Raw genomic sequence first — 144,179 nt, 5'->3', positions numbered from 1 at the left:
TGTTTCTCTGCAAAAGAAAAGAAATTCATATTTGTAAACTGCTCAGACACTCATGTAGTGCAGACCAAAGAAGAACCTACATAAAAAAGGTAAAAAAATAAATGCCATAAATTTCCAACATGCCTCTTCTTCTATTTATGAAAACACAAAGCATAATAAAAACTAGCAGACAGAGCTTTCTAGAAAACCTCTTACTGCCTAAAATAATAAAGAAGTTGTTTGATCATACTAGAAATATTACTCAAATGTTTCTGTCAAGGTCATATTCTGGCAAGTGTCATTTTCTATTTGCTACATGAAGTACTATGTGTTCAAGTTACTGTGCAACTACCCCAGGGCTTGCAGAGATGTTGCATGTAACTCTTCAGAACCATTTTGTCTAACATTTTTATCTACATTTGTTGTTCCTTTGTTCTGGCTTTACCTGTGTTTCTTCTAATTGTCCATTTAAATTTATGTTGGCCCAGTCTTGTTCTAAGTAAGTTCAATATGCTTAAAGATGCATCAGTTAACACCTGTTTAAAGTACACTGGAGAGACTCGAAGCTACAAAATCATTTTGTATATGATACACTGTGCAAATGAAGGCAGGCAGAAAAGCATATAATTTATAAATGAGATTCCAAGGAGTGTATCCCAAATGGATGCTAAAGAATACAAAGCATGTGTATGAAAACAAGCAAACAAACAAAAAGCCCAAACAAAACTTTTCTTGTTTTAGGTCATTTGTATATAGTGAGTCACAATTCTACTCTGGAGTGAAACTTATCTGCATTTCCAAGGTTGAAGGTCACCTGAAAAGCTTTTATATAATACAATATTTTACTGTTATGTTCTAATATGCAAGAAACCTTGTAATGAAAAAGCTACTTTATGTTTACTGGTGGAATCCATTAAAAAAATACAAACTTATTCATCCCTGTCTTTTACTTTTTCAGTAAAAATAATACTTTTGTTTCACCAAAGCTTCCAGCTTTCTGCATGTTTCACAAACATTTTCCGTTACAAGCTATGAGATACATTTTTCACTTCTGATGATATTGTTATCACAAAGCCACTCTCTGATACTAATATATAATAGCTGATACACTGGCTATGTTCTATCATTCAATTGCCATTTATTTTATTACTTCAAAGACAATTTTTTAAAACACAAGAAATCACCCCTACATAGGGAGAGAACTCTCATCTTAACAAGGTATAATCTTTTTACAGCTGTTATTATTTTAATCTTCTGCAGAGAAACACCAGTTAACCTGGCTGCTGCCCAGGTCACCTCTCTTTGACAATGGCCAAGGATGACAATTTTCTGAAGAATGCACTGACACTCTGCTGTGGCCTGATGTGCTGCTGAATGTGGGACACTGCAAAGCTAAAGTGGGAGCAAAGGTCATGGATTAGAATGAATTAAGCAAACGTGGATTAAGAAAGATCAATGAGCAGGGACACAGACTCATCAGGCTCTGTTTAGATAATCTGCTTGCTCTGACTAACATTTTCTTCCAATGTTACAGCTGAAGAAAATATACTTGAAGCTCACTCTTGTCAGCTCCTGAGAAACTGTCCCTAAATCAGGCAGACAAGACAGTACCCTGAAATGTAAAAACTCAGCCAAGGACTGATATTGACCCTGATCCTCAGACACTACAAGTACTGCGACTGAAAAGACAGGTCTGAAATTCCAGATGAGGAAACCATCAGGTCAGTTGCTCTGGCTCAGTCAGTGTATTACCAAGGAGGAACAGAGAGAGGCAACAAATGATACTGTACTAAACTGTGGAAAAGGGCATTCTCCAGTGCTATGCTTTATTAGTGATGACAGAAATGTTGTCAGAAGAAACCGGTCATTTCAGAAGAAATAGCTTGTAGAAAAATATAATCCTACAAACTGATCAGAGAAAATTCTCAGGGTCATAAAAGCTGTGGGAAGAAGTTGAAATGAGTGAAGTTCCCATAAGCCACACAGAGAGTAAGGACATGAAACGTGGGAAGAGAAGCATTAGGATATTTACTGACTAAGAGAAGTCTCATAAGGAATTTGATCTGTCAGTCAGTAGGAAAAAAGACAATGTCCCAACTCCTGTGCATAGGATTGACATTTCTTACACTGAGATCTACCTTTTATTGGTATATATTCCACTCACTTGCAAAGTTAAAAAAAACCAAAAATGCAAAATCTACTGAAGAACTGAAATGAAAATATAGCAGACATCATGCTATAAGAACCACCTCAGAAGTGATGATGTGTTCTGAACGTCTCACCCAGTGTGACCTCAGATAAGATCTCAGATCCTAACCTCAAACCACTTTCGCTTCCTTAAATGACACCTAGAGAATGATGATTCTGTATAATCTACAGAAGAAACTTGTATAGTCAAGTAACTTTTTTTTCTGTTGCTGCAGGAATTTTCTTAGTGATGCATATTAACTGATTTGTCACACTAGCTATGTCACAAAGGTACTAAAGAATTTTACAGATAAACCAGTAGGATTTCTGCTTAAGTGACAGTGTACAGACAGAAAACTACCTATAAAATTAGAAGAGTTGATTTCTCATAAAGTTACTGATGGAAAAATACTTTCCTATCAGGGAAGATCTTAGCAACTGCAAACTGTAAAAAAATATATTTAACTTCCTATCTCTGTTCGTGGTTCCACAGGACAAGGTTGGTTCCACACAAAGGAATTGTGAGGTATATGAAGAAGATACTAAAACCAGAAAACAATGTCAAAACAAAACAAAACATATGTATGTTCACATAGTGAATAAAGAATTTGTCCCTTATAGACTGCTAGAACAGAAAGTGACTGGCTTATGTCTAGAAATTTATCTATTCTTAAAAGAAAAAGAAACTTCATGATTTATATTTACCTCACACTCAACTTGATTTTGTTTTTTTTTTTTGAGGGACAGAAAAAAAGAGGAAAAAAAAAACCAAAATCAGGTAATTTTTTTTTTTCCTTCTCATTTTCCCTTTTTCTGGCATTCAGTGAAAGATGCAGGAAATAATTAGTGCAATGCTGGACCTGAATTCAGTCCAATGTAGCTACCATAAAACAGCAGATCACATCAGGACAAGGATTCACCAGGTCCAGCATCCTTCCTTTAGCAGCCATGAGTATGAGGGACTGGCATGCCTAGAGTGTCCTTTCTCCTGGCATGCACTTGCAGCAGTAAGAGCCCTAGGGACTACCTGAGATGAAGGCTCCAGACTTCTGTGTTCAATAGAGAAAATGGGGCTGACCACAGTCCTTTTAGGATTCTAATTACACTACTGGCTCCTGAAACATCTTGCAGCAAAGAGTTTCACAATTTAATTACAGGCGTGATATGACAAAGTACTTCCTTTGTTTATTCCAAAACTGCTGTATGAAACTTGCATTGAGGGCTCTCTATATTTTGCATTGTGAGAAATAATGAACAGCCGAACAGTTTACCATACACCTGAGATAAAGACTAAATTATCATTCTTCAAACAACTTGAGTTATCTGGTTTCTCATCAGGATCTCCAAGAACAGAATACTCTCAAAAATGTACATAAACATATTGAAAATATATTTGTGTGAAAATCACCATATCTTGAAAGGAGAGAGGGAGAGAAATTATGGTAGCTATTTGTTCATGGGTTCATGGTTTGGGACTTTTTTTTGTTGTTGTTGTTGTTTTATATTGAATAAGGAAGTCTTGCTTCTAGCCATTTGCACAGGCAAATTTTAAATTATTTAGTTGTGAGAATATTCTAAGATATGCACATTTTTAAAGAGTATTCTGTTAGTGTAAGAGTAAAATAATTCCTGAAAATACAAAGTTCATAATGTATATGATTACAAATTCCTTTTGCAATTTGCATAATGCCTTATTCACTCCTTGATATTTAAGGGCACTTATGGAGGGAATGTAAGTGTTATTACAGTGAGTGACATCCCATATGGCAAGTAGGATCAGCTGCAGCTTTGCACACCGTTGTCATTTTTCCCCTTGTATTACAGTTTTGCATGAAGTTATGTTTTTTCTGTGGTTGTTCAACAGTCTACCATTTAAGCCTGCCATATTAGGCCATTTTAAGGAGCTGCAGCTGAACCTGCTCACCATAAGTCTGCATTTATTTCACAGCTGTCTATCACACTGTCATCCCACAGGTGTATTCCAACTTTATAATTTTCCTGGGCCTCATCTTGTGATGTAAGAAAAATGTATTATGCAAGATGAAGAAATGGCAGCCAAAAAAGTAAATGCTGCTAAATGTCATTTTATTGTATTTTACAATACAACTTAGGCATGCAAATGCAGGTAACCTTAGAGGATGATAATATTTGCACTCTCAGCTAAATATGATGCATAAATGATGGTGGAAAGGCCAGATCCTGAAAAGTAAAAGTCCTCTCGAGGGCAAGCAAGAAATAGAAAGGAAAGCAGCGGGAGGAGGGGTGTGCAGTGTCCATTAAAATAGCAGAAATTTGGGGGTTTTCTATGCTTCTGATCAAGTGCATCAATGACAATTTTGGAAAATAGAATTAATCTGGAGGTTATTTTCTGATTTAAGTGGAATTACAGGTCTTTAAGTGTAGTCCTGTTGCTCCATTCTAGAAGAGTATCAGAAAATAAGCAATGTAGACTGTATAAGCAAAAAAATAGGAAGAAAATATATTAAATATTTATTTAAAATTTAAGTATAATAACACATTTAATGAAACACTTGAGTATTTCTTCAAAGTTCAAACAACTGTGAAGAATATTCTTCTTCACTTCATTTCACTACACTTCATCTCACACTTCCTCTTTCCTCCTCAACATGCCATGCCTGTTTTTCTGTCTGCAAGTCATTAGCAGTAATGTGACCATTACAAGATTCCATTTCAAGATCAAACACTGCCGTATGTCTATATGAAACACCCCTTTGACTCACTTGGGCTGCTGACATGCACAGGTACACTGGGAGGAAGACAATGAAAAAAATAACTGAGCAATATTATTTTTTTTTTCTGTGGGATGTGTGACTGATCAATTTTTTTTTTTTTTCAAATCTGAGTTTGAATTTTAGATTGCCATTAGAAAACTAGTTTTATTTATGAACCAATCAGGAAAACTATAAAGGTCAACAACTAACAAACTCATCAATAACAAAGTGTTTAAAAAACACTTTTCTGAATTTGAACGGTCATGTTAATAGAAATATTTTCAGTGTGTAATCATATAGAATTACAATCCAGTGTTATTTCTAAGTCAAATCTTGGGTTGTCTTCTTGGGTTTGACATTTTGAAAATTAAAGACTGGGTAAATGTGAAGATAACAAAAGTTAAACTCGAATGTAAAGGAAAGGGTGAAATTAAAATACAAATATGCTTTAAATTAAATAAATCACCACAACTTGTTCATAATTTTGGAGTATAGGTCATTATAGTTGAATACATTTAATCCTGTATTCTCATTTCATGTTACTTTGGTGCCAGCACTGACTTACAATAAAACTAATGCCTTGTTTATTCTTAAGCTAATTGAGGGTTGATATGGCCTAATAATTTTAGTAAATTCTTCCCTAATTAATCATTTTGAAACTGTAAGAAGAAAACATGGCTTTATAGACAAAATAATAGAAAATACTGAAATTATTTTATTACTACAATTGAAGTTACTGTTCCTTATCAAGGCCTTTACTACTTGCTTTACCTTGCTTGTTTTCATCATCTGGAAGACAAGGTAGATTAGTAACAAAAATCTCTGCAACAAGGAAAGTTAAAAATCCTACTCCTTCATTAATGTGTATATTTCATGTCTTACTTAATCTGCTTTAAGTACTGATTTACCAGATATTTTCTGACTCTTGGTTAATAACTAGAAAGGACGATCAAAATATCTTAAAATATGTATCTTTATTTTTCTACGCAAACAACAAATATCTTTCTTGACAATAGTGTGGTTTTCTCTAATTAATTACCCGCAGTAAATTTCACTGATATGAAACAAACACCTAAGGCCTATTCAAATTTTTTTACTTGGAAATCTGAAAGTCTCTTAAAGAAAAAGATTCTTAGAGAAAACAGTTTTTTCTGTTAGAATTCAGTTAGAATTCAGGTAGAATTATGCTAATTTTGTGCAGTTATGGCCACTTGCTTCTTTCATATGTTTTCATATTAATTTCCTATTGAGGGATTTGCATTTAAATAACAACAGCTGCAAGATTTATGGCTTAAAATACTGACAAAAAATATAATAGAAAGGTACTGAAAAGTCTATTGCAATTTCATGATGCTGGCTTAAATCTACACTTTCCTCTTAAAGATTTTAATTCTACTGGTGAGCTTACTTGTTATTTATACAGGAAACAAAACCAGTTCCTCTTTACATGCTTTACTTTCACATGTATAATAACAGCTGCAGATACTGTCCAAGCTGAGACAGAAGGGGTAATTCTTTTGTTCACTCTGATTTTGTATTTCTATTAAATTTAGGTAAGTTGCCAAACTAGGAAAAAGAGAGCTAAAGAATGAAAAAAAAAAAGAAAAGTAAATGTGATTTTAAAGAAAACAGAGATTTAAAAAGAAAGCGATGACAGCAGGTTACTGAAAAAAATATATACTGTGATATCCCAGAAAACTTTCTATTTTTCATTTTGTTTCAATTATTTTAAGGCTAGTTTCTTCTTTTTCTAAATGATCATTAATAAACAGGTCACAAAATGTCACAATTTCTATTGAAAATAAATTATATCAAGAACATAACTTTTCTAGTAATTTTCTACCAGTGAGAAGTTTCTTAAAACTATACTTGCTTTTCATCCAGCTTTTGAGCAATTTACTTTTATATAATATCCATATTTTCTTAGTATTCACTGAATTGCTGGAAATCCATGTATGCTCACTTAACAACAATTATACATGTAAAATTATACTCCTCAATGTATAAGAAAGTTTAGCAAGTCTGGAATAAGAACTTTAAAAATGAGTGTTATCTTCCAACAGTAATTACAGCAAACACAATAAATAGTAACACTTAAATGCAGACAAATGCTGCTATTACTGAAAATGTAGTGTTTTATTTTTTGGTGAGCAGTGGAAGAGTAAAATCAGAAAACAGATCAGTGAATAGGAAGAGCTGATACAAAACAGAATGGGAGATGGATGACTTATTTCAAACAATATCATGATGGATGTGGGAAAGACTTCATTACATAAAAAACACTCCTAGTTATTGATAATACTAACTGATTAAGTAGTTGAACACTCAAAGAGATATATGACAGACATGGAATCCTCTGTGGAGTCACAGAAAATCATCTGCTCCTATGTCCTATGGCCTGAGTTGGGATAAGGTATAAATAAATGCTCTTTAGAGAACTCTTCATCTCAGGAATTTCGTGCAAATCATCAGCAATTCAAAACAGATGTGCCACAAAAACTGAATATTAGATTAAATATTTTATGACTTCATAAAATAGAAGGGAGAAAAATAGAACACCATTGTCTAATAGGATTCTTTAATACACTTTTTGAAAAGATGTATTCCTCATTTTTTCAAATAATGCAGAGTAGAAAGTACTTTGGACCAGAGTATGTTTCTGTATCCAAATGTCTAGAATGTTCTGCTGTGGGGTGAGAAGTCCCAGAAAATTCCAGACACAGTGTCTCCATCTAATATTCAGCACTAATTGTACACACCTGTATAATGTGTCAATTTACCCAGGATGGTGGGAGGGTATACTGTGTCTTCTTGACTGAGTATCTAAAAGGATTTTGCATGAAAAACTTCTTATTTCTGGATGCAAAAAACAATCATAAGGAAATTCAGCCCTGACCTCAGTGTCAATGTGCACCTGTGACTACTCAAAGAACCTGTGAGGCAGATTTGCATGAATTTAAAGAATTGTGAATATGGGCTAAGACATTTAGTGCCTTGTATCACTGGGTGCATTTAAATTCTTCTCCCTTTTTGATATCTAGTTTCTTCTTGCTTTTTCCAAGCAGATGCTTGTTTCAGACTGGTAATCTGTGAAAAAAAGATCTGGGCCAGAACTCAATGAAGAAAACTAATAGAAAGATGCAGAGCAAAAACAACAGACCACCAGCTTTAATTAGTTAAAATTCTTCCTGTTGTAATGTAGTCTGATGTCCAAAAAGAAACTGTATAAGTATTGCTTCTTTATATATCTAAATAATAGCATAAAAATAACTAAAAAAATCTATTTGTGACATTCTATTATGTCTTATAATTTAAGTAGTTATTGCTCTACAACACATCTACTGTGCTACTAGACATTAAGCAAACTTTAACAAAACCAGAGAAATTTCAATGGAATGGAAGTGCATTATAGGCTGATTTATTTTATTTATTTTTTTAAACTGCAGTGAATGTTTTAGCCTAATAACAGCAATGACTAAGTTTAGAATTCTTACTGGCCCTGAAAGAAAATTCCACAAGAATTTTCCAATGAAAATCTCTTACCACTTTATCCCCCAGCACCAGACCCCAGCAGCTTTGCTCTCAATTTTTGTGACCTACTGCTGCATGAGTAAAACTCCAACAATCTTTTTAAAAAAATCCCACTGCTTACCTTAGCTACAACTTTTCAGTACACCAGTTTCTACTCATGCATTTCACCTACCACAGGCAAATTTTCTCTGATGGAGCTTCTTTCCCAGCATACAGTCTTCTCCAATTTAGCCTCACAGGAACTTCTCTCTATACTGTAACCTCCACGTAGACAGGAAATACATCAATGTTGATAAAATGTTTTGGATGCACTGGTTGGTTCCATGTGTGGCATTAGCTTCTTCCCATCCCTGCTGGCATTCCTTATACATTCTTTGTAGTTTAAAAGGTAATGATCATTTTTTCAATTCCTCCTCCCCAGTTTTCTACACATGATATTAATAAGTCTCCATTAATGGTGAAGTTATCTGTAGATAAAGAAGTGTCTTTTTTATTAAATAAGGTTCAGCTGCAGCACAGACCATCCATTGAAATAGACTCATTAGCTTCACAGGATTGTTTAAATGTGCAAATTATATTAATTACTGCATAAAAATATTTGGTCAGGTTGTACCTAAAAAGCATCAAGCATGGAAATGTCAGCTGCAATAGTAAAATAATATATTCAGTTCAGGGAACTCTTTTAGTTCCACATTGCATTTTTGGCTAACAAATACTGCTGTACTATTCTTAGATGTTTTGCTTACAGAAATATTTCAGAAATTTAGCATTAGCAGCTTCTTTACTTCTCTTATCACCCCTGAGAAAAAGTTTGCAGAGAAGAGCATTTGATAAAGAAGCACTTTCCAATATCTTTCCAGTGGCTTTTACTCTAAGAAGAGAAAGGTTGGTGAAACAATAGCTGCTCTTTTGTCACTGAGAGCAAAGGGAAAGGATTTTTTTTCATCCTTTCAATGGTATATAGAAGACCATTGAAATTTGAAGATTGGAGATGTGATTCTCTGCACTCTAATGTGTAGAAGGCAACAGAGGTCTGAAACCAGAGTGAAATTCCCAAGTGCAGGCGCATGAATAATTGAACAACAAGCTGTTTAGAGAATACTGAAGAAGAGACATTCAGGGGGGAAAAAAGGAAAAGAGAAAAAAAGAGAGAGAGAAAAAAATAATTTAGATTTTAACTTTTTATTAATAAAGAAAAAGTTTCCTAGAATCATAGAAATCAGTACAAATCCCAAAATGTTTTTGTTTTGGGGGTTTTTTTAAGACAAAAATATTGGATTTTTTTTTTGTGGGCTGCCAGGTGCACAACCGCTTTCTGACTTACTTTCCTCAGCAGGATGGGGGAGAAAATAAGATGAAAAATCCCATAGGTTGAGATGAAGACAAGAGTATTCACCAATTACCATCACAGCCAACATAGATTTTACTTGAGGAAGTTTAATTTATTGCCAATTAGAAATAGACTCAGTTACTCAGAAACAAAAGCAAACCAATCCCTTTCCCTTCCACTCCCCTTTTCTTCCAGGTTCGAATTTTCTTCCTCATTCCTGACTATTGGACCTCCTCCTCTTGCCAAGCAGTGCATGAGGTGGGGAATGGTGGGGTGGGGTCAGCCCATAGCAGCTCCTTTGTGTCACTCCTTTCTCCTCCTGCTTTTTCCTGTTCTAGTGTGACTCTCCAGCAGTTCCAGCTTTCTCCATGAGACATCCACCTGCCCTTGCATGGAGTCCTCCACTGGCTAGAATGTGGATCTTCTCTTCCCTGTGGTCCTCCACTGGCTGCAGGGGTACAGCGGCCTCACCATGTTCTTCACTAGGAGCTGCAGGAGAGTGTCAGCTCCAGTGCCTGGAGCAGCTCCATCTTCTCCTTCTGCACTGACCTGGATGTCTGCAGGGTTGTTCCTCTCACATGTCCTCACTCCTCCCTCACACAGCTGCTGTACAACACTTTTTACCCTTTCTTAAATATGTCTTGCCCAAGGTGCCACAGAAACTTGGTTGCAGGGCCCAGCTGTGCTCTGTGCCCTGCGTGGGTGGGTTGGAGGCACCTAAATCCAGTTGTGTGCAGCCTGGGGCAGGCCTGGGCAGTCCTCACAGAAGTCCTTGGAGACCCCACTGCGTGTGCCTGGACACCAAACACATTGGTTCTTATAGAGAGCAATTTTGGTTTAATTTGGTTTAATTATAAAACAAAGTAGATAAATCTTAATGCTTTCTCCTCCTGTATGTTGTGATTGTGAAACCTGACCAATTTAATTAAAAGAGGCATTTTCTCAGAAATTCTATTCATCTGGATGAACTTCCATTTCTCCATGAAATACTATTTTTATAAAAAGCGGCCAATTATTAGCATTGCCAACCTCTCCAGGCTAACTAAGCTTCTTTAATGACAGAAAAGGGTTCTAAAAAATCTGCCACAAAAAAATTAAAATTTATCAGAATTTTCATGCTAATTTAAATATTTAAATGCCATTAAGAAAGACACTATGTTGTTTTTAGCTGCAGTAGTTAGCTTCCTTCATAGTGGCTGATATGGGGTTATGTTTGCATTTGTGCTGAACACAGGGTTGATGATATAGAGATGTTTTTGTTATTTCTGAGCAGGGCTTACACAGAGCCAAGGCCTTTTCATCTGTTCGTACTGCCATGCTGGCAAGGGGGCTGGGTGTGTATGGGAGGTTGGGAGGAGTCAGGACAGGTGACCCCAGATGACTAAGGGGGCATTCCAGACCATATGACATCATGCTCAGTATGGCGGTCCACAGAATATTCAGTGATTACATTTTACCTAATACATGAAATTACTCATGAAAGTAGACAAGAACACTTTTTTTCCACTTTTCAGATTGCCGAGTGCTAGATTGTCCATTTTGATGATATTGCTAGAGGAAGGCAATATGAGAAATGTCTTGGATATGGGGTTCTGAAAATAATAACTGGGCTTTGGGTGCAACAGTATTTCACACCATGTCCCCTGTCTCAGTAAATGACATCCGCATGCACAGCCCTTGAAAGGGCACATGGAGAACTGGGTTGCTCTCTCTAAGTACATGCCTTTAAGGAAGAGAGGATAAATGTCTCTTTAACTTTTAAAAACTAAAGATACAATAACAATAGTACATATTATAATTAATAATGATCACTTTCAGAATACCTTACAGCTTCAAAGTATGAAACCATTGAAACCATCAAGTAATTAATGTTTACTTAGTGAAATTAACATAATTCAATATGCAAAGATGATGAAACAACAGAGGAGTTTTAAAACACACGAGCTAAATCCCTGAGCCCACCTGAGAAGCGGCACAACTTTGTACTATCCTTGATGTGCTATGTAAGCTGACTGTCCAACAGCAGCAGAGTAGAGTGGTGGAATAAATCATTTGAAAAAAAATAGTCTCAAACGCAATCCAGGCTTTTAGATGGTTCTCCAGAGGGTCAAAATCACACACCTTGATGTTCAAGCTACTCATGCTACTAATAAGTAGGAAAGAATTGATCAGACATTAAGATTTTGTCTTGTTTTTCCTTGTAAGCAGCATTTTATTGCTAATTGATTCTTAACATCTTATTCACAGTACGATTCTGCATTTTTATACACTTAGAAGTTCCATTGACTTAAACAGGAGTAGTGAGTGCACAAGGAATGGAGAATAGGTCCTTTGAAGTTCAGTATCATTATTTAGATTTTAGGCATGCCTGGAGACAGCACTCTAGATTAATAAAATGCTTTGCTTCAATTAGATCTGTGTCTCCTGCATCCCTCCCCAATTCCCTCTGCCCTTGTTTAACATACTCCCTTATCCCTTCACATTATCCAGACAGGTGCTCTCTGCTACCAAAGTGTTGCAAGTTTCACAGAGATGATTCAGTGTGGGGAGGCATGGTGTATATATTGGTTTCTTGGCTGTGATGTACAAAGGGAGAATGTATGAGTCTGTATATGGGTCTGATTTGTTCTCCCTGAATATATGGTTTTAGAGATTCTTTAAAAATATCTCTAACAAAAATAACCTTAAAATATATTTTAAACAGACATATTCACTTCTCTCTATTGCAAGCACATTTTCACAATCTAGCACAGAAAATTTAAATCAAAGCAATATTACTTCTAGCTGATTAATTCTGGGGGATAGGGAAGACAATATAAAGAAAAAAATATATATTCTTTAATATATATGAACTCAGATTTATGCCATGATTTTCTCTCATTTTCCACTGTATTAAGTCCCCTCATTCAGATTTCCTTGAAAGAGACTTAGGAGCATAATGCAGTGGCCACTGAAAACTGACACATTCTGCAAAGTGGGGCCAGGAAATTATAAGTTTCACATTGAGTTCAATGGGAAAGTCATAAGGCCCTGCTCCTTCTCCCTTGGGGTATTTTCCTGTTTTATTGTCAGTACTATAATGGGCAATCAGTTCCTGAAATGGTGCCCTGCTGTCTAGATGAAGCATTTATAGGGTTTTTAAGCAGTCCATTTGAACACTGCAGAATAAAAAAAGTCAGCCCTTGTAAGTTCAGATTTTAGGGCTCTGATCCTGCACTGAACCATCAGCAAACCTCCTGCCCACTTGGAATTCAGAGCAGGATAAGGGTCTTGATTTCCACATTTTCTGCTGCAATTCAGACCTTTATTTATCATAGCTGGAAACAACACTACAAATAAAAATGGTTCTAAAATCCAAGTGTCTGTCCCTTTTAAAAGTAAACTTCCCTAGATTTATGCACATATATTTACATAGTAATCCTCTGAATGGAGAAACAGCTCCTAATGAATTAGGGGATTACTACAAAAATATATAAATCATCACAGATGTTTTCCATGCAGAAACATTAAAAAAATAATGTTCAAAACTCAAAGGAAAAAAGTCTGTTTAAGTGCTTAATATCACAAGCCAAATCAAAAAAAGAACTAGAACTTATGGGCCAGATTCAATATAAGATTTAGGCCTAAAATGAAACTGAGAGAATTTAGGGATCACTTAAGGTTAGTCTAAATTAAGATTTGGAAGCCCAAACTTGACTACAGCTCAGATCATGATCTAGGTCATCTCTTTTCAGCACTTGTTAATCCTTACTACACCTAAATCTATAAAATGCCTTCCTGTGAGGCTTAAAGTTTACTACTGCTAAAAGTGGCCATACTTGCTCAGCCCTGGCTACTGAGGATGTATGCCCGTTGCCCAGATAAAGTCCAGATTTTATCAGGGGATAGTAAGTCAGTCAGAGCTATCTACTTCTCCAGAAAAGTCTGAAAATACTGCTATGTTGTTTGTTGGTGGGTTTGTGTTTTTGTTTTTTTTTTTGTTTTTTTTGTTTTTTTTGGTTTTTTTTCTTTTTGTTTTTTTTTTGTTTGGTTTTGTGGTTTTGTTTTTTTGTTTGTTTTTTTTTTTTTTGGGGGGGGGGGGGTTTTTTTTTTTTTTTACATAAATTTTACAGCAGTCACAGGAAAGAGGATGTTCCACCTGCCTGCAGATGTTGGACCTCCATGAAGCAAGAGGCAGGGTATTAGAACAGATAGAAAGTTTATGGGTAACTCCCTCCTAGTTTTTGCTGGAAGAGTTAAATATGATGTTTTTCAGGTCTTTATTTCTAGAACTATTGTCCTCACAACCAAATGGCATAGGCAATACATTTCTATTCTGACACAGAGAAATGCTATGTCAGAATTTCTGTCCCACTCAAAGGACAGCCAGAAAGGTATTTTCTGGTTACAAAGACTTAATTTCAAGAGCCAAAGCAAACATTTTTCAGCAACTGTCCTCACCAAATTGTTGATGGTGTCTCAGGTGGTCACAAAGCTTAGCAATTTAGGCCACTATTGTATGGAGGAGGAATCAATTGCTTCAAGATTTAAAAATCTCTTTAGTAGACCAATGGTTTAACTGCCAGCCTACAGTTCAAAAGACAGGAAGTGCAATTTATCACTTGTAAAATCATTCCCTTTGGTGTTTATTCCCCCAAGGTGTGTAGGCTCTCAAAATCAGCATCTCACTCTTTTAATCTAAATTCCTTAATATCAGAACAAGAATTTATTTATGGGAGCTAGCTACTTATGCTCAGCTGAATGACATATATCTGAGTTCACCATATCCTTTTCATTCTGGGCTCAATTAACCTTGTCTCATATAAAATAAAATAAAAAAGAAGGATAACAGCATGAGCAGAACAGAATTTTCTGTGAAGACTGGATATTTATTTTATTTTATTTTTAACATACATTGAAAGACTGAGGACATACCTCCATAGATAGATGTAAAGATGCATATGGCATCTATCCCAAATTTTACCTGTCTGGCTATATGTTCACTCCAGTTCCAAGGCTGGGTGGTGGCATTAACATGGCACCAAGACGAAGTTAACCAGGAATCAGGAGACTCCTGAGAAAAAGAGAGTGTTGGCAACTTTGCAATTTTGAAAGGTCTGAGACTATTTCAGACACTCCCTCAGCCCCACTGAATAGCTCTATTCAGTAGCAGGTGATTATCCTTAAGAGCAGGACCTATATACACAGAGAAAGCTAGTAGAGACACCCTACTGTGAGTGGTTTTTTGGCAAGCCTCATCAGAGACCTTGGCAGCCTCTCTTCCTCTAAAGTGCTACTGTGCTTTTGCATGGTTGCATTCTTCATGCAAACAAATACCAGTGCCAACCCTAAGAACATGAAGAACTAATAATAATTATTGTTTTCACTGCTGGATAGCAGAGAACAACTGTAACATTGAGAAATATCATGCTCTCTGAGCTTTTTATTTTTTTAGAAAATATATCTATTTCCTTAAGCTTAAGTATTAAAATCCAACTATCTGACAACACATTTGAATTGTGTTTTCATTATATGCATGTACATTTTGAAATGGATTACCATTTTTAATTATAGCCCCATGTGGTTATCTGAAAAGAGTAATTAGTAGCTTCCAATAAAGTTTTATGTTAATGCTTGTGAAATAATGTATTAGACAATTTTAGAACAAAATAAAATAAACTAAAATGTGGAATGTCTTAAATATCACAACATCTGAGTCCAAATAAAATGTATTTTTTATTCAGTATTTTCTACTCCATGCCATGTTTGACAAAGTACTTTCATTATATATACATACCTATAATTTCAAAACTGGAAAATATTTACTTGCTTGGGTTGAAAATATTCCTGTATAGTATTTCTAGTACTCACTTAACAAAAAATTGTGTTGAAGAAAAGACATGAAAGAGAAAGAAATGTAAACAGAGACATAAAAGGGCAACAGGTTTTACAAATTAGGGCAACTCACCAGGTTGGATGGGGCTTTGAGCAACTGGTCTAGAGGAAGGTGTCCCTGCCCATTGCAGGGGAGTTGGAACCAGATTAACTGTAAGGTCCTTTCTAATTCAAAAGATTATATGATTCTATGATTATCTGTTCACAAGTTAGCGGTGAAAACTATTTCCAAGTTTTGTAGCAATGCTCTATCATTTGCATGCAACATAATACGCTAAAAAATCATTTAGGGTAGGTGTCTGCCTGACTTCAACTAGTGTTAACAAGTGTTGAGGTGGGAATAAGCAGGGTTTTATTGCTTGTCCACTTGCCTACAGGCAGCAGCTCTTTGAAACGTATTCTCTTTTTGAAACTTGTTGTTCCAAATCAGGGAACAATAAGATTTGTTCACAAGAGGAAAAAGTCCCCTACCTCTAAAAGATAAAATGTTCATGGCAAGATGACTCCAAAGAATTTCTCTGAGACACTGACAATTTGGGCTGGCCTGGAGGCTTTGCTCTGTTGAACAAACACAATTCATTCTGTCTTGTGAAAAATGCCACAGTGAGTATGAAGGGAACAGTGAAGTTTCTGCTGGGTAAGTGGAGAGATTCTATCTCCTAGAGTTCTGGGTTGTGATACAGGAACAGTTAAGGCTGCCAAAAATATATGTGTTAATGACTAGTCTTAATTTCAAAAACTCAGCAGCAAATGACTCACCTCATGCACGACAGTAGTTCCTAACCTCTTGATACTGGTTTGATGTTAGACAGACTAGAGATCTATTGGAGAGAAATGTTATTGCAGAACTCTGAATTATACATATTCTAGATGCACCAAGGCTGATAAGACTGTGTAGGTGGAAGATATCACTCCTACTGACTGTGTCTTCACTACTGAAATTCAAACATTAGCTCTTTTTGACTCCAAGTCTTTTGTTTACAAATGAATAATGAGAGCTCTAATTTGATAATTAATTTTTAATCCATGTATTTTTGACTGTGTCTTTTGTTTACTTGTAGTTGGCATACAGGGGTTTCCTGGTCTAAGGAAGATGAAGGGAGAAGGATACACAACCAAAGACAGATGACCTAACCACTATTTATATTCATTTTTGGTGATTTTCTCCTAAAAGGAATTAGCACATATGTGTTTACTTTTTATTACAGTTTTAAATTATTTGGGCCAGCAGATGGAAAGCAAAGGAGGATAGTGATAATTTCTATCAGTGGTTTTCTTCTTATCCCTTTGCGTCCAGCACATGATCTGTGGTTTTTATTTGTCTTCAACAATCTACACATCAAATATTTATATTCCTAATTCTTTTACCCTAATAGAGGAATTCAATTTGCATTTCCATAGGAAATTCAACTTTTTCAAGAAAAGAAGAATCTCAAGACTCCCAAGTCATCTGCTTCTCAGAAAAAAGAATCCTGCAAAATGTCTTAGAATATAAGAATATTTTCAGCAGTTTGTAGTATTTAAATACAAATTAAAATTTTAAACTTAGGGGTCCTTGTATGGAGACATTGCAATTTATCTGTTTCTACTATTTCTACTGTAGTAATTTTCCCTGTTACGTAGTAGGTTTGTAATTGCTTCAAGACGGAGTGCTGTTCCCCGATAGACTATTAGAGCTAGTTCATGCTTCTTTTTTTTTCTCTTGCATCTGATTTACCTACCACTTTTATTGGTATTTCATTGAGGACCTTGATAGAAACATCATAAACAGCATTGTGAGGGATCACCAGTTCAATGGAAGATTGTGATCTGAGAAAAATAGAATATTGTGGATAACTACAGTGTTGAAGGAGAATAAAAATAGTTGTATCAAGTGCAATGTCATTATCTTAGAGGACAATAATTTCCCATCAATGATGTTCCTGGATCTTAATACTTTTCCTTCTAACATAAACTCTTCTTTCTAAAGCATGAATCTGTTGTTCTGATTCACAGAAGCATTTTCAGACAATGATCCAAATTGCAGAACAGATTGTCTTGAGGAAAGAACCCTCTTCAGATGTGCAAACATGTGGCAGCTCTGATACACCACTGCCTGGATGTCACAGAGAGACCCTGTTTATTTAGTTGCACCTGACACAAATTTAGCAGCTTATGAAAAGAAGAAAATATAACATTTTCCTTTTTTCTTATTTTTAAATAAAAGTTACAAACCCAGTAGCAGCCCATGAACAATATTTGTAAATTTAATGACTTGGCAATGGATTGATAGAAGCCTTAGGGATCAGAAGGTATACCTATGTTAGGAAGCAATATAGTGCAATAGGGATCAGTCTGTGGAGTGAAACCATTAATTCAAGCAATCTGCAGTACAAACATTTCAGATGGGGTACTTTAGAAAAGCTGCAGACCATTCTTACTTGCACCTCCTGAAGTGCAGGGGTGTGCTGCTATGCCACAATTCTTCACCTGTCTTCAATGTACCCCATATCAGGGATTAAAATGTATTCTTCATCCATCCCTTTAATAATTACAAAGACTGACAAAAATACAGGGTGAAATAGCTCCCTAGGGATAAAGTGGTGTACTATGTACTGACTTTGACATGTAATGAGAGACATCAGAGTAAATCTATGCCTAAGAACTCTTCATTTTTTACTAGAGATGTACCAGCAAAACCCACAACTCTTATGATATCCTGTAAAAAGAATTGTCTTTGGATTTGTGTTAGCTACTTATACAAGTTAGGAGCCCTAAAATATCTCACAGAGTTTTATATAAATTTAAATTTTGAATGTTTTTTATTTGACATCTTTCATATAATTACTAACTTGTTTAAATATCACTGTGCTATTGCCTGAGGTAAATGCAGTAGAAAATCCCTATGTTCAATGTTATTGTCTTACAGTTTCATCCCCTCTGTCAAACTGAGAACTTCCGTTAATTCTGCAGGGGAATTTTTATTTCATTTTCTTGTTCATTCTAATGTGGATGAATAAATTGCTGGCTATCTACTTACAGATATAGAATATTTCCTGTGTCAGTTAGCCAAAATTAAAATGGATCTGTGCACTTTTGTCATTGTCACAGAAAGTTGGGTTGGTTTTTTTTTCCTACTGCACAATAATGAAATATAGAAGAAATACACATTAACTTTTTTCAAAAATTTATTTAAATGATTAATAGTCAAATCAACTGCTGTTCATTCTAAGACAGGTTCTCAAACTTATACAAACTAACTTTAGGAAAGAACTGAGACATACTTAAATCAGACTTTTTCTTCAGAAGAGCTTGGAGTGAATTCAAAAGGTGGGTGCCAAGCAAGAATTCTACACTTACATACAACAGCTGTGGAAGAATACAGCACAGTGCTTGAAGTACTCAATAGCAGGAGGAACTGGGCACTGACTTCCCTACCCAATTTACATTAAAGTGCCATTAGATTAAAAAAGTTATGGTGACGGCAAGAGTATGGACCAGAATGCAAATCTGACTCTTCTCTACTCAGTGCAGTGCCTTAGAGAGTAGGAGAACTAGGTTTTATTGCAAATCTCCAGCTGTTGTGGCAATTGCTCTAAACACTGAGCTAGTCATATGAAAGGCAGACTCCTACATGAGGTCCAGCCTCATGCAGGCAGTTAAGTGTATCTCAGAGTTACCTTCTCAAATTGGAAGGGAAAGGGTGTCCAGACATCTATTTTTATAATTTAAAGTTGACTGATCTTGAAATCTCTTTGTTTAATACTCCAGTATCTATATATTCTGTACTTAGGTGTCCAATTCAGCAAAATTCAGTTCCTGGGATATGGCAAATAACATGTACTAGCACACAAGCTTTCTTTTGGCGCTTATTCTTAGGCTACAACTACTGCTTTAGGTACCCATGTGGGAAGGTTTTGTACCAGTGACATTTGCAAATCTCTGATATCACTTAGGAGGTGACTAACATTTCCACTGGTAATATCCCACTTATAACTAAGCTCTTGCCGGAGGCCATGCATATTAACACCAAACTTCTCACAGCATTAAACTGGTAGGTGTCTTGATAATTAGATTAAAATTTCATGAAACAGAGACTACTCGGTGTGCTTCACAGCACAGTCTGAAATACATTCTGAGTTTTCAGATATACTGGAATATCTACAAAAACTTTGGCAGGACTCCAAATCAGCCAAATCTTTGAGGAGGACCAGTCTAGATCTTTCTGCTAGAGTGACCTCTCTGAAAGAAACTGAAAATACAGACTTCATCAATTCTTTCAACTAGGATAGCTAAATTTTTGGACAGAAAGACTCAAAATGACTAGGATGAAAAAAAAAATGTTCAATTAATAATTAACTTAAAAACTAAACCATTTTCCCCTACTTTAGTTCTTCCATGATCTTAAAGGTAGGTCCTTGCCTCTGTATTTTATTTCAGTCATTCTGGAAGCTTTCCAGCTGGAGCAAATGGCACAGTCCTCTGTAGTTAGTAGGGACACTGCTTCTATCATCCCTGAAGCCTCTAACAATGCTTTCAGTATTCCTGACCTACAGGATACCAATTCAATGCTGTAACTCTCACTGTATCCTACTTCTCTCTCACCCTTGCCAACTCCTGCCCTTCCTACCTCTGTGCTTACTCAAAATGCTATCCAGAAAAAGTCTAAAATCTCCTACAGAGATCCACGTGGACCACTCATTTTTAAGGAACAGAAACATAATTTTGAAAAGTTAATTAATAGAAAATAAGGAGAAAAAAAACTAAAAAGAAAATTCTCTGAAGAATTTACAATTGTTAACCTCACTCTACAAAAATAATCTAAACAGAAGGCAAGTAAACTTCTAGGTCATCTCATTTCTTCATGGTGCTCTTACATACCAACTCCTAGTTCAGTGTGCTGGCAGTTTTCCATCCCAGGCCTATCACCCAATACACCCTTAGACTGCACAGCAAGGATAGCATCTAATCCTGCAACACTGCAGCAGTAATCAAGGGCTGCAGTATTAATTTGTAAAACTACTACTCTCTTAAAAAGGGTGCCCAGAGTCCTAAAGTGGCTAAAGAAAGATTAACTCCACGGCTACAGAAATTGTTGGAGACACAAATTATACAAAGCTTAATATTTGAACCTATATTCAAACCCGGGGTTTTTTGTTTCTTTGTTTGCTAGCTTGTTTGTTTTTCAAGTTTAGTTCTGCTAACAGCAGTTACAGGATTGGTTTCATAAAGGGAGTTTGAAACCATATTTGATTTCATATGGGCATTATTTGATCTCATAGGAGCAATGAGGAAAAAGGATTCTATGCAGAAATGTTTATTCATTGGTATTCATCTCTTAAAGCTTTCTGTACTCTGTGATAATATGACCTTTGTATTTTCTATTGATCACCAGACTTGTATTCAATATAATACTTTATTTAAATAATAATGTATTAAGGCATATAAGTATAGTGTATGTTAACTTTCATTCCCTTTGTTTATTAACTTATACTAAAGGGTTTAGATCTGGGAAAAAAAAAAAAAAAAGTGAAATATGTCCTTGAAAACTTGTAACTAGATCTTTATAAATATTACAAAAACAATAATTTTGCATCAGTATGGTGAACAAGTAGCAAAGTGCCTGAAGAATATAAATTGAATGTTCTCTAGAAGAATTGGTAAAGGTTAAAATTCATCATTTTAACTGATAGCCTTTCTTTGGGAAATAACTGATGCAGTGAATACAAAATGCTATGATAATTTTATGTTTCTCCTCAGTGTTTTTTTTTTCTCTTGAAAAATAGTATATCTTCAATAATAAAACACACATTTTTTCATTCATTCTATAGCTAAAGTTTCCAACAGTGCCTGTCTTCATACACAACTGATAGATTTTTTCACTTTAAATGGAATCTTTTTATTTGAATAGAGTGAACTCTGTCTAGGAAAGGAGAGGTTGCACTCCTATAGGAAATACACAGTGATTCAGATCATTTTAGGAAAAAATTTAACCTAGACATGGTATGAAGACTGGTTGCTAAATACCACATTTACTACCACAGTTTCCATAGTGATTTTCAGACTATAGCAGGCTGGAGGCTAAACTAGAAAAATAGGCATAAATATAATTTATGGTAGAAATAACGACAGTATTTAGGAGCATCTGTTTGTCCCAGGCACTGCACCAATGCCAGTAACAGATAACTTTTCAGAGTCCTACCATCTACTAAGTGAAGCAGAAAGGCACTGCCATCTTTCTATACTTAGAAAATTGAGTTACAAAGAAATTGAAAGATGTTTCTTTCACAGTCACATAGGAAGACTGCCACAGAAATGAACTCTGATCTGTTGAGTTCCAGATTATAAACTAGACTTCAATTTTCCATTGAGTAAATGTACCCCATTTAACTATTACTCAAACTGTAGATTAACCTGCTGTGCTGATGGCCAGAAGGAGTAGACTTGCATGTAAATCTGGTATCAATTTGTGGAGATTAGCTAGTTCCAAGTAATATTATTTCTTTCTATCATGTCAATATATCTGCCCACAAAAGAGTCTCAGTGCACAGGACATTTTAAATTTGGAGTCCGAAACAGGCTTTCAATTGCTTTGCCAATTTAAAACTTGTGAGTATGATTAGACTGTGGCAAAACAGGGACACACAAGTCCAAATTTGTATTTGGCATTGCTGGCAATCAGACTATCACTGGTTCAATAATTTCCAAACTTTCTCCGTGAGATATTAATTGCCCACTCTGAATTTCAGGCAAGTTGTCATCTCCAGGAACAAGCTCTGTTAGACCCTGTAGCTCGGCACTGAGCACCATTTCAGTAGCCTAAGAAAAGAGCTACAGATACATGTACTCAAGCCCCATGTTCAGAAACTGCACTGTGCCACTACAGGTTAGGGCTTTCTTAATTCACCTTCAGACAGACAGATCTAAAAGTTCAGACAGACTTTCTAAAAATTCACCACAAAAGGCACTGTGACTCTGAGTATATGTTTGTGTGAAGTTCATCCCTAGTCTTTACATGAGCTAATAATTATTCCTACTCCTTTTATATATCTTTTTTTTCCCTTCTCTTTCTGCAGGCTGTTCAGATAAGGCTTTTAATTGTCATTGCTCCCACTCTACTCTGAATAAATGGACTGTATGAAAAAACCAAAATCACGAAAGAACTCGCAAATACTGATGCCACCATTGGACTTGAATTTAAAGTTATCTCACAAGGACACTGCTAACATTTATCCTCCTCTCTGTAGGCCAACAAATTAAAATATTACTTGAAGTCTCAGATCAGTTTCTGCAAGAGCGTTTCATTTTGACTGATGTCCTCTATTAATATCAGTGATGTTAGTTAGCTTTAAGACACCCCAAAGGGTAGTCAGCTAGTTAAAACTCCACATGAACCTCATGCCAGCTGTTTAGCCCCTTGAAAGTTTTGCTGAGCATTGACAGAAGACCTTATCAATCATTACAACTAAGTGCCGTCAGACTGTCCCTTCTAAGGGAAGTCGGCTGAAGTACCATCTGCTATTTCGCTTTCAAAACTCATTGGTCTCCTCTAAGCCAGCCGCTTCACTTTTGAAATTACATTTCTTTTTCAGGAGAGTGATGGGCTGATGAAGAAAACTTTTTGTTTTAATAATCAGCAGTTTCTATGATGTGACATAATTTTTGCAGTGCTCAGGGCCTTTTACAAATCAAAAGGAATCCAACTAAAACAGTAATTAATGTCAAATGACTAGTCACATACGGTCGTATTTAATTAAAAAGTTCTAATCTTTGATTAAAACTCCTCACACGTTCTTGTGACTGCAAACTGTTGTCTAAAAAGAGAAAGTAATTGGGTACATAATCTATTGTGTCTTCTAACTGACACCTGCTAATTGTCTTAGCAGCAAATGGCAACGATTTAATTTAGGAAGTCAAAAGTTTATCTTACATGTTAAACAGATTTTTTTTTTTCTGTATTATATTCCTTTACCACATAAGAAAGATGTCTTCCTGAGTGATCTTTATCCCTCTAGGAATTTTCTGCTCTCCAGCAGCATGATTTCCTATAGTAAATTCAAAAGATATTATTTACTGGACCATTCTTTTAATATGCAGATAATGTTTTAAATGCTATTAATCTCTTTTTTCTTCTAAATATTAATTTATCTGAACAGTGGATGCTGTAAACAGGTTCTTATACTCACAGCTTACAGGGAGAAATCCAGAAGGAGTAAGCCACAGGAATTATCTCCACAGGTATTCTGGAATTCAGAATTTCAGCTGGTGAAAACTGGCAGCTGTAGCCACATTCAGCACTGTATTGAAGGACCTTGCCCCTTTTCCTCATCCTCTTGGGGTCTTAGCTTCAGTACCAGCAGCAGAAAGAACACTGTTAAGGCAGAAGTGCCTCAGAGGAAAGAATATTCTTTACCAGCTTCTACTATTTTTTGCTTTTACTCATCAGTGAAGAGTCTAACTGTGATTTAGCAAAAATTATAGTCACTATTATGTTTGTGTTTACTGCTGAGGTGCTCTTTCTTTCTAGGCTTATGTTTAATCTGCTACCTATATTTTTTTTTCTTTCTGTCTTCTATGGCATGATCATTTGTTGCCTGCAGTTTTTCTGAACTAGAATTGTGACACTTCAAATATATTGGAGTGAAATTCCCAAGAAGTATTTTGTCTGCTTTATGTCTTATTTTACCAATATATTAAAAAGCCCTTTGGCATGTTGAATGAAGCATGTTGAATTCTCAGGGAAAAATGCCACCACTGTCTTTTGACAGCATATGTTTCAAAGCCACATGTAATCCACAGAGCCAACTGGTAGGTGAAGTGTGTCTGCAAATATATTTTGGTTCTGATGGCTTCAGACACTGGTGAGCTGTGACACATCCAGTCAAAACTACTTACTTGGGCACAGTTGTTTTTAACTTTCTTGCAATTCCAAACACATCTGGACCCACCCTAGTATCAGGCACTGGGATGCTGCCACTGCAAAAGGACCACTACTACCCAAGTGGTGGTTGTGAAGGTGTCCATGTGGAGTGGTCTGATGGCATCTTCTAACTGAGTTGAGTTCTACAGAGAATTCTAAGTCTTCTGAATAGTATCTATTCTTTTTCATCTATAAATTTACAAAGAAAGGAAAAAACTGCTTTCACTGCTGTACTGACAGAGAAACTGAGTACAGCAAACAGAAAACACCTATCCAAGATCACAGGCCTAATCAATAGTAGATTCAGCAAAATAAACTTGCATCACCTGATTTCCATATTCCTTCTCTACATTCAAAATATAAAAATAGCTGTCTATCAATACACATGAATGTATACAGACAGATAAGTGATCTAGAAGAAAGCTTTGTGACTTTTTCTACAGTAAGTTGGCTGCAGCATGTCAATAGGATAGTACATAAACACAGCAGGAGCCTTGACTACATTTTTTTTTTTTTACATAATCAACTTTCAAATATCTGAATTTGGGTTCCTTGGCCAAATCATCTCTTCTGACTTATCTACAGTATCTTCAGTTATTCATCTTCTGTTCCTGCCTGCTTCATGCCTTCATTATCTCTCACCTGCTGTGACTCTTAGCCACTGTAACCTTCTTCCCTCTAATCTCTCCTCCTGTCCACTCCAAACACTGTAGCCAAGGTTATCTTTCTTGTTCACAACTTTGATCATGTCAAGTCTTCTCTCAGTCCCTCCAGTGGTTTTCTGTCTCATTACTCTACAAGGTCAAATTTCTCCTCTTCAATTTTGAGACTTTACAAGAGTCTGCCTTACAAGGGGACTGAGTCCTCAGTCCTTCCTGGCCCTGATACAGTCTTCCTTACTGTGTGTATCCATATCTCATGCATGACTTCCTTTTTCTATTCCCAAAACTGTTTACAGTGCCTAAAATATCCTCTCTGCTCTAACCTGCCAACCAACTTAACACTCCTCTTTCATGTTTCTTTGCACATTCTGTGTAAATTTCTTTATGAGTGCTTTGGAGAAAGAGGCATGTTTTTGAAAATATGAGGTGTTTGTGAAGTTGCAGGTATAACAATGAAGTTGACAAAATAATTATGAAATTTACTTCATCCACTTGCACCACACTGTAAATAAATACACAAAGTAGCATTTAAATATATTCATACTAAGTAAACAACAGAAATGTCTCCAATTTATCTTCTTCTCCAGATTTATAGTGCAGCAAAAGAAAGGAATGGTGGTTACTATGTGTGAGTCAGATATAATTGACAAATTTGATTCCTTCATCAGATTGCCTTTCTTTTGAAGGCTGACCACAACCAGCTGGTACATATTTAAACCACAGCCTGGACTTTATGGTGGAGTAAACTTTTGATTCTCATTAAGATGTGACCCCTGAAAAATTATATGAGCTCTGTGACTTTCTCACAAGTCTTGAGCCACCATTAATTTTGAAATAAATATGCTGCCTTTCAACAAAACAGCTCCTACTGATAAAACAAACAGGTACACCTAAATCTGTAAAGCAAAAGAAAAAAAAAAAACAAAAAAAAAAAAAAACAAAAAAAAAAAAAAAAAAAAAAAAAAAAAAAAAAAAAAAAAAAAAAAAAAAAAAAAAAACAAACAAGAGTGGATCATGGAAAGAAATCATAGGCAAGACATATAAAAAACATATAAAAATCTTGGGCAAAAGTTTATGGCAGCAATTTGATTTCTCCCCTCCTTTAAAAAAAAAAAAAAAAAAGCCATAGACACAACAGAACCTTTTATTCCTAGGGGCATTTCAGCTTGTTTATCACACAAATCTTCCCCATAATTCAGCTATTAAGCAACAAGATTCTATAATCTATTGTCAGTTAAATTAATGTTTGTAAATCTTTACTGTTGATGGTATTATAATAGCAGAAGCATCTAAGGGCAACTGCTATCAGTTTTATTGATAGAAGCAGTGGGAAATTGAAAGAAAAACTTGCAGCAGCAAATCAGTAACTCTTTCTGAAGCAAATACAGTGTATGTGATAAATTTATTTTAGTTTAGCTATGAAATGAACTAACAAAAGAAATAACAAAAAAAAAAAAAAACCAAAAAACAAACCCTGGCCACACAAGATTTGCATCTTGATATGTAATTAACTTGATTAATTAGAAGTATGCTTCTTAAACTGTAATATGTAGACAAACGAGAAAAAAAAATATTCTGTATCTGATGCTACCAAATGTGGGAAAACAATCCCCCTCTCAAATTTATCAAAGTAATTTGAACAGCAAAAGAGACAAAAATGTGTTATTATAAAATAACGTAGGAATTAATCTGATTGAGAGCTCAACATGCAACACTCGTCACTAGCTGCTTAAACTCAGACATGCTTTCACATTTGTGACGCATACTCCACACATCTGGAGACACATGCCAACTTCATCTATCTGCTCTAACAGTGTTGGTAGAAGGCTTTTTTTTATTATTATTCCTTTGAAATACACCAACAATGCTAGAAATATTGACACCTATAATGAAAACATGTTGTTAAATTCAACCACACCTGTTAATGTCAGGTGTAATTGCACTGGTTTTAGTAAAAATGTACCAGAGACTCTACTCCCACTTTGTGGTGCTAGTGAGTTAGTGTTGATAATGACCAAATCTAAATATTTTGATTGCAAATACTGTATTTAAAAAAGGAAATTAAAAATTCAAATTTCACTGAAACAGACTATCTTTTCTTTTTCAGTATATCTCTGAACCAAACTGAAGCAGAATTTCAGTGTGACAGCCAAGTATATTTACATATTTAATTTTAAATAATTTACATTACCTTTTAATAGGATAATTGTTTACTGGGTGGTATGGCAGAAGTCTTACAAATTAGCAATCCAAAATTAAAATCATTGTTGTGCTCACCTATACTATGATTTAAAAAATCACTCCTATTTTGAGTACCACAGTGTGTACTTTTGCTGTCTCCATAGTGAATGGCAAAAATTCTATGGAAGGAAGGAAGGAAGGAAGGAAGGAAGGAAGGAAGGGTCTTGTTTAGGATATGACAATAGTCAAGCACTGTTGTTTAGCCCATGGGTCTCAGTTTCCTTGTTACTGTGGAACACAGCAGCTTTCCATTTAACATTCCAATTTTCTCCCTGTGTGATTTTCAGTGATGTGACATTTAGAAGGGATGACAAAATCTCAATACTTGTTTATTCCATAGGTCAATATTCCAAATAGTTGTCTTGATGCATTAGAAATGTTAGCTGCATTACTGTTAATATTGACACCTGATATTTACTTCACAGAAGTAAAAAAGGTCATGTTTTCATCATCTCTTCCTTCCTAATTAATTGCATAAATATGTTTAATACTGGAAAAGACCTGTTAAATCCAATGAGAATTTGTTCTGTTCAGAAGGGTAAGTCAAGTCCTAGGCCTTGGTTATACTATAGCCAACTATAAGAGATTTAATAATTTTAAATTCATGCAATTTATGAACAACAGTAATATATTGGTATTTGTTTAACTCTGTGTATTAACCATCTTTGTTCCCTTTATGTGATAAGGTGTGAACACTAATTATTGTAATTTTTCTTTTTTTGTCCACTGACTGGAAGGACAACATGTATTAGAATCTACCAGAGAGCATCCAACTCTAAATGAACATATTGAAAAAGAATAATGTCTCCAAACAGAATAAAGAGATTAATATTCAAAGTTTAGTTACTTAGTAGAGGCCCTACACTTTGAGTATGTGGGCATTTAGTGATGTATTGTTTAGATCTGCCAGGGGTAATTTTGTATTGTATCTTATTTTGAAATCTTTGAGCTAGACAGCATAGACAATAATTCAATGTCTTTGAGATCTTTCAAAATCCTCCTATGAATTTTTAACATTTTTCTTTAATGCATTTACTCTATGATAAGTGGCTTTTCAGAGGTTTGGGTCCAATTCCCTTGGGACTGTAGCCAGTTGCTTGAGAAAGTTGCTGTTTACTACAGGACAATAAACAATGGCCCCTGTTTGTGAATTCTTTCTCATAAAGTCTGTAAACCAAAGAGCTCGCTACATGAAATGCTTCAGAAAAGTCACACGAAAAACTTTAAAATTCTCACTCATTAGTTAAAAAAAAAAAAACAAAAAACAACAAAAAACTCCTTGAAGAAGTTGTGATTAAAAGTTCATTAATTGTTTTTCTTTAGAAATTCAGTTGCATGGGGACTTGTGTGATTTTCGCATCATATAAACCAAATTATACCAGGATGATCACACAGGTGAAGGCTGAAATCTCGTTATGCTTTGATGAACTTTTAGTAGGAAAATGCAATAAGCAGCTACTTGGTCTGCAAGAGAAGGATCACGACTACAGTCATAATACCATAGAGATAATTTATGTCTGCTGAAGAAGTGAATACTATACTAACATGACTACAGCTTTAAAAATCAGAGACAATGATAAGGAACACTACTGAGAGAAGAAAACAGTAAAGCAATTGAAAATTCATTTCTTCAGCAGTTTTCTATATGATTATGTATTGTAATAAGTGTTCAATAATGTCTGAATTAAGACATTTTTGTGACCTGATACATTTCATACAGTTTGACACCTCTTACTAGCAATTATTGTATCTTTCTTGTGGTCGTATGTGGTCTTCTCCCACACACAGGTTTTTCAATAGACATTCATCACTGTAGGATGAGAACATCTGATACTAGTGCACCAAGCACTACAAACTCATCTACTTTAATTTTGTTCTGGCACCCTTGCTTGAAAGAGAAGTGTGTGACCTGCTTCATCTTTATAAATTAAAATTACCTACATAGAAATTTTGCATATATTTTCCTCAAAGCAAGCTAAGTAAAGAGAAAGCCTTGCAACTGAAGCAGAAACTTGCTGAGGTGTAAAACAGTCATTGTTTCTCATGGGATTTCATTCCACTGTATCGAGCCTGTCCACCAAAGATGTCAGTCCCTCTCCAGATAAACTGTATTTATGTCAGACTGTTCTAATGAGACAAAACCCCAAAACTGTCAAGCAGTCATCAGAAAGGACTTGGTCTTTTTGATACCCTGAGTCATTAAGCACCTTCAAACAAGGGTGAGATATTGAACTTGGCTGGTGCACTCTGAAACAGGCTTTGTGCCCTCACAGGTCAGGTGGCAGCACTATGCATGCCCTGCAGTACACAGGCAGACAGAGTTTTCCAGGCAGTGAGGGTGTGTTTACAGCATTACACAAACAAGGATATAAGTGATCCTGATTATCATTTGCCATAACTAAATGGTGTGCTCTTGTGCCTTAGAGACACTTACATGTGCTTAGTTTGTCTTTTCAAATAAGTTTTTAATTAAAAAAGCAAATTTTACTTCTTCGGTAAAGATTTAAAGAACAATCCTCCAAAAACCATTTCATTTAGGTTTGATACAAGTTACTGCATGTTAAACAGAAACTAGTTATTAAGAAATACAGAGTAAAACAAGGATAAAAAACCTAAATATATAATCCTACATCTAAATAAATGTATTTAAAATACCTATGTTGTTTTGGTAACATAACTGACTCATTAGCTCTAAATTAAATACTTATAGTGTAAAACAAATCTTACCTTAAAACATTACCCCTCCCAATATAGGAGACTCTCCTTTATACACTACAGTGGACGCACTTAGTGAAATAGGCAAATGGCAGAAGTTAGCCCTTTAAATATTTAATGCCTCTGCACATTAAATAAAACTGTCTGCAACATATATTTCGTAGTGATTTATTTGCAATTCAGATGTTATCTCTAGATGTATGTGGAACTGTTAAGTCTGCTAACAATTTTGAAAATTATAATAAAATGGAAAATTGTAGCAATTCATTTATGTTAATTTACTGACATCAAATTCCTCAGGGCAGCAGCCATGAATACACTTTCTTATGTAAAACTAAACGTGTTTTGGTACCTAACACATCAACATTAATGACAGAAATACTACTCAAGATTTATATTTGCATAGATTTCTTTGTTTGTTTGTCTTACTTTATTTTTTGCATCCAGCAAATGCATTTTTTTAGAGTCTTAATGCATTTTTTTAAAGAGTTTTAAAAAAATTGTTTTATGTCCTCATAATTAAGATGCCTTAAAGGACCAAACTTCCAGGACATGGACATTAAACAATTAAAAAAAAAAAATCACGCCTATTTAATATGTCTTTATTAAAGATAGAAAAAAATCACTAAGCATTTTTAGCGCTCTCAAGGATACAGTATTTCATATATTAATTTTAGGATCTGTTTTTGTTTTTGCAGCAGGTTTTAGGATATTTTAAATGTTAATTTTGCACCTTGGTTATTACATTCTGTTCTGGCTTTTTTATAGCACTGGCTTCTGACTAATCACTTATGACAAGACTGTAAGACAACAGTTTGCCTGCAGAAAGGGAGATGTATAGCAGAACCATCCCAGGAGCAAACAGAGAAGGGAATTATGACTTTTAGAAACATTATTTCCTCTCTTGCTTACCCCTGGCTCTAAGGGGGGCAGAAACTCCTACTGCTCTGTGCTGGCAGCCAACTGTCAGTTCAGCTTATCTCAGATGGCCAATGTGTTGAGAGGATGAAGCCAAAGTCCTGCATGGCCTTGAGCACCAGCTGCCAATGCCCCATCAGGACAGGGCCCAGTGGCCCCTCACAGCCTGCTGTCATCACTCTTCAGCTTTTGCTGTGACCTGAAGTCACACTGGCCCATGCCAGGAAGCAAGCCCTCAAGTCTCCCTTATTTTCCTACACAGTGGGGATAAGAGTATTTGACAATCCTATTTGGTGATTATGCCACTGAAACCAGTATAGAAACCTCAATTTGGTAGTCAACCAAAGCAAAATAATCATCTCCTACCTCTTTATGCAGTTGTAGATATACTGGACACATTGGGCAAGAACTCATTTTGCAATTCCTGAGAGCAAATTTCTCATAGGTGGGCTCCTCCCTGGATTCTCTCTTGCCATCAGGAGATGAAAGGGAGCTTCGTACAAATAAATGGCTCGTGTTGCATCTACAGACGTGTCAAACTTTGAAAACCTCATGATCTAGACAGCCTTGCCTTGCTGCTAATTGGTATGTTTTTCTTTAAAAAGTGAAGATTCTAACCTTTTACTTGACAGATACCTGGGCAAAATGCCACACATTTTGAAAGCTTATCTATAGTCTGCTGTTTACAAGTCTTGTTTATGTTGGAGCTCACACAGGAGTATACAAATGAAAAGGGTTAGTAGAAACAAAACTGGATGGTTGGTTTCAATAGATGTGTAAACTGGCAAAGAAATGTTTCTTTGCCAGCTTACACATCTACTGAAACCAACCATCCAGTTTTGTTCTTACTACAAAAAGTCTAAAGATGTTGCTCCCTTTTAAAAGGCATACAAATGTAACACTTGACTGAACAGATTTTTTTTTTAAGTCATAATTTATTCCTAGTTGTGTCCCTGAACTTTTGGGATGGGATGCAAAGGCAGTTTCATTACCTGTTTTGGGTTCTTTGTTTTCACTTTAGGTTTTGGTTTTTTCCTTCTAATCTTCTGAAATTGCAGCTAGGAGAGAGTAAATGGGATTCCATCTCTCTGAGAGATTTAGCAACAGAATTGTTTACAGAGTTGCAATCAGTCATGTTTAAAGTAGAGCTACTAACTGCATAACTAAATAAGGGAATACTTTGGAAACAAAAGGGTTGCATAACAGGTAAATTTAGCTTGAAGAATCTTTAGTGTCCAATGTATAACAAATTTCATACACCCTTAGAAGAGTTTGAAATTTTGTCAGGGGGTGCAAAATGCTAGCTTAGAAAAAAAAAAAGGAAAAAAAAAAAAAAAAAAAAAGGAAATAACTAATTACCAGAAATCTGGCTTAATTCCTTTGTTGTTGCTGTTGTTGTTACTGGTTTTGCTTCCAGTATGAACTTTATCTCCTACAAATTGATACACACAGATTACGTGGCACTTAAAGTTCAGGCTTACTCTCTTCAGGGAACTGGAAGTTGATTTCCAGCTGCACTTGGAATTCAAAAGTTTTAAAGTTTTATCTTCATCCCACCTAGGGAGTAATTGTAAGAATATTGGCAGAGATTAATTTCTGTGGATCAGGATTACCTAGTACTTTACATGTGAATTATTCTGGAGTCTTCCTCAATCTTCTGCTTTCTACCAATACTGGAAGGTGGCAGCATCAGCTCTGAAGATACTGGTCTTCCTTCACATGAAAATTGTTGATGCTCACATGTCTGACTGATTTTACAGTTTTCAATCTCTAAGCAGTGCTTTGTGAGCAAAAAGTGATGCATTGAGCTTTACCACACTTCCTTGGCTACAGCTACTAAACATTAGCTCCTAAGAAATTGTAATATTGAAATACTAGAAGAGAGATGAGATTCAGAGACATGCTGTATTGAGATTTCAGTGAATTCCAATGTATTAATTACTATTAATAATATTAATATAATTATATTCTTAAGGACCTTCCTACATAAGAAGCATGAGAAATATCCGGTAGCTTTCTTAGATGCTGTTGGGTCACTAATTTTGTCTGATAAATTGTTCTTTTTAATGAAGACAAGGAAAATATTTGTTCCATATTAAATCTGAGAATAACCTTAAAGGTAAGATATTTTTCTTAGAGTTCCAGCACATGACTTTGCTCTTAAACAGCTCTCATGAAATATACTTATCAAGAATTTTAAGGTCTTTTATTTTTCAAGAATTTAAGTTTAGGGTCTCCATTTTCTTTGATTTCCCTGATCTTTCATATAATCAGATATGTCTAGAAACGTTACTTGGTTACAAAGGCCTATAGTGACAGAACAAGGGGGACTGGCATTAAAACAAAAGAGGGTAGGTTCAGATTAGGTATTAGGAAAAAAATCTTTACTGTAAGAGTTAAGGGACATTGGGTACAGGCGGCCCAGAGAACTTGCTGACCCCCATTCACTGAAGCAGTCAAGGCCTGGATGGATGGGATTTTGAGCAACCTGATCTAGTGAAAGGTGTCTGTGCCCATGGCAGGGGTATTGGAACTAGATAATTTTAAGGTCCCTTCCAGCCCAAATCATTCAGTGATTCTATGATTTTGGCTTCTCCAACTTTGTCCTCTGTCAGTACTTCTGTCTGTAAAATACAAATGATTTAGCCAGATCTTTGAGTTTGATCTGCTTCTACCTTTTCCTTAAAGCTAGCACTATCAGCACTCCCAAGAAAGTTTTAAATCTCAAAGATGAGATTCTATGCAAAGCAAAGCTTGATAAAACATCCAAAGTTAGACAGAATAGAAAAGGTGTGGATGAACATCCACCAGCTCATGCTGATGTAAGATGCCAGGTCTTGTTGTCCATGCATGGTCGCAGTCTGGCAGCTCTGCAGGTTTGCAGAAAAGCAGTCCACTCCTCAAGCCCAAGAGAAGATTTTCTTTCCTTCCCTTCTGAGACTTATATAGTAGTTCTGTTCCCTGCTTTTCTCAGCATTTATTGGAGTTTCTGCTCACTCTTGATTTTGTTTTCTTTCCCCCTTCCTCCTTCTCCTTTTTTATCCTGCATTACCATAGATTTCTTTATTCCTAGGAAGGCACAATATTTCCAGAGTGCAGCCTAAGCCAAAGGGGAAGAAGAAAACAAAATCTTGTCCTATCCTGCCACATAATCTTTAAAAGACATAGGAGACATTAACCATTAGCAATAACTGTAATCAAATTAATTCCATCTACTAAACCAAGTATTTAATAAAATTATGTTTATAAATGTTTAAACAAATATTTAAATCATTATATTAATGACAGGTCTATGTGTTCTAAACTCTAACAAAATTGTCACAAAAAATTCACAAAACAGATTTTCATCAGTGAAGTAGTTCATTATTCAGTGAAGTAAAGCATATTGTTCATCTCTATATGGTTTGATGTAATTTACTGTGCAAACAAAAATTGTCAGGTTTGAGAAAAATCCATACTATATTTGCTTCAGAAAAGTTTTAAAATGCTTTGGAGAATATCCTTTATTTGAAAACACAGATATTTCCTTTTCTTTTTCACAAGATATAGTGTCTGTATTGACAGTGTATTCCTATCTCATTGGTACTGGCAGTGCATGCATTAACATGCCAAGTCATACGATCCTATCACTATGCCGTATCCTAACTCCAGCACTGGCATCATGTTATAATCAAATGGTTAACGTGTTTTGTTTTAAAATGTTTTTGTTTTTTAAAGGAGGCTATGCAAGTAAAAACACCAGCCCCCTTGACCATTATCTGAGTGTCTCTGTCTCTTCATCATTCTGCTCGGCAACTCTGTGAGCTACTGGACAATTTCAATCAAATTTGCAAATGGTTTAAAGGTGGTTTTAGTTTAAATTTCATTTCAGTGAGTGGGTATCTATGCAATATAAATTGATACCCTGAGAGAAGTAAAGGTAGCTGTTGTACCTTTCCAGGCAGCTGCTGCCTGGCCCAGCAGCATGTCCCTCTCAGCCAGCCACTCATAGCTGCAGGGCAACCATCAGACACAGGAGGAATCTGGTAGTAGTGACAGAGAGAAAATTAAAAGCCACACCTGTAGGAAACCAGATTTCAGTATTTCAATTGCTCTTAAAGAAATTGTTTTTAAAAAACTCATTAAGAAATCTTCTTAGTCTGTTTGAAACACGCTGGGTTTTATCTCAGTATGCCCTGTTTTCACTGTAATAAAAAAGCAAAAAATTTTTCTGTATATTGTACTAAGTAATCATTAAATAATGTGACTGAAAAGAGGCATAAGAATACACATCCTAAGACCTCACATCTGGCCTAAAATTCACCCTTTCTGTGAGTGGGTGCATGTTTGTTTGTGTTTCTAAAATGACACAGGTACAACTGTAACCATAATATTCCCAGCTACATAGAAGCCATAGGTATCAACTTTTTCAGTGAGAATTTCACCCTTAGTTCCTAGTCACTAATTCCATTTGTCTGAAGCCTTTTAAATAGTCCTGTTCCCTGCTCCAGCAGCCTTTTCCTACTCCTCTTTCTTCTTGGGTCCCATCCTCCCATCAGCCCACTAACATCATTTGCAGACACTTACCCTCTCTTGCCTTTACCTACTGCCCTGTTATTTTGTATTTCCTTTCTCAGCAATTCTCTCTTCGCCATCTTGCTTGTGAGGTGTGACCTCAATTAAATTGACATAAAACTGCTTACATACAGAGCAACAAAAGGGGTTTCATCTTTTGTTCTGTTACAACTTTGAAACAATACTAACAAACAGAAAGAATGTCCTTTTAGTCTATGCAAGTTGTACTACTTTGCTACTATGGGATGGATCAAATCAGTGGAACGGTTTCTATTGATTTCATTGAGTTTCTGGACAGTACTTCTCTTACATTTCTCTAGATGCCATGTAATTTCTATTTTTAAATGTTATTTTAATCCATTTAATACTACTGCTACAAAAAAAAAAAAAAATATTGCTACACCACAATTTGTTGATCACCACAATTTGTTGATCACACTTTTGGTCTTTTTAAAAGAGAAACGGATTTTGTACATTTTAATCCTCAGACAAAGTATGATCTTAATGACTGCATATTTTTAACAGTTCATTTACCTCATTTTCAGATTCTGTAAGAATGCTTGATGACTACAATTTAGTTAGATGCTTTCTACTCTTTAAGAATATCACCACTGACACCTTAAACACACCCACATCTCATCTTTGTTACTAAAAAGAAGCTGACCTGAGGAAATATCTTCATTTTCTATGAGTATTAGAGTACAAAAACATAATTTCTCTGTAGTACTTTTTGGTTTATAGCTATGGCTAAATAATAGGTTGGACAGTTTTGTCATGGCTTTCTCACACAGGTAGAGCACATGTTTGTTTATTAGCAGGTAATTAATTGTCTTATATATGGATTATTTGTTCCTCAAATTTGCTCCTTGGCCTTTCTAATTTTACTTCTTTCTATTGTTCTCAAGCTCATTGGAATTGGGCTTTCCCAATGATACATTTTAGGCTCAAATAACTTAAATACTGAACCTTGACATTTAACTATATTGATCTTTTCCTTGCCTTCCTATTTTCTTTTCGTTGTTTAGGGATTATTTGTTCTGAGACTTCTGTGCTATGCTTAAGCACCCTCCACACCAAGACAATAGATTTTCATTTCAAAACTTCTGACTGAGGGTATTTCTTATTTATTTCCTTTTTTTATTTTTTGAAAGAAGAAAAGTTTACCTGTCTTTGCTAAAGATAGAATAATAAAGTACTGGATTTCATCACAAACATTTCACAAAAAAAGACTGAATACTGTTGTTACATTTTCAATAAATTAAAAAAAATGTTTGGAGATGTGCTCTGTAACTACTTGTTATTTAGATTAACATCAAACTATAGCTTCCAATAAACAAACAAAGTATTGAAAAGTAGCATTCTAAAGCATAATTTAACTCCATACATAGTTAATTGTTAGGGCTGTTATATTGGACTTTGCTCCTCTGTTGAGCTTCTTCTTCATAGAGTATTTAATGTGCTTTTATTGATCTGGCAGACAGTACAAGTCTTCTATATGTGTATTTCTATTAGATAGGATTTGTGATTTTTCTATGTATTAGCCTCTCCACAGACCAGCTTTCTCTCCAAGCTGCTAATAAGCACTCTTTTTTATTTTGTTTTCTTTTTTGTTTGCTTTTTCAGCAACAAATACAAACTATATATTCCACGTACAGTGACATGGCAAAACATATAGGTATTATTTGCATTCATTTGCATTACCATCATACTTTTCATTTCCAACTCTTCTTTGTGAAAAATACAACAATTTCTGATTAATGAATATGAAATTATGATGCCAGTCTAAGCTATCAAATATGTAATGTGTGCTAAAAAATTGACAAAAAAGTATTACAGATATACTGTAAAATCATCGAACTAATAAAATATTCATTACTTGCACAGGTGGATTAAAATCAATAAATGCCATTTTGTTGTTATAAACTGTCTGATGCAACAAACATCAGCCTGACAGAGGCATATATTCATATGCAGGCACGATTTTTATGTGTATTTTTCCAGTTAGGCATCTAAGTTTTATTGGGTTTAAGAGCCACAATTTGCAAAGATGAGAAGATGGCATGATTTCCAAGAAATCATTAGAAATAATTAATAATCAGCCGTACCTGAGAATGAGTATTAACATGCAGCTCTTCTGAATTTAACACCACAAAACCAAAGTGACTTGTAGAGCAAGGAGTTTCATTTATCATTATCACCTGGCACTCAGTCAGAGGTTTGAAGAACCAGTGCTAGTGTTTCAGTTTTTATTTTTCCTCTAAGTATTCCATGCATGTCGTTGGTATCAATGGATTGTTGTAAGCTGCAAGATGTTTGATAAAAAAGACAGATTTTACAAGCAAAGACTCCAGTTACATGTATAAAGGGTTATATAGTTTTTTCCCTTAATTCAGAGTCCCAAATATTTGTTTTACAAACTGCAGCTTGCCCTCAAATGTCTTGAATTCATTGTGGAATCAGTATTTATTGTGTAATGCAGAGTCATATTTAAAAAAAAAAAAAGTTCTCACCAGGCTGGAGGGAAGAAAAAAAAAAAAAAAAAAAAAAAGTGATAAAGACACTGGCCTCCTCCTCCTCAAAAAATAATTAAAAAAATAAAATTAAAAAAAAAAGAAAAAAAAAAGGAAAAGGAAAATTCATCCTCGGTTTCGAGGCTGTTTTAGGCTGTTTTTTAAAGTAAACATGAGAAACATTGTCAGAAATATATTACATACTATATGCCACCATAATACAAACCATTTTTTTTTCACTCCTGCTGGTGTTTTCATGCTCTGAAAGGAAACTAGTGTTCCCACATGTGCGCACACTTAGGCACAGTGTATAGTCCACAGTATGTATGCGTACAGATACACACACACACACACACACACACCCGCCCCACAGGATGCACGCACACGGGATATACCCCAAATGCAGCAGTACCTCTGGCACGCTAGAGGGAGCCAGTACATAATTGCAATGACCCTTTTTTCCCCCCTCAATTAGAAGAACAGGCGTGGAAAAATCTCTGGACATCCTGAGATATCCTAAAGGTTTGGCACAAGCAGCAGAACAAGGAGAGGAAAGCAGAGGACTCCAGCTGCAGTCATCCGAGGCCTCCTGATAGCTCAGGGGCTTACGCTGGTGTTTGTTCCACTTTCAATACTATGCTGCCTTTATAGGGAACTTCTCCAAATACGTGACTTAGCCGGGCACGCCAAATTCCCTCAGCCAATCTGAAGCCCTCATGCAGAAAGCAAAGCCCATTTTGTAAACATATCCTTTATTTCATCTGTCCGTCGCTCTCACACAGAAAGTTGGCTCGGCTGAGAGTAGTGGTTTTCTGCTGCCACTAATGTATGCACAGTTTATTTATACACTGCATTTTAACACGGCATTAGTTCTATAACGGTTACCAGCAGACTCGCTCTGGATGGCAAACTATCTGTTTCACAGCTACAAAGAGGTCCTCAGGACGAGAAGATGGGTCTGGAAAGAACACTCATTTGAATTTATAAATCTGCAAGACTTTTTCCAAGTCATATTATATTTATGGACATAATAACTCAGGGCTGAAGGTTATTCTATTGAGCAAAGCAAACGAGCAGCTGCCTTAACTGGCTCTTAAGAGACACTCCTAAAATAATCAGGAGCGTCTTATAAGTGCTCCAGAGTTTATTTTCTTCCTGGCTTTTTTTTTTTTTTTTATTATTATTTTTTCCTCTTTTCCCCTAAATGATTCTTGCTACTTACACGCTCGTCACAAATGGCAGCTTCATTTCCGTACGCACGGGTCGAGACCGGCCCTCCAGCAATCCGAGCACGCACCTTTCCAGCCTCAGTCCTCCCCCCGCCACCGCGGCCCCCGGCCGGGAGCCTCCCTTGCGCGCCGAGGGCGGGGGCGGGCGCTGCTGCGGCCCCCGGCCCCTCACGGCGCGGCTGCCAGCACCCCGCTCCCCGCCGGCAGGGGATGCGCTCCCGCCCTCGGGAACTGCCCCTGGGGGACGGTGAGACCCGCTCGGGGCGGTTCCCGCAGGGCCGGGGCGGAGGTGGCGGGGGTGTCCCCCCACCCACACCCCCCTTCTCTCGCCGCGCATCCCCGGCCCGGCGGTCACTTGCGGGCCGGGCCGCGCCGCGCCGCGCAGTCAAGTCCTCGCCCTCGCAGTGCTTCGGGCGAGTTCGGGAGCGCCGCGTCCCCCCTGCTTCCCTACCCGTCAACGCGGAGGACTTGTTAACACGTCTTACAAATAAATAAATAAGGGCGGGGGTGCGGGGAGGCAGGGGTGACGAAGAGGCCGGGTGAGGAAGCGGCGGGGGCCGGGGTCGCGGCGCTGCGGTGCGCGAGCGGCCAGACACCGCAACCCGCGCGAGCCGCTCACGCGCCCCGCGTCCCCCTCGGAGCCGCTCTAATCAATGACACCCAGCGCCCGCCGCGGCCCCGCCCCCCGCGCGCCCGGCTGCCCGCCTCCTCCCATTGGCCGGGCCGCGCCGGGGCCGGCCGGCGCCGCCGCCGCCCATTGGCTGGCGGGGAATCCGTATCAATGTTTAAGCCGCGGCGTGAGGTGAATAGAGGCAGTCGGAGAGCGGCGCTGGGCGAGCGCGGCGCGGCGCGGCGGCCCCGCGAGTGCTGCAGTGAGGGAGGCGAGGCTCGGGGAGAGAGAGGGAGAGAGCGAGAGCGAGGCAGAGCGCGGCTCCAACTGTTGAATTTTCACTGAATTCTCCACTTACCTGCGGGCGGCTGGTGAAATGGATCTGGTTTATCGGGGATCGGCGTTCACTCCGCGTGCTGCCTGGCTAAGACTAGCGACCGTCTGTTTGCAAGGGGCCACCCATCAATGAGGCAGAGAAGAATAATTGTTTTTTCTTCTTTTGCGTTTGAAAGCCTCCCTACCACACGTTGCAGAATTAACTGTGTACTTTGGGTCCGGACTCAAATAAAGGAGAAAAAACAGTGCAGAACTGAGACTCGGAACTAGATCTGTGAGCTATGTATTGGAAACCTATGTTTTTATTGCTTTTTTTTTTCTTTTAATGTGAAAGATCTCTGATTTATTTAACATATAACACTGAGGAAAGGTGGTTAAAAACACTCAGCAAAGCAGGAGACAGACGCGCCTCTGTGCCAGTGAGTGGATAACAGCCTTGTTTTCCTGATCCTCAGTCTCCCGGAGAAAGAGGTATAGTAAAAGTGTAGCTGGATCCGACACCCCCACCTTCTCCTTTTTTTCTTTTTTTTTTTTTTTTCCTTCTTTCTTCCCTCCTCCCTCTCCAAAATATAAATCTGATTAATTTCTTTCCTGTCTATAGAGTGAGTCAGAGAAGCGTTAGGAAGAAGCTGCAACTGATGTCTGTGAAGGGAGGAACATGAGGCGATAGTGAATGTGATTTGTTCCGCTGGATCTGACTCATCCAAGCAGATTGAAACACCTGCATTTCTGGATTTGCCATTCATTTATTTCAGGTTGTTAAAAGAACCTGAAATAATATTTTGCTACCCTTCCCCAGTATTTACCTATACACCGTATCACTAGGAAAGGTGTGTAACAGAGAGGGGGGACGCATCTGTCATTGCTGCCGCTCTTCTCCCCTGTACCAAGATGCTCAGAGAGACTATTAAGGCTTTGAAGGGACTGAAAAAATGCATCACACTGATCGCGGAACTGCATAGGTTTTAATATAAGCGAATTAATCGATTAAAAGATCTCCCACTTTATTCATCGCCAGGATTGTTTTTCCTCCTCTTCTCACCTCCCCTAAATGAAGAGGGCTAAGCGGCAGTGTCATTGGAAGGAGACGCTGAATAGAAAGAAAAGAGAGGCACTTGATAGCGCAGCCCTGTGAATACAGAGACTGTTTCCCTTTTAGCGAGAGACTGAGAGAGAGAGAGAGTGTGTGTGTGTGTGTGTGGTGGCTTTTCTTTCTCCCCCCGCCCTCCCACCTCCTCTCTTGCTTTTTTTTTTTTTTTTTTTTTTTTTAAATCTATGAGTCCAGCTATGGGTTGCCTGTTGCTTTCCTCTCGGCTGGAGAGAAAAGCAAACTGGAATTAAACTGCATCGAGAAAAGTGCAGCTCCACAGACACGCATACGCACACACGCATAGATACACTGAGAGAAAGGATGTGGTGGTGGCGGCGGCTACTGGCCTGTCTTAAAGAAACCCAAGTGTGCTGCTGATTGAGCACGGTCTGAGCTTTCTCTCAAAATATATATTTACTGCTAGTGATGGAGGTGAACTGGTGGGTTTCTTAATTTTTTCACCCCAAAAGGACGGGTGGGAGGCTGGTAGTAGAGGGGGAGAAAGGAAGCTGTAAATCGGAACACTAGTTTTTGCGGGCGGGGGCGGAGTGGTTTGGGTTTTGGGCTTTTTTTTTTTTTTTTTTTTTTTTTTTTTTAAATGTGTTTTGTTTTCCCCTCTCGCCCTGCAATCCTTATTCCCTCTCCCTCTGGTTCGGGAAGGAAACAGTGACCCAGGGTGTACGAGACAGAGAGGGGGGAAATACCGACGGCAGCGAGATGCAGCTCTCCGCCGCAAGCAATGCAAGATTAGATCTCTAAATGCAGCAAAACACTCCCTGAAAACCAACAACCCCGCGGTGCAATCAGACATTTCACTGCCGCTCACTGCACACGAAGAGGGCTTCAACAACAAGCTGAGACTTTTTTTCCCTTCTGTCTCTCTCCTACCCCTCCACTCCATCAATTGCATCACAAGCAATGAGTAGCAAATAAGCATTTTTTACCTCTGCTACAGACCTATGACCATCCCCTTCTTCTATGTATATATAAATATACATATTTAAAAATATTTCGGATCGTTTTTAGAAGAACAACCACTGCCGCCGGTTTTTTAATTATTGTTTTTTTTAATTATTATTATTATTTGTACATCTGCGGGGATTCAAGGATCGGGAACACATCGCTTGGCCGAAGGAGAAGATCTTTTGCAAATTTTCTGATTTTTGAAACCCTCCCACTGCCGAAGTTGGGCAGACGAAGTAACTGCGAGGGGACTGCAAGCCCGGCAAGCTCTTGCTGAAAAGCTGCCGAAGCTGCTCCCACCCCTCCCCCCGACCCCCCCGATTGCTCCCTCCCTCTGAGCTACATGGTCTATTTGCTGCCTCTCATCCTGTGTCTCTGCAGATGTTTTAGAGCAACAGGTTCAGGAACTTGAAATATAGGGGTGGGGAAAGAGAAGGGAAAAAAAAATCAAAACCAAAAAGGAAGGAAAGAAAGAGCCGTCAGCGGAGGAAGAACAACCCCAGCGCAAGAGGCAAAGAAGACGGGGACTGCCCTGGTCGTCGCTGCTGCTCCTGCCGCCCCCACCCCTGCTCGGGGATGTACCTTTCCATTTGTTGCTTCTTCTTCTGCTGGGCTCCCGCCCTGTCGCTGAAGAACCTGAATTACTCGGTGCCGGAGGAGCAGGGAGCGGGCACGGTCATCGGGAACATCGGGCGCGATGCGCGGCTGGCGGCAGGCGCGGCGGGAGGCGGGATGCTGCCCGCGGAGCGTGGCGTTCCCGGTGGCGGCCCCGGGGGCGGCCGCGGCCCCAAGTCCACCTTCCGGGTGCTGGAGAATTCAGCCCCGCACCTCCTGGACGTGGACGGGGAGAGCGGGCTGCTCTACACCAAGCAGCGCATTGACCGTGAGGCGCTGTGCCGGCGCAGCGCCAAGTGCCAGCTCTCCCTCGAGGTGTTCGCCAATGACCAGGAGATCTGCATGATCAAAGTGGAGATTCAGGACCTGAACGACAATGCACCATCATTCCCCTCTGACCAAGTGGACATGGACATCTCTGAAAATGCTGCACCAGGCACCCGCTTCCCCCTCACCAGCGCCCACGACCCAGACGCTGGGGACAACGGTCTGCGCACCTACCTGCTCACTCGTGATGACTACGGCCTCTTCTCCCTCGATGTGAAGTCCCGTGGTGATGGCACAAAGTTTCCGGAGCTGGTCATCCAGAAGCCATTAGACCGTGAGGAGCAGAGTCACCACACCCTGGTGCTGACGGCACTGGATGGTGGTGACCCACCACGCTCAGGCACGGTGCAGATCAATGTGCGCCTCATTGACTCCAATGACAACAGCCCCATCTTTGAGGCAGCCTCCTACGTGGTAGAGCTGCCAGAGAACGCACCGCTAGGCACAGCAGTCATTGACCTCAATGCCACTGATGCCGATGAGGGTACCAATGGAGAGGTGCTCTACTCCTTCAGTGGCTACGCACCTGAGCGTGTCCGTGACCTGTTTAGCATTGACCCACAGAGCGGCCTCATCCGTGTCAAAGGCAACCTGGACTATGAGGAGAGTGGCCTCATTGAGATTGATGTCCAAGCTCGGGACTTGGGGCCAAATCCCATCCCTGCTCACTGTAAGGTCACTGTCCGCCTCATCGACCGCAATGACAATGCTCCCACCATTGGCTTTGTCTCCGTTCGCCAGGGAGCTCTGAGTGAGGCTGCCCCACCAGGAACTGTCATTGCCCTGGTGCGGGTCACTGACCGTGACTCAGGCAAGAACGGGCAGCTCCAGTGTCGGGTGCTGGGTGGTGGTGGCGGGCCCGGTGCCATTCCTTTCACCCTGGAGGAGAACTATGACAACTTCTACACTGTGGTCACGGACCGACCCCTGGACCGTGAGACGCAGGACGAGTACAATGTGACCATCGTGGCACGTGATGGGGGCAATCCCCCACTTAACTCCACCAAGTCATTTTCTGTCCGGATCCTTGATGAGAATGACAACCCACCCCGCTTCAGCAAGAATCTTTATGTGTTGCAGGTGCCTGAGAACAACATCCCTGGAGAGTACCTGGGTTCAGTCTTGGCCCAGGATCCTGACTTGGGCCAAAATGGGACAGTGTCTTACTCCATTCTGCCTGGGCATGTGGGAGATGTCTCCATCTACACCTATGTCTCTGTCAACCCCACAAATGGTGCTATTTATGCTCTGAGGAGCTTCAATTATGAGCAGACAAAGCACTTTGAGTTCCGCGTGCTGGCCAAAGATTCGGGTTCACCCCACCGTGAAAGCAATGCCACAGTGCGCGTCACCGTGCTCGATGTCAACGATAACGCACCCCTCATCGTCCTGCCTGCCCTCATCAATGACACTGCTGAGCTGCAGGTGCCACGCAATGCTGGGGTGGGCTACCCCGTGGGCACCGTCCGTGCCCTGGACAGTGACTTTGGGGAGAGTGGGCGCCTCACGTATGAGATTGTGGAAGGTAATGAGGAGCACCTCTTTGAAATGGACCCCACCAGTGGTGAGATACGCACCTTGCACCCCTACTGGGAAGAGCTCAGCCCTGTGGCTGAACTGGTGGTAAAAGTCAGTGACCATGGCAAACCCAGCCTCTCCGCTGTGGCCAAGCTCATAGTCAGGGCTTTGGCGGGGCCCCTGCCCGAGGCTGGCGAGCCACAGGTGAATGGCGAGCAGCATCGGCGGCCACACTGGGACTTGTCGCTGCCGCTGATTGTGACACTGAGCACTGTCTCCATCATCTTGCTGGCTGCCATGATCACTATTGCTGTGAAGTGCAAGCGAGAGAACAAGGAGATCCGCACCTATAATTGTCGCATTGCCGAGTATAGCCACCCTCAGCTGGGAGGAGGGGGAGGCAGTGGCGGGGGAGGAGGAGGCAGTGGCAGTGGAGGGGGCAAGGGCAAGAAGAAGAAGATCAGCAAGAATGACATTATGCTGGTGCCCAGTGAGGGCGAGGACAGCCGGGGTCCCCTCAATGTCATGAACGTGGTGAGCAGCCCATCCCTGGCCACCTCACCCATGTACTTTGACTACCAGACCCGCCTGCCCCTCAGCTCTCCCAGGTCTGAGGTGATGTACCTGAAGCCCGCCTCCAACAACCTGACTGTACCCCAGGGACATGTGGGCTGCCACACCAGCTTCACAGGGCAAGGGACTAACGCCAGCGAGGCTCCCCCGAGCCGGATGTCCATAATTCAGGTAGGAGACTTTTAGAATACCCTGGAGCTCACTTTGGACACTGGTTTAACTTTCCCTTTTGTCTGCAGTGCAATCTGCTGTAAGGCACCACTGTAGGAACCAACACAAGTCACTAAAGAGAGGTGGACTTAATGAAAGTGGAACCAGACAACATCTGGTGGGTCTGGTTCTGCTGTCTCATTGATGTTTCCAATGTACCTCAAAAGAAAATGCCCACTGAAACACAGACAGGGTTACGGCAGTGCCAAAGAGGTGCATGTGAGAGTGTGGGCAGGCATTTAACTCATTTGAGGCATGCTGGGGTATTTTCTCAGGAGACTGTCGCAGAGGTGGGCACTTCCACAGGTTTCACTTCTCTTTGGTTTGGGGTGGAGAAGAGGGAGGGCATTTCTAAAGTGGACTTACCACCTGCAGTAACTAACAGGACAGGGAAGAAATTGCACACTGAGGACATCTATTGCAACAGTGTATTATAGCCCTCCAATCTTGTATGTAAACATGAGCTATCCTTCCAAGATGCATGTTTATTTTTTTTTTTAATTTCCTTCTTCAGAATATATATCCATAAATATATTTTTTGACAGTATCATTGGGGCCCCATTGCCTCCTCCTCCTCTCCCCATAAACAACTAATTTTTCAGTGCTGAAAATTCTGCTTAGTCAAATAGAAAAAAAATGTATGTGGTGACTCCCTCCTACCTCCAAATGTTAACAAAACTCACATCCTCTCATAAGCCAGCAAAACAACTAGTCAGATTTCCAGTAGCCTGAGTCAACATTGGTGATTGCTTTATAGTGAAAGACTTACATGCTCTGTCTTCTACCAAAGCTCATTTAGAAATTGTAGCTGGGCTGCATTCTGCTGCCAGTATCCACACTGTCCTCTACTGACTTTTGTGAATGTGAGAAATGGCAGAATTTGGACTATTGGATATAAGATACTAATCAAAGAATGACTTAATTTTTAGCAGGTAGTTTAAAGTCCAAACTCATAAGATTTATTTCAGAGCAGTGAACTTGCAGAGTGAAGGTGAGGGCAGAAATTGGCTCCAGTTGATTTAATTTAAAGTATTGCTTCATGATTAATGCAGCTTAATGTTCAAACACTACAGGTATGTTCCAAAGTGATTTTTAACGTTCGGATTGAAAGCAGGCTCTGGATAATGACTATTAAATATATTTGAAATGTCATATCTGTTTTATCTGGTGGTTCTCCTGATATGCTGTTCTGAGTCATAGGGGGATGAGCTGAGTGTATCAGAAGTGACACAGACTCATTTTGTGTATGCAGCTAGTAGGAAAGAAGTTGCACTGTAGTCACTTGATGTATCTAAAGAAGATTCATAATACCTTGGAGTTACCATGCCCTGTGATCTGTGAACATCAAATGCTCTACTTGCCAGCTGTATCTGATGTTTTAAACTGAATAGAAATGGCCAGTGATAATTGACTGATTAAAGGACCAAAATTCAAGTAATCGATGAACTGGAAATTGAACATTTATAACTGGGGAAAAAAAAAAAAAAAGGGAAAAAAGAAAAAAAAAAAAAAACCCTGCCTGTACAAGGTCACTGTAAACTAATTCTCAAGCCACTATTGACTTGTGTCACAGAAACAATTTCATTTTATGCCTATCATGAATTTGTGTTGCTATCAATTAGGTGAGTGGAGCAATACTTAAAATCTGAAATTGATTTTAACAAAAAGTGACACTTTAGGAAAGAGTTTAGGTTAGGGCACAACCAGAGATAATTTGATTTATTACTCATGCTTTAAAAAACAAATAACTTTCCATGACACTTGTTTAAGTAATGTCAACATTTTTTTTACTGTAAAATGGAGTTGTCAGAAAGCTAAACAAAACACTCCATATTTTTTCCTACTGACAAGTGTAATAGTTACTAAAAGACAGAAAATTATACTTTCCTACAACCATGTAATGTCTATATAAAGCAATTAATTAATGTATTGATGCTACTGAATAGTAAAGTTTCACTTGTAGTGTAAAATCCCTATGGAAAATATGATTCCTTCTTTTTTACAGTGTTCACTGTATAAGATCAATCATGATTTTTTTTTTCCTGAAATCTATATAAAGCTAAAAGAGGAATTTCCTCCCTTAAAAAGTGTGTTGTGGTTTCTATAAGAGTTTTCATTATGACAACTATGGAAAATGTTAACTGAAACTCCTCATAACGTATACTCATATATCTAATGCTGGTCTTGTTTTCTCTGATTATCTGCACAGAGTGTTTTGGAGGTTTTCATGGTCCAGTTAGTAGATTAGAAAACATTCAGCTTTACCTAGTGTACAACCTGTTCAAACATACTTACTGATACTGTGTTTTGTAGTTGTATTGGTAAAAAAGACACAGTAAGAAAAAGTGTAGTTGGTTTCTATTTAGAAAAGGCTCAGATTTAAAGTAGCTAGAGGGGAAAATTGATCCTCTTCACTGTACTTCTGCATTACTAAAATACATTTTGTATTCTTCATCTCCATATCCCTGGAGTAAATTTTATATAAAATTTGCATTTAGAATGTAGGCACTACTTTATGTCTGGTCCTGTATTTCTTCCTCATGTAAAATTTAAACTGCAGACTTAAGGAGAAGTAGTAACGGATCATCTCTCTCTCTGGATCCACTATACCCTGAATCACTCCAAGAAACCTGTGTCTGCCCTACACAGTTAGGAATCAAAGGTGTAGGCAGTGGGGGAAAAAAAAAAAAAAAAAAAAGGAAACAAAATCCAGCTGCTTTATCATCTATTTTAGCTAATCAATCCAGTTAAGCAGTTTTCTTCAGTACCTCAGTAAGGGGAAGGTAAACAATTTTGTAAGGGTTGTCTAACAAATGTTTCCATTCATTTTTACAGATCTAGTTTTGAAACATGATAATCCCATACTATGTAATTCATACAATGGAACTGCATTTCTTCATTCTCATTTTCTCGGCAAATATTTAATGGCACAATTTTCTTTAAAGTGTTATATATACACATATATATATATGTGTATATATATACACTATATATATATGGAGATGTATATACATGCTAAATATTATATTATTACTTAGTACATCCAATTGATTCTATCAGTATTTAATAGCAAATAAATTATTTCTTTCTCAGTAAGATCCAACTTTTCTCACTTGTATTAGGAGGGCATATTTTTTTTTCCTTTCAATTACTAGTAAGACCTAGTGAATCCAATGGGCCTTATGTTCCCTTATTTCTAATAGTATTTTACTATAGAGATAGTCCAATTTATATCAACAAATACATGTGGAGTAAAGTGTTACTTAGTGACTAGGGGTTTGAGGCTGACCCAAAAGGACCAGCAGTTGAATGAAATACTTCCTGATATGGATAAGGGTGGTGTAATCTTGCCTCTCTTTAAGTGACTTCTGTTACACACTAATCACATAATTTGACATCTTGTGTGTTTGCTCATTGCTTTGTAGCATCCACCTATGTACCACAGTTGCATGTGTTACATATATATGAATCATTAACTTCTTCAGTACCACAAATATGGGATAATTTAAACATGCATACATACATATATGTATAAAATGTTGGATGGACAGATGAGAATGCTGTATACATTCAGCTCTTATTGGTAGGAGAGACTTGCAAGTTCTTAGGCCCTCTGAAAATTGATCATTTGTAATTTGATGTGCAACTGAGATTGATATGCATTAAGAACAGTGTTTGGTAACATACTGGGAAGTTACACATTTACACTTTACCAGCCCGTGTTTTATTGCTCTTAACTTCAGCAATCATTTTCTAAAGATAATTTAGAAACAGTGCTTTCAAGCAAAAGTCTGTTACAAATATTTAAATATGGGGCAGTGCTGTACAATTCTCATTGCCAGGGTCAAAATTCCATGTCACTTTTCAATCACTAAGAGCCAAACTATTAATTTTTTATTGAGAAGAAGGAAAGCAGGAGAAAATGGAAACTCAACATGGCTGAAAGAAGATTTCTGTTCACTCTAGACCTTAAAGAAAATTTGGTTCATCTCATTCTGGTGACCTACTCACCTGACTAAAAGAAACAGAATTTTGCTTTATTTTGAAGTGCAGACATCAGGGAAAAAAAAAAAAAAAAGAAAAAAAAAAGGCAAACATACGTATAGATGTATCTCTCCTACCAAAATTTTGAGTTAGTTAATTTGCCTTTCCCTGTGTGAACAAATCACACCTTCTTCTTTCAGATTTTCGATAAGTAAGAGTAGATGGATAAAGGAAAACAAATAGTTTCTTTACACAAGTGAGTTTCAGAAATAGGTACCTCGATGTGAAATATCAGTAGTGTAGAAAACTATCTGCAATATGCAAGAGCAGTGTTGATCATCCTAGAAATTATTTATGGCTGTACTTGTGGTGCAATTGGGGAGTTTTGTGAATGTATCAGGAATAAGGTGGGTGTGAATAAAAAAAGAGGTAGTCACCGTATTTGTTAAACAACAGCTAAAAATGAATGACTGTGCAGAAAGAATCTCTCAAGGTGGGAATCGCTGTATCTGCTGTACCAGGCACTCCCACAGCATTTCAAGATAAAGTACAGATCATTCTTAATACTTCAGGCACCTGATGTTTATGATGTGTCAATAGATTAATGTCAAGTCCCAGTACAGCTTCATCTCCAGATGTTTAGTAATACCTAAGAAGACAGAGTCTTCAAGGGAAATAAAAAACCCATGACCCCTATTAGTGCTGCTCTGTCTTTAAATATGCTATTTCATACTTTGAGAAACTTCTGCCCAGAAATTTCAAGATTACAAAAGGAAATCTGCAGCTGCTGCATATAAGGAGAAGAAGCTTTCATCAGTGAAGTTGCACTCATCCTCAGTGGTTTAAATTCCTACCTGAAAACAGAGGTATCTATATTCTTTTATATCTCCTATTTCAACAGAGGAGTATTAGTCTCTGTTCTCACTAGAACTAGTACAAGGTAACATTTTTCACCAAGGGGATACTAGAGCACTAAACATTTGCAAGTTTGCACGTTTGCACTCTATATATTCCAGAGATTCCCAGATGCATATTCTAGAGCTGTATCTAAAGACACCAAGTTGTGACTTGCAACTCTTGAACTACCTGTCTAGGTATCATTATTGTGGCTTTAACAGTGTTTTGCAAGGCTAGATGTTTTGCAAAATAACTCCTCTGAATGCTTGCATTTTGTTAATACAGTCTGCATTTTTGTGTACAGTCTGGTTTTATACATTGTACATTTGTGAACAATGTGTTACATTGTTCTGAAGCTTTAGTTTCATTCACTGGATGAAGTCCATGCTGGAGTTGACTGTGTAAAAATTTCAGGATGAAACCTTTCTTATGTATCCATGAAGCTTTATTTAATTTTTTTGTCAAGATGCACTGCATAGAATAGTGGCACAAAACACATGCATTTTAGGACCAGATCTGGCAACACACCACTCACTGTGGTATGTACACTGGCTGCTGAAATAGACAGAGAAAGCAGAATTGAACTCCTTTTTTGTGTTACAACTGTTCTGGTCTTGATCTGATTTCCTTGCTGGTGATATTTGTAGCACTATTATTTTTAATGGATCATTCTTGATATACAGGTCTATTTGAAATCTAAAAAACTTTCCAAGATGAAGAGCTGTAATAAAGAACAATAAAGAGAGAAAAAAATTTTAAGAATCTAAAGTGGAATATACATATTATGAAAAAGAAAACAGTCTTTCCAGAAAGAAATTCTTGTTAACAAAAAAATAAGAATAATAATATCTCTGTAGAACTTGCTGTTTCATAAAAGACATGAAACAAGTTATGTAAGATTGAGTGTCATAGCTCTCAACTGCTCTTAAAGTTGCATGAGCTTTCTACATCTTTGTGTTCATTGTCACTACCTAAAGTTAGCTGGAAAGATCCCTACAAATTTGTGATTATCAGTGCAATTTCAATGACTTATCAATCCTTTGAAGAGTTATCTTTAACAACATATTTTCTCAAGTTTCTGTTATCCTTCCCCATGTTGACGAAAAGGCAGCTCTTACCCATAATTCAGTCAATAGCATAATTTTGACTTCATAAATGATTTTGGTGGTTCAAGAGTGAATCATGACTGAGGCCTCTCTGGAATGCAGCTAAGTATGATTGTATGATTGGGCCATTAATTTTGAGGTTTGAGGGTTTTGTGATTTTTTTTTTTTTTTCTCATGGCATCTTTACAAACAATTAATGACACTGGAATTTAGACGTTTTTGTACCTATGATGTGAATTGTAACACAGCATCATAGAATGGTTTAAGTTGGGCAATACTTCTAGTGTTCTAATGGTTAGCCACCAAGTCCAATGGTTAACCCAGAATAATCACATGTACAATAGAAAAGAAATCAAATACGCCATTGAACGTATTGCTGAACATATGTTACCACATTTTCATATATTTCTGAAACTGTGAATAATACAGCATTATTATTAAAACTCAGTAAATATTTTTACATCGTAAATTAGCAATAGTTATGTGTGAAATATTCACAAATATTACTTGGTGTTAGGAAAGCATAGATACAGTCTGGTTTCTCTGATAAGACATAAGTGTCATTAAAAATTTCTTCCCAAGTCACAACATCTGGATGTGAACCGTCTGTGATTTTATTAAAAAAAAAAAGAGTATTTTTTTTCCCCAGCATTTTTTTTCTTTCTCTTCACTATCTTCCTCCCCAGGAGGCTTTAGCATATCAGTTAATATTTACATATGTGTTTCTAAGTATCATGCCTAATTTCTTCTTTCTTTTGTTGTTTCCACAAAAGTTAAAAGTATCAAGTTAGATTAGTTTTAGGTTTTGCCATGCAAGGCATTCATTCTACATAGAAAAAGTGGATGGATGTGGGTTGTTTTTTGGATTTGTTTTTGTTTTTTTCTGAAGAAAACATGTATGTTGCATGGCAGAATTCTTCAGATACTTCTTCAAGCCTGAGGAGCACCTGCATGTATGAAGAAAAGACATTTTGACACTAGTATTAATGTTTTCCAATAGGTAAAAAATTCAGTGATGAGAACTTAAACAAGGATTTGTTGACCAGAGCAGAAACACAGCTGTGTTTTTATCTTTAAAATATAGAAGCAATCATCTGATGCCAAAAGGTCATTGTAGAGCAGTTGGGACAATTTTTTGCAGCAGACAGCCTGAAAGCTTTATGCTTTCAATTGTATGGCTACTTCAGCTGTAAGAGAAGTGGTAAAATTAATGCTAAAGTGTTCAAAAATACAGAAAACAAGTAAAACTCTCAGGGGACTGCAGACTCTTGCCTTAATAAAAAAAAAAAAAAAAAAAAAAAGGAAAAAATAAAAGAAGGAAAAAAAGTACTAGGAAGAGAGTGGCAAAATTACTGGGGAAAAAAGTTCTTTGAGTTTAAATGTTTTATTTGTTAAGTTTTTAATAGAACACCAAGGATATTAACAAGTCACTGCTTTTGTTGATGAGATGAAACAGAGGAATGTGCAGCTGCCAAAATTCCTAGCCAGGGTACATTCTAAGCCCTACTAATCTATTTGTCATAGTGCAACCTCTGTTTTTCAGTCTGCTGTTGACTATTTATTTTTTTTACCAGCAGAAGATTCTGGATTAATTACTGTAAATCCTATGAGAAAGACAAAAAAAAAAAAAAGTAAATTATTAAGCAGTTTTGATAAAATACTCAGTATTAAGTACTATTATTAAGTACAAGCAAATTCTTATGAATGTCCCTGTTAATTAGGATATTAGACAGTGCTTTAAATAACCTTCTTGAAGAGTCATATATTTTCTAGCTAAATCCCAGAGGCTACTGATACATTTCCTTCTTAATAAGGTCACACAAGAACCATCTCTTTCTCCTACCAGTTTGCTTCCACTAGGTAATTGTATTACCTGTAGGGAAAGATATCAGATCAGTTCATCCACTTCCTTGACATGAGATCTCTTTTTTTTGTCTTGAAAACTGAGGGGTCCCTCTACATACAAAGACAAAACTGCATAGTATCAGTCAGTTATTAGTGTCATGTGTACGGAGGAACAGCATACAGATCAATTTGTATCTCACCTTGGCTCACTGAGGGTCTATCTCCTTTTCCAACCCTCAAGACAATCAGTCCCATACTGGTCTATTTTCAATAGACTAAGGTATAAGCAATCTAGGTGTGTTAAATCCTTCAAACTAAGATATTTGATTTTAGCCATGGACCTTTCTACTGGCTTTGTGGCATATGTATCAGATCAGAGTTTGTCACATTCATAAAATACTTTAACCCGCAACAGAAAAGTTCCTAATCTCATTCTGTTCCCTGCTGGGTGGCTTTGTGTTGCAGTCTCTGTGACCTGCCAAACAAGACCTCCAAAGGGGAAAAGGAAAAGTCTTGTCATGGGATGCGAATGCATCATTTCAGCTGTGTGGGTGAGACCTCTAATCGATGCATTGTAGGTTCTTGCAGTGATAGTCATGCAGAGCTATTTTCAGAGAGGGGTTCAGACCATCTACTGATCTGTGTACCACGTGTGTGTATTGCCTGTACTAGTTCTAGTGACACTCTGATTACTCATATTTCCAGTCCTTTCCCTGGAATATTTCCAGGCACTTTTATTATATTGAAATGGCCCTTACAGTTCATTGAGCATCCAGCATAATACTGTTGAATATGATTGGTGCATGTGCATATATTTATTAGAACAAAAAAAAAAAAATCAGGCAGTTAAACCACATAATTATGGGAAAACAAATCATAACAATAAAAGACCATTTAAGTTAACAATCTTTGTGATCAAAGAATAAATACAGGTTAGATAAATGAGACTCTAGATGTAACTAATCTACATAAATAAGCTTCAGTGTGATTAGAGGATAGGAATATATTAAAATAATCTTAAAGTGTTTTAAAATTAGTGTTTTAAAATTTTACTTTAATACTTCTATCATTTCTAGTTTAATTTCATCATATTTTTAACATTTCCACTCTATAAAAGGACTTAAGTGATAAACTACTTTTACATGATTTTATTTTTGATTAACAATGTTTACAGTGCAAAAAAAAAAGTCTAAACTAATACAAGTAAACAAAAGTAACATCATAAGTTTTCATTCTGGTTTGACTGTGTTGTGTGTCAAAAACATAAAACATTTTTAATGTCTTAATTTTAATTTTTTTATGTGGCAATGTTTTTTGATTGATTTTTAATTAAAGAAAAGCATTAAAGGGAACATTTAAAGGACAATTTCTTGTTTACTGTCTTTATCAGCAGAGAGCAGCCTTTGTAGTGTTTGAAAGCTGGTGCATTAAAAATCAATTTCAAGTCTTCAAAGCTGTAAACTCTTGCTTGCTTTGTAGATATATACTGTTTTTAAAATCATTGGAAGCAAAGTTGACAATTGAATTAAAACAAAAGGTAAATAATGGTTTCATGAACATTTGAAGGATTTTAATGTATTTTTAATAATAGCTACAGGATTTTTTTATAGTGACAGACATGTGAATAACAATTTGTAGCTTTTAAATGCATAATTTGTTCCCAAAGACGGGTTTTTTTGTATTCTTTTATTAAGAGAATTTCGTTCTAAACTTCTCTTGGTGCTATTCTGTTGTTTTTACTGAATACCGTGATTCAAACACAGAACATGTCAGTCAGTTTCTTTACTTACTATATTTCTGTCTCGCTCTTCCCTGATTGCTAAGCAACCACTTATGATTGTTTAGCTACGAATCAGTTTAAAAAAAAGGTAAGCTGAAGTGGGCTAAACAAATGTTCATTAATTCTTAATGAAAATATTTAAATTCTATAAAATTTTAAAAGTAACAAAGAAAAGAACATTGTTTTAATGGTGTACCTCAGATTCAGCACTTGAGTGACTGCCAGCAGAGTCAAAAATGCTTTTTGTGCAAATCTAGAAAAAAGGATGTTAGTCAGTGCATGAGTAATTTTGAGGCCTGTGGAAACATACATATATATGTATAATTATATTATTTCTTTCAGGGCAGGATCCTTAAAACACGTAATCAGTGATAATTTTAATTTAGGTCAATAGAACCATAAAATTAAATAGATCATTTACAGGTGTGGGTTGCTGATGTGCAGAAGTGTGTGCAGAATTCAGCCTAGAATCTGTTAGTCTGTTACCTGAACTGCTCCCTGTTGCTTCTCTCCTTTGCGTTAAGAACACTGCAAAGCTGCAAAAGCTGCTAGTTTCACTTAGCCTCCAACTACATTTTCTTGTATTCTGTTGAGATAGTTCTGATGTCTTGCTTTCTTGCAGAGACTTGAGTAATTTGATATGCAGATTTGAAGATCATAAAAACAATCCTGCTTTGATGATTGTGAGCCAGATTATCCAGCCACAGCTGTAAAGTACCAAGTGTGTTCTTTTGTGATCTCTTCATCATTTCAGTGGATCAAATGACAATAAGAACATAGTGGAATTTAGAGTGTTTGGGAAATAATGAAATTAAAAGCCTTTTTAAAATGACAACCATGAAGCCTTAGAAACTATTATATTTCTAGGCTATGGGCCAGATATGTAACTGTGTGTATGCATGTATGCATGGATATACACAGAAAAGAGAGTAGAATGGAATCAAAAGAACCATCTAGATGGATAAAAAGCATTATTAATGAGCAATGTGCATCTAATTTTTTTTTTTTTTTTAATATTATGTATGATCTATACAGAGCTGTGTAGCAGTGTTTTGGAAGATGCTGTCAACCTGCTTTCTAGTTTGCTGCAAACTAGAAAGCATCAAGTTTAGAGACAAATGATGTTGTCATTTTTTTTCCCGAGGCAAGAGTATTGGTAAGGAAGGACCTCATTTTCCACTTCGTGATGGAATCCTGCTATCAAACTTCAGGATTAAGCGTGATGATTAAAAGGAAGTATAATTCATGCAACATGTGAAAAGAAATAGCACTCAACTGATTCCGTAACCTGCGTTAGTTATTAAAAAGCACATGATAATTTGCATCTCATAGCTCCAAGGTGAGAGATATATCAGTCAGCTTTGTAGCTGTTGAGTGAAAAGGAAGTGAAAACAAGATGTTGCCTGTTATTTCTTTCAATATACAGTCTTTATTTTGTTTAAATCTGTACATGTATTTTGTCTATTTAAACCACCTGTAGCTTCTTTTCAAGTGTAACAGGTGATAGCATTGCAAGGGGCAGAAGCAACTTTATCAATTTATTTTGTTATGTATTCATTGGCCGTCACATACATGATCTTTCCCAAAAGTATACCTCTCATTATTGCAACAATGTGATGTAACAAAATAACAATCCCTTCAAACACGAAATAACTAATTTTAAGTATTTTCCTGGGCTCATTTATTTCAAACAACCTTCCAGAATTTTGAAGAGAAATTCAATTTCAGTTCATTTAATATATATAGAGCACAAATAGTCTTTCCTTCATCCCCTGATATTGGCAAAGGAAACTTAGGAATGAGTATCTGGATTTCAAGATTTTGACCTACTTGTAAAGCAGGAGGAAGCTGTTTCTATTAAACAAATGTAAGCTTAGGGAACTTTGTTTAACAACAGCAAAAATATTTAGATAAATTACTTGCAGTCGTACTGGTCTTACTGATACCTGTGAATGAAGAAATAGGCACACATGCTGAATAACCATGGGAGGAGAACACTTTTTTAAGGGAAAGTTTTGTTCTGATTTAAGTTTTGGGTTTTCTATAGTGTTTTATAATAAAGACAATTACATAGTAATTTGGGTTAGAATGCATGCCCAGTTCCCCATCTCAAAACCCAATTTGTTACTACCTGTGGCTATTTCTATTAAAAAAGAAACATAATTACTATGAGTCTCAGCAGTCTAAGAGTAAATTTTTGCAATTACAATGCTTCCCTTGGGCAGATATATGAAAATGGCAGATGAATTCCTGCCGGTCTATTCCTTGCACGTTCTTAAGGTTACTGGTAGCTTGGACTATCATTATATTTGTGCTGTTTATTATCCTGTGGCTAAGGTTAAAGAAGGAATGCTACTATATGCCCTTAGGACTAGGATCCTATACCACTGCCTTGCAAAGCCTCTGTGCTGAAGTGTGACCGTAGCATCCTAGGAGAAAGATAATACTTCTGTTTTCATGGAAAGTGGATGATTTTTCTGTTGATTTTAACATTGTTTAAAAGGATATTTTGTATTTTATTGCTTTATGCCTCAAAAGATTGAAATAAGACCACCAAACAAACTCAAGTTTAATAATTCTTAGGAATTTATCAAGACATTAATAAAGCTGCAGGTAGTTCCTTAATATTTTATAGCTTTTGTTTTATTCCAAATAACACAATCCATGAAACACCAGTAAACAAAGATGGCCCTGAAATTATATAAATTAATAAATTCCCATGGAAATAATTCATCTTCCAGTGGGTTTTTCTACCTGTAAACAAGTTTTGAGAGGATACGAGTAAGTGAATTGCATGCAAAGGCATTGCTCCTGGAGATCACTCTCTGCAGCTAAGCACCTAACTCCATGTTGAATTCCAGCGGAGTTGGAAGTTGGTGTGGCTTCACATGGACTCATGATCCACCTGCAGGGAGCAGCATTAGTCTGTGTTACTCATGATCTGGTTTGAGTATCCAGAAAGAGCAGCATGAACAATCCCAAGTTATTTATTTTACATTTTGCATGACTTTTATTTGAAATTTCTTGCACTGCACCTGGAGTGTTTTCTTTTCTTTTCCCCCTTTGAAAGAGGTTCCACATATGCACGCTTCTGAGTGTCGTCTTAGGGACATCTCTGATGTGGATGTTATTTAGAAAAGATTTCATTAACTATTTTCTTTAAGAGGTCATAGATAAAATTTTAAAAAATAAAATATATATGCATCCTTCAGTTGATGTTCAATGCATTCCACTTTGGAAAAAATGCTCACATACTGGATGAGCATCCTGCTAATTAGATAGAGAGGAAGTCCATAATTAAATCCCTGTGTTCTAACAAACCCCTCAGTCAAATATTAGCATTCATGTTCAGTCACTCTATCCCTGGTGAAACCTGCAGCAGTGTCCTAGATATTGACAAACCAACACTGCTTTGGAACAGAACGATGACTTTATCTAATCCTGGAATCTTTGCAGAGACCCTATCTTATGTGGATCTTCTTCATTTTACAGAAAGATCTGATTTCAGAGTCTGGATATGGCAAATCATAATGATAAGGGCAATCCAGAACATTTTTTCCCAGTTCTGTTAAGAATTTACAGGTCAAAGTCAGCTTTTAAATGCCTGTAAAGTTAGAGATTACCTGTGGTTAAGTGGGTGTTGTGTCCTTGATGAAGTGATCCTATAAAGAAAGGTAGCTAATTTTTCTTTTGCTTGTTTTGAATCAATTTAATATAGACTACCTACATTGCAGTAGGTTAACATTGAAGTGACAGAGTTGTGGATGCATGCACACAGCCCTCTATCAGAATAGCCTTATTTTTTTCTGTCCAAGTCTACTTGACCACTGCTACTATGCTTGTGGTGTAATGGTGTATTCAATCAAGCTTTCCATTTTATGAGGTACCTCATCATAGACACATGACTGTTATGACTTTAAAATATATTTAGGGACAGAACCTCTTGCTAAATTTGTGCAAGCCTAAATTATTTATCTTATGTCACAAATAATAAATCAACTCATCACCATTTTACGGTTGAAAATCTCCTTGCATGGTCGTGTGAGTCTGTAAAGCTTGATGATCTACTATTCTGTCATAAATTCAGCCATTATTTTGGCAGCATATTTAGTGCTTTCCTAGTGCTTAGAGGAAATAATTATGCAAAGGTATTTGTGTGAAAGTAGGGCTTTGTATCTTGTCACAAAAATGTTTAGAGAATACCTTGTTGAGTATTTTTAAGAAGAATTGAAATAAAGAGTTGCATGACCTAAATAAGAAATTAGACAAAAACTTATAATGTAAGTTTTAACATCTGTGATTTTCTTCTGAATTCCTAGGGAATTTAAGGGAATCTTTGCTTTTCTGGTGTGGGATTTTAGAAAGAGAAAGGGAATAAGGTGGCAGCTTTATAGAAAAGGAGGTGATCTAGATTTACCCCTTTTTTTCTGATCGCCACCTAGGAAGAAAGCTTCAGTGTTCCTCTTTGTGTGTGTTTTCTGTGCAGGGAGTGTGGCTTCAGACCCAAATCCTGCTCCATCTTTGTTGCTAATTTCTTTCACTCTGTAGGGAAGAAACACAGAACTGGAATTTCATGCTGCATACAGCATTTGCTGCCTAGCTAATCACCTTTCCCCCGTCACTGCCATTACAAATCTGTTCAAATGCAACTTTCTTCAGCATACAACATATGTATCTGTGGGAATCTAGCATGCCATGTAAAGGCTCGCTTAGCTGGTAATTGAAGTTAGCAGACTGATCCAAGGGCTATTGAAACCAGTTTGAAAACACCCATTGATTTCACTGGACCTCAGGTCATGGCTTGTGGGAGTTTTATTGTTGCCTTTAGTACGAGTGTGGGTTGGACAGAAAAAGGTAAACATACTGGATAGATGTTAACACAAAGTTAACAGATTTTAAATATCCAGTGTCTCTGTTTTCTCCTTACTAAATATGATAAGTACAAAACAAATTAACAGTGTTTAAAGGCCATAATTTGTTCTCCTTCTCCACCATCCAGTACTGCAGTGTTTATAAGCTTTTATCTGTTCAGAAAACATTTGAGTTATGTTGCTCTTAGAAACAGGAAATAAGCAGTGGTAAGAATAGGACAAATTTCGCTTTGCTTTCTGGCTTCACTGAGAATTCCTGCTAAGTAAGAACTTCCAGATGTGTCTCAAAATTTAACAAAAATGCCAGGAGATCAACACTGAATGTGAAAGAGAGAGAGAGAGAGAGAAAAGGAAGAAAGAAGGGAAGAAAGAAAGGAAGAAAGATAAAGAAAGGAAAAAAGAAAGAAAGAAAGAAAGAAAGAAAGAAAGAAAGAAAGAAAGAAAGAAAGAAAGAAAGAAAGAAAGAAAGAAAGAAAGAAAGAAGAAAGAAAAGGTGCAGTTGTTCTCATGCAGAAAAAAGAAAAAAGGGTTCTCAACATTTTTAAATTCTAAACAAATATTTTGATCATATCCTTACATTTCAAGGCACTATTTCAAGAGTTTTCCCTTTAATTTAAAATTTTCCTCTAAATTCTAGACTTCATATTTAACATGAAAAATCAAAAAAAACCCCAACAGACAAATACTATCAAAGACATACTCTTATGTGTATTGTTATTTTGAGTTCATGGTAGGATAGAATAAGCTGGATATTGTGATAAGTACAGATTTCATTCTAGTTAGCTGATTGTAATTGAGTCTATTATGCAGTAAACATAGTATATGTTAGGAATACTAAGGTAGACTCAACATAGTGGGAGCCATAGATAAAAGGACCATTAAAGCGTTTCAAATTCAATCATTAGGTTTCATTGCACCCATCTGCTACCAGAAAATATAATGGGCATCTTGATTCATTGACCCTTAGCTGTCATTTTTGAACCATATTTTATTAAATCCATATTTTCAACTCAGACCCAGAGAGGTAATTTGGTAAGAGAATACCCAGTATATTTTAATGCAATTATTTTTTATTTTCATTTTTTTAACATAGTCAGGTTTAACGGTCTCTTGTATGTTCTGCTAATCCAGTGAAAGTAGTTATTTCATATTGAATGTGGTTAAAAGCAACTAATGTTCAACTTCATTAAGACTTCTATTAAATAGAAGGTTTGCTGAATTTCTGCTATTTTTTAATTCATGAACTAATACTTTTTAGTAATTATTTCTGGGGGTTTCTGTTACATCAGAATTATACTTGCGTGTTTCATTTCTGCAGAGACTATACAGCACAGCACAAGGGCAAAATACAGATTGAAACTGTGGAGTGCTTTGTATTTTGTTTCCAAAATATGTTTTATCTCTTTCCTTTTGTGTTCTGAAGCAGATATTATCTTTTGTGGGGGGTTGGAGAGGGGGGTGGGTGAAGTGCCTGCATCTCTTAACAGTGCTATATGTGTGGCACACAAGTAGACTGTGTCATGAAATAGCAGTTTTACTTAGTGAAAGCAGGAAACAATGTGATAAATGAGGATAATTTAATGTTTTCTCAGCATTGGCAAACTATTATACTATTCTGTCATCTGAAGTTTTTGTAATGGAAAAAAGTGGTTACATGTATTTCTTTACACAACGGGATACAATTCCTGAAATATTTATGTAATATAGAGACAGATGTATGTAACCTAACCTTATAATCCCATTTCACAGCTTTCCCAAATACTGGGAAGCTCGATAAATGGGAAGCCGATTATATTGGCACTGTAACTCTATTAATAGGATTCGGATTTGCCTTATTGACAAGCCAGTACTGTTAATATGATCCAGTATATTAAATTGACAGGAAAACTGGAACGATAGAATGTATCTACATCCTAATTGACAGGGAAGCTCTTTCAAAAGGTTCTTAATGTGGTTTTTATTGACAGAGTAGCTTCAGTAAGTACATATCATTGGTGAGCAGTGTAAATATATTGGATGCAACTGTACTAGCAGATTCAGGTGCAGTTATTGTTTTGTCTTTCCGTACTTCCATCTTTACTTTGATGTAAGTTGTGTGAAGCTCTCTTGTAAGACCTTTACAAACGCCTGTTGTGGCACCAGTCTAACTGCAGCGCTCACAGGCATTTGACAAGCTGCGAATTATTTTAAATGTGTTCATCATTTTTAAATGAATAGCGGCAGTGCAGAGCAATGCAATAATGTGTCATGAATTTCATTATGTTTATTTATTGACGCTGTGATAGCGTTATTGTACTTTCAGCTTGAGCTCTTTATGTGGTGTGATGTTTGGCACTTCTTCCAACATTCTTATCTTGCAACTTCTCCAAAATGTTCAGCTTCAGAACTCATATTACAATTCCTTTTTCCTAGTCACATTTGACAACTTTCCACACTCTCATCTGAGATCATGCTGATTTCATTGCATTTTGCATTTCTCCAGTGCAAAATAAAATAAGGCTCAGAAACCTGAATTAATTGTAAAAAATCCAGCAATTTGAGTTTGATCTGTAAATCTTGATTCCCTTTTCCATTGGAGAAAGTTTTGGGTTCAGCTTCCACAGTTTTTCTTTGTCACATCTTTCTTAGAGAGAGAAGTCTGACCTTAAACTCACATCCTGCACTGGTAGAGAAGCTGAAGGCTTCTGTTGAGCTGACTACCCTGCCGACAAAGAGACAAGCTTGTTCCTGAAATGCTTAAATCTTTTATTTCATATCAGAAAGTCTGATCTGGGTCTGGTCTCACCTCATCTTTTGAATGTCACTCAGGTCTACTTTTTTTACCTGGATCACTTAAAATTATGTCATTCTGTAGTGACCTTTTTAGCTTCTTCAGTCTTCTGCCTTGGTGCAATCACCAGTGAGATGAGAAGCACCTTGTCTGGGCCTTGTGATTTCTAATCCTTTCACTGTGTTAAATTCCCACAGTCCAGGCTTCTGCCATCTTTAGTGTCTTGTGCATTGCAGAATAAACTCTTGTAAAAGTTTAACAAATAGTTAGGTTCATTAAACAAATAGTGAAAACAACTGAAATAATCTACAATGCCTTAGTATGACACCTTAACCAATAAATCAACAATAATTTATTTTGGTAACAAATATGGTACTTGCTAAGTGAAAACAGTGCATGGATTAGGCATTTATACAGGGAGATCTGCATTCCTGTGCTTATGGGAGAGGATGGTAGCGTCTGTCCTCAGAGCTTCTCTTTTCAGACAATCATGTGCAATTGACTGAAGAGCTCAGGACCTGTTCCTCTCACAGTTCTGCTTTTCTCATTCAAGAGGAAGAGAAGACATGAGCCACCAACCAACACTTTAAGAAAGAGTACAGCAGCTTTGTGAACAATATTGCCTTGTGCATTTGACTGTTTTTACTGCCCTGTGTTTTCAATGTGCTTTTGAAGAATGCTATATATGTCAGAAATTCACATAAACACACTGTAGGACTTTTAACACCAAAATACACATCTTGCAGCAAGTGTGAAATTTCCCAAATATGTACAAGTCATATAAATTATATATCAAAAGCATTTTCAAAGGAATGAGAGTGGAGAGCATATAGTAGGATAATATTTTTAAAAATAGCCTATTTAATTTTGAGAGGTTTATGGCTAGTTTTTGGTTTTGTTGTTGTTTGTTTTTGCTATTGGGATAGTGAATTTTCTTAATGAAGTAAATCTTATGGAAGCAAAAACTACTATTTCAAGCTATGTATACACACTCACTGGCAGTCTTATACTGAGAAGTCTTTGTGAAAAATTGTACTATGTTGAACCCACACTGTTCCTAACAAAATGAAGGCAATTGTCTGCTCTTTCAAAACTCAATTTGGCAGAATACAATTCTTTTGCCTCCAGAAGAGATTGCCATTATATAAGATCTTTGTTTCATGGGGGAAGGGTGAATACTTGGAATTCAGCTTTTCAAGAAAAGGCACAGAAGATGCTTGAATTAGATATTAAGTGACAGTCTGATAAAGGTGAGAGAAGTTTCATTTCATTTTTGCATTTAATGTTTAATTAAAAAGAAGTTAGAGTCAGCAAAGACATTTTGCTTTATTATAGTTCCAGGTATGAACACCTACATAAAATGGAGCTGCATTAAATAATTTCAGAAAATGTGATACTTTTCCTTGTAATTCTGAGAAAAAATTATGAATATTCTAGTCGTCTAATAATCATAAATCTGATTAATATCTAAGTATTTTTTTCATATTTTAGAGTACATCTTTCCCTTATATGACAATTATTTCTAGGCATAATTTGTCAAGAATGCTTAAATATTGAATTTCTCTCTCTGTCTCTGTCTCTTTCTTTCTTTCTTTCTTTCTTTCTTTCTCACTTCCTCTTTTTCTTTGTAAGCATTGATCTTTTATTTTTTTATTAGACAAACCTGTTGAATTGCAAGTTTTTTTAAAAATTTTTCTCTAATTTTATTCAAACAGTATGGAATACACCAAATATTGCTAGAAATCTTCAAAATTGTCACATAAAAAATGTTTTTATTTAAAAGTAAAGAGAAAGAGAAAAATAGTGAGGAACCTCTAATTTTTAAGAAACAGTTTGCTTTTTGCAGCATTTCTTGAAAGCAGAAGATTTGTGGAGTTGTCTACTGTTCTCTTTCTGAGCAATAGCAGAATTTTTGAAACCTGATTGATTAATACAGTGCTGTAATCTTAATCCTGAATTAAAAAAAAAAAAAAAACAACCAAAAAACAGTGTGTGCAGAGCCACAGTAGAACTCCTTTGTATTTAAAAAAATAGCATAATATTTCAACAGAAGTAAACACATATACCTTGTGAATATGAATTTATGAAAAGGTAAAAAAGGGATAAGAGATGAATATAGCCCATTGCTAAAAATATTCTCTATAATTCTCTATAATTCATTGTGTAATGCTTGGCCCAGGCTGGTTCAAGCTGTTTCCAGTGATGAAGGTTTTACTGTTTTTTTTTCTTATGAGTTTATTTAAGGTTAATGGATCCTATGAAGAATTTGTTTCTCATACTCTGTTCTTGGCTATAATTTTTCATTTTCCTTTCTCTAAATTAAACTTTTGGAAGCCATAACCATTCCAGAATTAATTAGTAGAAACTTAACACTTGACTTTCAAACTTTTGAATGGTTTTATTTCTGAGTCTATAAAATTTAGTATTCCAAATACACCATGTGAGACCTATACTTTGCAACAATTTTATTTTATCTAGGCCCTTGCGTGGTCATAATATAAAAGTCCTGACAGGTGCAATAAACTGAATAGTTTTGTAGACAGTTAATGCACTTGGAAAGAGATTCTATGAGTTGTTCATGAAAACACTGGCCAGTTAATGATTTTCAAAGTCCCTTTACTGGATTTAAGCAATTGCATTGTCGCATTTGAAATTTCACATCAGTAAATCCAACCAGCTCAAGTTGCCTAGGGAAGTTGTGGGTGCCCCATTCCTGGAGGTATTCAGTGCCAAGCTGGATGGGTCTTTGAGCAACCTGAACTGGTGGAAGGTATCCCTACCCATGATGGGGAGAGAATGTGTGGAGCTAGATGAAATTTAAGGTCTCTTCCAACCCAAAATGTTCTATGATTCTGTGGAAAGTATATTTTGCACGATTTGAATTTTCCTCTTCTTTTATTTTCCTTCTCCTCAATTCACTGAAGTAAAAAGTAACAAAATCAAACTGCATGATATTTTCTGAAAGTAAGTAACCCTTTCTTTTAAAATTTTTGCAGCTTTTGAAAGGTTCCTATGCATTCTGACCTCTTTTTAAATGGCTTTTTTTTTAATGAACTTCAACTTCTTAAAAAGATGTATCAAATGCTTGTACAGAAATCCTCAGACATTTTTCTGCAACATTACATTAATGACAGTGTTCCTAAAATTTCATATTTGATCCAGAGTCACATATTAGAACAGACAGGTAGAAGAAAAATATTTGTAAAGGTCTATTATAGCAACTGTCAAAAAAGAGTATCTGTTGAATGGTTTATACCATACTTTCATTGGAAATTATCTGATTCCACTAATCTGTGAAAATGACACATAAAACCAGGGCCACTTCTCTAAGGTGGCTTTGGACAGTTAGGTTGATATCACAGACTTTAGTTTTCTGATGGCAGTGGGCATTCCTGCTTTTTTTTTTTTAGTTTTAGATAACATTTTTCCTGCTACTGCAGAACCTGTGCTGTGGTAGCTGCTGGTGATTTAATTGATACTCCAGCCCTCAGTCTTGAATCACAGAGATAAAAATTTCACATTTCTTTACTGTTTAACTCTGGTGACTTTTAGAGACAGATTGTTCCTGGAGATGTTTTTGGAGGGAGGGTGAGAATGAAGGAATTTGTTTTATTTTGTTCTGCAGGAGGTTAATGATGCTGGCATTTGAATAATTTTTTGTTATTTAGCATCAGACTGCAATTCTAGACAATTCACTTCTGACCTGATGCTTCTTACTTAGCTTTAGCTATTGCACTGGACATCTTGCTGGTTGTCAAGATTCCCCTATGCCAATAATGCTCCCCAGGAGTATCAGGTTTTTTAACCCTAGATGACCAAAGAGATAGTTCGTACTTCTCGAAGGCACATTGAGGGATCTTGGCTGATTAGCTAGAGTAGCCGACTCGATTTTAGGTGGTTTTCTGCAGGTGAACTGTAACCTACCTTAAAACTGGAAGCTCAGCATTTTGGTGATTTTTTTTTTTTTGTCCTAGAAAGGGCTAAATATACAGAGAAGTACAAGAGGTTTTTTTAGATTTTTTAGGTAGTATTTGTTTCTTTGAGTTATAGCTATGCAATTTAAAGAAGCATGATTAATGCATGAGCTGGAATGTGTAATATCACTTCCATAAATGTTAAAGTGTAAAAATTTTAAGTATATGACCTCTCACTTCAACTGGGATTAAAACAACAAAAAAAAAGATTTTAAAGGAGTTAGACATGTTAGACATTTGTCTCTCTAATCCATTGTGAAGGAGATATTTACATTTCTAGGATTCCTCAAAACTGCCAAACCTTAAAATTATTTTTTTTTAATTTATCACAATTTTAATAGATATTTTCATACATGAAACAGTCCTCCCTTTGCTGCCTGTATCTCAGAGGGCTGTTACAGCTCAACACAAGCATCATACCTTCATAAGTCGTAGAAGAAGGGCTAATGCTTTTAGTGCAGAAAGAGCAGTATTGAACTCTGAGCTCTGTGTCTGTATATGATCATCAAGTACTTACATTTCTTTTGTAATAATGAACTTACTGTAACTTGGCACCCAATTCATTGTCTTGAGGCAAAATACAGTATGAAGGTAATTGGTCAAATTATTAGCCAGTTAAAGATTTTTAATGTTGACCATAAATGCAGAATTTCTCAGCAGCTAAAATGTGGTCATATCTTCTATTTTAATATCTCTATATCGGCTCATCCAGGATGTGTGAAATGCTTTTTTTGCTATGAAAAAGCAGAGACAAAAAGTATGACCGGTTCTTACAGTGGTCCAGTTTATAGTTAAGTTCTTAGAACTATCAAAAAGGAGGAGTTATAATTATTTTCAGGGCAAAAGTCTGACTTTTAATGACAGCGAATTAATAAAAAAGCAGTTTATAGCAGGCATGTTGACTGCCAATGTCACGAAAAATGGAAATGTTGATTCTGCTAGCAGCTGTGTTTAGAAGGAGACAGATGTCTTACGTAAGTAAAAGCATAAGGTCAGTTTCCCTGGATATCTCTATTTGAGAGATTAGACATAGAAAAGAGACACGAGTCCTGCAGTTGTAAAGGTTTTTATTCAGATTGATAAGTACTGGGTCCTGTAAGTGCCATAATGATTGTATATGAGTATATATAGATCTCTCTGTTTGCTGCACAAAAGAAAGATACTAGCTTAAAACTTGTGAGAAGAAGTGAAACAGCAGAAGAGCTGCTTCCAAAATATGATGTGCTGCATTTGAGAGATACACATAAGAATGCTGAAATATACCTCCTTTTTTGTTGTTTCCAATATTTGTTTTTCTAACTTGATAAACACTAAATGTGAAGATGAACTTCTATTCTAATTGCATATACTAAAGCTAGGATGGATGTGAACATAGTATGTGTTATAATCTTATTTTTTGAATGAAAAGACTTAGAAACCAGAAGAAAGTGCAGTGTACATTGTCATACATGCTGAACAGAAGATGGTTCTATATTTTCCATCCATTCTCTAAAGCACAAAAGACATCCGTGATATATACAAGCACATCTATTTCACAAGTCTCTTGGGAGTAACACGTGTCTGCCCAATATCTGTTGCAAACAGCAGTGACCTTAATTTTGGATAAAACTTTTTGCCTCTTTTCCAAGCTCAAATACTCCACCCATACAAGAAGTAGCAAATATGTCTAATTACCTCCAACTGATAAAACCAAAACACAGATAAAAAAATGGTCTGGGGAGTGGCAGGGAAATCCAAATATCTAAGATCCCAGTCACCTGTGTAAGTACTTGCTGTGTGACATTAAACCTCAGGCCCTCAGCTGCATTAATTGAGCGCTGCCCGTGTTACGGATACTGATCCGCTGGATGCTGCTGCGACAGCCGGAGCTGCTGCGGAGCAGAGTGGTGTGATGTGAAGTGATGCAGAAAACAGTAGAAGCTCTGTCGCTAGGTCAGCTGCAAGAAGAAGTGACGTGCGTGAATGTACAGTATGCGGAGTTTTCTGAATGATGCAGTCTCTCTTTCTCCCAAAGAACTTCAGCTAATCATACAAGGGGAATTCAGTTCCCTTTGGCAGGACTCCATGTTGGTCTGGATCCTTTTAATACTTCTGCTTCTACAGTTACTTGGCTCATGCTGCTTAAAAGATACATGACAGACTTAATGAAAGTATCTTCTTTTAAAAACTACTTGTCAGCAGTGATCATTCAATATTCTCGTTTGCATGTGTGGTTCTCATTATTCTGACATAGATATTAATACTGATGAAAATTAAAGAGAGAAAAATCCAAATATTTTCATACTTCCATTTTTCCACTAGCATCTGAGAAACCCCACAGCTAATCAGCCATAAATTTTCTTGATTTTTTGTTTATTTTTTCAATTCAAGTGTAATATAGCAGCACACAAAACTGTATTATAGCAGTAAGAGTTTCAGAATCCCAGTAGATGATGTAATTATGATTAAAAATTAGTATTATTGAATAATTCACTTTTTTAATATGCAAGAGTTATTTTTTCTCTCATTTTCAATAACCATCAGTCTTAATATCTATCTAATGAAAAAACATAAACAGTGTCATCTGTCAGGTTACTAACAGAGAATGCCACTTATTGGAGCTTCATTGTTTACTTTAGCAGGTAATTTGTGGACCGGAATCATTTAATTGTTCTGAGCACATAATTACATGCCAGCATTTTCCAATTTAATTAAAATGTACAAATCTGAAGATTAAGGGAATTTTTGAATTATTAATCATTTCTCCTCTAGGAAATCTTGTTGCTCTGCAGGAGATTTGTCCAGTGTACAACTATACGTATTTTTTTCCTTCTCTTTCACAGACAGACAATTTTCCCGCAGAGCCCAATTACATGGGCAGCAGGCAGCAGTTTGTTCAAAGGTAAGGCCTATTAAATAACTTTCTTGGCTTCCCCATTTGCATTCTTGTCAAAATTGCTTTGCCAGAGAGTACAATTCAACTTAGAACAAGTAAATACAACACTCTCTCTCTCTCTCTCTTTTTTTTTCTTTTTTTTTCTTTTTTTTTTTTTTTCTTTCAATATGTATTTCAGTAGCTCCACGTTCAAGGATCCAGAAAGAGCCAGCTTGAGGGACAGCGGGCATGGGGACAGTGATCAGGCTGACAGTGACCAAGACACTAACAAAGGCTCCTGCTGTGACATGTCTGTTAGGGAGGCACTCAAGATGAAAACTACTTCAACTAAAAGCCAGCCACTTGAACAAGGTGAGTGACGCCTACAATGCCTACAAAAGCATAAAGTTTATAACGTCATTATCAACCTATTAGTATTGCAGTTGTGATTTATCAGGGAGGAATAGCCCACTGATAATATTATCAGAGAAAACAGTAAATCTTGTCACTAGCCCAGAGCAAAGAACACAGTATCATTCAGAATGAACATGAAATGAAACCACAAGTGTCCAAAGCAGATTAAAAAAAAAATAGTACTTTTGAAAATGATTAGAATATACTCTATCTCTACTGGCATTGCCTGTGATATATTATATACAATCCTTCTGTCAAAGCGTGATTTGGAAATTCAAACTAGACATGACTGTAACAGATAAAAGAACACCAGTCATTTATATTCCTCATGTAGTTTGGAGAAAAGGCAAAGAAAGTGCTTCGCATAAAAGACAAGAGTAAAAATGAATCAGAAGATGTTTTCATTTCATGGATGCATTTTCCTATTTGTAATGTTGATTTCACAATTAAGAGTACCGTGAGAAGTGTCGTATACTAATACAATCTTATTTTCAGTATACTTTCATTTACATCCCAGGAAAGTAGCAAAGATTAAGACTGTCTGTGAAAGAGCAAAATTACTTAGATCAGGACAATGACGATGTTCTCTGACAGCATTCATTCTGACAAACAAGCACATTTATTTCCTCAAACTGTGTCCAATTCTATTTTTTTTTTCAGATGTGTTTTATCTAATTAGGAGGTCTTTTATTTCAAAAGATACACTTCTTTTTTTTTAGAGAATCAGACAGACAAAGCACTCCAGCATTTTCTGCCTTTATGTTTTTCTTCTATGCTGTAAGCAATACACAAGTGTATCACTGAATGAGTTTTAAATGTTTTTTGTGTTTTCTATTATTTTACTTTGTTGTGGGGAGGATGTTACACTGTTAAATATAGTTAGGAAATTATTAAATCAGTCAGCCTTAATAAGAACTTATATTTTTAATTAAGCAGAAATATATGATAAGGTTTTTATTAGTTGTTGATTAATTGGACCTGGGTTTTTCTCCTCTTAGCTTAGTCTGATCTGTAGTACAGTCGACAGGAAATACACGTTCAACTTCATTTTTCTGATTATGTTGAGATCGCAATATAATTTTTTGCAGTACAGAATATTTAGAATGCTGCAGTATAATTTATTCTGTATACATTTGGAGGTTGACCTCATATGTGACCTTATTTTCCAAGTAATAAATGCCGGAAAGATTATTTTTTCCTGACCTTTTGCCACAGCAACTCTCTGCTTATAATTGGACATTGATCTGTATAAAGATGCAGTGCAGGATTTTTTTTAAAGAAACTATTTGAGCATATGTCTTATTCTCTCAGTTTTGCGTGATATGAAGACAAAAATTCTGGATTTCCATCTATCAAGTACAGCCATGAAAGAGCTTTAAAATTTTAAAAATTTCACTAGGAAACTATCTAGTATTCAGATTAAAATTGCGTGTTTTTTCAGTGAAGGATTGTATGCCCAGTGTTCATAATACTGCAGTTTGTCCAGCAGCATCAACCCAATTCTGGTCAAAATATATGCAATCTAGTAAGCACATTAAGCCAACCATTCCCATTGCTTAATTTCATTGTAATGCAAAGAGTTATATGCAGGTTTACATTTGTCATTATACTTAGTTGAGCTGCCCTATTCATCAAGAAAATTTTTTCCAATCGCTCAGATGAATTCCTCATATTCTTATGAAACATATATTGAATTGTGAACATTAAGTATTGTCAGCCACTGATTGACAGCAGTGGCTGTTTATATGAATTTCTTTGCTGTGGAAAATAAAATAAAATAATGGGGATAGAGAGACAATTTTTTCCCCTTTTTAAAAAAATTTTTTCTTCCCTCCAAATATAATTACAAATAGTAATGATATAAATTTGTTTGCTTGAATGAACTCTTCCGTCTCTAGTGTGCTATAATAAAATCATTGTTATATTATGAAAACTGAACCTGCATCAAGCACCTTATGGGATTTCAGGTCATTGCAGTAATAAATGTGGTGCTATGTGTTGTTCCCAATGAAATCAATGATTACTTGTCATTGAGCTTAGTATGATTAGGATTCTTAGCCCAAGGTAATATTTCTCTTTTGAAAGAAGATAAATAAAATTGTTTTCTCTAGTCATAAGCCAAGTTGAAGGAGGGTAAGAAATATGATATATGTGATTAGGATAGAAAAAGAATTGAATTTTTCTTTAGAGAAAAATTGTTTTCTGGGAAAAGGAAATGGAGAGCTTGCTAGAACCAATTGTCTCCAGCAATGCCTGAAGCAATATCAGAAGTTGTGGTTCTGTCATCCTTCTGGGTTGTATGCAGGGAAGGGAATTCACTATTTTGTAGCCAAGTTCTAGGCTTGATTATTGTCTTTTAGCTTCTGCTATTAGAAAAACACTTATAATTAAGTCATATGAAATTCGTGAAAAAGTATCTGGATTAACTGTGAAGTCAGGATCTTGATGTGAGAATAATTTTAAAATGAGTTAAGTTTAAGTTTGACATATTCTTTGCATAATTCCAAACACTATTGTTATGCATCCAATTCTACCCATGGCAGTAATAAGAATTCTAGTTTTACCAGTGTTTTGACTACAATTTTGAGCAACTCTACCCCAGATGGTTGAAAATTAAAAGGCCATACTGAGATAAAAAGTATATTGGTAGCACTACAGCAATTGTGCTTCTCTCAGAAGAAGTAACAGAAAAGTAGGAAATTTTATGAAAAAATAATTTTGTAGACAGGATGTCTTCTGATTTCAGAATTAGATGGGAAGCAGTTAAGCTTACTTTGTGATTTTAATTTAATTAATGGAAACAGTGAATGATAGAGCCTGTCAGTTTACTATTTAAATAGTTGATTTCAAGAAAAATATATCCAGATAGCAAGTTTTTTTCTGGTAGTGATTTTAAACATTTTCACTACCATTTTCACTAATGAGAAAGACTATGCAAATTAGATATAATTAATTTCATAGTTAATGAAATGCTTATGGAATGGCCTTAATGGAAGGAATGCAGAAACACCCCCCAAACTGTAAAAATTATCATGACAGTAAATCTTGTGTTACAATAAGCACATCCCACTTGAATTTTACTCAGCCTTATACTCTCTTGCTGTGACATCCAAGCCACTTTCTGCATGGGAATATCTAGCTGCCACTTAAGCTTACTTAAGCTACCTTAGTCAGCTGTCTTTACTAAACAACTTGTTCCATATGCTTCCTGCTCCTTTAATAGAATGGTTTTCGATAAATTTGTTTTCTTTACTTGTCTTTTTTTTTTTACCACTTCTGTTGCTGATACTTTAAATCCTATCACTAGTTTGGACAGTTTGAGATCACCCTACTTAGAAGTCTTACAAGGACTATTAGTTTTGAGCACATCTGTCAAATTGCCTGTTTATTTCACTTGAAGTTGTAGCATGTAATATTCACTTTCTGCATTAAATAGCAGAGTAATTGTTTTGTTTGGTATGGTTTAAGAATAACAACAATAATCTGCATTTCTTTGAAAGGTATCCAAAGATGAAAATTATATCATAACCCATAAAATATAAACAATAATATCTACAAGGGAGCAGTAAAACAGCAAGATGTTAATTTTATACTTTTCTTAGTGAATCTTGCATATGCTTACCTTATAATCAGTAAAAAATACCAAGTTATGGACTTTTCTGTAGTTACTCATAAATTATTGTCTTTGTTAGATTTCCCCAGGAATTTTTAGTTTCTTTTTCTTTTCTGCTTTTTTTTTTTTTTTCTTTTCTGCCTGTGTTTTCTTGTTCCATTGTAAACCTACACTTTCATGTGTTTGTCAAAAAAACTTCAAGGGATTAAATATCTCCAAATTCAGTAGCTTTGTTGAGTTTTTGCTTTATCACTGTGCGTTACATCTTGCTTTCAACACAGTTTCTTGCCATTCACACCTGCATCCCACAGAAGAGCCATTTCTACATATGCTGTTGCCTCATTAACAATAGTGTGGATCCTGAGAAAAAAAGAAAAAATCCAGAGGCAACTGCTTGGAGGAAGGGTGAAATGAAACTCTTCAGCATAGTTGTCAGAGTCTCCTCTAGGACCAAGGCTGCCCATCAGACTTCTCTGTAAAATAGCACCATTTTAGTCTAGGGTATTGTTAGTAGTATGAAAGAAATTTAATGTATCTACATGAAAAAAGTGATACAAAGTGTAAATTGAGAATATAATAGCTCTTTCTTCATCACAACAAAAATACATTTGCATCACAACTGATGCAGTGCTGCATGTAAGTCTTAGGAATAAAAATTATATCAGTTCTAGAGGCTATGAGCACTGTTTCTTATCTTTTGTGTTTGTCCACTGAATGTGTTCACAAAACAAGTCTGTAGTAACTTGTTCATTTGTAGTCTCCATTTACTAAACAAGACTGATCCTAGAAATCAAGTATCCTGCATTATCCATCTGCAGCAGAGCAGAAATTACAAAATTTTTTTGCCACAATTTTTCTGGACTATCCATTAATTTTCTCGCCATAATCTTGCTAGAGTCTGTTGGATAATTAAAATCCATTCTATTTAACTGAGTTAGAATCAGTCTAGACTGATAAGTGCAGAAAGTTCATCAAGCACATTTCTGCTGTCTGACATCATCACCAATGCTTTCCATGCCATTGGGGATGATGAGTTCTTTTATGAATACACCAGCTTAATGAGATAATAGGAAAAGAAGATTGTGGAGAAATATTTCTTTTCAAAGTTTGCAAAACTGGTAATGACCTTTTCTGAGAAACTGAAGGAGGCTGGGAGTCTCCAGGGTCTGACACAACATGTGAAAACTTTTGTTCATCAATGCTTCCTCCCATAGGTTTTCTCATCTGGACAGAACATCTATCACATTCTCTCTGTGCTCAAAATATCTGTCAGACTGCCCTTCTTGCTCTGACACTGCTTAATAGTCTTTATGTCCAGCACTATTATCCTTTCTAACTTGCTTACTTCTAATATGGTCAGGTAAGATGCTGACTTGCTGTTTACTTGCATACAGTATCCATTTTCCAATTTCATCTGATGAATTGATTTCCAGGAAAGCTATAAGAGCAGCTTAATTGTATTGAGGGTATCTTTCCTTTTTTTGGTATGTCTCAGTAGTAGAATCTGTTTCTAGAACTGTAAATTCTGGAAATTGTTAGGTAAAGCCCACACAAAATGAGGTATTGAGTCTTGCATTTTCTGCTTCTGTTTGTTCTTTTCTATATATTTTTCTCATCTTTTCTTTTGGTTTTGTGTTTTATGCAAGCATGTGTATGATCCTATATGAGGACTAGCATAGGTCAAAGAAAACTTATATATACTCTAACAGTTTCTGATTGACCAACTTAGTTATTAATAAGCTGGAGATATTTGATTTTGGCCTTATTCTAATAATGAGAGTTCAAGATTAAAAATGTAGGTAGAAGTGCAGAGCTTTATGAAGAATAATAATATCTTTGATATCTACTTCTGGTGTGTATAACAAGTTCAATATGACACTGGAGCCACTGACATTACTTCTTTCCTTTTTTCTGCTGTGAGTACTTGGTTCAGTGAAACAGTGCTTCTAAAAGTACGAGAATTACCAGCATTATTATAGGTCTCATACTACTTATAAATCCTTGTGAATGGTGACATTGAAACTTAGATTGGGATTAAACTTTTAAATTGATACATAAAACGTTTCAAATGCTCTAAGTGTCTTGATCTCAAGCATTTTAAGATGATCTAGGTAATACTTTTGCAAGATTTTGTTACCTGGGCTAAGCTGGACTGTTCCCTTTTTTTGAGAGATCACAATTATATTCTCCCTTCTAACCAAAGTTAATGAACTACAGAGAAAAATGCAGGTCAGTTGCCTTTGCTGTACAGATCATTGTCAGCTTTTCTCATGTTAATACCTAGTAATCTATGACATATCTTTTGCTGTGTAATGTCTACAGCAAATTATATGATAGACAAAATAAAGAGAAAACTCTCATATCTGCCAACTTTTCTTCGCTCAGAGTATTATGTTGACTATCTCTCATGATTTAGTTCTATTTTTAGACAACCTCCTAGTCTACCAGTCAATTTAAGTTCGTCTTTTAGATTTCAGCTATTTTTATACCAAGTCAAGATTTGTGATTGAAGCTCTGTGACTGCTTCAAAGCAGAATCCAGTGTATATGGTGCTTCCTTGTTACAGGTGCGAGGACTTCCAGGCACAGCTTCACCAAAGTGTACTCTTCTTAAAAGTACACAAGCAGCTTTGGTTTTCAAGAAATGCTATTCAAGGAAGGAAGGAGGATTGTGAGGAAGCAAATGTTTGCCCTAAAAGAACAGAAAAGTCAGAAAAGGAAGTGAAGTGGCATCCTAATGGAGAAGGGATATATTCACTTAATGCCTCATGACTTTTCTGCCTCTATTTTGTTGATACAAACATGTGGTGCAAACATTCTAGCAGCTGAAGTGACAGTGAATACATTTTGCATCAGATTGCCTTAGCCTGTTATTGCTGCCTGTAATTGCCCATTATCCTGCATTTCAACCGGTGCTGTGTTCTGCCAAACTGGGGTTTTAATCAGGTGCATGTTTCATCACCTGGCAGATTATTGCCATCACATATATGGTAGCTGTGAAATTGTGTGAGCAGCACATCCCACAATTAATGCATTTAGCCAAAGATTAGGGGAGCAAGTTTCTATAACTGACTTTCAAAACATACAGAAAGAGCTTTCTCCATCAGTACACACAAACAAGTCACTGTGACAGAGAGGCATTACAGCCATTCAGCACAATAACATCTATGCACCATTTGGTGTGTCATGCCACATTTTTAGGTAATTTCATTTCTCCTCCACATTATTTCTACTTATTTTATAATTAAAAAATATTTGTTGAAAATTATATATATTTTTGACCAGTTTTGTTTTCATTGGCCGCTTCACTATTGAATCAATTTAGATAATGCCCTTACTAACATCTGAAAAGTTCATGACTGCACCAATAAAAGTATTCATAAATTTCAGAAGAGTTTTCTTTAATGAGCTTATTTGCAAATTAATTCATACCATGCACTTCAAGATCACAAGTCTATTACCATAAGTCTCGTATCTGAGATTCTAATATTTGGGTGCTGTAGCTGTTGGTGCTCATCTCTTTCTGCTTTACTTCAGAGGCAACAAAGCAGAATATCCCTCCCCTGTCACTAGTGGAAATCTCATTACATCCTTTCCGTACTTTCTGTTTTGACACTGCCTTTCCTGGGGCTGAGCACAGTTATTGTACTGCAGTTTGTTCTTTAAAGGCTTAGAATCCATAAGTTATCTTTTCACTTTATTCCCACCAGAAGAGCAAGACAAGGATTTGCAGTTCTCAGTAAGATGAGGTCCTTCTATGTCAAAATCATTATCTTCAGCTAACATTTCTTCTTTTCAGATTCTTTTTTATAAATTGAAATAAAAGTGGGGGCATAGAAAGATCAACAACTTTTGAAACAAGGAAATCAGAAAATAGAGAGTTTCCATAGTATCAGGCTTTATGCATTTCCCTGGTGATAAATGGATGTTCACTACTTGTGCTTACTTTTGTTAATGAATATTTTAGGGCATATATTCATATATTGGATGAATACTTAATATCAAGGAAACTATTGTAACAGGAGTAGAGAGTCTATTCTTGACTCTTGCTCTGTGTCTGAAAATGTCCGTGAATAGTGTACTTACAGGTTTCTTTTAATTAAGCTTACAAAGAATTAGAGAAAAACCCATACATACGAAGGTACGTGTGTTTATTCAGTTATATAGAGAAGGCAAAATAAATACATTGTCTCTCTTCATAATTTTAAGTCATCATTTTATGATTTATGTATCTCCTCTTATTAAGTAACCAGAAAATAATTATATGATAAACCACAATAGTGGACAAGATTTAACAAAATCCTATTGCATGTTGCAGTCGCAATCTTTTAACCAAAAAGAAGCAATATTCTGCAGATGGAGGTCCTATAAAGATGACACATATTATTAGATGACACATATTAGCTGTAAATCTGAATGATTATATTTATCAATAGTTCTATGTCCAGCTGGGGAAGACAAAAGCGAAGTGTCTTAAATAAGAGACAGGAGTTAATTATTCCATTCAGCAATGCTTTAGCTGGAATACTACTAATTGTATTTTGTTCTTCTAGAACAAAGAGTATCTCCTAATGTCTGTGCACACTAATAGAGACTGTCCTTTTCATGGCCCTTTTTCTGTTTACATATTACTTTTCTCCTGTGCCGTGGCTTCCAGAGGGGGAAACGTGGTTTAATTTAATTTGGGCCAGAATTGCAGCATGCTCTAATTAGGGATACATCTACAGTATGCAGTTTATGGGCATATGTTAGAGATAGATCTGGAAGGATTCAAACTCAAAAAAGAGGTATAATAACAGCAGAAAATAAAGGTTTGTGCAACATTGCCTGTAGGTGAAGTTTGAAAGAAGTCTTTGTTTAGAATCTGTGTGTGTTTAAATGAACAAGGACTGGAGCGAAGCATAATAAAGGTCTTTGTGTATATAAAGTTGTTATAAATATGATAGTGCTTACTTCCTCTTTTCTTTTTGTTTAATTTTCTTGGAGAAATATTTAAGTTATATTTGAGACTGAACTCCATTATGAAGATGTGTAGGCACTGAAGTAGGCTATGCCTGTAAGTTAAAGAATACCCTTTCCTGGAGATTTTTGAAACAGGTTAAATACACATTTGTCAGTGATAATCTGCATTTATTTTAAACTGTCCAGGGCCAGAGGATCCACACTAATCATGCTTTTTATGGTGTCAAAATTAAATATGGGGATATATTGCACTGTATAATCCTGAGTAAAACATACTGAAAGAGAATATTTGTTCTGATCTGTTCCTCATCTTCTTCTCTGTGAACATCTTTATCTTGAAGAACTCACCATGTTAGAGAATTGCAGAGAATGTGGATTATGTAGTGCTTCCAAACAATAACATGCAGCATTTAGCATGGTCTTGGCTCAGAGGCAGAGCTGCGGAACGATTAGCTAACAGAACTTAGTGAATCTGTGTCTCTGTAGACAAAATCTCTGTACTTCAGTGATACACGGTGCCATGCATCAGCCTCTGTGCACCTACTGCCCAACCGGATCTCCAGAATGGCAGAACAGCTGGTTTCCATTCCCTGCTGCTGCTTTCTCCTATTCCAGCTGCTGCACTCAAATAACCTCCCTTCCCCAAGTGGGCTTCATATGGTTTGAAAGGGACTTAATGTACCTCAGTGCATAGGGAACTTTTGATGCATATTTCATCATGTTTCAGTTCTTTCTACAGGGAACACTGCATGTATAACAGATGTTCCCTGACTACTACCCTTTCCTGAAGGTGACATGCCCTTTTTTGTGTTTCATCTCTAATGTACATAGAGCTGGTAATGCCTGCATGGTACTAAAAAATAGTGCTCCATGGCTGCCCCTGTGCTGCATGCCAAGCTATATTTAATTCCATCTGCTCCCCTCTGCAGAGTGAAATGGAGAAGAGCATATGCCCAGTATAACCAAGTCATACTGTGGCACAGATAAAACCCCTTTATTTAGGAAAAGTATAGGTATTTTTTAAATTTAGGACCCTGTTCTTCCAGGTTTTTAGCACATAAATTGTTTCATATAAATTGGTGGGGATGTTAATGTAATTACATATCAAAAATGTATAGTCTTTTATTATATCTTCTTCTTATTATTAATGCAGTGTTATTAATATTGTATATGTATATGTAATATACGTGTCTATATAGGTCCACATACATACTCATAAATATAAAAATAATACATCATTAACTGATATTCCTGAAAACTTAATTTTGTAATCTATATAAATCAATACCTTAACATTAGAGAAAATTTAATGCTTCGCAACATTTTATTCTTGCTTGTTTTAAAACTGCAACTATGAGAACAATTCACAAACCTGTTTATACAAAACACTCAATTTTCATCATAAAGATTGTTTTGGAAAGAATAATAATTCCAAGGCAAAAACTGTCAGAATAAAATAGAGTAAATAATTGTAAAGCAGTACTTTACAAATAAAGTTTTAAAACATCTGTTTAATAATGTATAGCACTATCTGACCCAATTTTTATTTGAACAAATGTATACAGTTCTTACATAAAAAGTGCAATTTAGGTTGTGCATTGACAAGATCTCTAGACAGCTACAGAGCCCAAACAACCTTTCAAGGTGCAAATGAAACATAAAAAAGAAAGCAGAAACAGAAATGTGTCTGTTCTGACCCTGTGGAGAGACGTTTTCAGCACATCTGTAATCTTCATGGACCTGGGAAGTGTGTACTGGATCTGTGTGTGCTGCTGAATATGAATATTCCTACACTCTGTGGTGTATTCCTGTACTTTATGGAATATTCCTGCATTTCATGTTTTAACATGTCATATTTCTGTTCAACATTGCTAATTTGCTTTGAAAAAAGGATTCTGTCCCTTATCCTTATGGTATTTTGTTGTTAGAAAAGTTCACATAAATTACTTCTTTTTGAGGGGAAGTACATGGAGTAGAGAAGGATGGAGACAAAAAGCTACAGTTAACATTGAAGCTAGTGCTGTGAGGAAAGCTTTAAACTCAGCTTTCTTTGCTGGTGTTCTGTGGCTGCTTTTTTGCTTCTCAGGAGTACCAGAGTACATGAATAACCAGGGCATATTGCTGAACTGGACTGTAAAAATTATTTTTAAAAAGCCAATCAAATGAAAACCAAAACCAACCAACCAACCAACCAAACAAACACAAAAAAACCCAAAAACCAAAAAAAATCCCAACTAACAAAAAATAAAACAACCCAAAAAAACCCAACAGCAACAAAACACCCAGACAAAACAAAGACAAAATTCTTTTGACATTCATGTTCACAATAAAAAAATAAGTCAAGTAGTTTGGACTTCTAAAATAAAACCTCTCTCAAAATTTTCTTTCTTCATTATATTGATTGTGAAAATAAAATTCCAGAAGGTGTTTTAGCCTAAGGCATGTAAAATTGTCAATTTTTCTAATAGATAGCTTTTGTTTATATAAAAGTATTGATAATATTTATATATTTGTTACACTTAGAGTCTGTTTATTCATTCTTTATCACTAATGAATATTTTCATTCCTTCATATTTATTTTTATATGTTTTATTTTCTGTGCATTCACCTTTTTTTCTTATTTTATGGAGAATAGCAGAAATATGTTGCTAAAATTTTGGCACAAGAAAAGAGCCTCCCAAACACAGGCTGGACAGTTACTGATTAGTGTGAACTCACCTTCCTTTTGCTATTTGCTCCTGAGAAGCCTTACCCCAATTACTAATTCACCATTATTTTACAGTGATTTCAGGAGATATGTAACTTTCATAAGTATGGCAAAATAAGCCGGTGTTTAAAGCCTCAAAATAAGCCAGTATTTAAAGCCTGAGAACCTCATTGTGACTTAGAACCTAAAGATTACTTTAAATTCTTTAAAGACATAGATTCAGATGTCAGTAGAAGCTCAGATTTATTGTAAACTTATTAAATGTCTTTTTCTGATATGCAGAAGTATGGAAAGGCAGAGTGAGAGTTAGAGGAAGAAAAAGAAAAAAGTATTAACTTAGAAGTTAAGGGTGTGGGAATGTAATGTATAACACAGAGAAGAAAAGAAAACCAAACAAGCAATCGAAACACATTCAGATTTCACAAGAAGTAAACAACTTTTAGAGGTAGTGTTCTTTTGTTAGATTTAATTCGCTGCCAAAAGTGATAAAAATTTGTAATTTTCCTAGAGTAGAGCTGCATTTAAATATTTCTAAACTGGAAATAGTTCATATCAGACAAGTGCTTGCTTTTTTTGCAGAAACTCATCATGATCAGCAGAACTGTACCACCTTGCCCATATTGAATCAACACAGTGTTCCTTTGTTTTGTTTTGTTTTGTAATAAATCTATAAAATATAACTTTGGTTTTTTTTTTAATTCAATGCCAGGTAATAAAATTTTTTTGCATAGGTATTTGTATTAAAAAAAAGGTTTTCACAAAACTTGGATGATATTTTTCCTTTAGATGTGTGAACATAGTACTCTGGAAAATAGAAAAAAAAATTAAGAAAAATGTTTAAGACAGCTAAAAGTACTCTTCAAAATCCTAAAATCCAGGATATTCTAGTCAATGACATCTTCATTTAGACTGAATTTTAAATTTAAATTTAGATAGATTTGAAACTGTGGCACAGGTTTTCTTCTAGATATTTAGTCCTCTATAAATACAAAAAGATGGAAAGACCTGAAGGTTTTGTTAGTTACAAAAAAAAAAAAAAAAAAAAAAAGAATAGAACACTTCCCAAATCTCTACATTTTCAACCCTGTTGAAGAAAAGAACAGCCACATGTTCTCAGGAACATTGTCCCTATCATTTTACCTACTATCTCACCTACATCTGAACTAGTTGCCCTAATTCTTTACAGTTAATTAGCTGATGAGCTCTCTTGAATGGCTGAGGAGTGTGAGGTACTTCCAGAGTATGATTCTTTTGATCTGCTTAAGATGAATCAGATCCTCTTTACTGTCAGTAAAAGACGACTAACTGATATAAATAACTGTATATACCTAAACCTATGAAAGAATTTCTTCTCAGGTTTTGAGGGAATAAATTTTTTGCCAACTGGCTATTGTTTATTACCAGTTTTGGGCTTTTCTGTTTCTTATTTGTGTTATAGGTATTAATTGTTCCAGCCCACGTTTATTCTGGAGACATCATCACGAATTTGTTTATCAAGTCTTTCCCATTTCATCAGTCATGCTGTAGAGGTGTTGAATCTCTCTTCCATGGCAGAAATATGATTTCTGTTAGCATGCCTATTATTCCCTCTTCTACATATTTGCAGATGGGAACTGTTTTTTTCCCTTACAAAATCAGGCATCTGTGTAAGGTGCATTATTTTTTATGCTTTACTTAAATATTTATCTATTTGGCTTTTGGTTTGGATTTCTATGGCCAAATTGGTAGTGCCAGAAGCAATGGAATATTGTGTGTTGGAGGTTTAAAATTAGAATCTGAGATCAACCTTATAAAAAGCCCTATGTGCTGAAATGCCTTACTGAAATGATTCACAAGAAAAGAAAGGCATGGTCTTGGATTATATGGACTTATTAAAATCCAAATAAATTAACCTATTTATCTGACTACTGGAACTATTTTAGTTTAAGATAATTAAATATTAAAGGATGATGAAATATATTAATTTAAGGATTAATCTCTGTGTAACATATCTGTACCTCACATAATGTTAATCTTCAGTAAATTTCTCTCATTTGGTGAATGGAAGTAATTAATGAACTTTTTAAGCCTAGCTCCTTATAACATCTAAGATAGTTCTTGTATGTTCGTTAAATACCAATGGATTCTGCAATAGCTATTAATCCCCAGCAAATACATTTAAGAATCAACTGGCATTTCATAAACATACAGTAGCAATCCTATTAAATCTAAGTAAATATTTGTTTAAGATACTTCAAATCTATCCTGTTTTATCACACCCACTCTGGGGTGTGCCACTATGATAGCAAGGTGAGGTTTATCTTCCTGAGTACACCTGCCACTCTCCTCTCAACTCCATCACCAGAGCCAGCTGTGGGGGGTGTTGCACATGCTGGCACAAAGAGGTATTTTTCTAACCTTTCTGCACTGTGCCCCTGAAAGAGATAAACTCAACTAAATATATATTCATATAGCTATGGGAATGTCAGGGTTTTCTGCCAAATAGCTGTGAGAAACGGGGTTGTCATATATTTTTTCACACTTCTAGATGGCATATCTTTGCCAGCAATGCTTCACAATATAGATCTGGTCTCACAAGTTGCCATTCAGCATCAGTGTTATTGGTAGAGAACATAGTCTGCTTTCTTGTAAGGCTCACACAGAGAAAGATGGAATGGTGTTTTGGCAAATTGAACACTGTTGTCAGGAATGTGTTACACACCTTCTCATGAACAGATTAACCCTAATAATGACGATGTAACTCTGTAAGAGCCTCTCAGAACTATCTCAGAAAGTAAATCCTCTATATTGTACATCACTCAAATACTTACAACTGTATTCTGCTTTTGTGTTTGCTCTTTCAACTTTGTTAACATAAAAACAAGTAGCAGAGTAACCATCCTATCTGGATTATTTTTTGACTCTCTCTCAAGGCAGTCCCTTTACTTTGAGAAGTTTGAGTATTTTGTTCTGATGGTTCAGTTTACTATTTTTCTACCCACAAAAAAAAAAAAGATTTGGTTGGTTGGTTTCTTCAATATTTAATTACTTTTACAAATGATGAAAAATGAGAAAATAGAGAAGTAGTTTATAAAACAAACAAACAAATCCCCCCATTTCAAGATAAAAAAATACTGATTTCTTGTGAAAATATTAATTAAACAGTTTTAAATGACTGCAGATTGCTATTTCAGAAATTATGGGTAATATAATTTAGATTAAGGTCCCATATAGTACTTTATGCTTTGCTATTTACAGCTAAATTTGTAGTTCACAAATAGTCTAAGTTTATCTATTTTGCAGAACAGGAAAGCCAAAGTGTTTATTACTGAAATTAATAAACCATTTTCTTCAATTTACATCCTTGCACAGCTTTTAATATCTTTATACCTTGCCTTGTATCAATAGAGCTAATATGGGCCAATTCAATCCTTAATATTCTTTTTGATTTGGACTTTAGATCCCTCAGCTTTCTGTAAGTTAACTAAGTATTTTATTTACTACCATCAGAAAATTTCACTCAGAGAAAGACAAGAATTCAATATTATGATTATTGTATTCCTGGAAAAAATAGAAGCGATTTTCAAAAGGAAGGACTTTAAGCTTAAAGCAGTAACTTAGTAATAATATTGGACATATCAAAGAATTATTGAAAAGGTAGATTGGACATATGAAATTTTTAACTGTATACCTTCTGTGACTTCCCATAATTCAGGTCTCATCTTTTGTTTTCTATCTCACCATTCCAGTGTAGATTGTAAAATGTAGCTTCTCTGGAGCAGTCATGCTGGTAGCTACATATGCATTTGATTTTATGAAACTAAAATCTTAATGAGGAATTCTTTTAATTTTTTGGTACAGATAATTTAATATCTTTTATTAAACTGAAGTAAGCTCATACTTAAAAATAGCTCCCTGACATTCAGAATAATGGATATGAAAGCAAGAGTAATAAAAATTGCTGGGAAGGTGCAGTGCAAGCACTGATTCAGCAACTACCACACTGATTTAAACATTTTCTTTGGTACATAAGATATTAATCTGTAGGGGTTTAAAAGCATATGAAAACAAAGCCACCTAAAAAGAGTTGAGATGTGGAAGTTACACATGGAGTAACAGACTCTGACTCATTGTGCAGTGTAGGGCAATGGTAGTATGTGTATGTCCTTCACTTACAGTAGCTGAAGGTAATTCAATCATCCACTCAAATACCACATCTGAGTCACCTTGTGGAATTTCCTGTTGCTCCAGGGTTTGCACAAAGACTTCATGACAATTACAAGTCTAAAGAAAAGAATGCAAGAAAATTTTAAAAAAAAGGATATTTTTTGTCAAACCTGTGAGGATTTTTGTTCTGTAATTTTGTGTAATGGTGTTATGTACTCTTAGCTTGTCCTGCACAAAAATCTCTACAACTTTGGCATGTGTACAAACACACTGCCTTTGACTGAAACCTGCCACCTGATAATTTCACTGGCAGTGCCTACTTCTTGCTTTAGAAGAAACAGTAAATAATTGTTTCCTATTAGTCTTCTCAGTGACAATCACGATTCAAAAATCTTCATATTTTCCCTTTATTGTGTCTTTTCCAAGCTGAAAAATCTTAGTCTATTTAATCTCTTATTTTATGAAAGCCTTTTCATAACTTTGATCATCTTTGCTGCTCTTTTTTGTCTTTTCAGTTCTATTATATTCTTTTGAACATGGCATGAGCAGATCTGAATACAGAAGTATAGACACAGCAGCTATGGATTAAAAGAGTAATGTTTTGTGGTTTAATCTTTGTTCTTTTCCAAAATGCCTTCTTATTCTAACTGCTCTGTTGATGAATTATGAGCTGACATCTTCATTTAACTGTCCAGACTAATACAGAAATTAGTTTCAGAGTCCTTTTCTTGGGTATTGAGAGTTGTTACTATTTTCCATCACGTATATTACCTGCATTTGTTGACACAGAATCTCATGTGCCATTTTACTAGTCATTCAGTTGCATGACATCTATCTGCAGCTCTTCACAGTCTCAGATTTTACTACGTACTTTGTTTGATACCAAAGCTAATTTAAGTGATACTGTTACAATGCTCGAATTTCATATTTGCATTCCATACGGTCTGTTGATTTGTTAGGAGTCATTTTATCCTGTTAATCTTTTAGTTCCAGGCAGTTTTAATGACTCATTTCTATCCCCAAAATATCTGCATTGTAGGAATCACCCTGGGTTCCTTCTTTCAAAACCATTTTTTTACTTTTCTAATTATTATTTTTTTTAGGAGTGGGTACTTATGACCTTATTTTCTTTCAGCACTCTGTATTTGTAGATTCTTTGTCAGCCTCACTGATACTCTGGCAGATTTTCATTTTTTCTGATTTTTTTTTTTTTATAAAAATCCTCATTAATTTCTGTGTCATGAACAAATAGTCTTCAAAACCTTTTTTATATTTCCCTACAATAGTATAACATTTTATATGTTGGAATTAATTCATTTTTCTCATCTTAATTTCCTCACAATTTTTACTTTTTTTCAGATTTTTTTTTACTCTTAATGACCTTCTTCAGTCTGCTATTTCACCATGCTGGCTATTTTTTTGTCCTTTAAAAGCGTTTTTGATAAGTCGTATACAGTTTCTCTGAGCTCCTAATATAGTATCTTCAGGTAGTGTATCATGCTATCTGCAAGGATTTAGTCTTTTAGTTGTCCTCTTCAATTTCTTTTCAAAAAGCTTTGTCATGTCCAGGTAGGTTTTTTTTCTCTCTTTAGGTAAATGATACTGTAACTTTTTTTTTCCTTTCCTTTTTCTATTTTCTGTAGATGTTAAATTTGAAAGCTTAGTGGCCAGCATTGCAGTGTAACTTACAGATACTTTTTCCACCTGACCTGTTGAATGCTAAAAAATAAATCAAGTAAGCACTGTTTATCCTCTCCTGAACTTGACTAGTTGTTATTGTACTTCATAATTCAAAGGTAATTTGTATCTTGGAATTATAATTATGCTGGGTTACACTGGCTGTTTTCTTTATATTACCTTTGTAAGGCATCCTTTACATCGCATTCCTCTCTTAGAATCAGCTGCTGGAGTTCTTATCCTTTAGACTTAAAAAAAAAAAAAAGCATAGAATCAGTAAATACTTGATTTTGGTCTGGCTACCAATTTTTATGCTCCCTGTTCAATTAGGACTTTATTTGTTGAAGTTTTTCTTTGCTATTTCCTCTCCGAACACCACCAATTTTTATTCTACCCTATTTTTTTTTTCCTTTTTCACTTTACAGTTTGTGTCTTCACTCGATAAGTTATGTGAGATTACAGGCTTTTCTATATCTGTCACTTGTCTTCAATCTAAAAAACATTATCATAGACAATTCAAATGTCACCAACCTTTTTCTTCTCCTGGTTTGCATAATGCCTAGCCTTCTTGAATATGTACCACTCATAACAAACATTTCCTTGGTTGCTATTTAAAATATACCCTCCTCTTACCAATTTTCAACCCAAAAGAGTATATGAGCTTTAGCATCTAAAATTCAGAAAGTAAAAGCAGAATCTCTACAGAAATGTGGAAATGCTGCAGAATGTGATGTCATTTTCAGTTCTTTCTTAGGCCATTACAGTAAGACAGAAAAGAAAAAAAAGAAGACACATTTATTCCAAATCAATTATAGAGAGATCCTTAGCTGTCTCTTTTTCATCTTGAATTTTATCTCTTGCTTGTGATTCAATTGACTCAAGTCTGCCTCTTCATAGTGAATTTTTATGAGAGAGAGAGACTTGATAGTTATACCTGTAATTAATGTTCGAGTAAAATTCAATGTTGCACTTCCTTTTTTACTGGAAGAAACACCCACACCATATATTGGTTGTCTCTGGTGACTGCCACCAATTTCCTATTTTCACCTCCTTCTGGTTTTTATTCTCACTCGTCCTGGGAGTTTTGGCAACTAAGGATAACCTTTTTACATACATATATAGACAATGTCAATTTTTTCCTTGGTGTACTAGTAATATCACATATCAAAGGCAACAATGATATTTTTATTGTTCCCTTGTTACACAATTTTCCAAATACCTATTTTAGGCTTGGAAATTTGTCATTTTGACTTTCCTCACCCTTGGAAAAATACTTTTAGAGATCTTTCACACCCTATTGTTGCAGAATTCCACTTAGGAATGCAAACATCCATTATTATTACCATTTTCCCCTCAATCAAGCACAAATCTTAATTTTTTCTATTTTTCCACAGTGAGGCGGCTGTGAAAACTTGTCCAAATTAACATTGCAGAGCTATTTATTTTTATCTTTATTTAGGCTTAAAGTACAGTCAGTCACTTAGCCTGAGCTTAAATCCAAGGTGAATCCAAAGATTCAAAGTGAATAAGAGTAAAGAGAATCAGGACATTTTAGATCTGAATAAGAATTAGAAAGAAAAAGTAATGAAAAGAATAAAAGTATAACAAGAAGAGTATACGAATATCTGCTTAGTGGTTTGATGTAATTGAGCAAATCTTCTTTGTCTGTCTTCTCTAATTTTTCAGACTGTTTGTGTGTAGCCTCAGACAGAAGTAGGTGTGTTTTTACATGCTCTGGTGCTCATTATGGAGGCCTTTCATCTTCCTTAAGATGCTTTTCCACCTGATGTCCAAATCTCTTTTATGGACTGCAGCGGAATCTGTTTGGGTTGCTGTAGCTCCTGACTAGGCTGCCATAGCTTTGTGGGGATTGCTGCAGCTTCTTGGTTGAGTTTGGTAAACACAAGGTCATTATACATGAAAGAAGCATGTTGGTAATGCATCCTCATTCACCCATTGCTCACATCCTATCAGTAACACTCTCATACTCTTACTTTGTGCAAATAAACCATGGTACTCTGATGTCAGGGGTTCTCTGACCTTGAAACCGAGCTCAATAGCCTGGCCACAGGCACAGCTTGTAGTCTCTTTTACTCTGCAGTACAGTAAAGTCACCTCCTTGTGTAACCACCAAGAGTCCATTTTACAGAATTTCTGTAAAGGTTCAAGGTAAAATCCAAAAAGAACATTATGCTAAGAAGAAGGATCAGACAGTCATGAATCCTGGCTATGCTGACTTCTGAATCATGTCTGCAACATGAGAGCTGGATCAGGCCAAAGGTGGGCTCAGCATGACTCCAGCTGTATTGAAATTACAGGTAGAGCTTTTACACTAGACAGTTTTCTGCTGTGACAGTTTTACACTTATTAAACCAGATTCAGTTAAAGAATCCATAGAAAAGGAATCAACATTTTGAGCCCCACAGAGTGTCACTCGTTCTCAGGCAAGAATAGGAGTCTCACAGTTTATCTAAGGGGCTTAGCTTTTTTTTTCCCTCTGATTCTCATTCAATTACAATATATATTTATTTTAAATTCCTTCATGTGGAACCTTGGGAAAAGATAACTTCTTTCCATTTCAGCTTTACAAAGAGGTTACAGTAACAGCAGAAACTTGTGGAATATTTGACCCAGACGTGTCCCGTTAATAGCTTGCTTGCTGATTCAAACGAGTGATGCCATCAGTGCTGTATTCAGGGTTTCCTTACTGAAAAGAACAAAACAGGTCTGAATGTAAAGTTATGGTACACTGCTCTGTCAGGTTGAACAGCTCAAAGGTAGACAAGGATACCTGTACTCTGTTCGGCTGAGCTTGAATTCCACCCTGATGCACGCTGAGAGTTAGCATTATATGCTTTACTCTCAGCGGTGACTGCCAGCCGTGTTACTCTTCAAGCATATCCTGCCATTTGTTCTATCCGGCAGAAATGGGTTTCATTCCAAAGGAGCTCTTCCAAATACTTAAAGGAATAGTGTGCAAAGAGGGTGAGTTTGGGAAAAAAAGAAAAGAAAAAAAAAAGACTAGTGTCTATCCTCATTCTCTTTCCTTGTGAAAAGCGTTAGGATGTTTAAAAAAAAAAATTGAAGTCATATTTCTTGCGAAAAGACAAAGAAAGGTACAGGACATTAATTTTGTTAAGAACAGTATGATGAAGTCCATAGGATAATCCCAGGTGCCTCTTCTTATAGCCTGTGAGAGCCAACTACCTCAGACATTTAGATATCGATGTGACACTTGCTTGTGCTCAACTGTTTGCTGGGACAGTATCCTGGATGGGACCATCTGTTGGAATAATTTTATCTCACTGCACCCTGATTTGCATTAAAAGAGTGGGAATTAGGTATGTGGATGGGGAGCAGGAGGCATGGTGTATCTTAGCAGATCCACACCATGCAAGTTTGGTGTAGCTATGGAGGTGTTAATAAGAGGCTTGGCTTTCCAACCTGTAGTTAAACAGATGTGGCTGCTTTTATTTACTGCATTTAAACTTCTGGGGTTTTTTTACTTTAGTTATCATTCTTTGATTGTTTCCTCAGTGCAGGAGAATCTGACTGGAGCCCCTGTTTATTTCTTGTGATATGTCTTTGCCATCAAATGACAGACATCAACGGAGAACATTTTATTTCTAGTCTTGAGAGCTTCACACTAGTGAGAGTGGCCTAGAGGGGCACAGCTGCCTCATTGTGCAGTGAACAGAGAATTACCCTCAGATGCATCCTGCTCAGCAAAGCCGTAAATATTATGGCCAGGTTCTTGAACTGGCATTGAAATAAATGGAGAACCAATGGAAAATATGAGTTCTTGATATGACAGGTTGAGGTGGCTTGTCCTCTTAAACAATCAGGGTTTTTTTTCTGTGCTTGTATCCCTGCCTGTTTTCTGCATAATGCTAAGTACAACAGTATAAGCAAGACATGATTATGACATTGATGATTGCTAGCCAAGATGACATTACAAAAAGAAGGACAATGCTTATTGAGGTAAAACCAGGGAATTTCAGTTTCTTTCTCTGATGAGAAGGATGTCTGATGAGATCTTGAGAGTTTGAACTACTTGAGTAAGCATAGGGTATATAATTTAAGGAAACAGAAAATATTCCTAACATATAGATACTCAGAATGTTCTTTTTTCCTTCAGCATCACATCCTTCTTCATCTGGCTGACCTTGAATAAGCTATTCTTTACCCTTTAGATTTTGTGACACTACTCCAGAAGTTATAAGACTGGGGTCCGTGTGTCTGTGACCCATAGCAGCTCCACTTAGTCTTGTAATGCATGTGAGCAAGCTTGCAACTTGTGGTCCCAGGAAGTATCATTCCTTGAATGGCATTAATGTGTTCAAAAGAAGAAGAAAACTTTTAACATTAAAAGGGGAAATAAAAATACAAGTGACTGCCCGTAAGTGTTAGCTCCTGATGTGCAGGGATGGGATCTCTCATAGTCTCTCCAACATTAGAAACTTACTTTCACAATTTTATATGTTTTAAATCAGTTAAACCATCCTGGTTCTATACAGTGCATTCTCCTTTCTCTAGATGAGAATTTTAAAGGACAGAGGACTTATGTTCCTTCAGCAAGCTGGTTCAGGAAGGTGAACTAATTTTTTTTAATATGTTCTTTTAGGCACTTGAACCTACTCACCATAAAATTGAAACAGGCTAGAAACAAAGAGTAGATTCCAGGCAGGAATTCTCTGGCTTAGTTTTACATATTGTAAAACCACAGCCTAAAGAAAAGAGAAGCTTGCTTCAGTCGGAAGGTAGGTCTCGCTAGGGATGTTTCCTAACCGAAAAAATTGTGGATCCACACTGCAAAACTGCTTGAAGCAAAACAAAAAGATGACAAATGCCATGGATTTTTTTCCACATCTGAGTAAAAATGTTCGGCAAATCATCATCGAAACATCTGAACAAATGAAGGAGTGGGCAGTCCCTTTAGCCTGTTACAGGTTAAACAGCTTTCTGAAACTAGGCGTGTCTTGACACAGAGATTTTTATGTGTTTTTCCACAGATGCTACAACAGGAAAAAAAAAGTCTCCCTATGTCTTCTAAAATAATCACAACCTTTGATTAATAATTTCTGCTATGTATGGGCAAAATGTTGCAAGATAATATCCAACTAATTATATTATCTGCAATTTTGAGGTTTTTTATCTTTTTCATGTAAGCTACTTGTTTGGTACACAGAATGAATGAGTGTTCATTCTGTGCATGCAAAAGCATAGGCCTTAAAGTTTAAGCAGTAGGCTAGATTTTCAAGTTACCAAGTCAGATATACAGCGAGATGGAAACTATCATTGTGTAAAGGATAAGACATAAAACTCTTAATATGAATGTATATGTATTACTTTGCATTTAAAAGTACATATTTTATTTATAAAATGTATTTACGGATAAGATCTTAGAAATTCTACTCTTATTCATTATGTAGTGATTTACATTTGTTTTACAGATCTAACCAGATTACAAGTCCCATTTTGCTAGTAAATACCCAAAAATTCGTGATTCCATACTAAGAAAGTAGCACAGATTTCTGCTCAGTTTTTACCTTTTTCAGAGTAATGACTTTCTATTCTACCATTTAAAATTATTAGAGGTATATCAAACAATAATGCATTTTTCTTGCAAACTGTAAATGGCTACTGTGAAATAATTATTTTTCCAGCAGAAAATTCAGACTTGTACTACACACAAACAAATTAAATGAATTTTAAAGATTCCTAAATCTATAAAAGTCATTTTTTACAAATGAAATACACATGCCATTGCAATGCTCCTAGTCATATGTCCTAAAAATATTTTTATTTAATTAGTCTAGATAAAGTAAGTATCTAGACATGCCATTCCTAAGGCATGAAGTTTCTAAACATCTGTAGTATTAGAGGAGATACATTATGAAATACAAATGCAAATCTACATTAGGAGGAATTTCTAGTTCCAATAGGGTGCAAGATGGAAATTTTTTCCTTAGTAGAACAAAAAGAAAAAAATACAGGCACGAAGACTGCCAGTACTTACATGTGTTTAAATTCTTACCACATCTCCAGTTGATTGACATCTTCAATAAGCTGTTAATGACCCACTCCATTTGCTTTAAATGAGCCTTAGATTTTTAGATCTGGTGAGTTTTGTAGGATGTTGAATTAAGTAGATTTAATTGCCTTTTTTTTCGGTTTTTGTTTTCATTTTAGTAATTCATCATTCAAAGGAATAGTACGCTTTGCCATCATAGTAAAGTTTTTCAGTAACCTTTCCTTTGATTTGAGTTCTAGATGCAAATGTGAGAAGTAGCCATAATGAAACAGTATTCTTCCCTGAGCTAGGCTGTGTGCATTAGGTAGCAGTTATTCATAAAGTAAGAGCTTTTCTCATGCTGGATTTCAGTGTTTTAAAGTAGTAATTTAGCAGCTGTCTTGGAAGGGCTGTGAGCATGTTGGAAATCAAAGATGACTCTGGTTCTGTTCATGAGATGGGTTGGTACTGCATTTTTATTAGCATATTTCCTTCTACTTTGATACTTTCAGTCCTTGGGGCGCAGAGCTGAGAAATATAGATTGTAGCTATCATGCCAGATAAGGAAAACAACGTAAGTGATGATGCAAAATGTATTTTCTCTGACAGTGAACAAGCAGAGACTGGCTTCTGTAAAACAATTTTTTACCATTTGACTGTGATGGGCTATTCTCACCACAATGATACCTGCTGTGGAGCAGTGTTATATTTACTTGCATTGTAATAGCATTTCTTTCAACAAGTGAATTGCCTATCGTAGAGATGTGGTGGCACAGGAAACCATGGCTGTTAGTACACAATGAGTGTTTTATATTCAGACATGGAAATCTGTATTGGTTCCAGACACTATCTAACCTGAGATTGTGATAGAGGAAATTATTGGTGAGAGGGAAGTGGGGAGCTAGATATCAAACTCCTATGAATGTAAGACTTTGTTGCAGCAAAACAAATAGAACCGTAACTCTTCCCAGCAGGAATGAATAAACACTTGGAACATATGATAATTAGTGAGCTCTTCTACTTTCATTCATGTTGGACATTCATATGGGCAGAACTTCACTATACAAAATCTGACCTCAGTCCTGATGCAGACTTGCACACCGGTCAGCTTTCCACAAATGCTTAGCTAGCTCACGTCTACATAAGGTGGAGTGTGTACAACTGCAGTTCTTACGTATACATCATGGAGGATGGAAGTCCGTGTGAATTTGAGCAGTGGACACTCCCTGTGCCTCTTTGGTAAACTCTGCCATCTGTACTTCCCTTCAGAAGGATAGCCAAGGACTGCACTTATCTGGTAGCCATTGCACTTTGGAGAAAAGGGAGTATGCCATTAGCTGAGTTAAAATGAAATACAATATCCATGTTAAAGTAGTCACCAGGCTCTCTGTGACCTCATCCCTGCAAGGCTGCAGCTAATCAGTGTTATCTGGTGGGATTGTATTATGTCCCCTCTCATACAATTCCTATCTGATCAACAAATGACACATGATCTTCCATCCATCTTTGTGTCTCCAATAAGCATAAAATCTGTTGGGGGAGTGGGGGACGGGCAGAAGGAGAAGCAAACTAACCTTTGCAGCTCGATTACAGAGAGGACAATTTGTTTTTGTAATTAGAGCTCAGCAGTGATCTCTGTTTCACTGATACTCAGCTCATTGTAAACAGAACTCAATTTTGACAACTGTTTAGCTCACGGCACAGTTTTAAAGTATTAAAGGATAATGGAAGACTTATTAGATTAGCTTTTGCCATGATCTTTTAGTGTCCCAGATAATTATTATTTGTGATACAGCTGAATGGTTTAGGCTTGTGTTAGTATTATGCATGCATTTCTGCATAATACTTTATCTGCTATTGATGGGCACTAAAATATGTATTAAGAAATATACATTTAGTCAGATTGCACAGATATTAGTGGTATTTTCATGAGAATCAAATTGTTCTTTTTGTGATTTTTATTTTTATTCCATCATAGCAGTTCTTAGTTCCTGACTTTAGATTTTTTAAAAAAATCTGTGCAGTTATCTTCATCATTATTCTTATTCCCACTTGTGTGACTTTTACCACAATCCTTTGTTCCAATTGTGACATTACATTTCTCCCCCAGCATTTTAACATTCCTTCTGTTTTGTGTATTTGGTGTTGCATGACTTTTTCTTAACAGTATCACCTTTTCTATCTTTCTTATTTAGTATTTTAAATCATTCCTGATAGTCACATACTGTTTTTCACCTTGTTATTTGACTTTTCCTCTAATTACGTTTTAATTAGGGTATGTTGTTTCTACCTCTGATCTTATAATTAGCATTTTTCCTTTTGATCACCTGTTGTCTCATTTTGCATAAGGTATGTATTTTTAATCTTTTCACCACTTTTCCCTACACAGTTTTACCTTTCTTATTTTTATTTTTTCTAGCTAACCTCATTCCCTTAGTTTGACTCCCTATTCTGCTTTTGGTTTGGAAAGAGTTCATTATCTTCCTAGTAGCTGGTGCTATCCTGTGTTTTGTTTTTAGTGTGAGAATGATGTTGGTAACACACTGATGTTTTTAGTTTTTCCTAAGTCGTGCTTACCCAAAATCAAGGACTTTTCAGCTTCTCACAAAGGAGAAGGCTAGAGGGATACAAGAAGCTGGGCAGGGGCATAGCCAGGACAGGTGACCAAAACTGGCCATGGGGATATTCCATGCTGTATGGCAGAATGCTCAGCATGTAGACTGTGGGGAAAGCTGGCCAGGGGCAGCTGCTCAGGAACTGGCTGGGCACCAGTCACTGAGTGGTGAGGAGCTGCATTACATATCGATTTATTTTCATTTTCTGACCCATTAAGCTGCTTTTATCTCAACACACATTTTCTCACTTTTTTTTTTTTTTTTTTTTTCCCAATTCTCTCCATCATCCTGCTGCAGTGGGGAGTGACTGAGCAAAGCTGAGTGGTGCTTAGTTGCCATGTGGGGTTAATCCATGGCACTCCCTCTGATCAGAAACATTACTTCTAAACATTTTTTTCATTTCTAGTAAGTATTTTACATACTGTATTGTCCTTGTTTACAACAATGTAAGTTTCTTATTTTAGAAGTCCAAGTTTACAACTTCTTGGCAGTTCTGTATAGATTAGGGCAATACACTTGAATGTGATTGCATAATCACCCTGGAAATAGCCTAAATTGCTAGAATACATGAGTTATAAAATTCTATAGTGTTTTCACATTTGAATAATTGCACTCTCTCTTAAGGTTCATCAGGAAAGCAAGTCTAAGTCAGTCTAAGTAATTTAACAAAACATGAGTACTAGTCCATGAGTGAAAAGTGGTTATATTTTCATCTCAGTCTCCAAATGAACATTGGTGGCTGCGCTATAAGAGCACAAAGACTGCTTAAGGCAAAGACAGCTCTATCAAGGTTAATGGCCCCAAATCCTTTCTGCACTAACCATCTTTTAATGGTTTGGTTTGGTGTTGGGTTGTGTTTTTTTTTTTTTTTTTAATTTTTTTTTGGGTTTTTTTGTTTGTTTGTTTTTTGGTTTTTTGTGGGGGTTTTTTGGTTGGTTTTTTATTCATTTGTTTGTTTTTGTTTTTGGGGTTTTTTCAAATTACATCTTAAATTTACTCTTCAAAACAAGAGTCCAACAAGAAAAAAAGTGTAACAGTAACTGCACCCTGTGATCTACCCCACTCTTTATCTTTTATATAATAATGTTCATGCTGTGTTCATTTCAGTGTGCTGCCATCCAGCAGGATGGTTGGTTGCTGGCTTTCTTCATGTTAGTTATTTCATGCTCATGATTTGTATTCTTGTTTGTTCTTGCAAAATGCAGTAACTTAAAAGCATTCAGGCCTTTCAGCCATATTTTCAATTTGGAAGTGAAAGCCACGTATTTATTTCTGAAGAAATCATACTATAAATATATATATGTGCATGCCTTGCACACATACTGCCAAGTTATCATGAAAAGAGCAGGTAGTTCTCTGAAAGTCAACCTTTTCCTACACTGCTTTTATTATGTATTAGGTGTTTCTGTTCATTCTGTTGACACTCATCACAGCAGTCTCTGAGTGCCTCCCAGCAGTATATTAAGCTCTTGACTTAAGTTCTCTCATTTTCTCTCTAGAAGGAGAAAACAGCTGAGTGCACCATTAAATTAATGTATTTTTGGTAGTCTATGTCCCAAAGTGTTGATGATTCCTCTCCGTGTGTGGAGACACGAGGCTTGACTCCATTTCAGAAGGCTGATTTATTATGTTAGATATTATATTAAAATGCTACATTAAGACTATACTAAAAGAACAGAGAGATCAGAAGGCTCAACAAGAACGAACAGAACAGAATAGAATAACAAAAATCCTGTGACTGCTCACAGCCTTGGCACAGGTGGCTGTGATTGGTCATCAATGGAAAACAATCCACATGGACCAATCATGGATGTACCTGTTGCATTCCACAGCAGCAGATAGTAATTGTTTACATTTCTCTCCTGAGGCTCCTCAGCTTCTCAGGAGAGGAAAAATCCCAGCAAAGGATTTTCTTAATATCATGGCTACACCAAAGGACTCCAATTAAAATTTGTAGTTGTGTTTGAACTATGGCATGCCATACAGAAAACTGAAGACTGGACCAAGGGCCTACCGCTTTCTCCTTGGCTGAGACAGTTTTGTAGCCAAGGCTGTATAAGCTGTTCTTTGTGACAGCTTCATGCTAATAAAGAGCATAAAAGTTAAGATACATGACATATATATCAGAGAATCATAGAATGGTCTGGATAGGAAGTGACATTTATAGATCATCTAGTCTAACCTCTCTAACAAAAGCAGGACTCAACACCCCCATTTTGAAAAGATTCTTCATTCCATCTAATCTGAACATATCTTATTTCAGTTTAAAACCATTGGACCGTGGTTCTGTCACCACAGGCCCTGGTAAAAAGTGTTTCTCCATCTCTCTCATAAATCCCCATATGAATACTGATAGGTTGCTGTGTCACCAGAACCTTCTGTTCTGCAGGCTGAACAGAGACCCAACTCTTTCATCCTGGCCTCACAGGAGAGGTGCTCTAGCCCTGTGACTTTTTTTTTTTTTTTTTGGGTCACCTCTAAACCTTCTCTATCAGGTCCATGTCTTTCTTGTGCTGAGAATAACAGAGCTGGACACAGCACTCCAGGTGGGGTGCCATGAGAGTGGGATAGAGGGACAGAATCCCCTCCCTTGTCCTGCTGGCCACAGGCTACCAGGATGCAGCCCAGGATACCATTGGCTTTCTGTGCTCTGAGTGCACATGGCTGGGTCATGTCCACTTTTTCATCCACCAGAAACTCCAAGTCCTTCTCATCAGGGCTGCTCTCAATCCATGCATTTCCCAGTATTGATGCGTTGCATTTTGCTTTTTTGAAGTTCATGAGGTTAAAGATTGTTGTTCCTAAGTTTTGGTAGCAAAAGGGAAAAAAAAAAAAAAAAAAAAAAGAGAGAGAGAGAGCTTACTTAAATAATGTTTGAATATTAAGGATTTAAACATTCTCTCTGACAGAGCCTCTCTTTTTCCACAGACTAGGTAGGGAGCATAAAAAGGGCAACTTCTCAATTTACATATCTAAGCAATATAACCCTCCCAGAACACAGATTATTTTATTCTTTTTACTGGTAGAATTTCAGCCCAGGAGAATAGAATATGGTTGTGAAAGTTTCACAATACCGCTGTGAGTCTTTTAGGACCATTTGCTCTGCTGAACTAGTAAATATGCCTTCATAAGATGATGTTTTCTGATGTTTTTCACGTATCTCCCTAGTGAAGGTAGGATCATTTTCCTGAGATAAAGACAGAAAAAACTGGCGTCTAATGCAAGCTGTTCACTTTTCAGTCCATACTGTGTGAATTATATCAGGTAATATACATGATATGTGATCAAATGATGATATTTAGGCAAGACCTCAATGTACACTGATAATTGTACTGTTCACCACAAGTGTGGGTCTTAGTTAGGTACTATTGCTCATTTCTGACATAAAGGTATAGCACATTCTCCCTAGATCAAAGAAGATAGACAGATCTCATTGTAGCCCATATTTAGCAACACAGAAGTAGAGAAGTATAAAAATAATTAATGTCTCTTTAGGTCAACACCCAGTGTACTGCCAAGTCTAATCGATGACTCAAATCCAGATTGAGTTTCCAAAAATATTAAGCTTGTTTAATTTTTTTTTTTATTAATTAACATCTTCTTGAGCTCAGTTAAGGTTTAGATTACTGAATGGAGTTGGTGAATCTCATCATTTTTTAGAATACTCATTTTGCAAGGAAAAGAGAGTGACTAATTTGAATGTCTGTTCCAGCTAGGATTGGAACCAGCCACCTTCCAGTCAACATTATTTGTCTTCCTGATCTGCAAAGGGCATAATTCAGATTTTTTTTTTTTTGATTAAAACTTACTGAGGGATGAATTTCTTTTTTTGTTTTTGTGAATAGCTATACTGAAGTTTGCAACTTTTGGTAGACATATCCCTTGCATGATTCAATTATAAACAGCATATCAATTAATTTATTTTTCTATTATTTATTAAAAGATTCATAAATAGGCACTATTATTTTAAATTACCATACCAGAACAGCTTGTTCTGTATATAAATACATATTTTATAATATTAACATTGTAAACACAGTGTTGTGCAGAATGTTATATTTATAAGACTAGAGCAGCAGATAACAGATAAAACTTTTTTCCTGGGCACTTTGACAACAATGTCAGAAAACTCTAAATTGGTGAAATCTGGAGGTAAGAAAATCAGGTCTCATGAGGATGAAGACAATTATCAGAATACTTAGAACAGCACATATATTGAAATTTAAAAAGAATTTAAATTAAATATCAGCAAACCTTAGCTAAGGCTTGTCAACTCTGGGTAGCCTGTGCCGGTGCCACCACCCTCAGAGTGAAGATTTTCTTCCAAATATCTGATCTACAGCTACTCTCTTTCAGTTTGTAGAAATTCCTCCTCATCCTGTCATTACATGCCTTTGTAAATAGTCTCTCCATCTTTCTTTTAGGCTTCCTTCAGATATGATGGTGGTGTGCAGAAAAACTCTACCATAAACCATAGCACAGTCTTGTCAATCCCACATAAAAGAGCCCTTTGTGTTTGTATTGAAAATGCTGCTACATGGTTTTTATTTTCTCTTTCTCACTTTTCTTCCCTCCCCACCCCCCAGTTAATCTAATAAACTTCATTAAATTGCAGTCTGGATGGATTTATTCCAAGAATCCCAGTTTTCTAGGCATGTGTAAGGGTGCTGTAAGTTTCTACACACTCCATTGCAGGTTCTAAGCAGATTTCCAGGGAAATTTTGGGATATGCCAGATGTAGGATGTTTTTCAGTTTCTTCCCACACACTTCTGCTTCCAGTCTTCCTCTTCTGCTTTGATTCCTTTGCTGGGGGCAGGTGAGGACGATGTGGAACAACAAGAGTTTTCTGCAACTTCGATAATTTAAAAGTGCAACTATCAAGATAGGCCTTTCAAGTATACTGAAGAACTCCTTCATGAAAATAATATTTTTTCACAAAGTAATATTTTGCATTACAAAAGAATTTTTCTGTTTTGTATGCACATATTTATGGCTAACTTGACTGGGCACATTACAAAAGCTGTCCATGTAATCTTTTATTATTAAAGTAGCTTCAAGCATTGGATAGCTGTTAAAAAATATCAAATGTTTTTTCCTACCTTTTGAAAAAGGGACATTTGAAATTGGAGTTTGGTTTTGGTTGGGTATTTTTTTTTCCTGGGTTTGATCTTTTATTCTTTGGGGTTTATTTTTAAGTTGAAAATGATTGTTAAATTTCTGCCTTGGAGACAGACTAGCCATCATTCAGAGAATCAAAGGAAAATTAAATAATTTCATAATCTGTAACATTCCTAAATGTAATTTTGCCCCTCAAAAAGATACTAATGTTTCAGATTTCTTTAAAACTCACATTTAGTTAAGAAACACCCTTTTATTCATCTTTATCAAACTTACTTTACTAGGTATGCTGTTAATCAATGGCAGAATTTCTCTTTTACTTTAAAACAACAGTTTAGAAGCTGCAGGTTTGTGACCCTCTTAAAGAATAAATGTTTCATAGATAAACTAGGAATTTACATGTGTTTTCTGTGCTAATTTTTAACTATTCATTGTGTCTTGTGAGAAAAATAAAAGCAAATGATATTTTTCCTTGAGCAGCAACCACCAGATTATGTGGTGTGTCAGTAACAAAGGGTAGTATCTCATCCATATTGTATATAGTACATTAAATATGGAGTGCAAATAAACGTAAAAAATTCATGCAGCAGACAGGCTGAAAAATGTTAAAATCAACATTTTTGCACAAGCATCCCGAATATATGGAAAATATTTTTTCTGTCATACTGAGAATATAGAACTAAATCAGTGACAGTATGAATAAAAACCCCAAGTTGTCCAGTCCTCAGTTTTCAAACAGGAGCAGTTACACATTATTAAACCCATAGGGAAAACTTTTTCCTTTACCAGGCTTGCTAGGATTCATCTTGTATAAACTCATTCAACATTGAAGTAATAATTCCAATTATGAAGTTTATGTGAACCTGAATATAGAGTCCTCTAATTACAATAGGTTGTACATTCAATTACAGTCACTGTATTTTGTTTACATGTACCACATAAAATGAAATCCATTCTAATTCTGCATAGTATTGTCTTTTGTAATTTGCATCTTCTTGTTTTTCTTTGTGTGAACTGAAGATTTTCTAGAATTTTAGTACTTTTTCCAAAGTTAACCTCAACAGGTTTAAACATTTTTTTTTTATTGCAGATGAATTAGAATTTTTTTTTTTTTTATCCTAATAAGAATATCCTTTGGAAATTAAGGGTAAAACATCTTTTCCCTGTTCCTCTGTATGGAGGAAACCTTATATTTTAGTGGAACTTTTGAATATCTGACAGTATAAGATTTTGCTATCTCTTTTAAGCTAGATATCAAGTTCTAATTACTGAAGTGTTTGTAAAATGAGGAATAATTATCATGGAGCTACGGCTACTTTTGAGATAAGTTTATGTCAAATAAAAAGCAAAGTGAATTTATCTTGGAAAAATAATACATATACATAGATATGTACAGAAAGACTACAAACCTTTGTACAGAAAACCTTTAAAAGTTCTGGAAGTCTTTCTTGTTGTGTCAAACTGCTGATCTCAGTCAAATTCCTTCAATGTTATCTGGACAAACTCTGCTTTCCTGCTAAATGTGCTGCATATCCAAGAAAAGCCTTATAAACATGTGCATTTTCCAGACTTACTTTCAGGTGCTTCCATATGTTATGAAAGCATATTCAAGAACAGGATAGAAATGTGTACAAATTAGATGAGAAGCCCAAGCAAAAAAAGAAGAAGAAGGAAACATCTGCAGTGCATCAATGGGAAAAAAAAGTTTAAGCTGCCTGTTATTAACTGCTCAACCTGTTTTATGCTGGATTTCTGCATAATTATGTTATAGAGGAGGGGAGAAAACAGATGTTGAATAAAGATTGAAAATACGAAAATGAGACTGTTAGAAAAAAATTGTTGTGGTTGCTCACAGCTAGACATTTTTTGGCAAGACTTTTAGACAGCAATCTATTTCTAAAATTCATTGCCCATTTCTGCAAGATTAATGTAAAACAAAATGTTTCTTTTTAAGTCTGATCAGTTGAACAATTATACAGCTCCAATAATCCCCAAGTCAGTCTTTCAAGAAAGCAGCTGAATGTTTCCTCAAGCAGTTTCATAAATTAGATTAAATGAATATCATATCAGGTCAGAAACCCTATAAGCTCTTTTCATGGGAAGTTGTTGATAGCTTATGTAATTAGGTGTATTTTTCATCCTTTGCAAGTATCCAGATAATCCATACAAAATATATTTTTCAAAATCTTTACAGAATAAATGCCATCAAACTGTACTTGTATGTTTTTTATCTTTCTCACACTTGTGTCATGTCTTAAAGCCAACAGAACTATAATTTTTTAAGAATGTCTCAATTTTTTTTCTCCCCTTAGTTGATATTTTCTGGTACTGGGTCTGATTGCATTAAGAAATTTCTGGATAGAACTATCTAAAAAAAGGGGGCTGAAACTACATTTAGGCACTACACTAAATCATTTGCATCACTGCCACACTGTATGCTCCATTTTACCCTGATTATTACCTGTGAGAGTTAGAGTTACCTGTGAGAGTGAGAAATATTCCTGAATATGCTCTGCAGTGGCCCTTGACTGAAAGAATCGTGTACTTTATTGCAACTGCTACTACACTTTTTCAGACATGGCTATTCACAGGATTAAGATTAAATCAGAGACCATTTTGGAAGAGGGATTCAGGTGTGAAATGAATCCTTTCTCCAAAGTTTAATTTTCTTCTTGTTAACTAAAAATATTTTATTTTTCAAGCATTCCCGACTTTGCTTTCCTTTGCTATCCTCACCCTACATACCATCACAAGTAGACTTCAGTCTGTTGATCTGCTTCTTTCAGGTGAGCAAATACTTCATCTGTTAGCCGTCTTCTCTTGTGATCTAAAATTTACATGTGAGATTTTAAAAATCGGTAGGGTTTGTTTTTTGAAAAGTTGCAGCTTAAAAAATCTCATATCATAGCTTGATAGACAGTTATTATTTGAAGACCTTACAAGTAATTTGGTGAAGAAACTGCATATTTGTATTAATTTTGCATTTAGGAGATTTAGACATAAAAAAATCTGTTCAAAATTATATCACTGTCTTCAGTTTGGTCCTGATAGAGGTCTAAAAGAAAGCATGTTATTTGCAAGAAGTAAAAGTGTGTAAAAAAGACATTGTGAACCCATATTACTTTGGGTGTGCTATTTCTCTAAATACATTCTTATTACAGATAGCAAGTGAATAGCAGTAGTTTGACATTATATTAGGTTTAAAATCCCAGCTACACCATTAGCACCAATCTCTTCAGGAATGCATGGTTCATGGGTACTGGTAGGTTGATGGATCTGTCTGTAGAATCAGAACAAATCTTTCTTATGATTCATTTTTTGCCACAGATAAGCCATAAGACAAAGACAGCAGATTGATGGAGGTTTAGTTTTTCTGCTCTTGTTTTAAATAGTAGATGTAGAATAGGTTCTTCTTTTTTATAGCCTGAAGCTGAACTGTCAACATAAAAGATGTACGGACTTAATACCTGAGAGCAGGGCAGAAGAATGACTTCCCAGTTTTTTTAAGAACAGATTAAACCGTGAACAATATAGCTCATTACTACCTAGTCCAAATGTATTGAAAAGGCAGTTTTTGCTAAAGCATGAAATATTTTGTCTTATTATTACCTGCTTTACTGAAAGACACAAATGTCAGCTGAGAATGAAAAGTTTTTCATTTACAACCTGCCTGTTCATGCTGAGAGAAATTCTATACCTGACCAAAAACATAAAGTTGAAACAGTATTACTGCTTTTTGCTTCTGTGAGTGAATGTGACTGTCTCTCATTTGGTGTCATGTAGCTGCAGTCAGTATACAATTATGAGTTTATTAACTCTGTACTTCATGAGGGAAACCCCTAGGAGTCATTAAAATATTCAAACTAAAGTAACTAAAGGTGGTAACCATTCAGGGTTTTGTTCAGATTTGGAGATTAATTCTATGGTTTATTTTTAGTTTTGGATTTTTTATTTTCAATGAAAAAATAAAATTGTGGTGACTTCAGAAAACCATATGCCAGCTCTCTAAATAGCATTGATAGAACATTACACATTTTGCAGAAGGAACAGAATAAGAGAAACATGGGCAGAAAAAACAGAAGATCAAGATGAGAAACAAAAGACTGATGAATAAAATATAAATAAAATTAGTTATTAATAACACATTTCTTTTACATATTTGGAAATAGCTCATATTTCATTAAAGCAAACATACTTTTCAGAAGATATTTCTCCTGTTCATTACTCCAGATATCCAAATTAATTCCTAAAAGGAAATCCTCTAGACGTGCATAGGATAAAAAAGTCCTGCTGTTTTTATTTCAGCTTACCTCCTTTTGACTAAAACTCTGGATGCGTGGAACAACTTCAGCTAGACTTTAGCCAGAGCCCGCTTTTGGACATCTATTAAAATTTGCTGCATTTTTTTTTCTTCTGACCAAGAAGAATTACTTCTTTACTAGAGATTATGGTACTGATTACAGCCATGGAATTTCACTATATATTTATGACAGAACCAATGTTAGTAAAACAGTCTTCAAGTTAAAATGTGCTGAAATACAATCTCGTGTAGAGCATATTAGACAAATAACATTTTATTTTCTAGTTTTACTTAATATCAGTTGGGGAAAAAAATCCAAAGCAATCAAACAAAGCCATACCTAACACAGCTGACTTTAACCAGCACCATTTAGATAAAACTAAAAGTTTAGTTTAAAATGTTTTAAAATGAGGCAGACTATAAGATTTTTATAATCACAGATTCCTTTTGGATTTTATTTTGATTATAATAGGATGCTGCCTTTAGACAAAGCAGGTATATATTCCACATTCCCTTTACTTCATGCTTGCCATCACGTATTATGTACATACTTGTAAATTTTTTGCTTGTGCTTTGAATTGTTTATATTGACCAATTACAAATTTTCCATTTTAAAAGATTTTTTTTCTACTCATGTAGAAAATGACATGCTTAAGCTTGGTAGGTTTAAAGATTGTTGGCCTGAACATTTATATTAATAATTTTTCGTTCCTTGGGTGAACTAATCTTGGATGGTACTTAATTAAAACTGTATCCAAAAAATTATATTTATTGTTGGCTGGAGGTTTATAGTATAGTTCATGCTGGAGAATGGAATTGCTTCTTAGAAGAAGTATTTCTTCACGTTTTGGTTTTTTCTTCCCCCTAATATTTATGTTTTACTCTGATAGAAATATGTTGGCCTCTTGTGGTTTTGTCCTGTTATCTCTTGAAACTTCTTTCTTGTCCTTTGCTCCCAAGTGTTAGTACAGAAGCTAATCTGCTTCATTTTTTAAAGTAGCACTAGGAGACCTTTTTTTCTTATGGAAGGGATAGGAATTTTTAAGTGAATTAAATTACCTTGTGTAGGATGGTATGCTTTTCATTAATCATGTGTGAGTGTGTTGTTGCGTGATGTAACACAGATGGGCACAACAAGCTGGAGCATGTCTTCCAAGAAATTTCAAGACAGCTTTCTCGAAAACTGCTATGAAAAAAATAGCACATTTTTGTAGCAAGAGTGATTAATCAAAATAGGACTTTGCCTAACACAGAAATAAAAAGAAACCAATTGGAAGCCTCTTCTGCAGCTCTGCTCATAATCACTGACAAAATTCTTTGCAAAGTGTCTGTTACAGAAGACTGTATTTAAGGTAGGGAACCAAGTATTTTCAAGTATTTCTGCTAAAAGATAGTAACCTACATCTATATTTGGAGTGCCAATTTCATCCATATTCATACACCTAATTAGGAATTTAGATCAACTGTAAATATCTACATTGGCATGCACATGATGTTGATTCTTCTAAGTAGGACTCCGTATGCTGTCTCACTCATGGACACCTTCCTCAGAGGCATGCAAGGATCAGAATCTGGTGCTATGTCCCTCTGACATTTCTTGTCAAGGTGTAAATTTGTGTACCTGTAAACAGCACGGAGCAGTACTGCACATCAAGTGGAAGTGTCTGAGTTAGTTCAGTGTCAGAGGCAACCTGGACATTTTGGTGAATTGCTTCAGGATAATCTGATAGTTAGTGGGTTTCTTCAGATAGTCAGGATAATCTGCTTCTCCATGAGCAGTCATTTAAACATATTTTACATTGATTTGCTTAGCCATATTCGAAAACCTTGGCCAATAAATAGTTTATGGTACCATTAATGATCTCCTAAGTCTGTTCCAGATATTCAAGGAAAAAAAAAATCCTATGTTGGGAAATCAGTCATTCAACAGTTATGGAAAGAATAACCTGATTTTTTAAAGATATATTTTCAGGGGGTTTTAGTAATAAATCCATGAAATTACATTCTGTGTCTGCACATTTCCCTGATTACCCATAACTTCTGAACCAGTATCTTTCCAAGGAAGCAGGACTCAAAAGTAAGTTTCCACGAATTTTGTGGATATTGACAGCTGTAATGGACTATATAAGTGTTCAATACCAGTGGAAAACTGATGTCACAGATTATTAGATACTGAAGCCTCTTGACTGAAGAGAGTCATTAACAAAACCTCAGTTACTTAGAAAGCTTCAAGCAGACTGTGTCTTCCAAGACACGTTAGTCAATACAAAAATTTTCAGAAGTGAAGCTTTAATTAGTTCCACTGCTCATGGCACTATGTGATATTGTAACCACATTATCTTTGTACACAGTGCAACAGAAGCCAGTCTAGGGAACAGAACCAAGCACAGGGACACTAACAGCCCCTTGGAGCAGCTCAAGGAGGACAGAACTGTCACAAATAGGTATATTAGTGGGACAAAGAGCATAGAATCAGGGAATCACATCCCTTGTGCTGGAAGGGACCTTGAAGATCTATCTACTTTCAACCCCTCTGCCATGGACAGAGAAACCTTGCACTAGTCCAGGTTGCTCAAAGCCCAACCCAACCTTGCAAAAAATAGTCAAAATTTTGAAAAAGTTTAACTTCCCTTTGGTGACAGATGGAAAGTCAAAAGATGCAGGCCACTAAGTTTTGTGAAGTTGGTCAGAACACGGTTCTGATAATGCAAAGGTTTTGATTTCAATCCATGTACAGGTCATTCACCTAAGAGTTGGACTCAAAGATCCTTGTGGGGCCCTTTCAACTCAGAATATTCTGTGAAATCTGTAATTGTCAGTGAAACAACTCTCCAAAAATCAGGGACAAGCACACTTACTTCTGAGGCTCTTGGATCTCTGGAAAGACATTTGATTTCCATATATTGAAAGAATACACATGAATTGAATTCAGGGAGCTGTTGTACCTCTCTTTCCCTTCTCATAAAACCAGAATATTTCTATTTTGAAGAAAAAATAGGGATATTCTACTAATCTGCTCCCAGGTCCACCTTACTGAATGATGGATTCTGCACTTCTCTAAGAGGTCTCCATAAGAGAGTGATAAAGAAAAGGGTTTCCATAAAAGGGCGATAAATAAAAAGGGAGATAAATAAAAAATAAATAAAGGTCCCCATAAAAGGCACAATGCAAACAACACAGCATGTGTTGGGACTGCTTTGCTTTGTGCATAAGAGGTAAGCTATTGGTATAAATACTAACTGCTCACAATTATCACCAGTTGTATTCATGGGACAGGATGTACTTTTATCATTGAATAACATTACAGTATATGTTCTTTCTGATGCCTTATAGCATCTTATTAAATTCTCTTCTATTTGTGATTCTTCACCTGCTTTTTCTCAAATATCTCTAAAGCTGTTTGGTAAAAGAAAGCATTTTAACAAATGTCCTTGAACTTTGAAATGAATTTATTGTGTATATAAAATTGTATTCACACTTCTTAGAATCATTTCTTTTCAGCTCTTTATGCAGTGATTTCCTCCAGGTTGTTGTAACTGCACTTGACTGAAGCATAGGAGGCTAACAGGTGCAAAATTAGTTTTATATCTTTTGTTCTGCCGAGCAAGTATTGAAAGCTTTACTCATAGTTTCAATTTTAACATGGCTTTTTTTCTACTTTTATAGATATCTTTATAATTGTTAGTAGGGTAATCAAGTACTTGTCATACTTTTTTGAGAAATGTATGACAGGTATTGTAGAAAAAGCTTTGGCATTGTGATATAAATCCATCAACATCCTTGTGAATATTAGTTTATATATATGAAAGTGAACTCTTGCAAAATGTCAGTGGGATACAATAAGTGGCCTTTGGTCCTTAACTTTTTTAGACTCACACACTCCCAAGCACTAGTCTCTTTTGCCAGGATCTCTTCCACAATTCCACACCAATATGTATATGGAAGTGACATAATTAAAAAAAAAATAATTTTTCAGATAATTATCTTGCAAAATTTCAAGCAAGGTTGAACTTTAACAGATGAAATCATTGTCTAGGCTAATAACAGATATTCCATCACTGTTATATGCCCAAGTTAATGCAGATGATGAATTCATCTTTGATTTTAGTCATGTGTGGTCTCACTGAAAATAAGGAATATTGTATATTTTTTTCTGAAAGGCTTTAAAAACTGAAATATTAAAATTTATGCCATAAACAGCTGAGCAACAAATTTTACAGACCTTACCCTAGTGACCACGTAGCACACCTGAAGACATTGATAGGGGACACAGAATAGAGGTTTTAAAATATTTTTTTCTTTTTTCCTGTTCCAAACATTTGACTTTTCCCATAATTTTGGTGGATAGAGAGAGGCTTTAGACAGGCAAAAGAAATCTAAAATTCAGGTGTGTTTTAACACCCGGGCTGTTTCTATGTTTTAAGATAATCACATGGCATGAGTTAAGGATTTTATCTATATTACAAATCTGTTCTCAGAAGGCTTTACATTTCCCATTGCAGCCTTTGATAATTCAATTAGTCTCTCAAAAAGTTGGGAGCAGCTGATAAATTCACTTTAATGTTAAATAAAGTACCCCAGCAGGTTTCTCTTAATATCCTTGCTTCTCAGGGATCTTAACTCTAGACCTCCCAAACACAACTTTCTGCAAGGAATATGAGGGCCTTTGGAGCAGATTAAAAGAACTGTCTCTACGAACATAGCTTCTCACCATTAATAAAGTTGCTTCAGATCATGGCAGAAATCTCACTCACTCAAATGGAAGTCCATCTAGTTTAATTTATTTTAATTGGCAGCCTTTGGTCCCTCCATGGAACAGATTCCTTAAATATGATGAATTATCCCACGAACAGAGAATGGCATTAAAGAAGCTGAATTTAACCCTTCCCTTTAAATATAGTCTTTTGGGATTCCCAAATCCTATTGGCAGACCCTGATTGCTGAATAATAAGTAGGAGGGGATTAGCTGGATCCACATTGACTATGTCTTTGGAGACTGCTGACAAAAAAGGCAGTTTGGTTTGTCTACTTCCAGCAAATGAATAAAGAATATGTTACATGCAAAAGATGAACAACAGGATTTAGTGTGGTAAATAGATGCATGTCCCTGCAGAAATCAGATAGTAAAGCAGAGGGAAAAATCCTAACAAAAAAATTGCTGCTTTACTACTCAGAAAGAGTTGGCCTTAAAAGGCAGGTTGTCATTGACCTTCTGTACTGGATTACTGTTTTGCTAGGAGGAGGCCTTGAATTTTAGATGTATTCATCCATGTCATCAAAGATGCATGTTGTCATCATAGTTAGAGCACTATGGGACACTGAAAGCTTATAGAAAATGCTGTATTTTCCTCTCCAAAGTCAGAAAATAAAAAGTGACTGAAATATAGATATCCCTCTTTGTGTGAAATGATTTATCCTGTATTTTTACCCCTCTTTGATTATCTCTTTGAAATCTAATAGGAAATTACATTCCAGAACAACATTTGCTAATTGTTATATAAAACAGATTTTCACAGTAAGGAAAAAAAAATATATTACTTTAGGTATGATTTTTTCAAATAAAAATTTCAAACAAATTAATTTCTAATGAATTAGTCATAGGAAACTTTAGGGAAGATGGTTTACATAAACATTTAAATTTAATATATTAGTTCTTCTCTTTTGTTTTTTTGTCTTGAAAATCAGACTTACATAAGACCTTTTTTTTTATTCAGAATTTAGCCTAAGAAAGAATTGCCCTTTATTTTCCCATACTAGTTCTACTTTTTCTTAATATAATTATTTTCTTTTTAATAGCCCTTAGCTACCAAAAAAACCATGGTCTAAACCTGAAAATATCTGCCCTGGCAGATTCTATCCCAGTGTATCTTGTGTATATTAGCCTTACTTCTCTGTCAAGTAAAGGCTCCAAAAAACCTCTTGAAGTGCAGGTGCAATGAGCTGCAAATGAACTCGTTGAAGACAGCTTGTAACATCAAGCTGGAATTTAATTTATTTGGATATCAAGAAGACCAATAAGCTGTAGTACGTAAATCTAGCTGTGGTAAAATTTCAGAAGATCATTTGATAAAGCAGATACAGGATTACCATCATTGGTTTTCCACTTGATTATGTTTAAAGAAAAAATTAACTGCTAAGTAAGTGTATTTGTTTTTCAGAGGGCTGTAACTGGTATTTTATGAACAAAGTTGTTGACAGTTCTTTATCATCATAGTCTGGCTCTCTGAGAAATACCAACTTAACGATGTTGAATGAAAAAGTACATGCTAAATGTTAACTGAGAATTTATCTAAAGAAGGAATACTTGGGCTGATTTTGAAAGCAACAGATTTAATGAATGAAAGAGCTCAGTCCCACTCAGCCTTTAAAATAAAAATTTTTAGATTGGTTTTCTGAGAATGGAATCAGCAACTTGTGGGAATTCCAATTATGCTGTTCTATATCAATACATTTGCAAGTTGCCTAGTACTCTGCTGTGTTTAGGATTCAGTTAGATCTGTGAGCCAGCAGAGCCTGGACTGCAAAAAGCAAGGTATGGCTGGACAGAAGATTTGGCTCTGCCCCCAGCTTCCTTCAGGAGACCAGATGATGTTCTGGTTAAATTGGCAATGTTAAGCTAGCTTCCTCTGGAGACGGAGTTGATCATCTCATCTGGATTTCTCTTGCTAAATTTCTGGAATTTAAATAAAATACCACTTCATACCCTGTCAAATATCTTTTGTAATTGTGGAAGAATCTATACATCAGCAAAGTCACTCCCTGCTATGCGCCTTATATGAACTTGGAGTCAGGGTTACAACTGCAAGAGGGGTCTGGATCAGCTACAGTTTTCCTCAAGGAAGAACATCAGATCCCAATGTGTTCCTTCAGGCATTCAAATGCAGCAATTTGTCACAAGTCTTAATTGTGTAAAAAAAAAAAAAAAAAAGCAATAGCTTGTTATAAGCGTGCTATCACAGTACAAGGAAGAAGGAAATTTGTTTGCTTTTTTCCTGAAAATAGCTTAGTAGAAAAATATCATGAAACTTCATCTGACAAATATTCTGTGGATTTATATGTGCATGGAATCACTTAGCTATTAGTTTGCAAAGGAACTATTTTCTTACCAATGATAGGACAATGTTCATTAGGAGCACGTTGTAGGAAAGGGGACTCATGTTGCTGAGTTACACACCTCAATCCCACCTACATTACTTTAGGAAATATTAGGCTCTTAGACTTAAAGCAGACAATTTTCTTAGCTTATAGGAAAAGGCACACCAGTTGATGTATATCCCTAACACAGACGATGACAACTTCAGAACATAAACTCTATGCATGTGAAGATAGATAGACCTACCTATGAAGGGTTCTAGGTCTGGATCCTTTCAGTGGCATTCTAAATGGCTCTCTGAATCCATCCCTCTCCATTGTCTCCAGAGATGACATAAGAATTTTAGCCTAATTTGAATTGTCAAAAATTAGATTATGTGACTTTCTCTGTTTGTTGAATGAAATTATTCTGTTTTATAGCTGCTGCTATGTCACTGATGAAACTAATATGCAGCATCTGAATCTACATCCTGTGAGCTTTTATTCAGTCCCTTGACTGACAAGAACCCTCCCTTAAACAGAAGTTTAAATGGAAGCCCTCTCTGATTTGCTTCCCTGTTGCATGATAATTAAACTTTAACAGGAGAGGTGAAAAACCTGTCGTCTGTCTTCCTATTCCCTAGGGTTTAATGCACATGCTAGGAGGAAGTCAATTTCTTCAGAAGATCTCATCTATAGGAATAGCTTTACTCTGAGTCCTAAATAGACTTGGGCAGGTACAGTTGCATTAGGAAAGCTTATGCTTTACAGTCTTGCTTAAAGAAATAAATGTTAGTAGAAGAAGCACCTTGAGGGTATTTCATCATTGCTATCATGACTAATTTCACATGTCAAACCAGCAACTTTTTTTTTTGTTTTATTTCCCCTACTTATTTTACAGGGGGAACTAATTTCTGTGTGTTTTCTCAATTAAAAATTAAAAATTCTCTCATTTTTTTTTTACTTTGCTGGGGGTTTTTGAGATGAACATTGACACAAAGGTTAAAGTAACTTCAAAAGGCCTTCAGTTTAGTATTAGTTCTATGCAGCTACCTCCATCTTTCAGAGTATTACTGTTCTGCATGATCTGTCTAACCAAAGAACAAGATTTTCCATGGTCTTTGATATTTTAAAAATATATTGAAATCTGAAATCAAGTGCTTTGCCTGAGTCTTGACTCTGCTGGCAACAGTGATCTGAATAATGTAATAGCATGTAGAGTACCCCAATAACACCTTAAAAAAAAAAGCAAAAAAAAAAAGGCATATCTTCAGAATCAGTTCAGCTATGTCTAGCAAATGATTAAAAGCTCTGAAGTCTGATGTGGATAAAAGAGCGGTCATAAACAACCAAGACAGGAAAAAAAAAAAAACCAAAAAAGAATAAATAGAAAAAGAAGAGTTCCAGATAAAACAACCCTATTTGATTAAAAGACTGCTCAAAGCGCAAATGTCATGCTAATACAAGAACATAATCTCTACCCAAAGTTACACAGGAGGCACAGCTAAAATATTTTTATTATAGCCGTAGTACAGAGTTCATTGGAAATCTTGACAATAATGCAAAAACAATGCCACAAAAAAAAAAATCTCAACCCTTTCATTTATTTCTTTCACATTACCCATCTAGGTTAGAGGGTTTCTACATAGCGATAGTGGGGACAATTAAGTCTGTTTAACACAGAGACAGATGCCAGATGTATGCATGTAACAGTTACAGAGGAAGCATATGCATAGTATCAGCTCTACAAATAGTCAGGCTCCCTAGGCACTCGACAGTTTTGAAGCTAAGGGAGGGAATGTTTTTATGTTATAACATTTTCCCTTGGTGGTAGCAAATTAGCTGCCTTGTATCTATCTCCAGCTGGAACTGCAGAGTCACTTGAGAGCTTACAAATAAGTCTAGAGCTCTGCTAGACTGTTTCTTAGGTGGTATACATACCACACCTTAGCACAGGTACCTGTGTGGCAGGTGGAAACAAAACAACAACAAAAAAGTTTAATTCTTTTTCCCATAAGAAACATTTTTCTTACATTAATTCCTTACGGAATTTGTTCAAGGTCAGGCTGAGCCTTACGTTCAGATATGGTGCTTTATTTTTGTCTCCTTGGGAATTAAAGAAATTCTTCTTCTTAAAGAAAAACAAAGCAGTTACATTTTTATTAGGAAACACAGAGGCTTTTTTAAAGAATCATGCAGTAGATATTGGGGCTCAGATTTCTCTGCTGTCCATTATCTGTGATAATCAGAATTCAAGCTAATAATAACTGTGCAGGTCTCTTGCCTTTTTTCTCCAATAAAACAGTAAGCCTGGGAGGAGGGGGACCCATTAAAATAACTTTGTAAAGCATACTTGAAACCCTAAATGAAGTAAATTTTATAATGATGAGTTCCAGTAAATTAAAAGATTGCTTTAAATATCCTGAGAAAATTGACAATGATCCATACCTAGAATAGGTTTTACTGCATTTTATAGCAGGTTTTCCCCATTTCTAGGGATGCAGTATCTTCATCATCTCTACAGAGTAAAGATTTTCTTAAAGAATGTCAATAGATTGATGTTAACTGTTTTTTTCTGAATCCTTCCATAGCTTTAAATTTAGCAGCTGCAACTTTTTCTTGCTTTACCAGAACAGTGTTTAACTTATCTAATGCCTCACTGCTGATTTCCTTTGTAGGGTGTTCAGATATGTAAGCTGAGGGCACAGCTAACAGAAATTACCCTGACTGCATCTTACTTGTTGGTGATATCTGTAATTAGCTTTTAAGTCTATCTCCAAGACTAGAATACACTTTTTTTGTAAGAACATGGCTCAGATTAGAGGTTGCCAGACACCAGAAAAATAGCTTCCAATAGTTACCAAGCTTAAAAAAATTAAGATATTAGTGAAAACAAAGAACATGTAATGACAACATCTTTGGAAATAATTCCCCAAATTGACACTTTTTCTTAAAGCTGTCTTTTGTAGCATCAAAGTAGTCTGACATCAGTTCAGAAATTGAAGCTATAACAAATGAAAAGATGACAAGTAAAAAGGTGAGCAGCTGAACTGCTGCACATAAAAGTAACTAGTAGGAGAGATTCTTCTGTATTAGTGGTGTTAATATCTATAATCTCCTCAATCCTTGAAATATAAGAAGGTGATCTGTAACTTAGAGTTCTTGATGAAGGATCTGGGTAAAGGAAGATATGAATATTCTTAAGGTATCTTCAGTAAGTGTCTTTCAGAAATTAATCCACTGTTCATGGAGAATCTGATAATGTGGTCCTGAATCTGTTTACATGTATAATTCTCTTTGCAAAACTGGTTATATTTAGGGAGTCAGATTTGAAAAAGACATGCTTAATTATCCTTTCTGATTGATCTAATTGGAGCACTATCCAGGCAGGAAGTTAAGTAGGATAGCATTATGAAACTTAAATTGCTAAGAGAATTTGGGTTCTTCATAAAGTGACACAAGGGTAATCCCATTCTGCAAATCTCTTTGGAAAGTGGTAACAACACACCAGAAATCTTCTAAATAACAGTCTAAGGGACCCTCTAATCATATGATGATTAATTTGTTACTTAGCATGGGGAGGACTCTACATGAAACTCCTAAAAAGAAGTTCCTTTCTTTTATAAGAAGATATTTCTGCATCTCTATGTCCAAGTGAGAACGCCTTAAGATGTCTAGACAACCTAAAGTTTTTTCTGAAAGCAGCATCATGAAGAATGCTCTTCTCCTATTCTGTCAGATGCCTTCCATGAAGTCCAAAGTATATGACCTGCTTATGACATCAACCCTTGAAGCAGAGTATGATACCCTGTAGGGTTTTCCATCTGTCAGCATAAAACCCACATGGTCTCATTATGGCTGTTAAAAGAGATTTTGAATGTAAATCCAGGCATATTGGCAGGAATGTGGAGGAAAAATACTCTCTTTCACCAAAGTGGCCATTCAGATTTTGAATGGTTCAGCATCCATGCAGCCTTTGTAATTATTTTTATGAGACTTTGCAAAGGAAAACAGGTAGCATTTGAAGAGTGTTACTGCATTGATTTTGTTTCCTACAACAGGCTCCTACACAGAGGCTGACAGACTTCCATTAAACAGAGTCTACCTGCAGTCAGGATGTAAACAGAGCCATCAAAACAACATAGAGATTTCTTCAGAAACCTGTCATGTCTCTCACCTCAGTGGCACCCTCCTCAGTCAATATCTGTAAACAAGTTGTCATATCCCAATTTGAGGCAAGCTTGCAAAGCGAAAAGCTTGGTACCTTCTAATTAAAGATTTGTATGCTGAGATAATTGGCAACTGGCAAGGAAAGTTCAATGGTGTAACATATAGCTCATCGCTGGTGGCTCAATGGTCTGACAGATGGAGGTAGCTCCTTTAAATTATGGAGCTTTTATATTCGTATTTTTAGGAAATGTCAACAGCATGATTATATTTTCATTAATGTTGTCTTTTCTTCCCATTCATTGCTTTTGTTTGTTATAATCACTTGTTACCTTTTGTCTCTAACTATACAATCTGCTAATATTTGTATAGGCAGGCTCACAATGGTCCTGGTTAATGACTAGATTATAAGCATTGCCACACTACAATATGCAGCATTTACTAAGTGCTGCAATTTAGATATGGAAATCATTGATACTATAATTATGACTAGCTTACAATAAAGTTAGTAAAAAAAATGTGAATATCATGCAAATTGTGCAAATGATTACACAAATTCAGTTAAGTTTCAGATTTAAGAATCATTGCTTTTGTAGATGCTAGTGCTGAAACAATCCCACTGTGATATCTTTTGCACTGCCTTGATAAAGAGTGAAAATATGCAATATTAAAAATGTGCTTTCCAAAAGATCCACGAGGCTGTCCTGTTCTGTTAATTACTGCAGTTTAGTTTTCCTTCTTTCTCAGGAAACAGCTTGGGGCTCTAGAACAAAGATTTACAGTTTAAAATTATCAATGTGTCATGTCGCTAAAATTTCCCAGTAGCTTCTCAGCTAAGTGCAGGGCTGGCACAGCTAGCCTTTGTACATTTTCCACCTGCAGCCCTGGGCTAGGAAGACTTTCTTATGTGGGATGGGGAAGAGACCAAAATCACTGTTTTGTGACTGTTGTATGGTCTTTTCATTGCAAATTAGAGTCAGAGCCAGTCAACTCATGGGCAAACAGTGAAAATCAAGACTAGGCATCCATTTTCTTCTTTCTCCTCTATTAGGCAGGAATGAGACATACTTTTTACTAGTTAGAAGTTTTCAGTCACTGCCAACTATAGAATTGTGTATTTGTACCTTTGAGAAAACTAGTGAAAAGTTTCAAGGGCTGTTGAGCTGTGTCTGGGTCACAGGTAGAAGTTGTTTTTCTCCTGCAGAAGTTTTGATATTGTTGTGAATTTTGGAAGCAGAGCCTATCCCTGTCTGTGACTCACAGGTCTGATTTGCCTCCAGAACAGCAAGGCAGAGGCCAAAGACCCATTGTTGGGATCTGTGGACCAGCCCGCTGTGAGGATGGAAAATTTTCAGGTAACACAAATATTTTTCTTCTCTTATATTTTTTTAAATAAAAATATGTGATTGTCATTAAATTGTAATAATTTAATTAAAGCATGCTTCTGTAAGAAATGTTTTAATTTTCATAGTACTCCCTGTAATCCTGAAATATTCCTCCAATATTTATTGTCTGGGACAAATGTGAACTAGAATTAAATCCATAGGTCATCATGCTTTTATGGCTTTTGAAGTGTTTTATGTCATAACAATACAAAATATATATTGTCTTTATCCTGTATCTAGAAAACAAGCAAAATCAACTAAACAAAAACCCAACACCACCTGTGGGAAACTGTGTAAGGATTATAGACCACAGAAACTTGTATTTATAATATCAGGAGAAAAACATGAGATCCAAGAGGTTTACAAATGTGGCAGTCCACTCTCATTTTACTGCCAGTTGTTTTGCTAATCTGAGCTACATAATTGCTTTGCCTGACTGAAAGGAGCCTTTAAACAGACAAGCCAATATAAATACTCAGATAGGAGACAGCTCTGTTTAATAACAGCAAGAGAAGTATAGAAGTATTTGTTTATCTCTGCTCATTTATGTCAAAATCAATTGTAATTAAACAGAAATCCAACCACAGAGGTAGTGCTTTAGCTGACTGTTCTCAATAGAAATGTCATATAGACCCGGTGTTTAGGACATGCCAAAGCACACATTATTTGTCTCCTGTAATAAATATCTACTTATAGCCTTTCCAGTTCTTTAGTAAAGGCAATTGCCTGTCTCAAATAAAAAAAAAAAAAAAAAAAAAAAAAAAAAAAAAGCCACCATTTAATGTAAGTGCTGTGAGGTTTTCTGGTCATATTTTAGGAATTACTGAAGTTCTGAAAAGCGGAGTTAATTACATCCTCTGTTAGATATTATGTGGCATTTATTGTCCATCTGCTTACACATATGTACGGAAAATACAGATCTTTCATATCTATTTAAGGTATTAAAAATATGAAGCATAGCATTATTTTATTAGTCTAAAACATATACTGGTGTTGCTGGAGGTTTTTTAAATAAAATCATAGAATGGTTTGAGTTGTAAAGGATCTTAAAGATCAGCTAGTTCCAACTGCCCTATCATGGGCAGGGACACCATCCACTAAGCCAGGTTGCTCAAAATCCAACCCAGCTTGGCCTTGGACACTTCCAGAAATGGGACAACCTGTTCCAGTGCCTCACCACCCTCAGAGTAAAGAATACTGTGGTTTTGGTTAGACCAGGGAAATATAAGCTACAGGGAATTTTACACTTTTTTTCATAACTGAGTAAATTCTAAATGGAAATACTTTCAGTAATGAACAAAAATTCACAACATCAATGTTGATCTCCTACACAAGTCAGTGTGAACTCAGTGTATGCACTCATAGACAGACCTTTGTCGTGTAAAAAGGGTCATCACACATTTTTATGTGCTTTACTGTTCTCTGTAAAGCAATGAAGAATATAGCATTTAAAAAGTAAAGGTATTGTGAAACTGCATGCTTTCAAAAAGAAGGCAGCATATATTTTGAAATGGGTGCTCTGGTTTAGTTTTTATTTGAACCTGTTAGTTGATAGTCATTCCAGTCAAGGGAATCAACCTATGAACCATCCCTGACAATTAAGGCTTATTTTTAGCTTCTACATTCATAGAAAGGAATTTAAAAAGTAGTCAGTAAAATAAGGTCTTTATGTAATCAAAAACTAGACATCCCCCACTGAAAGAGAAAAAAGGATATCTGAAAGATAGCTTTCCTAGGGCAATTAAAAATAACAAAAGCTACTGTTATTTTAAAATATTTAATTTATTTATTGCTATCAGCTAGCCATATTCTTATTTAGTCTTTATTCATGAACAAATGGCAATAAAAAGCTACATTTTAAAATATTTTGTAAGTTCTTAGGAAAGAATGCACTTGAATGACAATCAGTTAAAATCTTATAAATTATAATTATATTACTCTGTCTGCCTTGTTTAACTCCAAATAAAATTTGATAAAATAGTTTACAGGTTTTTTGAGGAATAGGATGGCACAGCTCTAGCTGTAGGTCTAAGTCTATGCCTATTTATATATCCAGACTTCTTTATAGGGGTAATCAGACTTTAAATATACACAGATTCATTTATTTACATAAATATATATATAAGCATATATGTATATGTATATAGTCTGATTTCCCATACATGGGAATCTTGACATTTAGTATTAAATTGTATGGAGTACTTAAATACAGACTATAGTGTTCTACATCCTATAAGTATAGTGCATAAAATATTTCTTGGAATTGTTTGCATGCTGATGTTTACCTTAAATTTGGTTTTTTTGCGTTGTATGTATGTATAATTTAAATAATTAGGGACCAGTTAAATTTCAGAAAACATTGTATTTACTGATTCAATTTTTCCACTGACTTACTGTTTAAAAAAAAAATTATTGAGCTTCTTCTTTTTTGTTGTTATGCAAATTTCATATAACTAGTGAGTCAAAATAAGAGATCTGTTTTAGCCATTGAAAGGAGCCAGCTTTCTAAAGCATTAATTAATTAATTTCATAGTGCAATATATTTAGGTTAAAATCAGTGCCCATAATTAATTTTGTTCAATATTTATAAAGAAAGTGTAGGAAATTGTAGATACCACAATAAAAGAATCTTTTTCTCTTAGCTTGCTATAAAAGGCAGATATTAAATATAACTCATCTTGTAATAGAATAAAATATATAAGATATATCTTTTGCTGTGCCAAAATACATACCTTGCATTACATTTTATATGTTGCCAATATAACTTTCATCCTACACCATCTCTGAATTTCCATCCAGAATACGTTTCCTATCCAGGCAATGGTTGTTTACAGATATCTTGTTTCCTTTTCTTTCTCCGGCTGATAATTTAGCAGTTCTATTTTAGTGTATGTTCTCCCCTAAGTGCATAAAGCACTTCTGACTGTTTACCCTTAAAGCTCCAGAGAGTTAGGAAAACCTCTAGACTGCTTCTGTTTATTGTACACACATGCACTGTTAAGGGTTTATTTTCAACGGGAGGGAGACAAGCACAGAGATAAAGACTGATGGTGCATATCACTCTACCAGAACATCTTCTGTACAGCACAGCATATAACCTATTTTACATATATATATATATTTATATATTTACCTTTAAATTGATTCTATTTTCTCTTATGCCCTAATTTGGCCCTTGGTGGTGATAGTTCACTTTGTGTTTGTAGTTTCTGCTACTAGTACAAAAATCCCTGTTTGATTTTCTTCACTGTGTGGTTGCTGTAGCAGTCAAAATTACAGGCTAATGGTGAGACAAGTGGCTTATAATGTATGATAATCAATACTCAAAATCCATTCCCTATGATGTGACATAAAAGAAGGAAATGTAAAGGCAGACATTTTCAATGCTAGAGGAACAAAGCTCATGCAATGCAGGTAGGTTTCAAGTCAAGGTCATTCCATGTATTTTTTGTTGGTTTTTTGGTTTCATATTTAATTCAGTCACTGCTACCATGTCCATGGAGCAGAAATGGAAAGTTAGTCAATACAGTGAGTAGGAGTGCAAGTATAAAAATTGCTTTAACAAATACAGGAAATGAGTAGGGGAGAGACAATAGAGCATGCATTATATACATAACAAATATATGCTATTGCATATATCTCTTTTAGTTAGAGATTGCCAGCAAACTTTGTATTTTTGTTGGCAGTAATGAATAATCTAAACACTGTGAAAGACCCCTCCTCATACCAATGTATATGTATGCATGTGTATGAGAGCTAATATATATCTTCAAACATAACTTGGTTATAATAAATTAACCTAATGAGTGTTGAAAGTCTCAAAGCATAGTTTTTGGCACAAAACAGAATACCTACTGAATAAGTTTGCAGTACTTATTTCCAGTGACTGAGAACTTCTCTGAACTTTACCTTTCATCTGAGCTTGTTTGTTTCAATCTTAGTTCAGGAAATATTTATTTTTTAAAAGAAATACAGTTCAGTTGAGTTTTAGAAAAAGAGTCAGTGTGAAAATAGAATTTCTTAGTTCTATATTTCATATAGATATATTTATGCATATATATGTGTGTGTGTTGTCAATGTACCCCGCAGAGGATCACATATATATATATATATGTGATATATATAGATATATATATCTACGAATATTTATTTAATTTAAGATAATATGACATAGAACTACTGCTTGAAAGACAGAAAGAATTTTTCTGCTACAGATTGCTTTTTTGTGGTATAATGAAATAGACTGTAATGTTTGGGCTATTTTTGGTGAGAAAGGAAAAAGCAAAGAGGGATCTTGCTTTGATAGAGTAATTGAAAAGAAAGGAGCAGAGAAGAGTACTGGTCTCTTGATTGTGCAATTCTGAGCATTTTATGATAGCTAATGTGCAGCAGGGCTTTCTTTTTGTCTTTTGTTATAAGCAACAAAATTGTTTACAAATATCCATACAAAGGATAGTTAAGCTTACAACATAAAAGCTAGTTGGAAAACTGATAAGTTGTTTAGGTAAACTTTTAAAAGTGCCAAAAAGCATTTACTCAAAATTGTCGTGAATTCCATATGAAAAAAAAAATAACTTTAGGTATTGTTAGGGAAAATCCTGAAGAGAGCACCTATTTCTCTTATTTCTGTAAGTCCATTTTTAAAGTTAGAGGCTGAGCTTGTCACAAGTCTACTCTGAAGAATCCGGAAGATTAAGATGTTTTTAAAAATACATAGATTTGGTTTGTTTTGCAGAGCTTTATGTTTCTGAGTGAGGTGGGGTTTTTTTTGAGCAGGAGGAGGTAGTTTGGTTTCTTTGGGATTTATTTTTTTTTTTAGAGAGAGAGAGTGTGAGAGTAGCAGTTTCCCTTGGCTGTTTTAAAGCAGCAGCTGTTTGATGCTGTAGAAGCTCCAGAAAACTAGATACAGAGAACTTTAGTGGAGGTGAACTAATGGGTGGAATGAGGTGTATAGCTATGTCCTTCATTTGTATGGCTCCCATTTCATTAAGCAATTGCCACACATATGTTGTCTCTGTGGTTATGCATAACAATGCCATCTCATTCAAGTGAAATAAAATCAAACACCACAAACTTAAATTTCTTCCTCAAAATCTTTTCAGTTCTGTCGCTTTGTTACAGTCTTAAGGTAGGGGTTATTTTACTCCTGCTTTTCATCATGGTAATTTTAGTTTTTACTGGATACTAAAACCAGCATGTGGATTAGTTTTCTGTGGAGATCACAGAATCATTGAATGGTTTGCATCAGAAAGGACCTTGAAATATATACCATGGGCAGGATGTCCCTCACTAGATCAGGTTGCTCAAGGTCCTGTCCAACCTGACTTTGAAACCTCCCAAGTGATGGGACATCCACAATTTGCCTAGGAAATTGTTCCAGCGTCTCCCTACTTTCATATCAAAGAGCCTCCACCTCATGTACAATCTAAATCTGATTTCTTTTAGTATATGCAGCCCAGGACACAATTGGCTGTCTGGGTTGTGAGCACATGCTGCTGGCTTATGTCCAGCTTTTCATCCACCAGAGGACCCAATCCTTCTCAACAGGCCTACTCTCAATCTGTCCATCCCCCATTCTTTATTGATCTGACTTCAACTCAGGTGCAGAATCTTGCACTTGGACTTGTTGAACTTCATGGTGTTCACATGGCCCCCACCTCTCAAGCCTGTAAGTCCCTCTGATGGAATCCTCTGCTTCCCTCCAGCAAAGCAGATACACCACTCAGTTTGTTGTGATTCTAGGGTGTACTCAGTTCCATTGTCTATCTCATAAATGCAGATCATAAATAATGTTGGCCCCAGTGTGGACCCTGGAGGGACACCTCTCATTATGCTTTCCACTTGGACATTGAGCCATTGACTGCAGCTGTTTGCATGTGACCATCCAGCCACTACCGTATTGATCTGACAATCCATCATCAAATCCATCATTCTCCAATTTAGCACCAAGAATATTGTGGCCATATCAATATTTGACCATCTCAAAGGCCTTACAAAAGGCTTTGCCATGTCCACTGATGCATTCGCTCCATCCTAGAAAGGCACCAGACAATCTGTCCTCAGTGAACACTTGTTTGTGTCTAATCACCTCCCCATCTTCCATGTTTTGATACATCTTCCAGGAAGATCTGTTCCATGATTTTACCAGATGCACAGCTGAGGCTGACTCACCTCTATGAATGTCATGTTTAAGGCCTCTATGTTACATCCTTTTCCTCAACAATCACTTTGTTCTGTTGTCCCTGTACCTAATTCTCACTTGCTTTTAGTATTTTTTCAGGGTTAACACCAGACATAGATTTTAAAGCCTTCAAGGAAGGGAGCTCATGTACAGAATGAGATTTTTCTTACTACTGTATCACTAACAGCTATCAGTTCTGAGCAAATTATCACAGTTTAACATCACTGTGACATAAAGCAATTTTAGTTTAAGTCCTATTTATTCATATCTTTTTAGAAATGTGAAAAACAGTTTATACTCTTAGATTCCCATCTTTGATGTTTCTTTTGTCATGTCTCTGCAGTGCAATCATTCATTAATCAGGTGGTGATATAAGATTACTAGGAATTTATTTTCTAATTTAGAAAGATGATGTCTGCTTAAATTCTCCCCATCTTTGGGTCAACATGTTTCTTCTGCTTTCCTGAAGGCTTGTTCTGCATGCCTGTATGAGTGTTACATCCTTATAGTTAAAGATGCTAACAGTTTTGGTCTAACTGGAATTCCATGCACTTTTTAAATACTAAATTCCTCAAAGAAATGAGTATTGAACCATATGCCCATTTTGTGAAAGAAAAATTATTAAGATCAATGTATGGTTAACTGAAACCTAGAGATGATAAAAGGATTTATACTATTTATTGTTTTTCTTATTCCTGATGGTTGGTTAGAGCTACAAGTACAATTATAAGACAGTAAATATTGGCCCAAATGTAATATATTTAATGCAAATTACACACAAGCCAAGGTTTTTAAAACAGAAAGTTTTCTTTTAGTTGTAGAATAGGAAGTACCAAAACTTATGTTTTAAAAGTGTAGCAAGGGAATCTCATTTAACTATATTCTATGAAAGAAATAAGGATATAGAAATCCTATCTGAAAACATCATCAGTTCAAATAGTGTGTCACCATTTGTCATTCTTCCAAATTGTATGTATTGAGCAAATCCATTTTCACTTAGTTGCACCAAAACTAAAAAGGGGAAAACTGATTACATGATCCATACTCATGTCTAATAAAATTGCAATATGTGCTTTTTGACAAGCTTATATTTAATGCATACTGATGGAAGATTCTAGCTCTTTGTTCTCAGCAGGAAAAATAAGCTTTTCAAGAAAACCTTATTATTTTGTGACTGTCACACAACATAACAATTACAAATGAAATGGAGGTGACAAAAAAAGAAAAAACATCTTGCTGATTTTTATGAAGTTGTTTGTATTTCCAGAAAAGCAGTCACTGCTCAGTTATTTGATTTGAGAAATTAATCCTTATAATTCCTTTTGAGTTCCCTAAGTACTGTTCACTCTTTTCTAGTATGAGTTTTACAGAATAAAGCCTAAAAGATTTCTGCAGCAGATTAGTTTACAGATGAAGCTCAATTCCACTGAGAATGAGTCTCTAATGACCCCATTATACTTCCATTGGGTTGTGTGAATGCTTTAATATGTGGAGAACAGAGTTAAATAAATCTATTGTCTCAACTAACAGGTTTATGCAAACCTTCTGAAATATTTTAATTATAGCTTCTTCTTTTTCTCCATAATTAAGAAACCAGATGTCAAGTAAACCCATCACGTGATGATCATCGCCTATTCATTACCCTAAATAAATCCACTTATAATTAGAGGTTTTTTTCTCTTTCTTTTTTTTGTTTTGCAGAACAAGAAGAATGTGTTAACTGCACAGATGAATGCAGAGTGCTTGGTCATTCTGACAGGTGTTGGATGCCACAGTTCCCTGCAGCCAGTCAGGCTGAGAATGCAGATTATCGCACAAATCTCTTTGTACCCACAGTTGAAGCTAACGTTGAGACTGAGACATATGAAACTGTGAATCCCACTGGGAAAAAGACTTTTTGTACATTTGGGAAAGACAAGAGAGAGCACACTATTCTCATTGCCAATGTTAAACCTTACTTAAAAGCCAAACGTGCCCTGAGTCCTCTGCTTCAGGAGGTTCCCTCAGCATCGAGCAGCCCAACCAAGACATGCATTGAGCCTTGCACCTCAACAAAAGGACCACTGGATGGTTGTGAAGTGAAATCAGGAGCCTTGGCTGAACCAAGCAGCCAGTACTTGTCAACTGACAGTCAGTATCTATCGCCCAGTAAACAGTCAAAGGACGCTTCCTTCATTGCATCAGATCAGATGGCTAGGGCCTTTGCAGACGTGCACTCCCGAGTGAGCCGAGACTCCAGTGAGATGGACTCTGTTCTGGAGCAGTTAGACCGTTCAGCCCGGGATCTAGGCAGGGAGTCGGTGGATGCCGAGGAAGTTGTGAGAGAAATAGACAAGCTCTTGCAGGACTGTCGGGGAAGCGACCCTGTGGCCATCAGAAAGTGAGGGGGAAAATAAGGACAGGCTGGCAGTTGCATTCCTCTTCTGCTGATTGAAAGTAAATAAATAAGTAAATTCCCTGGTTGTTACAGAATTACAGGAATGAAGGAAGACCAATGCTGCTTTAAGGCTTTTAGTGAACATCTGAAGTGCCCACAAGTATGTTCTTTTCACTGCTCTTTCTTTTTGACAGATAACACTGGTTTCATTTTGACCAAACTTTCATTAGGACAGAGTCAAGTACATCAAGAACAAAATGAAAGAAGGAAAGACAGTGCCATTTTGACAATCTCATAGGAAGGTGTGAGAAAGATGGAATGGAAATACGTCTGATTCTTTAAGACTGTCCTCAATAGCTGATGCTGACTTTACCGTTTACGTATAAACCCCCAGAAAAACAGGGTTGAATAATGCTGACCTGTGGTGAATTTCCAGCAGCCACCACAGGCTTCTACTGAAAGTCCTATAAAGAGTTCTTGTAGTAGTCCAAGCGACACCAAACATTAACATTCATTTGTGGTAAACATTTATGTACAAAGTTATCTGCCACAAATATGAAATACAAAAAAAAAAAAAAAAAAAAAAAAAAAAAAAAAAAAAAAAAAAAAAAAAAAAAAAAAAAGAACAATAGAACAAAAAGAACCATTCCAGATCATTATTCAAGAAAACATATCCTCATCATTAATGAAACACTACATACCATATTAAGGTTAAATGTAAAATTATATAGTCCATCTTGTCCTGCACACACATAAGCTAATTCACTTGATGAAATGAAAAAAAAAGATTTTAATATCTATTTAGCATTTTAGTGTCCAACAAAGCTATAAATAGTTAGTGATAAGTTAAAAAAAAAATAAAATGGAGTAAAATAAAGTTTGGGAAGAAAAGAGTTACCTTAATGGTAATACAGAAAAGAAATTAACATTATTAACACTTTTTTATTCATTTGTGGACACTAAAATAGCTCAGGAAAGTGAAAATGTCAGACATCCACAAAAATCACATGGTCATTTAAATGTGCAAATGTAAGAAGATTCAGTGTGTTTACATCAAATGACATATTTTTATTGATTTATTGCAGATTCAGTGCATATGAGCCAAATTGTTGAGTGTATAAGAGCTATATTGTGTATTTTATTAAATTAATATATAGTTGTGTTGCAAAAATATTTGGGCTTATATTGTAAATGGCAAGTGTTGCCTCAGTAGCTGTCGAACTCTATGAGTTTTGTTTTCTCCTGCTTCCTTTTCCCCATGGAATATGGGAAGCAGCGCCTCAGAGCAAAGTCTCTTGTTTAATGTATGGTCTACGAAGTACTGCAGTACATAATCTGTTCAAAATATGTTTGAGTGAGCTGATGGAGCTAACTGAACAGCCTACAAGTACATCCATCAGTCATGGTTATGTGCAAGTCCTTGTAGAAGCTTCTATTGCAAACCCATGTTTAATAACAAAAATTACACTCGAACCAACATCTGGAACATCCTTGGGTTTTGTTTTTTTTTTTTTTTCCGCAACACATGCAGCCAGCCTATTCAATGCAGGATATTTGATTGAATTCTTCAGAGATGCCACCAGTTTAATAGTTTTGATATTAAGTTTATAGAGCTGAAAATTTATGTCAGTGTCAATCTAGGATGAGCAGTAATTTATCTGATACTTTAGTATGTGCAATAGCTTACTGCAGTTCTAGATAAATACTGCTTATTCTGGGGGGTGTTTTTAGTCAGATTTTCACTTGATCTGAATAATATTTGCAGAATAACTTAGAATAACTTGGGACATAGTTTCTATTTTTTATTATTGCTTCCTAAGAATGTTTTTATTGCATTTGAAAAATTCAAAGTTACTTTCAAATGAAACTTGGAAAAGAACAAATGAACTTCCACAATACAAGAAGAAGCAGAAGAATAAAATGTTTAGCTCAGGATTTGTCCCTTATATACTTTGAATACTCTCCTGAAAATACCACTATGGCACATTGTTTAAAAACTATGAATTTGGTTTCTTAAATTTAATCTGTACTATAAAAACATTTATAAAAGGGGTTGGCAATCTGAAATACCACAAGCCATAGTTTTTTTATCAGTTCAAAAACGAAAGTTGACCCAACAGCCTATTTTGGTTTTGGGCTTGCATTTAAGTGGTGATTTTAGCTAGTCAGTCCTACAATGAATTGTCTTTGGGAGACACCAATTCTGACAGTTTGCTTTTAGCTCCTGTTAAAAAATGTCTACAATTACATGCAAAAGAAGGATCTTGTACATGTCTTATCAAGCTACTCTCCATGTTTTGGACAATTTATGTATCTAAAACGTGGTGTTGTCTGTGTTATATAATTTTGTTTTGTTTTGTTTTGTTTTTTTTGGCCAGGAGACCCAAGATTGGTTTTGCTTGATAGCTTGATAGCTTGAAATTCCATAGTGGAGAGGATTCTTATTGTTTGATCAGTCTTTTCTACGTATTTCTGTGGTGCCCATCACTTCAGTGTCTGTGCACCAAGTCTTTAGCTCTGCCAGTGAGATCCATTATTCAGCAAAATCTACGCCAATATGTAAATGCAGTCAAGTGATGGAGATTTGTGTATTTTATAAATGATTTTAACACTGAGTAACCAATTGTACAATTCATTGTATGTTTCTGAAGACATAAAACCACAACATTCTGAGAAAGGGCTGTGCCAATGTAAGAGGAATTTACCTTAAGGCTCTCTGTCACTAGTGATTTACTAGCTTTAGCTGTTTAACACATTATCTGTATTTAGTAGTGATTATTTATTTACCACTCTGAGGTAATTCAGAATTCATGACTCACAGCTTTATAGAAGAGTTTAGGAAATCTTGCTTTTATTTAATTTGTCTTTCAACTGCCTTGTTTTGTAGAACTCCGGCATACTGCTTCCCAGTATGAAATCATCACAGGTTAAAAAATTTATTTCACAATTTAGAATGGACACATAATAAACCAGTAAACCAGTAGAGCTTATACAATGTGAGTTTTGCTGGTTCAGTCAAAATTTACATGATTTTGTGTGAAGGATGTACTGCACACAAAAGATTTTAAAGTGTTTTTTTTTCTCCATGATATCTCTACTATCACCATTGGAGAAAGAGGCAGCAATGAAAGATAAAGTTTATGAGTTATTTCTCTCATTTTTTACACACATGCTTTATAAGACTGAAAGGAAATATCTGTCAAAAGAGTATAAAAGGAAAGCTGGAGTTAAGGAAGGCAAGTAAAGCAACTAATAAATTTGTACTGTACACTGTGAATAGCGAATAAGGCATTCTGTATCTTTTTTAATTAAAAAAAAGCCAGCAATTGGGAATTCCTTATACAATTGGCCAATCAAATCAGAACTCAAAATCAGACCTTTCTTTTTTCCCTTTTTTTCTTTAATTGGCATATTTATCAGGAAACAGATTCTTCTGAACTGTGATTTGCTACTTAAGAATAGAGGTTTCCCAATCCAAGTTACCCCTAGAAGTCAAACTTTGTTCATAGTGGAACAAGATACACCATTCAAACAAACTTTCATGTTGCTTGCTGTCAAATGGAAGGGAAATTGTTGAGGTCAAGGAGGAGTCTGAAGCCTAGCATAACATACACCCACTCATTATTGTTTAATTGCTTTCTTTTGACATCAGGCAGCAGTTATTATTGCATTAATTTAAATGGGAGTTTTGGCTATCAAGATTTGTTGACTTGAAATGTAACTGAATGAAATCTGATTAAGGTTTTGACTTCTCTGGCCCAATTGTGATACAGGTTGGCATTCTCATTTATCAGCCCCTGTCTCCCCATATGGCTCAAAGTTGCACCAATGACTGGTGAATGACACAAAAAAAACCAAACAAAAGCAGCATACATTGTATGGATTTTCTCAACCGCTATTGTTTAATGGCTGTGTTTAATGTGACCTATCTGGAAAATGAGGACTACGAATAAAAAGCGATTACTAATAGTGGTGTTGCCTGCTTTTGCATTCATTAACACAGAAGAAATGTGTTAAACACTGCATACCACAGGGAGCCTGATGGTAATTACTTTGGAAAAGCAACTTGTGGCAATGCGGCTGTTACAGCTAGTTATCAGTTTGCCAAAAAAATGACAGTTCCTGCTTCATTTATTAGAAATGTGTAACTGTTTTCTCTCAACAGGAAAGTGGAGCAGAGTTTTCATCAAGCTGGGTAGGTTTATCTTTTAAGCAGCTGATGCACTGAATCCCTACAGGCTGTTATTTGCTCATAGAAACATGGAGCTGAATAAAGGATATTTTGGTTTAGTATACTGGTGTGAGTTCACCAGAAACATTATAAAGGGGGTAAGTTCTAAAAGAGTGTCAGCCTAGCAGGAGAGATCAAAACACTGCTTGAGTATACAAGTGGAGGACAACCTGAAGAATTCAAGGAATTAGTTTTTGCTTTCTATATTTTTTAATTGTGTCTTTCTTAAGAGTGTGAGTAATTTTATTCATGTTGCTGTAAACAATGTGACAAATTGCTGGGAAAAATATTACTAAGTCCTATGGCTGGTTTTTTTGAGTTTGTTGTTATAATTTAACACTTTCATTAACCTCTTTTGTTTGGTTGTGTTTTGATGTATTTGAGCATTATGATCAATCGCTCAGAACTGTGGCACTCTCTGTCTGCTTCTGTGCGACTGTAGCAATGACATACCAAATAGTGTAAAGCCTGTAAACCAGAATTTTTAGGGGTTTTTTTGGTGGTTGTTTTTGTTGCTGTTGTTGTTTTTTGGGGGTTTTGTTTTGTTTTTGTTTGGTTTTTTAATTTTTTATTTTATTTTTTGTTTTTTTTTTTTTGGGGTTTTTTTTTTTTTTTTTTTTTGGGTTTTTTTTTTTTTTTTTGTTTGTTTGGTTTTTTTTTGCCTTTTTTTTTTTTTTCCAGTGGGGAGTTTTTTGACTTTTGTTTGTTTGTTTGGGAGGTTTTTTTCAGTAATTAAGTACACAGGCATTGCTTTTGACAGCTAAATATAGTTTCAGTTTGTTCAGAACACTACAGGTATTATAAAGGTGTGTGCTATTCCTGCAGACAGAATTACCTTTTACCCATTTCATTTTTTCTGCAAGTCTCCTCACCAGAAACAAAACCAGCTTGCATCTAGTTAGCTGCCCATCTTAGGCAGTGAAACCCAACAATATTATCTCCCCTTTTTCCAGCTACATATATCTGTCTTTCTACAGTCTAAATTCTAAAATCTAGCAAGTCACTGTCTGTGCAGAGTCCTGACAGAATGTACCTTATGTTGCAAATGACCTCACTGGACATGGGATGTTACTTTTACTGTCTTCAACTGTGTATGATTCAGAGCTTGGCTGGATCCACAGTATATGTAGAACAAGTCATAAACCATCCTGGCTTTTCTTTACCCAGAATACAGTAATTGATTTCTCATTTGGAAAGTGGCCAGTCCGTCAAACAGAGATTCTTAGATCTCCTTTAAGCCAACCACGTACTACTGCTTCAGGGTGTTCACTCATGGGATAAATACCCTATCCTTATCCTTTATTGAGTCTAAGACATGAAGGCAGCTGAAAGCTTATTCCTTCAGTTAGTAATGTTTCCCTAAAAATGAAATTTCTCCAGTAGAAAAGAAAACTGTCTGCTGTACGCATAGTTTGATTTGTGAAAGGTCACCTTATTTTCAGTAGTGCATGAAGAAACGGATCAGGGAATTAATGAGCCATCTAAGAATTTTCCAAGATGCATACTCCATAATACTTATGTTATGATTCAGGGAAAAGAGCACAGCATCTTGGTTTATTTATTGTTGATGGCTCCCGATAATGCCTGGCTTATTTAGTTCAAGCTGGGGAAACAGTTTTCTTTTTCTGGGACACAAATTATTTTTAATATTTCTAAGAAGATTTTTTTTTTCCTAAATACAGACTAGTCATATTTTGGGCCCTTTGTTACTTTATGAAAATGGTGTTCTGACATGGTTTCCCCCGTTAGGTTTGTTACTTTAGAGAAAAATACCTTTGATTTGGGCAAGACTCCAAAATGTCTGTAAACATTCTGAAATTTTTCTTGGTAAGAGTTAATAGTATAGGACTAGCTTGAAACACAGATGATTGTACAGCAGATTCAAATGTTGACCTGCTGAGGAAAGGAATAATGAAAATTCAATTTCTGTAAACATATTTTATTTAATACTTTGAATACTAACTCTATGGAAATTTTATTATAGTGTACCTACTGAACTTCTACCAGAGATCTAGGAGAACAATTGGCCACTAATCCTCAGTGTTTTCCAAATTAAAAGCAAAACTGAAGTTGTATCTGGAAATCAATTGATTGGTGTAGCAGTATAGAAATGTCTCCAACAAGAAATGCTGCTTAACAAATTTGTGATTACATTTTGTAATACCTGTACATTTTCCATCTTTTTGAGGGCAATCACACACAGTCACACAGTCTTTTCAATGGTTTGATTTGAGAGCGATAAAATTGGATCACTAGGCTGGCACCAGCATGGAAATAAAAACACCACAGGTGTCTGACCATCAGGAAATGACATCTATTTCTGTTATTACTGTCTATAAGAAAATGTTCTATGCATATATTTTTTAAGCATTTTACAACAGGCATCAATTATGATGCTGCATGCTGTAATGATTTCAACAAGTGACCCTATTAGTCACCACTGCTTTCTTTTTTTATGTCAATTTTAAATTCTTTACACTGAAAATTTATCTGATGTAGACAATTTAGAGTAGATTTCTTATTCGTCTTCACACTTCTTACCATATAATAAAAAATATTCATCATAATATTTGTAGATAAGACTTCAATTTCTTGCTTTAAATTCTTTGGTTTAAAATTTGATTAAAGCTGCTGAACTACATGAAAACAATATTTTTATTTTCCGATTAAAATATTTTTATGAACAAATTCTTCATTCATTTTTGTGAGTTCCATGGGGAATCTCATTCAGAGTATTGCAATAAACTATTGAGCTCTAAATAAGAATATTTTCTTGGTAACTAAACATATAGCCTTTTCATCTTCAGTGAAAAATCATTTATTTTGGTAATTTTTTTGTACTGAAATTATGAGAAAAAAAAAATCTGATATGTGTATTCTGGATAACTAGTACATTTAACATCTTCTAACTATAATGCATTTCAAAGTAGTGGTATTTCATTATATGTTTAGGGACTTATCTTAGACCAGATGAGAAATTGTATTTACTCTGAATACCCTTTGTCTCTATGCTTGAAGATGCATTGGCTATATGAATGATTCTGTATTCCCTTGTGCCTCATTTTAAATTGAGAACAAAAGTAGTATAAGAACTCCTATATCATTTAATAAGGATTTGTAGAATACCATGTGAATATAGTAAATACAGCAGAGAAGAATGCATGTGAAGCTATTTTAACACCATTATAGTACTGTTGTATTATAAGAGATTTAGAACAGAGATTAACAACTGTTAATAAGCCTTATCTTTGACCACAAGATAAGCTTCTTAAAAGCACTGTGGCTTTGCCTCAGTGTAAGGGTTGTAGTACTAGTGGACAGTTCCAGAATAAGGGTTCTGTTCATACTCTAGGTTTCTTTTGTGCTGTCTTCTTCTGGAAGAGATTCCAAAGGCTGGTAATTTTGCTTTCATAATCATTTCTTGCACCTCCATCAGCCAGTGTAAGTGAACCAAGATTCCTGGTATATACCAGCTCACTGCCACACTGCCACTCAGCACTATGCTGTTACCTTAACAGAGTCTGTTTAGGTGACTCATTTAGGGATGTGATATGGACAGAAAGTCGATTTTGTTAGTACATCTTTTTGGATATGTCAAGTAAGACATAGCAATCTTTCTTAAGGAAAAAACACCCACTTTTTGAAAAAAAAAAAAAAAAAAAAAAAAAAAAAAGCTTGTATAATGATAACAAGCACAGGCAGTCCTTTAATTTCTAAATGAATCATCTCTTTTAAAAGATTCCTACTTCTGCACTTATTAATAACCTTCTGTGCACTCCTAAATTGTAAAACCATTGCAGCTGCAGTATTAATGTGGCTGGCAATAGGAATCAAGATAGAAAAGGAAAAGGAGTACTATGCTTTAGGCAGACATCCAGTTCCTATTACATCTTATCCCTTTAGCAGAGGTGAAATGTCAGGGGCCCATCATATTATGGTAACAGGAGGAGAAGTACAAACAATTGGAGGACATCTGATTCAAGCACTCTTCAAAAAGCTTTCATGGAGATTTGCCAAGTTTACTGTGGGATCAAGAATGTAAACCTGAGACAGCTCTGCTGATAACCAGTAATTCCTGTAGTCTAAGGTGATGTTCACACCACCTCCTGCCTGGAAAAATTTCAGGCTTCCATGGGCAATGACAACACGCAACTGCAAGGAGCCACCAGGTGCAGCTGCCAAATCTTGAATCCCATAGCTTCTTGTAAATGCATGCCAGCTCCCCTCATTCACTTTATTCCTTCATCCTGAGTGTTTATAAGGCATACTAGTAAAAGCTAGTTGACACTTCCAAGCCTTGAAGGGTGGTCTGGAGAAAGACCAATCCTGGTTCAATGCCTGTGTTTGTTTGCAGAGAATGTTTTCTTGCAGACAGATAAAAAAATCAGACCTCTATTTGAAGAACCACCTGTTTCCTAAGTTTGGGAAATTCTTTAATTATTATTTTTGTTGCATTTTATAAATAATCCAGAAAATCTTCAGCATCGGTGAAGCTAAAAGCACGCTCATTTTTAACAGCAGCATAAATATTAATCACAATCACCAGTCAAGACTGAGGATTTTATTTGGCATAACATGTACAACCATGCAACAATTATGTAAAAATGGAAGTTATTATGAGCTGTAATTAATATACTGTGTTACCAGCTGACTCAAAGCACTTTGCTCAGCATCCTTGGTTTTAAAGACTGCCTCTGAGTAGTGGTAAAATGTATACTAAATTCAGTAAAGCACATCAACAGCCCTAGGCTTTCTCCTCTAGTGGTGACTACCACTGAATTTTATTTCTGCTGAATCTTGCTATGAAAATAAAAAAAGCAACCCAGCAGTATAATTGCTGATTTACCACCACTGCTTAATCTAATTCAGTTCTTAGTGGTCCATTAGCATAACAGAATTTGCATTTTATTTCACAGAAAATGTTATGACTCCACCTGCCTTAGTTCAGAAAATGTATCAGAAATAGGAAAAATGGTACAGAGAAATGACAAACCACTTACATTTATTAAAACAAACATAAAAGGGGAAGGTGTAATGGTAAGTGTAGAGTATACCATCTTTGCAAGTGAACTAAAAGTGTACCAACTCCCTCACATCCTTCAGTTCCATCACTCAGTTTCCATTTTATTGGGTTTCCAAAACTCAGAAGTAATTTTCAAATGTGCTGCTATCACATGCCATTATCCATGTGAAATTTTATTCATTGTGAAGTCTGTGACAGAAAATGTGCAAAGACATATGCAGGGATATGGTGCTTTATCAAACTATAACATTGCTAAACATAACTGCTTTCCTATTGACTTGGACCTAATCCAGACAATAGAGATCATAGAAAAATTACAAGTTATCACACCCTGCCCAGAGTGAGGTGATCAAAATAATAACAAATTAAGGATATTTTGATTAACAGTTTATATGTATTTCTTTATATTTTTGCACTTCCTTTGAGGCTCAAATCCTAAGGGTGACAGCTGTCATTTTAAAGGTGACTCATTACAATCCTTTACAGAGTCCCCTAACAGATGGAAAGCTCTTTGTTTCCCAGGGAACACTGACAGGTTATGATTTCCAGAGCTTTTAATCATTTTAGCAACACTTATACACATCTGTCAATTACTCTATTCAGTGATGTTAATAATACAGCAATCTGAGAATGACAAAGAACACTCTTCTTTTCTTGAAAACACAACTTTTCCACCAAGACTGGAAATACAGAACAAAAACGCTTTTGAAGAGCTCTTTTCTCCCAGACAAATCAGTGGAAGTTCCAGGATATTTGGTCTGGCTGACGAGGAGCTCATTTTCCCCACAGCAGCCCTCACAGCACTGTGCTCTGCACTGGTAGCTGGAAAGGTGTTGGTAACACACCACTGTTTTGGCTGCTGCTGAGCAGGGCTGGCACAGCATCAGCACCACCCGCCCAACATTCCACACACTCTCCCGCCCCCAGCAGTACTCTGGGGATGGGAAAGACCTTGGCACAGGACATAGCCAGGACAGATGTTCAGAGGGATAGTCTATATGATATCTTCTCAGACATGAAAGCTAAGAGAAAGGAGAAGGCGGGAGGGATTCATTATTTATGACATTTGTCTTCTGGAGCAACTGCTGCATGTACTGAAGTCCTACTTCCCAGAAAAGGACTGGGCATCACCTGCTGATGGGAAGTAAAAAATAAATCTTTTGTTTTCCTTTGCTAATGCACTTGGTCTTGCTTTTGCTATTTTAAACTGCCCTTATCTTCTCCCATGAGGGTTTTTTGCATCTTATTTTCTCCTCCTCCTGTCCTCCTGGAGAGGGAACTCTTAGGACAGGTTGGTGGGCACCTGGACTCTAGCCAAGGTCAACCACCACAACCAGCATTTCTAGTAACAGGGAAATTTTATTTTCATAATACATGTCCACGGAGCTTTTCTGCTCCTCTCCTGAGCTGCAGGGAAGCTATAAATCATTTAAACATACAACCGATAAAACATGACAAGCTGACATCACACAAATAATTAAAATCAAAGTCACTGTGCAGAAGTGATAATTTTGGTCAGGTACAGAGTAATGGCCTTCACTGTGGTTCTTTTTCTGGTGGTGATACCAAGCATTTGACACTCCCAAGGCTTCAGAATAGAGGCAGCAGATGTGTATGTACCAGTAGATGTGGTAGCTCTAGCTCATGACTAATATGCAGTTCATTCATCCATTATACAACTGAGGCTGCAGTCCCCCTTTGTAAAACAGGTATGTTTTTGCAGGGATGTTACAAGGTATCCACATAGAAATTACATAGCTTTTACAGAGCAATGACACTGGGATATTTTGGAGGTATTTTCTGACATCTGTATTATATCCAATATGAACAGAAACCTGAGCATCTAGATATAAACTTTTTATAATAATACAGAAAACTTTTTCAGAAAAAAATATTTTACAGCATCTTACATATTTTTTCTTAATTAGAGGAAATTTTATTCTGATACCTACTGCCAAAAGTAAGTATAGCCCTAGTGTTTTGCAGTGTAAGAACAACTTAACGGTACCTTAGTAACAGAACCCTTTCAGCCTTCAGACTGTATTTTTAAGAAGTCTCAATTGAAGATTTTTGTGTCATCGGGCAGTACTTAGTACTATTTAATATCATCACAATAGCATTGGAAGACCCTAGAGAAGGAGTTACAGCTTCTTTTTAAGCACTACTGATAAGAAGTGAAATGTTTCATACTGAAAAAGTATTAGAGAAGCAAAGCAAAGCAAAACAAAACAATATCTCAAATAATGAAAATCTTATTCTCCCAGACCAGTCACAACTGGAGTAATATGGCAGAATTTATAGGTTATGGTCTGCACAGGCAATGTGCACTGGAGGGATTTGACTTGCATTTCCCTATTATTCTAATCCAGATCTTGAACTATTGCAACCACCTTTTTATCTTCTTCAGGAAGATCAGATACGTTATGGATCAGAAAGGCAGTTCCTAGAATTTAAACCTGTTCCACAGCAGTTTAACCCCAGCCTTTAACCTCTTCTCGGTACATACTGTATAAACGTTGCTATTCTTCCAGCAACAAAATTGTCAGGAAGGGTGTTTCCCATCATTTTCTCAGGGGCCTTAGACCCCTAGGGTCCTTGACATCTCTGTATATATTCTCTTGAAAAAGATATGGACTATTCAAATGCTCTTCTGTAAAGTAAAATAAGTGGCAGCTGGCACCATACAGTTCTGTTATAATGAAAACATGAGGTGGTTGCCATTACACAGTCCTGCACTAATGAGAACAGTAGGAGCGTAGCATTACAATGGTCTAATGAAAACAGGAAATGGCTGGCATTAGATTGGTATAATGAAAACAGGAGGTGGCTGGCATTATGCTTATACAATAAATAAATTAAGATTTCTGGCCCTACCAATCTCATCTAGATTATATATTATTCCAGTATGCAAGAGAGAAACTCCTGTAAAATCAGGGACAGTGACAGTAAAGATCATTCTTTGTTACATCACCTCAGAAGCAGAGTTGTGTCCTTTTCCTTTCAACTGTTTATCTCTTTTTTGGTGGTTATACACAGGCAAAACAGGCACATGGTTTTAAAAATTGGCATGTAACCTGTACAAACTCTTTGATTTAAAAGTAGCCAAAAGTAGCTTGTTTTCTGGTGCCTGTCATGCTTTAATGTGAAAGATTAAAAATAGCTTATCAAAAAGTGAAAATTGATATGACTGGACTTTTTAAAATTACTCTCACACTTAACTCTCCCAATCTGGGCTAAGTATGCAATTGATAATACTTTGGGGTGTTCAATGCAATACAGAGAATGAGATCAATACTTGCTGAGAATAAGGAAAAAAAGAAAAAAAAGAAGAAAAAATTTAAGCACAAAATCAATCATTTAGCTAATGTGCTTTCTTCCAAGAACAGAAGGATCAGGTGGTTTTCTTCCTTGTTTTTTCAAGCTAACCTTTCTAGCTGAGTCTTTTTAATTATTATTACACAAGAGGATCTTCTGTCTAGGTCTTAGACAATGAATGGACGACCATCTTCGTGTTTATTGCACTTTTAGAGCCATCTGAAACTGATTGATTCTCACTCTTCTTAATCTGGCTGAATTCACCATGAAGTTTGTACAGTTCAAGGCCAGTACATTAAGGCACTGCATCAATCCACTCATACGGTACCTTTCAGCCACTCGGTCTCCCATTTCTCATCTTCAAGCTCAGCTGCATTGTTTCTGGACATTTTCCACTGAAACCAAGAGATTAAATGAAGCAAGAAAATGTTTGGAGTATGATTTTCAAAGCAGCAATTAGTGTTCCGGAATGTTCCAGCATAAAACACTGTGCTTCCTGCAGCCTGTTATTCTGCTGATAGCTTTGGTTTCCACACTCAGATTGCAGTGAAAATATTCCAGTCAGGTAGCTCGGAGTGAAACAGCAGTGTGATGCAAATAAGGAGCAGATAATCAAATCAAACTTTCTAATCGAGTTTTGCTATGCTGACTCTCTTATTTCTCTCTAGCCTGCAGTTTGCATGTTTTACAACACTGCAGAATTAGCTTAAAGAGTAAATACTTGTGAGTTTATCGAATCCTGTCATGTCTCACATATACCGAAGAACAAATGAAGGAAAATAATCTTCCTGTGCTGCTTCTATTATTACTTTAACTTTTTTGTATCTCTGGTGTGGTTCTGATTCAAAATCCTTTTGAAGGAGGGGAATAGAAGATGAAGAAGTCAGAGGGGTAAATCAGGGTGAGTGCTATTAAGAAATTTTTGCTTTTTTTTCTTTTGTTTTTATTTCTTCATCAAACAACTGAAGGGAAAAAAAACCCAACAAAATACTCATACCTTATGGACCAGATTTTAAACTAAAATGTATGGCACTGGAAGCAGCACATGCCTTGGAAAATCTGCTGTTATGCACTGTGTGTGCAAGCCGCAGACATGGCTTAATCGAGATAGGAGGCGACACGTGCCGTGCATCTGAGATTAGTGTCTGGACCTCAGCCATTAATGCTGGCATCCCAGGAACTGACTCATTCCTCTGCCAAACTTCTGCTGGGATTTGGGTTCACTGAATCCGACTCACAGTCTTTAATCCCCCCAAGCAGTATCTCTTTGAATTGTGGAGCTTGCAAAACATCCAGGTGGTGGTGCAGCCACGACAGTGTCTGCGTAAGCCCAAGAAACAACCTGCTCCCTTTAAGGGTTCTACTATTCAGAAAGTTTCTAGCCCTATACCATGCAAGTCTGAATGTCAAAACTCCATTTTCTTTGGTTCATATATTGTGAGTAGACAATAGTAATATTGCCCTTCCAATCTCTTTGAAATATTTGAGATCTTACAAACGTCGTATGCTATAAATCTACTTGATGGGTCTCATCATTCTGTAAGCAATATTTTTCATTAGCATTGCAATAAAATGGCATTTTGCCCTATTTTCAAACTAACAAATTTTGTCAGGGTTGGCATCTCTATTACATTACCAAATAGATCAGTCAATACCACCTGGTGTAATTGAGTCTTGTTATATGATTCAGATAGCTGCTTAAAGTATGGATTTTTCAAAGTCAAATTTTCTGGCAGGAAGAGTATTGTTTTAATAAAATTTTAGATAAATAGGTAGCATATCACTGTAACTACTCTTTTTGATTTAGGATAATTAATTGACCTCTGTGTGCAATATTCAAGATCATTTATAATTCTCTTGCACACAAAAATCTGTATAAAACCATTTGATTATGCTTGATTTCTATCTCAATATACATATCAAAACTAGCATCTGACACTCACAGTAGAACATGAATGAGTGTGACAATAAAATCCCTATATGAGCCAAAGTTTTTGTTTTAAATAATATTAAGAAGTATGTTCTCTTCTGGCTTTCTAAGTAACTAAGGAAACTGGCATCATGAAAAAGGTGCCTATCTTTTAATGGAATGTGAAAATTAAAATTTAAAATCTAGCAACATGCATGCACTCGAGGAGGAAAACCACATGAAGGTAAAAGATTTAAAACCGAGTTGCACAGATTCAGATAAACTACATTCTAAACTACAAACCTTTTTCATAGATGTATTCACTTATAACAAAGGACAAATTTTGTACTACTACATGGTTAGCTAATCAAAAGTTTGTCATTCTCATCTGGGTATCTTTAATCACATTTTGGAGCATCCATTAAATTACAAATATTGAAATGGCATCTAGACATTATTTATTTTCCTGTGAGTGTTTTTTGCTTGTATGTTCATATTGAAGAAATATTTTTGAAATCTAGATAAATATTTAAAATGCCCTTATTGTACCACAATAAAAAGCCTGGATTATAATCAGCATTTCAGTATAACAGAGGTATTTGTTTCTCCCGACATTATTATTCCAAATTATTTTGTAAATTTTTCTCACATATTATATTTTTATTGCTTCTTTAAGGCACTATAATTTCTGTCATGACAGACACTGAGATTTTTTTAGAGTATATATGACCATGAGAGATTTACATTTTAGCTACAGTCTGAATTTTCAGTGTATATAAAAAATATTTTACTACATGATATAGTTGTGCCAGATCAAATCAACTAAGTGCAGCTCACCCTAACCAATTCTTGGGACATCTCCAAAGAAAACAGTACTAAGTAAAACTCTGCTAAGTAAACTAGACTGTTTACCAGGTGGTACTGTCCTTTCCTTCCATGTCAACATTAAACTAAACAATATTAGTCAAAACTATTCCACTCAATAATTTCCCTGCCTTTTCAGAGTTTATAGTGGAACCCCTCATTCTCCTCCTTCTTATACTAAGATGAATTGAAAATTATGTTCTAAATTTATATGGACTCTTTCCAAATATTCTGTCAGCTGTGGCATTCCACAGCCTTGAGCAACTATTACATGGCTGCCAGAAGTAGAGGAACCTGCTACTGCTGCTCCAAGTGGGTTCATCCAAAACCACATTTCTGTTGCCATCCTGGTTTGGGAAAGAGTGGAGAGCTTGTCTTGCCTTAAGCTGCTTCTTTTTGGATTGCAAGTAAAACAACATGTCATTGATTATTAATGGCTCAAAGGCAGTTTTTGTAGATAAACTATATTTACTTCTGCGGATTTTTTGGGCCAGATTTCAATTTGAATTATTACATCAGCCAAAAAAGATTTCCTATTTTCAGGAATAAGTTGAAGCTCTGCAGGAAAATTATTGTTTCTGTTCATGCAGGTGGATTCATTACAACAAATGTTTATACAGTTACTATATGAACGAAAATTATTTATAGAACATTAGAAAGCAAACACACAAAATAGCTGTAATGCATGCACTGCCCTGTGTGACCACACTGCCCTGTGTGAGATGTAATTAATAGGTAAAAAAACTTCTTTATACTTGGCCATGAAATGCATCTCTGAGTACTCTGGTGATAGAGAATAACAGTAGTTTATAACCATGTAGAATTTTGTCTCTCATTAACCATGAATTCTTATTACACACAATGTAATTATACTAGCCAGGGAAAGATTTCATATCCTCGGGGAAAATTTAAAGCTCTCCAGGAATGGTGTATTTATACTTCTAGCATATCTCCTAATGCAAGTGTTGGCTGGGATGACCAGGGATAGTGCTCTACTCACAAATAGGAAAGACCTGCTGGCAGTCTTAGATCTGGCTTGAATTGCAGTCTTCAAAATGATTAAGTTAAGGACCTGGAGGTGAAATGGGAAGGCAAGCAGCACATTTTGGACTCTGAACTTTACAACTGAATATTTCTTCTAATTCAGGATGTTGCTTGGAAATTATTTGGGTAGCTGCCATGGAGAACAAGGATGTCAAGGAAAGCTAGGTGATTTTTAAGGAGAGCCTAAAGACAGCTTGGGAGTTAATCATAGAATCAAAGAAACTTTGGCTGGTCTCAGTCCCTAGGAAGATCAAAAAACACATGCTCTTGGAATTCATCTCCACATCCAAGTAAGTGAAAAACAAGAGTAGTCAGGAATACTCAACATGGAATTTTCAAGAGTAAATTGTACATAAAAAATCTTCTATCAGTATGCAATTTAATGATTGGGTATAGGACAAGACACAATGGTGAATGAAATTTCTTGACTTTAGTGAGTTTTTTGTCATTCTCAGATTAAGTATGTGCTGAGAAAATAGTTAGGTGGGTTTGCTTTGAGGTTTGAATATTATCTGGACTCAGCCATAGCAATGACCAATTGTTAAATGTCTTTCTGGAGGTCAGAGAGAAGTTCAATACCATAGAAGTCCATGGTCGGTCCTGTAAAGTTCAACATTTTTGGTGACCTTGATAGTAACACAAACTGCAATTAGAACATCTGCAGATGAAATAAACTGGGAAGAGTAACTGTGACCATGAAAAATGTCATAACTCTACCCAAAGAGATTGCAATAAACTTCAGTAACAGAGAAAAAGAAAGCTCTTGAGGTGCCATAAGAACAAGCAAAATTATCTGAACCAAGGGAGAAAGGAATACCATGCATTAACAGAGGTTAGGAAAGGACTAGGTGAATTGACACCCTTCTAGAGAGCTTGAGGGTTATGGTGTACACGAGGCTGGAGACAATTCCACAGCACACTTTCTTTCTGAAAAAGACAAACTACTTACTGAGTATGCAACTCTTATATACTATATAAAGTGATATGAAACTGTGGCCAGAAAATCAACAGAAGTTATTCTTCGCTTCTACTTAGCACCAGTGAGCTGCATATAAAATGCTACATCCAGTTTAGGACTACTCAGTTTAAGACAGATAAAAATGGAATTGGGGAGGAGCTAATGGAAGGGTGAGCTATAGCCCATAGGAAGAATTCCCATTGGAGATATTTGTGGAGTACTGTCTCCCATGAGAGGAACGCCATGCTTGAGAAGGGGTAAGGACTCTTCTCCAAGAGGACAAAGCAGTAGCAGAAATAGCATGTGATGAACTGATTTCAACCCCCATTGCCCATCTCAGGGGTAATGAAGGGAGCTGAAGGGAAGGAGATAGAGAGTCAGGAAAAAGTCTGGGAAGGTACTTTT

The 144,179-nt window shown here is 36.0% G+C and overlaps 1 protein-coding gene across 2 annotated transcripts; it reads left to right on the top strand.

The window, feature by feature from the left end:
- Positions 1-42,545: 42,545 nt before the first annotated feature.
- Positions 42,546-127,023, top strand: PCDH17 (protocadherin 17). Of its 2 annotated transcripts, XM_041407309.1 has the most exons (6): positions 42,546-45,564; positions 69,653-69,711; positions 69,884-70,056; positions 103,652-103,735; positions 117,768-117,842; positions 125,755-127,023. In XM_041407309.1, exons 1-6 carry the CDS (start codon positions 42,937-42,939, stop codon positions 126,435-126,437), a joined length of 3,702 nt encoding a protein of 1,233 aa, XP_041263243.1. In that variant the 5' UTR covers positions 42,546-42,936; the 3' UTR covers positions 126,438-127,023. The 2 variants fall into 2 exon arrangements, with proteins under 2 accessions (XP_041263243.1, XP_041263245.1); XM_041407311.1 differs by lacking the exon at positions 103,652-103,735.
- Positions 127,024-144,179: the final 17,156 nt, after the last annotated feature.

The sequence above is a fragment of the Onychostruthus taczanowskii genome, unplaced genomic scaffold (assembly GCF_017590055.1).
Source record: "Onychostruthus taczanowskii isolate IOZ18803 unplaced genomic scaffold, ASM1759005v1 scaffold26, whole genome shotgun sequence".
NCBI classification, from domain to species: Eukaryota; Metazoa; Chordata; class Aves; order Passeriformes; family Passeridae; genus Onychostruthus; species Onychostruthus taczanowskii.
The sequence above is the reverse complement of the archived record's forward strand: the minus strand, read 5'-3'. Positions and strand labels throughout refer to the sequence as shown.

Excerpts from the sequence above, each read along its gene's own strand:
- PCDH17 (XM_041407309.1), top strand. The coding sequence starts at position 42,937 with ATGTACCTTTCCATTTGTTGCTTCTTCTTCTGCTGGGCTCCCGCCCTG. Across the intron at positions 103,736-117,767 it reads TGTTGATCTGCTTCTTTCAG|AACAGCAAGGCAGAGGCCAA; the intron begins GTGAGCAAATAC and ends ATTTGCCTCCAG. Across the intron at positions 117,843-125,754 it reads TGAGGATGGAAAATTTTCAG|AACAAGAAGAATGTGTTAAC; the intron begins GTAACACAAATA and ends TTTGTTTTGCAG.